This window comes from Oncorhynchus keta, unplaced genomic scaffold (genome assembly GCF_023373465.1).
Source record: "Oncorhynchus keta strain PuntledgeMale-10-30-2019 unplaced genomic scaffold, Oket_V2 Un_contig_2676_pilon_pilon, whole genome shotgun sequence".
In the NCBI taxonomy this organism is placed as follows: Eukaryota; Metazoa; Chordata; class Actinopteri; order Salmoniformes; family Salmonidae; genus Oncorhynchus; species Oncorhynchus keta.
In genome coordinates this window covers 78045-203650 of record NW_026285158.1, presented here as the reverse complement: position 1 = coordinate 203650, position 125606 = coordinate 78045, and the positions used below count along the sequence as shown (strand labels likewise).

General features: G+C 46.9%; 3 protein-coding genes and 6 long non-coding RNA genes across 26 annotated transcripts; 5 read left to right on the top strand and 4 right to left on the bottom strand.

The window, feature by feature from the left end:
* Nucleotides 1–8420: 8420 nt before the first annotated feature.
* Nucleotides 8421–16148, bottom strand: LOC127922697 (2-iminobutanoate/2-iminopropanoate deaminase-like). The gene is made up of 6 exons (XM_052506588.1): nt 15947–16148; nt 14285–14390; nt 10544–10598; nt 10377–10445; nt 8952–9007; nt 8421–8590 (listed from the first exon to the last, which is right to left on the bottom strand). Exons 1-6 carry the CDS (start codon nt 16009–16011, stop codon nt 8531–8533), a joined length of 411 nt encoding a protein of 136 aa, XP_052362548.1. The 5' UTR covers nt 16012–16148; the 3' UTR covers nt 8421–8530.
* Nucleotides 16149–16821: 673 nt separating this feature from the next.
* On the top strand, nt 16822–65467 carry LOC118382670 (ribonucleases P/MRP protein subunit POP1-like). Its single transcript, XM_052506586.1, is given in 19 exon segments — nt 16822–16900; nt 17002–17039; nt 17042–17075; nt 17324–17499; nt 19934–20194; nt 25510–25597; nt 29021–29232; nt 32098–32456; nt 32520–32555; nt 33250–33343; nt 43981–44089; nt 47302–47421; nt 49440–49561; nt 55089–55277; nt 56677–56831; nt 58503–58691; nt 61963–62752; nt 63018–63541; nt 63607–65467. Coding segments are annotated over 18 exon segments (3057 nt in total). The 3' UTR covers nt 63024–63541; nt 63607–65467.
* On the bottom strand, nt 45891–47290 carry LOC127922692 (uncharacterized). 4 transcript variants are annotated; one of them, XR_008111934.1, is made up of 3 exons: nt 47120–47290; nt 46643–46832; nt 45891–46196 (listed from the first exon to the last, which is right to left on the bottom strand). It is a non-coding gene; the product is annotated as an uncharacterized LOC127922692 (long non-coding RNA). The 4 variants fall into 4 exon arrangements; XR_008111931.1 differs by having other exon boundaries at nt 46643–46978; nt 47154–47283; XR_008111932.1 differs by having other exon boundaries at nt 46643–46871; nt 47154–47283.
* LOC127922694 (uncharacterized) lies at nt 50167–52071 on the top strand. 15 transcript variants are annotated; one of them, XR_008111944.1, is made up of 3 exons: nt 50167–50219; nt 51234–51350; nt 52053–52071. It is a non-coding gene; the product is annotated as an uncharacterized LOC127922694 (long non-coding RNA). The 15 variants fall into 15 exon arrangements; XR_008111947.1 differs by lacking the exon at nt 52053–52071 and adding an exon at nt 51936–51954; XR_008111950.1 differs by lacking the exon at nt 52053–52071 and adding an exon at nt 51780–51798.
* On the top strand, nt 52466–54414 carry LOC127922693 (uncharacterized). Its single transcript, XR_008111935.1, has 3 exons — nt 52466–52480; nt 53889–53966; nt 54357–54414. It is a non-coding gene; the product is annotated as an uncharacterized LOC127922693 (long non-coding RNA).
* An 809-nt stretch (nt 65468–66276) lies between the features above and the next one.
* Nucleotides 66277–67800, top strand: LOC127922698 (uncharacterized). Its single transcript, XR_008111953.1, has 3 exons — nt 66277–66654; nt 67176–67455; nt 67536–67800. It is a non-coding gene; the product is annotated as an uncharacterized LOC127922698 (long non-coding RNA).
* A 3279-nt stretch (nt 67801–71079) lies between these two features.
* LOC127922699 (NIPA-like protein 2) lies at nt 71080–123917 on the bottom strand. Its single transcript, XM_052506589.1, has 12 exons — nt 123608–123917; nt 113424–113492; nt 108145–108316; nt 99177–99404; nt 94598–94628; nt 93917–94037; nt 88735–88837; nt 88500–88635; nt 86671–86726; nt 82412–82475; nt 73624–73721; nt 71080–71634 (listed from the first exon to the last, which is right to left on the bottom strand). The coding sequence occupies exons 1-12, from the start codon at nt 123707–123709 to the stop codon at nt 71528–71530; spliced, it is 1287 nt and encodes a 428-aa protein (XP_052362549.1). The 5' UTR covers nt 123710–123917; the 3' UTR covers nt 71080–71527.
* LOC127922695 (uncharacterized) lies at nt 98032–99036 on the top strand. Its single transcript, XR_008111951.1, has 3 exons — nt 98032–98636; nt 98673–98980; nt 99017–99036. It is a non-coding gene; the product is annotated as an uncharacterized LOC127922695 (long non-coding RNA).
* On the bottom strand, nt 107045–108133 carry LOC127922696 (uncharacterized). Its single transcript, XR_008111952.1, has 3 exons — nt 107635–108133; nt 107473–107580; nt 107045–107131 (listed from the first exon to the last, which is right to left on the bottom strand). It is a non-coding gene; the product is annotated as an uncharacterized LOC127922696 (long non-coding RNA).
* Nucleotides 123918–125606: the final 1689 nt, after the last annotated feature.

Below are 125606 nucleotides of genomic sequence, written 5' to 3'. Positions count from 1 at the left end.
GGGAATACCCCCTGTATTGGACAAAAATGAATGGCATGTCATTGGCATCGGACAAACCATATACACATTGGCCAATACCACCCAATTCGGCGTTGATTCATCCAAAGTGTATTGCAAATGCCATATGGCAATTGCCAGTTGTAACACTTTAAAAATTCAACAGGGGGCAAATGCGCTCCACCGGGGTTTTTCATATTGGATATGTAACCCAAATTAATGTCCAAAAGTAAAATTTTGAAAAAATGAAATTTTTTTCAAAAACTTATCACCCCTTAAAAAGTGCTTTCTGGACCGTTTTTCGAAATTCTTTCGATTTTTTGTCAATTACACATGTGTAAGAACTGTATGAATATACTTTTGTCCAATTTTATTATCATAATTTTTTTAAAATTTTTATATGCGCATAAGGAATATGTTTTGTCCAATTCCAATATGATTTCATAGGAAGTCAAAAGTCAAAAGTCAAAAATGTCAAAATTTTGTAAAAACTTCACACACCCATAAAAAAGTGCTTTCTGGACCGTTTTTCGAAATTCTTTCGATTTTTTGTCAATTACACATGTGTAAGAACTGTATGAATATACTTTTGTCCAATTTTATTATCATAATTTTTTTTTTTTTTTACATGCGCATAAGGAATATGTTTGTCCAATTCCAATAGATTTCATAGAAGTCAAAGTCAAAAGTCAAAAATGTCAAAATTTTGTAAAACCACACCCTTAAAAAGTGCTTGACCGCTTTTGAAATTCTTTCAATTTTTTTGTCAATTACACATGTGTAAGAACTGTATGAATATACTTTTGTCCAATTTTATTATCATATTTTTTATATATTTTTTTAATTGTGCATAAGGATTTTTTTGTGGGCCAAATGACGTAAGAAATTTGACATGCTCAAAAATCCTGCAGAAATGCAAAATTGACTGGCCTGATGAACTCGGGATGGCCGGGCAGTGATAGTTGTTCCTTTCCATCACTCGTTGTGTTGACTTCATCATGTCCATTTTGTGATGTTTTTCACTATATAATCATATTGCAAGTGCACGTGCATTTGCAATATGTTTCAATGTGCATTTACCATATGAAATTTGACCTTGCTCAAAATGCAAAATTGACTGGTCTGATGAACACAGGATGGCTGAGCAGTGATAGTTGTACATTTCCATCACTCTGTTGTGTTGATTTCATCATCTCCGTTAGGTGATGTTTTTCACTATAGAATCATATTGCAAAGTGCACTGTGCATTTACACTATGAAATTTGACCTGCTCAAAAATGCAAAATTGACTGGTCTGATGAACACAGGATGGCCGAAAAAAAATTGTACATTTCCATCACTTGTTGTGTTGATTTCATCATGTCCATTTGTTGATGTTTTTCATTTTGCAAAGCACTGTGCATTGCAATATGGTTCAATGTTGTGCATTTACCATATGAAATTTGTCATGCTAAAAATCCTGCAGGTCATGCAAAATAATGCTGGCTGATGGGAACACAGGATGGCCGGGCAGTGATAGTTGTACATTTCCATCACTCGTTGTGTTGATTTCATCATGTCCATTAGGTGATGTTTTTTCACTATAGAATCATATTGCAAATGCACGTGCATTGTTGTGCAACTGGTAACCCAAAAATAAAAAATTTGTAAATGCATTTAATGCTGAAAATTGACTGGTCTGATGGGAACACAGGATGGCCGGGCAGTGATAGTTGTACATTTCCATCACTCGTTGTGTTGATTTCATCATGTCCATTAGGTGATGTTTTTACACTATAGAATCATATTGCAAGTGCACGCGCATTTGCAATATGTTTCAATGTGCATTTACCATATGAAATTTGACATGCTCAAAAATGCAAAATTGACTGGTCTGATGAACACAGGATGGCTGAGCAGTGATAGTTGTACATTTCCATCACTCGTTGTGTTGATTTCATCATGTCCATTAGGTGATGTTTTTTCACTATAGAATCATATTGCAAATGCACGTGCATTTGCAATATGTGCAACTGGTAACCCAAAAATAAAAAATATGGTTGAAATGCTTTAAAATTCTGAAAATTGACTGGTCTGATGGGAACACAGGATGGCCGAGCAGTGATAGTTGTACATTTCCATCACTCGTTGTGTTGATTTCATCATGTCCATTAGGTGATGTTTTTACACTATAGAATCATATTGCAAGTGCGCGCGCATTTGCAATATGTTTCAATGTGCATTTACCATATGAAATTTGACATGCTCAAAAATGCAAAAATTGACTGGTCTGATGGACACAGGATGGCCGAGCAGTGATAGTTGTACATTTCCATCACTCGTTGTGTTGATTTCATCATGTCCATTAGGATGTTTTACACTATAGAATCATATTGCAAGTGCGCGCGCATTGCAATATGTTTCAATGTGCATTTACCATATGAAATTTGACATGCTCAAAAATGCAAAATTGACTGGTCTGATGAACACAGGATGGCTGAGCAGTGATAGTTGTACATTTCCATCACTCGTTGTGTTGATTTCATCATGTCCATTTGTTTATGTTTTCTCACTTTTGCAAAGTCACTGTGCATTTGCAATATGGTTCAATGGGCAGGTACCATCACGAATTTGTCATGCTATAAAAATCCTGCAGGAATGTGAAATTGACTGGCCCGATGAACTCGGGATAGCTGGGCAGTGATTCTGGTTCATCTCCATGGCTCGTTAGGGTTGATTTCAGAATGTCACTTTTGGTGATGGTCCCTCTCCGTTTAAACATATTGCTAATGTACAAAAGTCAACTAGCAAGTCAGTGTCCATCAGTCAATTAGATGTCATTTTGACACCAAACTGATACCAATTGACACCAAACCCACTTTTTCCAACTCATTTAGAAGCCAACTATCATATATGTCAGAGCAGGCCCATAATTCACAGCGCCTTTAGTTTAAAACATAATAAAAACGTAAAACACATAGTTACGTTCTAGCTGCGGTCCAGGTCAGACATTATGTGAAGGCCTATGTGAGGCGACCCCGAATCCCGAGTTTCGGCTCGATAGGTCCTTCGGTGCCCGAGTAAAACCCTAATTGGTGCTGAAAATCCACTTTTTCCATGCCTTGCTATGGGGTCCTTGAATGAGCTATCGGACCGAAACGTTGGGGTCCGTCTCTATGGGCCGAGCCGGTTCCAATGCACCTAGTCTTGTGTCTCTGAGACTTTTCTAAATGTCGCCATTTTCGTAATGGTCAAAATGAATTGAAATCATTGCAAATGTACGAGGCTATTTCTCGGTCCGAGAACCTTCTAGAGCCACCTAACTCACCACGCACTATCGACCCGAGGTCTAGAACAGGTTTCTAAAGTTTCGAACTCTAGGTCTGACGGTTCTTTTAGCTCGAACAAAGCTAACTATTGGAGGCACTGTCTGTCTCTACAACCCCCAATACGTCCCTCCTTCCAAGTTGTGTGTCTGTGTGATTTAGTTTTCCTTTGAAATTTTATGGGAAAAATGACTGATTTACAGTTCATGGGGGTTGCCTAATCACACATATGAAGTTTTGGACAGATCTGACTTTTTTAACCCCTCGAAACAGCCCCTGAGACACCAATTAAGGCACTTCCGGTTGGCACAGGAAGCTATAAGTCAACACATATCCTCACTGGGCTATGCTTTTACAGAATCCTGTGTTTTAAGTCCTTACGTTAAGAATTGACTGATTTACACAGGGTTGAATGCACTATGTCTATCAAACTGCAGGCAGGTAATGGAAAAACACTTTTAGGGTGATTTTAACCACTTCCGGTTGGTCCAGGAAGCCTAGAATCAACACAGGTAGACCTCATACTGGCCTGATGGACTGTTACCAAAGACAGGTTCATACGGCATTCATAACCCATATAGACTTCAGGTTGAATTTAGGGGTGCAGGCAATGTATTCCTATGGGGAGAGAAATCAATGCAAACTATTTGAAGTAAACACCTTCTTTTAACTATTAAGGGTTAATGCCACACGGTCAAGGTTAGGCTTGCACGGATCGGAAGGACCTTAGGAACGTACCTGAGGTCGAATTGTGCTTCTCACCCTAACGGTTCTCTCACTGTCACCCAAAAGCAAATGACGTTGTGGGGCAGGCTTCATTTTGGGCCTACTTTTCTAATGGTCGCTGCGCTCAGACCGAGCGAGCTACGGTCAAGCGGGATATCTCGTTGAACTCGGCACGGCCTAGACATTATGTTTATGCCATTGCCTGCTCTCTGTGTCTTTGAGAACCACACTTTTCACTCCATCCTTGCTGTGTGTGCGTGTGAGAGCTTTTCTTTGACATCTGTTGGGAGAAATGACTGATTTACAGTTCATGAGGGTTACCTAGTCACACATATGAAGTTTTGAAAAGATCTGACTTTTAACCCTTGGAAACAGCCACTGAGACATCATTAAAGGCACTTCCGGTTGTCACAGGAAGCTATAAGTCAACATATATCCTCACTGGGCTATGCTTTTACAGAATCCTGAGTTTTAAGTCCTTACGTTAAGAATTGACTGATTTACACAGGGTTGAATGCACTATGTCTATCAAACTGCAGGCAGGTAATGGAAAAACACTTTTAGGGTGATTTTAACCACTTCCGGTTGGTCCAGGAAGCCTAGAATCAACACAGGTAGACCTCATACTGGCCTGATGGACTGTTACCAAAGACAGGTTCATACGGCATTCATAACCCATATAGACTTCAGGTTGAATTTAGGGGTGCAGGCAATGTATTCCTATGGGGAGAGAAATCAATGCAAACTATTTGAAGTAAACACCTTCTTTTAACTATTAAGGGTTAATGCCACACGGTCAAGGTTAGGCTTGCACGGATCGGAAGGACCTTAGGAACGTACCTGAGGTCGAATTGTGCTTCTCACCCTAACGGTTCTCTCACTGTCACCCAAAAGCAAATGACGTTGTGGGGCAGGCTTCATTTTGGGCCTACTTTTCTAATGGTCGCTGCGCTCAGACCGAGCGAGCTACGGTCAAGCGGGATATCTCGTTGAACTCGGCACGGCCTAGACATTATGTTTATGCCATTGCCTGCTCTCTGTGTCTTTGAGAACCGCACTTTTTCACTCCATCCTTGCTGTGTGTGCGTGTGAGAGCTTTTCTTTGACATCTGTTGGGAGAGATGACTGATTTACAGTTCATGAGGGTTACCTAGTCACACATATGAAGTTTTGAAAAGATCTGACTTTTTTAACCCCTCGAAACAGCCCCTGAGACACCAATTAAGGCACTTCCGGTTGTCACAGGAAGCTATAAGTCAACATATATCCTCACTGGGCTATGCTTTTACAGAATCCTGAGTTTTAAGTCCTTACGTTAAGAATTGACTGATTTACACAGGGTTGAATGCACTATGTCTATCAAACTGCAGGCAGGTAATGGAAAAACACTTTTAGGGTGATTTTAACCACTTCCGGTTGGTCCAGGAAGCTTAGAATCAACACAGGTAGACCTCATACTGGCCTGATGGACTGTTACCAAAGACAGGTTCATACGGCATTCATAACCCATATAGACTTCAGGTTGAATTTAGGGGTAAAGGCAATGTATTCCTATGGGGAGAGAAGTCAATGCAAACTCTTTGAAGTAAACACCTTCTTTTAACTATTAAGGGTTAATGCCACACGGTCAAGGTTAGGCTTGCACGGATCGGAAGGACCTTAGGAACGTACCTGAGGTCGAATTGTGCTTCTCACCCTAACGGTTCTCTCACTGTCACCCAAAAGCAAATGACATTGAGGGCCAGGCTTCCTTTTGCGCCTTCTTTTTTCAAGGTCGCTGCACTCAGAGCGAGCTACGGTCAAGCGGGCGTCTCGTTGAACTCTGCACAGCCTGGAGACTATGGTGATGCCATTTTTTGTGTTGATTTCAGAATGCCATTTTGGTGATGGTCCCTCTCCGTTTAAACATATTGCTAATGTACAAAAGTCAACTAGCAAGTCAGTGTCCACCAGTCAATTAGATGTCATTCTGACACCAAACTGATACCAATTGACACCAAACCCACTTTTTCCAACTCATTTAGAAGCCAACTATCACATATGTCAGAGCAGGCCCATAATTCACAGCGCCATTAGTTTAAAACATAATAAAAACGTAAACACATAGTTACGTTCTAGCTGCGGGTCCAGGTCAGACATTATGTGAAGGCCTATGTGAGGCGACCCCGAATCCCGAGTTTCGGCTCGATAGGTCCTTCGGTGCCCGAGTAAAACCCTAATTGGTGCTGAAAATCCACTTTTTTCCATGCCTTGCTATGGGGTCCTTGAATGAGCTATCGGACCGAAACGTTGGGGTCCGTCTCTATGGGCCGAGCCGGTTCCAATGCACCTAGTCTTGTGTCTCTGAGACTTTTCTAAATGTCGCCATTTTCGTAATGGTCAAAATGAATTGAAATCATTGCAAATGTACGAGGCTATTTCTCGGTCCGAGAACCTTCTAGAGCCACCTAACTCACCACGCACTATCGACCCGAGGTCTAGAACAGGTTTCTAAAGTTTCGAACTCTAGGTCTGACGGTTCTTTTTTAGCTCGAACAAAGCTAACTATTGGAGGCACTGTCTGTCTCTACAACCCCAATACGTCCCTCCTTCCAAGTTGTGTGTCTGTGTGATTTAGTTTTCCTTTGAAATTTTATGGGAAAAATGACTGATTTACAGTTCATGGGGGTTGCCTAATCACACATATGAAGTTTTGGACAGATCTGACTTTTTTAACCCCTCGAAACAGCCCCTGAGACACCAATTAAGGCACTTCCGGTTGTCACAGGAAGCTATAAGTCAACACATATCCTCACTGGGCTATGCTTTTACAGAATCCTGAGTTTTAAGTCCTTACGTTAAGAATTGACTGATTTACACAGGGTTGAATGCACTATGTCTATCAAACTGCAGGCAGGTAATGGAAAAACACTTTTAGGGTGATTTTAACCACTTCCGGTTGGTCCAGGAAGCTTAGAATCAACACAGGTAGACCTCATACTGGCCTGATGGACTGTTACCAAAGACAGGTTCATACGGCATTCATAACCCATATAGACTTCAGGTTGAATTTAGGGGTAAAGGCAATGTATTCCTATGGGGAGAGAAATCAATGCAAACTTTTGAAGTAAACACCATCTTTTAACTATTAAGGGTTAATGCCACACTGTCAACGTTAGGCTTGCACGGATCGGAAGGACCTTAGGAACATACCTGAGGTCGAATTGTGCTTCTCACCCTAACGGTTCTCTCACTGTCACCCAAAAGCAAATGACGTTGTGGGGCAGGCTTCATTTTGGGCCTACTTTTCTAATGGTCGCTGCGCTCAGACCGAGCGAGCTACGGTCAAGCGGGATATCTCGTTGAACTCGGCACGGCCTAGACATTATGTTTATGCCATTGCCTGCTCTCTGTGTCTTTAAGAACCACACTTTTTCACTCCATCCTTGCTGTGTGTGCGTGTGAGAGCTTTTCTTTGACATCTGCTGGGAGAAATGACTGATTTACAGTTCACGAGGGTTACCTAGTCACACATATGAAGTTTTGAAAAGATCTGACCTTTTTTAACCCATGGAAACTGCCACTGTGACACCATTAAAGGCACTTCCGGTTGGCACAGGAAGCTATAAATAAACTCATATCATGATTGGGGTATGCCTTTACAGAATCCTGAGTTTTAAGTCTTTACGTTAAGAACTGAGTTATTTACGGAGGGTTTAGTGAGTGTGTGTTATTTCAGAAAATCATAGAAAATCACAGAAATCTCGCAGAGCTCCGCAGCACACTTTAAAAAGATTCGTAAGAACAACCTGCAACTGGATCTGTAACCGTTGAAAAAAAAACACCTATCCGTGAACATCACCAAGGTGTCGTTGTACGATTTCTCTTAAATGACGATAGATAAATGGCTGGTTCTTTTTTATTGACACCGGAGGCTCCTTGACTTTGACGTGAAGTGGAAAAATAATTTCTCTATTTTCATTTTGGACCTTTAATCCCAGATAAATGGCCATAACTCAAAACCGTTGAGGCCTAGACGCCATCTTGTTCGGGGCCAACTGCCCATTATGCCGCCCCTACGCTCACCGAAGTTTCGGCTTCTAAATATTTTCAGTTTTCGAGATAAGGCCCCGTCGTGAATCGTGATGTTTTGTAGCAATAGCCATATGATTGCTTATGCCCTCTTGTGGGAATTTCCGGGACATGGGAAAAATGACATAAATCTTATTATTTTTGTAAACGGAAACCGAATGTCCGACAACGTTCATTTGATGACTTCCTGGTAGGTCCGGCCCTGCCGCTCGCCCGACGCCGTCCGCGAATTTTACAAACGATTTCGGACGTCTAGTAAGGGACCGTACATTTGCAATATGGACTTTCTCACTAACCATACAGGTACTGCCGAATTCTTCCCTTAAGGTATGGAAATGATTCACTAGACGCTGGTATTGTGATGACACGTCATCTTATGGGACATGGGAGTTGTTGATTTTTCCTGTTCTGTCGCTGACGTTTAGGCTACATCAAGAAACCTCAGTCAGTGGGCCCAGAACAGCAACAGCTTCAATCTCTACAAGCCCACCCTGAGAGACAGAGACACACAGAGACACACAGAGAGACAGAGAGAGACAGAGAGAGACACACAGAGAGACAGAGAGAGACAGAGAGAGACACACAGAGAGACACAGAGAGACACAGAGAGACACACACACACACAGAGAGACAGAGACACACACAGAGAGACAGACACACACAGAGAGACACACAGAGAGACAGAGACACACAGAGAGGACAGAGACACACAGAGAGACAGAGACACACACAGAGAGACAGAGACAAAAATATCATTCAAGTACTTCTCATGTTTGTTGTCAGTCACATCACATGGTTAGGTTCTGTATTGCCATGGAAACAGTGTAATGAGATGAAGCGCCAGATCCTCACCCTGGGCAGAGCAGCGACCTGGTAGGCAGCCCGAGCTGGGAAGCTACTGCTGAAAACTAAAAGAGGAGAGGAACACAAAACATGGTTACATACTGTAGATCTCATACAAGACATAAGTAACGTCTTTTTTAATATATTTAAAAACGTTTTTTTACCCCGTTTTCTCCCCAATTTCGTGGTATCCAATTGTTTTGTCTCATCGCTACATCTCCCGTACGGGCTCGGGAGAGACGAAGGTTGAAGGTCACGCGTCCTCCGATACACAACCCAACCTGCTTCTTAACACAGCGCGCATCCAACCCGGAAGCCAGCCGCACCAATGTGTCAGAGGAAACACCGTGCACCTGGCAACCTTGGTTAGCGTGTGCCTTGCCCCGGCCCGCCACAGGAGTCGCTGGTGCGCAATGAGACAAGGATATGCCTACCGACCAACCCCTCCCTAACCCGGACGACGCTAGGCCAATTGTGCGTCGCCCCACGGAGCTCCCGGTCGGTTACGACAGAGCCTGGGCGCGAACCCAGAGTCTCTGGTGGCACAGCTGGCGTTGCAGTACAGCGCCCTTGACCAACATGCAGTCCAAGCTGTTAGGGAATCATCTTACGTAGACAGACACGGCTTGTCAATCAGGTCAGCGAGGTTTAGATGCTGACTGAATCTGTATGAAGGTAGGTACCTCTACCTTTAACTCCAGTCACTGTCATGGCAGTGCTCAAACCTACTCAAGGGAAGTGCCACAAACATGATCATCCCCACCTCCCTTACATACCATACTCAGTCTCTTGGGAAACAGTGACACCTTGTGGACACTATGTGAAGTGCGCCTCCCTCCCTTACATACCATACTCAGTTTCTTGGGAAACCGTGACACCTTGTGGACACTATGTGAAGTGCGCCTCCCTTACATACCATACTAAGTCTCTTGGGAAACAGTGACACCCTGTGGACACTATGTGAAGTGCGCCTCCCTTACATATCATACTAAGTCTCTTGGGAAACAGTGACACCCTGTGGACACTATGTGAAGTGCCAGAACCTTCAGAATACTTCTAATACATATCAGCATAACAAAACAAGGAGGATCCCAACAATATCAATATTTAGAGGATTCAACAACATGAATATTCAACAGGAAGAGTCCCAACAACATGAGGATTCAACAAGAACGATCCCAACAACATGAATATTCAACAGGAAGAGTCCCAACAACATGAATATTCAGAGGATTCAACAAGAAGGATCCCAACAACATGAATTTCGATGATTCAACAACATGAATATTCAACAGGAAGGATCCCATCAACATGAATATTCAACAGGAAGGATCCCAACAATATGAATATTTAGAGGATTCAACAGGAAGGATCCCAACAATATGAATATTTAGAGGATTCAACAGGAAGGATCCCAACAACAGAGAAACTTACATGTTTTATAGACATCATTCACACTGACGAAGTCATTCATGTCAGCCAAAAGAACCGTGGTTTTCACGACTGTGGGAAAAGAAAAACAAATCAGGAAATTAATGGTTTTTGCTTGATACAGTTTCTAAACATCTAATACAAGTGTTTATAAAAACATCATAACTTACCACTGTCATATCCACACCCTGCTTCCTTCAGGATCTCCCCCATGTTTACCAGAGCCTGTATGGGATAGGGAATGCATTCAACTGAAATGTGTCTTCCGCATTTAACTGACATAGTCGACATCCACGGAGCCCGGGGAACAGTGGGTTAACTGCCTTGTTCAGGGGAACAGTGGGTTAACTGCCTTGTTCAGGGGAACAGTGGGTTAACTGCCTTGTTCAGGGGAACAATGGGTTAACTGCCTTGTTCAGGGGAACAGTGGGTTAACTGCCTTGTTCAGGGGAACAATGGGTTAACTGCCTTGTTCAGGGGAACAGTGGGTTAACTGCCTTGTTCAGGGGAACAGTGGGTTAACTGCCTTGTTCAGGGGAACAGTGGGTTAACTGCCTTGTTCAGGGGAACAATGGGTTAACTGCCTTGTTCAGGGGAACAGTGGGTTAACTGCCTTGTTCAGGGGAACAGTGGGTTAACTGCCTTGTTCAGGGGAACAGTGGGTTAACTGCCTTGTTCAGGGGAACAGTGGGTTAACTGCCTTGTTCAGGGGAACAGTGGGTTAACTGCCTTGTTCAGGGGAACAGTGGGTTAACTGCCTTGTTCAGGGGAACAGTGGGTTAACTGTCTTGTTCAGGGGAAGAGTGGGTTAACTGCCTTGCTCAGGGGAACAGTGGGTTAACTTCCTTGTTCAGGGCAGAACAGTGGGTTAACTGCCTTGTTCGGGGGAACAGTGGGTTAACTGCCTTGTTCGGGGGAACAGTGGGTTAACTGCCTTGTTCGGGGGAACAGTGGGTTAACTGCCTTGTTCGGGGGAACAGTGGGTTAACTGCCTTGTTCGGGGAACAGTGGGTTAACTGCCTTGTTCGGGGGAACAGTGGGTTAACTGCCTTGTTCGGGGGAACAGTGGGTTAACTGCCTTGTTCGGGGGAACAGTGGGTTAACTGCCTTGTTCGGGGGAACAGTGGGTTAACTGCCTTGTTCGGGGGAACAGTGGGTTAACTGACTTGTTCAGGGGAACAGTGGGTTAACTGCCTTGTTCAGGGGAACAGTGGGTTAACTGCCTTGTTCGGGGGAACAGTGGGTTAACTTCCTTGTTGTTAACCGCTAGGCTACCTGCCGCCCCCACACTCTAACCGCTAGGCTACCTGCCGCCCCTACACTCTAACCGCTAGGCTACCTGCCGCCCCTACACTCTAACCGCTAGGCTACCTGCCGCCTCCACACTCTAACCGCTAGGCTACCTGCCGCCCCCACACTCTAACCGCTAGGCTACCTGCCGCCCCCACACTCTAACCGCTAGGCTACCTGCCGCCCACACTCTAACCGCTAGGCTACCTGCCGCCCCCACACTCTAACCGCTAGGCTACCTGCCGCCCACACTCTAACCGCTGGGCTACCTGCCGCCCCCACACTCTAACCGCTAGGCTACCTGCCGCCCTACACTCTAACCGCTAGGCTACCTGCCGCCCCCACACTCTAACCGCTAGGCTACCTGCCGCCCCCACACTCTAACCGCTAGGCTACCTGCCGCCCCCACACTCTAACCGCTAGGCTACCTGCCGCCCCCACACTCTAACCGCTAGGCTACCTGCCGCCCCACACTCTAACCGCTAGGCTACCTGCCGCCCCCACACTCTAACCGCTAGGCTACCTGCCGCCCCCACACTCTAACCGCTAGGCTACCTGCCGCCCCTACACTCTAACCGCTAGGCTACCTGCCGCCCCTACACTCTAACCGCTAGGCTACCTGCCGCCCCTACACTCTAACCGCTAGGCTACCTGCCGCCCCTACACTCTAACCGCTAGGCTACCTGCCGCCCCTACACTCTAACCGCTAGGCTACCTGCCGCCCCTACACTCTAACCGCTAGGCTACCTGCCGCCCCCACACTCTAACCGCTAGGCTACCTGCCGCCCCTACACTCTAACCGCTAGGCTACCTGCCGCCCCCACACTCTAACCGCTAGGCTACCTGCCGCCCCTACACTCTAACCGCTAGGCTACCTGCCGCCCCTACACTCTAACCGCTAGGCTACCTGCCGCCCCTACACTCTAACCGCTAGGCTACCTGCCGCCCCTACACTCTAACCGCTAGGCTACCTGCCGCCCCCACACTCTAACCGCTAGGCTACCTGCCGCCCCCACACTCTAACCGCTAGGCTACCTGCCGCCCCCACACTCTAACCGCTAGGCTACCTGCCGCCCCCACACTCTAACCGCTAGGCTACCTGCCGCCCCCACACTCTAACCGCTAGGCTACCTGCCGCCCCCACACTCTAACCGCTAGGCTACCTGCCGCCCTACACTCTAACCGCTAGGCTACCTGCCGCCCTACACTCTAACCGCTAGGCTACCTGCCGCCCTACACTCTAACCGCTAGGCTACCTGCCGCCCTACACTCTAACCGCTAGGCTACCTGCCGCCCCTACACTCTAACCGCTGGGCTACCTGCCGCCCTACACTCTAACCGCTAGGCTACCTGCCGCCCCTACACTCTAACCGCTAGGCTACCTGCCGCCCCTACACTCTAACCGCTAGGCTACCTGCCGCCCTACACTCTAACCGCTAGGCTACCTGCCGCCCTACACTCTAACCGCTAGGCTACCTGCCCCCCTACACTCTAACCGCTAGGCTACCTGCCGCCCTACACTCTAACCGCAGGCTACCTGCCGCCCCCTACACTCTAACCGCTAGGCTACCTGCCGCCCCCACACTCTAACCGCTAGGCTACCTGCCGCCCCCACACTCTAACCGCTAGGCTACCTGCCGCCCACACTCTAACCGCTAGGCTACCTGCCGCCCCACACTCTAACCGCTAGGCTGCCTGCCGCCCCCACACTCTAACCGCTAGGCTACCTGCCGCCCCCACACTCTAACCGCTAGGCTACCTGCCGCCCCCACACTCTAACCGCTAGGCTACCTGCCGCCCCTACACTCTAACCGCTAGGCTACCTGCCGCCCCTACACTCTAACCGCTAGGCTACCTGCCGCCCCCACACTCTAACCGCTAGGCTACCTGCCGCCCCCACACTCTAACCGCTAGGCTACCTGCCGCCCCCACACTCTAACCGCTAGGCTACCTGCCGCCCCCACACTCTAACCGCTAGGCTACCTGCCGCCCTACACTCTAACCGCTAGGCTACCTGCCGCCCCTACACTCTAACCGCTAGGCTACCTGCCGCCCCTACACTCTAACCGCTAGGCTACCTGCCGCCCCTACACTCTAACCGCTAGGCTACCTGCCGCCCCTACACTCTAACCGCTAGGCTACCTGCCGCCCCTACACTCTAACCGCTAGGCTACCTGCCGCCCCTACACTCTAACCGCTAGGCTACCTGCCGCCCCTACACTCTAACCGCTAGGCTACCTGCCGCCCCTACACTCTAACCGCTAGGCTACCTGCCGCCCACACTCTAACCGCTAGGCTACCTGCCGCCCCCACACTCTAACCGCTAGGCTACCTGCCGCCCCCACTCTAACCGCTAGGCTACCTGCCGCCCCACACTCTAACCGCTAGGCTACCTGCCGCCCCTACACTCTAACCGCTGGCTACCTGCCGCCCCCACACTCTAACCGCTAGGCTACCTGCCGCCCACACTCTAACCGCTAGGCTACCTGCCGCCCCCACACTCTAACCGCTAGGCTACCTGCCGCCCCCACACTCTAACCGCTAGGCTACCTGCCGCCCCTACACTCTAACCGCTAGGCTACCTGCCGCCCCCACACTCTAACCGCTAAGCTTCACCTCACCTGTTTGGTCTGAGCCTGGACCCCTCCCTCCACCAGCTGACCAGAGGCAGGGTCCATCCCCAGCTGGCCTGACACGTACATGGTCCTGTCCACCACCACCGCCTGGCTGGGAGACAAAACAACGAATATGAACACAGGACTGGACAGCTGATAAGATATTTACCAACATGGGGCAGGTGAAATGTTCTCTCTGTCACATTCAAGATATCATAGACACTACTACTACTACTACTGCTGCTACTACTACTGCCACTACTACTGCCACTACTACTGCCACTACTACTGCCACTACTACTACTACTGCCACTACTACTACCACTGCTGCTACTACACTACTACTGCTACTGCCACTACTACTACCACTACTACTACCACTGCTGCTACTACTGCTGCCACTGCTGCTGCTGCTACTGCTACTACTGCTACTACTGCTGCTGCTGCCACTGCTGCTACTACTACTGCTGCTGCTGCTGCTGCTGCTGCTACTACTGCTACTACTGCTGCCACTACCACCACTGCCACTGCTGCTGCTGCTACTGCTGCCACCACCACTGCTGCTGCCACTGCCACCGCTGGCACCACTGCTGCTGCTACCACTGCTGCTACTACTGCTGCTGCTACTACCGCTGCTACTGCTGCTGCTGCTACTGCTACCACTACTGCCACTGCTGCTGCTGCTACTGCTACCACTGCCACTGCTACTGCTGCTACTGCTGCTGCTGCTGCACACTGCTGCTGCTACTGCTACTACTGCTACTACTGCTACTACTACTGCTACTGCTACTGCTACTACTACTACCACTACTACTGCTACTGCTACTACTACTACCACTACTACTACTACTGCTACTGCTGCTACTACCACTACCTCTACTACTTAAATGAAGCAAATAAATAAAATGTCCTCAGTCTTTTCCATCCAGAACACAATTAACATTGTTGTTTGACTTTCCTGAAATCTAAATTGATACTTTACTACCACCTACTGGTTAAACTGAGCAACCATACTGGGGACTATTTATTTCTGAATGTCATCTAAATACAATATAGTGTGTACAATATACAGTAGGCTTAGAGTGCGCAACGACAGTGCCAGTCCACAGAATGCTCCATTCCAACACATAACCTCTGTGCCAACTCTGCCAGTCACAGTCCTTCAGTCAAAAAGCACTTTAACCTGAAATAAAACTCAAAGCCTCTCTCTCCAGTTTACAGCGGCGCCACAGCTCCACCTCCCACGATTATTGGGTAAAAAGGGTGACACCCCCTACCGTAACAGACCGCGAATGTCCCTTCACAGACAGAACAGAAATGCCAATACCGCATGTGTGATTCATTGTACCCTGCGTAGACACACGAACAATGTTTTAAAATAGTTGCTTACTGAATGAATGCAAACAAGAATATACTATTCTTATATATACACATAAATACTCCGGACTCCGACATTGCTCGTCCTAATATTTCTATATTCCATTATTTCACATCGTGCTTCTGCACTGTTAGATACTACAGCGCCGTTGAAGACAGGAACACAAGCATTTACAACCACAATAACATCCTGCTAAATATGTGTATGCGATCAATTTGATTAGATATTTTTTTTTAATAGTTCAACGCCTTCAGATCAACAGTGTGATAAAGGCTGCACAGACCACTTACCTGTACGGCCCGATAGCTGCTGGCGCTTTAGTGGTGTTGATTATCTTCCTGATGATCGAAGACATGATTAGAATTTGACACAACAAAAAAAACTCTTCACTTTAAAACAAAGAAGTTCCTGGTCTGAAGCCGGTGGACCTCTGAAATGACAGATCAGCCGGTAGAGCGCGTCTACTACCGTAAAGTCTCAACTAAACGGGCCTACAAGTTTCATTAGACCCACAACTTATATTATTGTAATCGTTGTAGGTATTGGCCGGGTACTAATATTTTTCCAAAAACCGAAATGACGCTAAATTCAAAAAGTGTAATTTATTTTCCGACAATTTTGCCATATTTTATTGACGTGACTAAATATATCTACTACATAAATAAAGTTTAAATCAAATTTAAAAAATATCTACTATATACTACCTTTCCCATGAACACAATTGAACCGGAACAAGATATACGTCATATTTATGCGGAAGAGCTGGAGACAGAAATGTGAGCGTAACGGCGTGGTTTTGAAACATAACTGTTCCTCCATTCAGGATTTGAAAGTCAATATATGGTCAGTTACTTTTACAAATACATTGTGGTGTGATGGAAGTGGATAACTTCATAACTCATTAGCGTAGCCTGTTTGTGATGATGTCCCAATGTGTATCAAGCTTGCTAAGTAGCTAATTTAGCTAGCTAGTCTGCCGAGGTGGAGATTGACTGGCATGTCTTTCAAAGGTTTGCTGACAATAACATCCGATCAGTGACTGTGCAATTCACTCTTAAATAGTAGCTAGTAGCCTGCTCGTGTCCCACGATAGGATCATTTTTTTGACAGCACCATTAGCCTTATTATCAATGAGTCATGTTTATTTTCTGCAGAGCTATCAAACATGTCTACAGCCAAGCACAGGATGCGCGATAAGAAGATGAGGAACCAGCCGATCAACGTCACCTATTCCTCCCAGGGCAGCTCACACTGGAGGAACGGAGGGGACACCCTTACAGGTCGAGGCCATGATCTGTCTCCACATCCATGGGGCCAGGGGTCCGCCCACTCAGGCCATGCCCAGAGAGGGGCTGGGTCCGGGGCCACCAGAGAGAAGGACACGGGGATACCCGCAGGCTCTGCCCACACACATCACTGGTAAGAACACCTTCCCTCTGCATACAGTTGTCAAATGTATTTTAAATGGATGCTCATGTCTTGATGGGTTTTAAACTGATACAGGTTCTGACTGAGCACTTCTGCATGTCGAAGTTGAACCAGCTGTAAATCAACAGCTTTTATTACATTCAATTCAAATGGCATTTAGAATGAGTACATAATGTCTGATGCTCCAGCCCATTGACTCCCAGCCAGCCTTTTTGTGATGTGGTGCTGTGCCTCCACAGCCTCAGCGTTTGCCAAGGCCCGGGCTGCAGAGGTGAACGCCATGTTGATGGCCGTCACCAAGACAACGGGCAGCTCCCATGTGTTTGGAGCTCTTCCTAAACACATGAGGAGGAGGGCCATGAGTCATAACACCAAGAGACTGCCCTGCAGGCTGAGAGACATGGCCAACAACATGGTGGGTTTGTCTAAGTAACACACACACAACACACAGTCACACTTAGTCACACACACACACAGTCACGCTTAGTCTCACACACACTTAGTCTCTCACACTTAGTCTCACACACACAGTCACACACACACACACAGTCACACACACACACAGTCACACACACACACAGTCACACACACACACAGTCACACACACACAGTCACACACACACACAGTCACACACACACACAGTCACACACACAGTCACACACACACACAGTCACACACACACACTCGGTCACACACACACACACTCGGTCACACACAAACACACTCGGTCACACACACACGGTCACACACACTCAGTCACACACACTCAGTCACACACACTCAGTCACACACACTCAGTCACACACTCAGTCACACGCTCTCGGTCACACACGCTCTCGGTCACACACGCCCGGTCACACACGCTCTCGGTCACACACGCTCTCGGTCACACACGCTCTCGGTCACACACGCTCTCGGTCACACACGCCGGGTCACACACGCTCTCGGGTCACACACGCTCTCGGTCACACACGCTCTCGGTCACACACGCTCTCGGTCACACACGCTCTCGGTCACACACACACTCTCGGTCACACACACACTCTCAGTCACACACACACTCTCAGTCACACACACACTCTCAGTCACACACACACTCTCAGTCACACACACACTCAGTCACACACACTCTCAGTCACACACACTCGGTCACAGTGAAACGTGGCCTTTCTCTCTTGACTTTAAAGCATGGTCCCAGATCTGTCTCTGCTATTGTCATGTCCATACATGGAGGAAGGACTGGCCACACCTGGAACCTTCTGGTCACACCTAGAGCCTTCTGGTCACACCTGGAGCCTTCTGGTCACACCTGGAGCCTTCTGGTCACACCTAGAGCCTTCACCAGTCTGGTCACACCTAGAGCCGGACTGGTCACACCTAGAGCCGGACTGGTCACACTGAGAGCCTTCTGGTCACACTGAGAGCCTTCTGGTCACACTGAGAGCCTTCTGGTCACACCTGGAGCCTTCTGGTCACACCTGGAGCCTTCTGGTCACACCTGGAGCCTTCTGGTCACACCTGGAGCCTTCTGGTCACACCTGGAGCCTTCTGGTCACACCTAGAGCCTTCTGGGTCACACCTAGAGCCGGAATAGTCACACCTAGAGCCTTCTGGTCACACCTAGAGCCGGACTGGTTACACCTAGAGCCGGAATAGTCACACCTAGAGCCGGACTGGCCACACCTAGAGCCGGACTGGTCACACCTAGAGCCGGAATAGTCACACCTAGAGCTGGACTGGTCACACCTAGAGCCTTCTGGTCACACCTAGAGCCGGACTAGCCACACCTCGGACTAGCCACACCTAGAGCCGGACTGGCGGGAATAGTCACACCTAGAGCCTTCTGGTCACACCTAGAGCCGGACTAGCCACACCTCGGACTAGCCACACCTAGAGCCGGACTGGCCACACCTAGAGCCGGACTGGCCACACCTAGAGCCGGACTGGCCACACCTAGAGCCGGACTGGCCACACCTAGAGCCGGACTGGCCACACCTAGAGCCGGGACTGGCCACACCTAGAGCCGGGAGTGGCCACACCTAGAGCCGGACTGGCCACACCTAGAGCCGGAGTGGCCACACCTAGAGCCGGGAGTGGCCACACCTAGAGCCGGAGTGGCCACACCTAGAGCCGGAGTGGCCACACCTAGAGCCGGAGTGGCCACACTAGAGCCGGACTGGCCACACCTAGAGCCGGCCGGGACTGGCCACACCTAGAGCCGGACTGGCCACACCTAGAGCCGGACTGGTCACACCTAGAGCCGGACTGGCCACACCTAGAGCCGGACTGGCCACACCTAGAGCCGGACTGGCCACACCTAGAGCCGGACTGGCCACACCTAGAGCCGGACTGGCCACACCTAGAGCCGGACTGGCCACACCTAGAGCCGGACTGGTCACACCTAGAGCCGGACTGGCCACACCTAGAGCCGGACTAGCCACACCTAGAGCCGACTGGTCACACCTAGAGCCGGACTAGCCACACCTAGAGCCGGACTAGTCACACCTAGAGCCGGACTAGCCACACCTAGAGCCGGACTAGCCACACTCTAGAGCCGGACTAGCCACACCTAGAGCCGGACTGGCCACACCTAGAGCCGGACTGGCCACACCTAGAGCCGGACTGGCCACACCTAGAGCCGGACTGGCCACACCTAGAGCCGGACTGGCCACACCTAGAGCCGGACTGGCCACACCTAGAGCCGGACTAGTCACACCTAGAGCCGACTAGTCACACCTAGAGCCGGACTAGTCACACCTAGAGCCCGACTGGTCACACCTAGAGCCGGACTAGCCACACCTAGAGCCGGACTAATATAAACATCCTGTATGTTTCTTCTCTGGTCCAGTTGGAGAAGAGTCAGAAGGCTGGTCAGAAGGTGAAGAAGGAACAGTCCAAGAGCAAGAGCCGTAAAGCCCGGCGTCGCCATGGCAACATGCTCCTGGAGTTCAACCGCCGCCAGCGGAAGAACCTGTGGCTGGAGACGCACATCTGGCACGCCAAGCGCTTCCACGTGGTCAAGAGATGGGGCTACTGTCTGGGAGACAGGCCAACCTACAAGTGTTACAGAGCCTGCTACAGAGCCATGAGCTCCCACTGTCTCCTACAGGTTAGTGTCTTTACCCACGGAGGCTTTTGGAGGCTGGATATCTGGGAAGCACTTTGGGACAACTGATAGGAAATACATTTTGATTTGATTGACTGATTTTATAAGGTCCTGTTCAAATTACTGCTCAATAAGGTTAGGAGTTCTCTAGACCTGGGAAAACTCTAGTTTTAAATTACGTCTCAATAAGGTAGGAGTTCACCAGAACTGGGAAAACACTAGTTTTAAATTACTGCTCAGTAAGGTTAGGAGTTCTCCAGACCTGGGAAAACTCTAGTTTTAAATTACTGCTCAATAAGGTTAGGAGTTCTCCAGACCTGGGAAAACTCTAGTTTTAAATTACGGCTCAATAAGGTTAGGAGTTCTCCAGACCTGGGAAAACTCTAGTTTTAAATTACTGCTCAGTAAGGTAGGGAGTTCACCAGACCTGGGAAAACACTAGTTTTAAATTACTGCTCAGTAAGGTTAGGAGTTCACCAGACCTGGGATAACTCAGTTTTAAATTACTGCTCAATATGGTAGGGAGTTCACCAGACCTGGGAAAACTCTAGTTTTAAATTACTGCTCAGTAAGGTTAGGAGTTCTCCAGACCTGGGATAACTCTAGTTTTAAATTACTGCTCAATATGGTAGGAGTTCTCCAGACCTGGGAAAACTCTAGTTTTAAATTACTGCTCAATAATGTTAGGAGTTCTCAGACCTGGGAAACACTAGTTTTAAATTACTGCTCAGTAAGGTAGGAGTTCACCAGACCTGGGAAAACACTAGTTTTAAATTACTGCTCAGTAAGGTTAGGAGTTCACCAGACCTGGGGATAACTCAGTTTTAAATTACTGCTCAATATGGTAGGAGTTCACAGACCTGGGAAAACTCTAGTTTTAAATTACTGCTCAATAAGGTTAGGAGTTCTCCAGACCTGGGATAACTCTAGTTTTAAATTACTGCTCAATAAGGTAGGGAGTTCTCCAGACCTGGGAAAACTCTAGTTTTAAATTACTGCTCAGTAAGGTTAGGAGTTCACCACACCTGGGAAAACACTAGTTTTAAATTACTGCTCAATAAGGTAGGGAGTTCTCCAGACCTGGGAAAACACTAGTTTTAAATTACTGCTCAATAATGTTAGGAGTTCTCCAGACCTGGGAAAACACTAGTTTTAAATTACTGCTCAATAAGGTTAGGAGTTCACCAGACCTGGGGAAAACACTAGTTTTAAATTACTGCTCAATAAGGTTAGGGAGTTCTCCAGACCTGGGAAAACACTAGTTTTAAATTACTGCTCAATAAGGTTAGGAGTTCACCAAACCTGGGAAAACACTAGTTTTAAATTACTGCTCAATAAGGTTAGGAGTTCACCAAACCTGGGAAAACACTAGTTTTAAATTACTGCTCAATAAGGTTAGGAGTTCACCAAACCTGGGAAAACACTAGTTTTAAATTACGGCTCAATAAGGTTAGGAGTTCTCCAGACCTGGGAAAACACTAGTTTTAAATTACTGCTCAGTAAGGTAGGGAGTTCTCCAGACCTGGGAAAACACTAGTTGTAAATTACTGCTCAATAAGGTTAGGAGTTCTCCAGACCTGGGAAAACTCTAGTTTTAAATTACTGCTCAATAAGGTTAGGAGTTCTCCAGACCTGGGAAAACTCTAGTTTTAAATTACTGCTCAATAAGGTAGGGAGTTCTCCAGACCTGGGAAAACTCTAGTTTTAAATTACTGCTCAGTAAGGTAGGGAGTTCTCCAGACCTGGGAAAACACTAGTTTTAAATTACTGCTCAATAAGGTAGGGAGTTCACCAGACCTGGGAAAACTCTAGTTTTAAATTACTGCTCAGTAAGGTTAGGAGTTCACCAGACCTGGGAAAACACTAGTTTTAAATTACTGCTCAATAAGGTTAGGAGTTCTCCAGACCTGGGAAAACTCTAGTTTTAAATATTCTTTGTGGAAAGTTTAAAACATTTCTGGGGGACTATTTTCAATACAGATCCCCAACAGTGAGGGACATGGACTCATCTTAACATTGAGCTAGATCTAGGCAACAGTGAGGGACATTGATCTAGACAACAGTGAGGGACATTGATCTAGACAACAGTGAGGGACATTGATCTAGACAACAGTGAGGGACATGAATCACCTTAACATTGAGCTAGATCTAGACAACAGTGAGGGACATGAATCACCTTAACATTGAGCTAGATCTAGACAACAGTGAGGGACATGAATCACCTTAACATTGAGCTAGATCTAGACAACAGTGAGGGACATGAATCACCTTAACATTGAGCTAGATCTAGGCAACAGTGAGGACATTGATCTAGACAACTGTGAGGGACATGAATCACCTTAACATTGAGATAGATCTAGACAACAGTGAGAGACATGAATCACCTTAACATTGAGCTAGATCTAGACAACAGTGAGGGACATGAATCACCTTAACATTTAGCTAGATCTAGACAACAGTGAGGGACATGAATCACCTTAACATTTAGCTAGATCTAGACAACAGTGAGGGACATGAATCACCTTAACATTGAGCTAGATCTAGGCAACAGTGAGGGACATGAATCACCTTAACATTGAGCTAGATCTAGACAACAGTGAGGGACATGAATCACCTTAACATTGAGCTAGATCTAGGCAACAGTGAGGGACATTGATCTAGACAACTGTGAGGGACATGAATCACCTTAACATTGAGATAGATCTAGACAACAGTGAGAGACATGAATCACCTTAACATTGAGCTAGATCTAGACAACAGTGAGGGACATGAATCACCTTAACATTGAGCTAGATCTAGGCAACAGTGAGGGACATTGATCTAGACAACTGTGAGGGACATGAATCACCTTAACATTGAGATAGATCTAGACAACAGTGAGAGACATGAATCACCTTAACATTGAGCTAGATCTAGACAACAGTGAGGGACATGAATCACCTTAACATTTAGCTAGATCTAGACAACAGTGAGGGACATGAATCACCTTAACATTTAGCTAGATCTAGACAACAGTGAGGGACATGAATCACCTTAACATTGAGCTAGATCTAGGCAACAGTGAGGGACATGAATCACCTTAACATTGAGCTAGATCTAGACAACAGTGAGGGACATGAATCACCTTAACATTGAGCTAGATCTAGGCAACAGTGAGGGACATTGATCTAGACAACTGTGAGGGACATGAATCACCTTAACATTGAGCTAGATCTAGACAACAGTGAGGGACATGAATCACCTTAACATTGAGCTAGATCTAGACAACAGTGAGGGACATGAATCACCTTAACATTTAGCTAGATCTAGACAACAGTGAGGGACATGAATCACCTTAACATTTAGCTAGATCTAGACAACAGTGAGGGACATGAATCACCTTAACATTGAGCTATATCTAGGCAACAGTGAGGGACATGAATCACCTTAACATTGAGCTAGATCTAGACAACAGTGAGGGACATGAATCACCTTAACATTGAGCTAGATCTAGGCAACAGTGAGGGACATTGATCTAGACAACTGTGAGGGACATGAATCACCTTAACATTGAGATAGATCTAGACAACAGTGAGAGACATGAATCACCTTAACATTGAGCTAGATCTAGACAACAGTGAGGGACATGAATCACCTTAACATTGAGCTAGATCTAGACAACAGTGAGGGACATGAATCACCTTAACATTAAGCTAGATCTAGACAACAGTGAGGGACATGAATCACCTTAACATTGAGCTAGATCTAGGCAACAGTGAGGGACATTGATCTAGACAACTGTGAGGGACATGAATCACCTTAACATTGAGATAGATCTAGACAACAGTGAGAGACATGAATCACCTTAACATTGAGCTAGATCTAGACAACAGTGAGGGACATGAATCACCTTAACATTGAGCTAGATCTAGACAACAGTGAGGGACATGAATCACCTTAACATTGAGCTAGATCTAGGCAACAGTGAGGGACATTGATCTAGACAACAGTGAGAGACATGAATCACCTTAACATTGAGCTAGATCTAGACAACAGTGAGGGACATGAATCACCTTAACATTGAGCTAGATCTAGACAACAGTGAGGGACATGAATCACCTTAACATTGAGCTAGATCTAGACAACAGTGAGGACATGAATCACCTTAACATTGAGCTAGATCTAGACAACAGTGAGGGACATGAATCATCTTAACATTGAGCTAGATCTATACAACTGTGAGGGACATGGACTCATCTTAACATTCAAAGTACAACAGTTTCAGAATGACTAAAATACAGGCATAATATAATACAGTAACACTTGACGTTCTTCTAATAGGTTTACTGTGGGATCTCTACAATAATAGTCTCTGTTACAGCTCTAATAGGTTTACTGTGGGATCTCTACAATAGTAGTCTCTGTAACAGTTCTAATAGGTTTACTGTGGGATCTCTACAGTAGTAGTCTCTGTAATAGGTTTACTGTGGGATCTCTACAATAGTAGTCTCTGTAACAGTTCTAATAGGTTTACTGTGGGATCTCTACAATAGTAGTCTCTGTAACAGTTCTAATAGGTTTACTGTGGGATCTCTACAATAGTAGTCTCTGTAATAGGTTTACTGTGGGATCTCTACAGTAGTAGTCTCTGTAACAGTTCTAATAGGTTTACTGTGGGATCTCTACAATAGTAGTCTCTGTTACAGTTCTAATGGGTTTACTGTGGGATCTCTACAATAGTAGTCTCTGTAACAGTTCTAATAGGTTTACTGTGGGATCTCTACAATAGTAGTCTCTGTAACAGCTCTAATAGGTTTACTGTGGGATCTCTACAATAGTAGTCTCTGTTACAGCTCTAATAGGTTTACTGTGGGATCTCTACAATAGTAGTCTCTGTTACAGCTCTAATAGGTTTACTGTGGGATCTCTACAATAGTAGTCTCTGTAACAGCTCTAACAGGTTTACTGTGGGATCTCTACAATAGTAGTCTCTGTTACAGTTCTAATAGGTTTACTGTGGGATCTCTACAGTAGTAGTCTCTGTAATAGGTTTACTGTGGGATCTCTACAATTGTAGTCTCTGTAACAGTTCTAATAGGTTTACTGTGGGATCTCTACAATAGTAGTCTCTATAAAGTATATAATCAATTTAAACTGTTTTCTACTCAGGTCTGGTGTTCACACGGTACATGAGCGACAACCACTTTAAATGTTTGCTTTGTGATCAGTTATGAATACAGCATTTTGGTAAATTTGTCTTTTGCGGTTTCCAAACTGTAAAATGATATTTTGAAGTGTTAGAGGATTCACTTAGGGTTACATACTGTCCCCCTACCCAGGACATGTCGTACTACTGCTGTGTGGAGTTACAGGGGCCAGGGGAACAGCTGTTAGCTGCTCTGTCTAAGCTGACCAGCAAGGAAACTGGTAAGTACTTGTTTCGTGTTTTCCCTCCTCAACAAACAAACAACCACAATTGTCAAACATGCTGCGTTTTAGATGGTACGAGGTAGATGGTACGAGGTAGCCTGCATGCTGCGTTTTAGATGGTACGAGGTAGATGGTACGAGGTAGATGGTACGAGGTAGACTGCATGCTGCGTTTTAGATGGTACGAGGTAGATGGTACGAGGTAGACGGCATGCTGCGTTTTAGATGGTACGAGGTAGATGGTACGAGGTAGACGGCATGCTGCGTTTTAGATGGTACGAGGTAGATGGTACGAGGTAGATGGTACGAGGTAGACGGCATGCTGCGTTGTAGATGGTACGAGGTAGACTGCATGCTGCGTTTTAGATGGTACGAGGTAGACGGTACGAGGTAGACGGTACGAGGTAGACGGTACGAGGTAGACGGTACGAGGTAGATGGTACGAGGTAGACGGCCTGCTGCGTTTTAGATGGTACGAGGTAGATGGCACGAGGTAGATGGTACGAGGTAGATGGTACGAGGTAGACGGCATGCTGCGTTTTAGATGGTACGAGGTACATGGCACGAGGTAGATGGTACGAGGTAGACGGCATGCTGCGTTTTAGATGGTACGAGGTAGATGGTACGAGGTAGACGGCATGCTGCGTTTTAGATGGTACGAGGTAGATGGTACGAGGTAGATGGTACGAGGTAGACGGCATGCTGCGTTTTAGATGGTACGAGGTAGATGGTACGAGGTAGACTGCATGCTGCGTTTTAGATGGTACGAGGTAGACGGTACGAGGTAGAGGGCATGCTGCGTTTTAGATGGTACGAGGTAGATGGTACGAGGTAGACGGCATGCTGCGTTTTAGATGGTACGAGGTAGATGGTACGAGGTAGATGGTACGAGGTAGACGGCATGCTGCGTTTTAGATGGTACGAGGTAGATGGTACGAGGTAGCCTGTATGCTGCGTTTTAGATGGTACGAGGTAGATGGTACGAGGTAGATGGCATGCTGCGTTTTAGATGGTACGAGGTAGACTGGCATGCTGCGTTTTAGATGGTACGAGGTAGATGGTACGAGGTAGACGGCATGCTGCGTTTTAGATGGTACGAGGTAGATGGTACGAGGTAGACGGCATGCTGCGCTTTAGATGGTACGAGGTAGACGGCATGCTGCGTTTTAGATGGTATGAGGTAGATGGCATGCTGCGTTTTAGATGGTAAGAGGTAGACAGCATGCTGCGCTTTAGATGGTACGAGGTAGATGGTACGAGGTAGACGGCATGCTGCGTTTTAGATGGTATGAGGTAGATGGCATGCTGCGTTTTAGATGGTAAGAGGTAGACAGCATGCTGCGCTTTAGATGGTACGAGGTAGATGGTACGAGGTAGACGGCAAACTAAGATGTCCGTTGTTTTCAACGAGCGCAACGGTAAACGCCGTTGAGGCACGGCGGTGAATGCCTTCAGCTGCCACGGTAGACGGGACTTGGCCACCAGAGTTTAAAAAAATATTTCACCTTTTACCATCTGTGTTGTTTTCTACTGGATGTTGATATGCACCGTTTAGTGAAATCACCATAGCAACGCGTACCGTCGTGCCGCAGCATCGCTCTGCCGACTGGTCTTCATGTCCCTCGTCTAAACGCAGCATCGCTCTGCTGACTGATCTTCATGTCCCTCGTCTAAACGCAGCATCGCTCTGCCGACTGGTAACACAGCATCGCTCTGCCGACTGGTAACACAGCATCGCTCTGCCGACTGGTCTTCATGTCCCTCGTCTAAACGCAGCATCGCTCTGCCGACTGGTCTTCATGTCCCTCGTCTAAACGCAGCATCGCTCTGCCGACTGGTCTTCATGTCCCTCGTCTAAACGCAGCATCGCTCTGCCGACTGGTCTTCATGTCCCTCGTCTAAACGCAGCATCGCTCTGCCGACTGGTCTTCATGTCCCTCGTCTAAACGCAGCATCGCTCTGCCGACTGGTCTTCATGTCCCTCGTCTAAACTCAGCATCGCTCTGCCGACTGGTCTTCATGTCCCTCGTCTAAACACAGCATCGCTCTGCCGACTGGTAACACAGCATCGCTCTGCCGACTGGTCTTCATGTCCCTCGTCTAAACGCAGCATCGCTCTGCCGACTGATCTTCATGTCCCTCGTCTAAACGCAGCATCGCTCTGCCGACTGGTGTGACTGATCTTCATGTCCCTCGTCTAAACGCAGCATCGCTCTGCCGACTGATCTTCATGTCCCTCGTCTAAACACAGCATCGCTCTGCCGACTGGTCTTCATGTCCCTCGTCTAAACGCAGCATCGCTCTGCCGACTGGTCTTCATGTCCCTCGTCTAAACGCAGCATCGCTCTGCCGACTGGTCTTCATGTCCCTCGTCTAAACGCAGCATCGCTCTGCCGACTGGTCTTCATGTCCCTCGTCTAAACGCAGCATCGCTCTGCCGACTGATCTTCATGTCCCTCGTCTAAACGCAGCATCGCTCTGCCGACTGGTCTTCATGTCCCTCGTCTAAACGCAGCATCGCTCTGCCGACTGGTCTTCATGTCCCTCGTCTAAACGCAGCATCGCTCTGCCGACTGGTCTTCATGTCCCTCGTCTAAACGCAGCATCGCTCTGCCGACTGGTCTTCATGTCCCTCGTCTAAACGCAGCATCGCTCTGCCGACTGATCTTCATGTCCCTCGTCTAAACACAGCATCGCTCTGCCGACTGGTCTTCATGTCCCTTGTCTAAACGCAGCATCGCTCTGCCGACTGGTCTTCATGTCCCTCGTCTAAACGCAGCATCGCTCTGCCGACTGGTAACACAGCATCGCTCTGCCGACTGGTCTTCATGTCCCTCGTCTAAACGCAGCATCGCTCTGCCGACTGGTCTTCATGTCCCTCGTCTAAACGCAGCATCGCTCTGCCGACTGGTCTTCATGTCCCTCGTCTAAACTCAGCATCGCTCTGCCGACTGGTCTTCATGTCCCTCGTCTAAACGCTGCATCGCTCTGCCGACTGGTAACACAGCATCGCTCTGCCGACTGGTAACACAGCATCGCTCTGCCGACTGGTAACACAGCATCGCTCTGCCGACTGGTGTGACTGGTCTTCATGTCCCTCGTCTAAACGCAGCATCAGTCTCGATTTTATATACAAGTATTTCAGTATAACGTTTAGATGTGTTGGATTCTAGTTTGAAAGACACTTATTCGTGTTGCCATATTAGATCGTATTGATGACTTAGCATGTATAATGGATGACTGTATAATGGATGACTGTATAATGGATGACTGTGTTGGGGTCAGTGGAGGATGGATGAGAACCAAGTGTACGGAAAGTTACTGAGTGTGGGATTGTTTTTTTTTGGAGTCGGGTGGTCTAACAAGTATGTGACTCGCTGCGTTGTGGTATTATTGACGATGACGCGTGTTGTACCTGCAGGGCCTACGTTTGCAGCAGCCATGTGTGTGTCAGGCAGGAGACAGGGCAGTGTGGTGGTGTACCGAGCAGGACAGTACCCTCTCCAGCCCCTGGGGCCTGTCACGTTCCTCTGGAGGCCCACAACGCAGGGCCGGGGGGGCCAGGAGGACCAGGGCTCCCAGGGATCAACACACAGACAGCTGTGGATCTGGGCTCACCCCGCCATGAAAACGGTCAGAGCGACTAATACGCCGAATCAATCGGTAGTAGAAGTATCGAACAACCATTTAACTATTGATTGATGGTGTCTTTATTGTTGTCTATAATCTGGTGAACTCAGATGTCCCCTTTGGGATCGGTCATGTACTATCCAATCAGATGTCCCCTTTGGGATCGGTCATGTACTATCCAATCAGATGTCCCCTTTGGGATCGGTCATGTATTATCCAATCAGATGTCCCCTTTGGGATCGGTCATGTACTATCCAATCAGATGTCCCCTTTGGGATCGGTCATGTACTATCCAATCAATGTCCCCTTTGGGATCGGTCATGTACTATCCAATCAGATGTCCCCTTTGGGATCGGTCATGTACTATCCAATCAGATGTCCCCTTTGGGATCGGTCATGTACTATCAATCAGATGTCCCCTTTGGGATCGGTCATGTACTATCCAATCAGATGTCCCCTTTGGGATCGGTCATGTACTATCCAATCAGATGTCCCCTTTGGGTTCGGTCAAGTACTATCCAATCAGATGTCCCCTTTGGGATCGGTCATGTACTATCCAATCAGATGTCCCCTTTGGGATCGGTCATGTACTATCCAATCAGATGTCCCCTTTGGGATCGGTCATGTACTATCCAATCAATGTCCCCTTTGGGATCGGTCATGTACTATCCAATCAGATGTCCCCTTTGGGATCGGTCATGTACTATCCAATCAGATGTCCCCTTTGGGATCGGTCAAGTACTATCCAATCAGATGTCCCCTTTGGGATCGGTCAAGTACTATCCAATCAGATGTCCCCTTTGGGATCGGTCATGTACTATCCAATCAGATGTCCCCTTTGGGATCGGTCATGTACTATCCAATCAGATGTCCCCTTTGGGATCGGGAAAGTACTATCCAATCAGATGTCCCCTTTGGGATCGGTAAAGTACTATCCAATCAGATGTCCCCTTTGGGACCGGGAAAGTACTATCCAATCAGATGTCCCCTTTGGGATCGGTCAAGTACTATCCAATCAGATGTCCCCTTTGGGATCGGTCAAGTACTATTCATTCTGACTGTGCTCTGTGTCGTGACTGTGCTCTGTGTCGTGACTGTGCTCTGTGTCGTGACTGTGCTCTGTGTCGTGACTGTGCTCTGTGTCGTGACTGTGCTCTGTGTCGTGACTGTGCTCTGTGTCGTGACTGTGCTCTGTGTCGTGACTGTGCTCTGTGTCGTGACTGTGCTCTGTGTCGTGACTGTGCTCTGTGTCGTGACTGTGCCCTGTGTCGTGACTGTGCCCTGTGTCGTGACTGTGCCCTGTGTCGTGACTGTGCCCTGTGTCGTGACTGTGCCCTGTGTCGTGACTGTGCCCTGTGTGACTGACTGTGTCGTGACTGTGCCCTGTGTCGTGACTGTGCCCTGTGTCGTGACTGTGCCCTGTGTCGTGACTGTGCCCTGTGTCGTGACTGTGCCCTGTGTCAGACTGTGCCCTGTGTCGTGACTGTGCCCTGTGTCGTGACTGTGCCCTGTGTCGTGACTGTGCCCTGTGTCGTGACTGTGCCCGTGACTGTCCCTGTGCCCTGTGCGGTCAAGTGCCCTGTGCCGTGACTGTGCCCTGTGTCGTGACTGTGCCGTGACTGTGCCCTGTGTCGTGACTGTGCCCTGTGTCGTGACTGTGCCCTGTGTCGTGACTGTGCCCTGTGTCGTGACTGTGCCCTGTGTCGTGACTGTGCCCTGTGCCGTGACTGTGCCCTGTGTCGTGACTGTGCCCTGTGTCGTGACTGTGCCCTGTGTCGTGACTGTGCCCTGTGTCGTGACTGTGCCCTGTGTCGTGACTGTGCCCTGTGTCGTGACTGTGCCCTGTGTCGTGACTGTGCCCTGTGTCGTGACTGTGCCCTGTGTCGTGACTGTGCCCTGTGTCGTGACTGTGCCCTGTGTCGTGACTGTGCTCTGTGTCGTGACTGTGCCCTGTGTCGTGACTGTGCCCTGTGTCGTGACTGTGCCCTGTGCCCTGTGTCGTGACTGTGCCCTGTGCCCTGTGTCGTGACTGTGCCCTGTGTCGTGACTGTGTCGTGACTGTGCCCTGTGTCGTGACTGTGCCCTGTGTCGTGACTGTGCCCTGTGCCCTGTGTCGTGACTGTGCCCTGTGTCGTGACTGTGCCCTGTGTCGTGACTGTGTCGTGACTGTGTCGTGACTGTGCCCTGTGTCGTGACTGTGCCCTGTGTCGTGACTGTGTCGTGTCTCTTCCCTGTGTCGTGACTGTGCCCTGTGTCGTGACTGTGCCCTGTGTCGTGACTGTGCCCTGTGTCGTGACTGTGCCCTGTGTCGTGACTGTGTCGTGACTGTGCCCTGTGTCGTGACTGTGCCCTGTGTCGTGACTGTGCCCTGTGTCGTGACTGTGCCCTGTGTCGTGACTGTGCCCTGTGCCCTGTGTCGTGACTGTGCCCTGTGCCCTGTGTCGTGACTGTGCCCTGTGTCGTGACTGTGCCCTGTGTCGTGACTGTGTCGTGACTGTGTCGTGACTGTGTCGTGACTGTGTCGTGACTGTGTCGTGACTGTGTCGTGACTGTGCCCTGTGTCGTGACTGTGTCGTGACTGTGCCCTGTGTCGTGACTGTGCCCTGTGTCGTGACTGTGCCCTGTGTCGTGACTGTGTCGTGTGTCGTGACTGTGTCGTGACTGTGCCCTGTGTCGTGACTGTGCTCTGTGTCGTGCCCTGTGTCGTGACTGTGCCCTGTGTCGTGACTGTGTCGTGACTGTGCCCTGTGTCGTGACTGTGTCGTGACTGTGCTCTGTGTCGTGCCCTGTGTCGTGACTGTGCCCTGTGTCGTGACTGTGCTCTGTGTCGTGCCCTGTGTCGTGACTGTGCCCTGTGCTCTGTGTCAGGACCTCCTCCCGGAGCTGCAGGCTGTCTGTCAGTGTTCTGAGGCTGTCCTTCCACCTGCTCCAGTGGACCTCCCTGTCCCACAGCCAGCCCCTACCCCCACCTTGGCCCCCGGTCCTGGGGCTGGTCCTGAGGCGGTGCAGGCCTCTGGTTCTGGTTCTAAGAGGAAGTGGGCCTCCAGGGAGCCTGAGGCTGCTGGGCCACCAGCCAAGAAGCTCCTGGGATACAGTACCATTTCTGCTACCAGACCCGTAACCTGGAGGTCCAGTACCACTGGTATAGTCATCAGGTGGGTTCTGACTGGTACCACTGGTATAGTCATCAGGTGGGTTCTGACTGGTACCACTGGTATAGTCATCAGGTGGGTTCTGACTGGTATAGTCATCAGGTGGGTTCTGACTGGTACCACTGGTATAGTCATCAGGTGGGTTCTGACTGGTACCACTGGTATAGTCATCAGGTGGGTTCTGACTGGTACCACTGGTATAGTCATCAGGTGGGTTCTGACTGGTACCACTGGTATAGTCATCAGGTGGGTTCTGACTGGTACCACTGGTATAGTCATCAGGTGGGTTCTGACTGCTTTGATTTAGTCATATTTAGAGTTTTCTGTCAATTTTATAAACCCCTCCTTTTATAAAACCCCTCCTTTTATAAAACCCGTCCCTTTATAAAACCCCTCCCTTTATAAAACCCCTCCCTTTATAAAACCCCTCCCTTTATAAAACCCCTCCCTTTATAAAACCCCTCCCTTTATAAAACCCCTCCCTTTATAAACCCCTCCCTTTATAAACCCCTCCCTTTATAAACCCCTCCCTTTATAAACCCCTCCCTTTATAAACCCCTCCCTTTATTAAACCCCTCCCTTTATTAAACCCCTCCTTTTATTAAACCCCTCCTTTTATTAAACCCCTCCTTTTATTAAACCCCTCCCTTTTATTAAACCCCTCCCTTTAATTAAACCCCTCCCTTTAATAAACCCCCTCCTTTATAAACCCCTCCCTTTATAAACCCCTCCCTTTATAAACCCCTCCCTTTAATAAACCCCTCCCTTTATAAACCCCTCCCTTTATTAAACCCCTCCCTTTATTAAACCCCTCCCTTTATTCTCAACCATGTGGACTTCCTGAATGTTGTTGTTTACTGTTTTGCAGTGACCTCACCATGGAGATGGTGCGGTATCGTCTGATTGGACCTCTATCACATTCCGTTCTGACTGAAACCCTGGCCCCTGCCACACACTGTGATGTAAGAACCTGGGATGATTTATCTGGAGGCCAGCTAATCACCTGGGATGATTTATCTGGAGACCAGCTAATCACCTGGGATGATTTATCTGAGACTACAGCTAATTGTTCCTGGGATGATTTATCTGGATACTACATCCTAATTGTTCCAGTGATGATTTATCTAGAGACTACATCCTAATTGTTCCAGTGATGTTTTATCTGGAGACCAGCTAATTGTTCCTGGAAGGTGATTTTTTATCTAGAGACTACATCCTGTTTGTTCCAGTGTCCTGTTTGTTCCAGGTGTTTTATCTAGAGACTACATCCTGTTTGTTCCAGTGGAAAGGTGTTTTATCTAGAGACTACATCCTGTTTGTTCCAGTGTAAGGTGTTTTATCTAGAGACTACATCCTGTTTGTTCCAGTGGAAGGTGTTAGTCAGGTGTTTTATCTAGAGACTACATCCTGTTTGTTCCAGTGTAAGGTGTTTTATCTAGAGACTCAGGTTTTTATCTAGAGACTACATCCTGTTTGTTCCAGTGTAAGGTGTTTTATCTGTTTTAGAGACTACATCCTGTTTGTTCCAGTGGGATGTTTTATCTGGAGACCACTACATCCTGTTTGTTCCAGTGGAAGGTGTTTTTATCTAGAGACTACATCCTGTTTGTTCCAGTGGAAGGTGTTAGTCAGGTGTTTTATCTAGAGACTACATCCTGTTTGTTCCAGTGTAAGGTGTTTTATCTAGATACTACATCCTGTTTGTTCCAGTGTAAGGTGTTTTATCTAGAGACTACATCCTGTTTGTTCCAGTGGAAGGTGTTAGTCAGGTGTTTTATCTAGAGACTACATCCTGTTTGTTCCAGTGTGTTAAGGTGTTTTATCTAGATACTACATCCTGTTTGTTCCAGTGTAGGTGTTAGTGTGTTTATCTAGAGACTACATCCTGTTTGTTCCAGTGTAAGGTGTTTAGTCAGGTGTTTTTCTAGAGACTACATCCTGTTTGTTCCAGTGTAAGGTGTTTTATCTAGATACTACATCCTGTTTGTTCCAGTGTAAGGTGTTAGTCAGGTGTTTTATCTAGAGACTACATCCTGTTTGTTCCAGTGTAAGAAGGTGTTTTATCTAGAGACTACATCCTGTTTGTTCCAGTGTAAGGTGTTAGTTGTTTTATCTAGATACTACATCCTGTTTGTTCCAGTGTAAGGTGTTAGTCAGGTGTTTTATCTAGAGACTACATCCTGTTTGTTCCAGTGTAAGGTGTTTTATCTAGAGACTACATCCTGTTTGTTCCAGTGTAAGGTGTTTTATCTAGAGACTACATCCTGTTTGTTCCAGTGTAAGGTATTAGTCAGGTGTTTTATCTAGAGACTACATCCTGTTTGTTCCAGTGTAAGGTGTTTTATCTAGAGACTACATCCTGTTTGTTCCAGTGTAAGGTGTTAGTCAGGTGTTTTATCTAGAGACTACATCCTGTTTGTTCCAGTGTAAGGTGTTATCTAGAGACTACATCCTGTTTGTTCCAGTGGAAGGTGTTTTATCTAGACTACATCCTGTTTGTTCCAGTGTAAGGTGTTAGTCAGGTGTTTTATCTAGAGACTACATCCTGTTTGTTCCAGTGTAAGGTGTTAGTCAGGTGTTTTATCTAGAGACTACATCCTGTTTGTTCCAGTGTAAGGTGTTTTATCTAGAGACTACATCCTGTTTGTTCCAGTGTAAGGTGTTAGTCAGGTGTTTTATCTAGAGACTACATCCTGTTTGTTCCAGTGTAAGGTGTTTTATCTAGACTACATCCTGTTTGTTCCAGTGTAAGGTGTTAGTCAGGTGTTTTATCTAGAGACTACATCCTGTTTGTTCCAGTGTAAGGTGTTTTATCTAGAGACTACATCCTGTTTGTTCCAGTGTAAGGTGTTTTGTTTTATCTAGAGACTACATCCTGTTTGTTCCAGTGGAAGGTGTTAGTCAGGTGTTTTATCTAGAGACTACATCCTGTTTGTTCCAGTGTAAGGTGTTTTATCTAGATACTACATCCTGTTTGTTCCAGTGTAAGGTGTTAGTCAGGAGTTTTATCTAGAGACTACATCCTGTTTGTTCCAGTGTAAGGTGTTTTATCTAGAGACTACATCCTGTTTGTTCCAGTGTAGTCAGGTGTTTTATCTAGAGACTACATCCTGTTTGTTCCAGTGTAAGGTGTTTTATCTAGAGACTACATCCTGTTTGTTCCAGTGTAAGGTGTTAGTCAGTTTGTTCCAGTTTGTTAGTCTAGAGACTACATCCTGTTTGTTCCAGTGTAAGGTGTTAGATACAGGTGTTTTATCTAGAGACTACATCCTGTAAGGTGTTTTATCTAGAGACTACATGTTTGTTCCAGTGGAAGGTGTTAGGTGTTTTATCTAGAGACTACATCCTGTTTGTTCCAGTGTAAGGTGTTTTGTTTTATCTAGAGACTACATCCTGTTTGTTCCAGTGGAAGTAAGTTTTAGTCAGGTGTTTTATCTAGATACTACATCCTGTTTGTTCCAGGTGTTTTATCTAGGTTTGTTAGTGTAAGGTGTTAGTCAGGTGTTTTATCTAGAGACTACATCCTGTTTGTTCCAGTGTAAGGTGTTTTATCTAGACTACATCCTGTTTGTTCCAGTGTAAGGTGTTAGTCAGGTGTTTTATCTAGAGACTACATCCTGTTTGTTCCAGTGTAAGGTGTTTTATCTAGAGCTACATCCTGTTTGTTCCAGTGTAAGGTGTTAGTCAGGTGTTTTATCTAGAGACTACATCCTGTTTGTTCCAGTGTAAGGTATTAGTCAGGTGTTTTATCTAGAGACTACATCCTGTTTGTTCCAGTGTAAGGTGTTTTATCTAGAGACTACATCCTGTTTGTTCCAGTGGAAGGTGTTAGTCAGGTGTTTTATCTAGAGACTACATCCTGTTTGTTCCAGTGTAAGGTGTTTTATCTAGATACTACATCCTGTTTGTTCCAGTGTAAGGTGTTAGTCAGGAGTTTTATCTAGAGACTACATCCTGTTTGTTCCAGTGTAAGGTGTTTTATCTAGAGACTACATCCTGTTTGTTCCAGTGTAAGGTGTTAGTCAGGTGTTTTATCTAGAGACTACATCCTGTTTGTTCCAGTGTAAGGTGTTTTATCTAGAGACTACATCCTGTTTGTTCCAGTGTAAGGTGTTTTATCTAGATACTACATCCTGTTTGTTCCAGTGTAAGGTGTTAGTCAGGAGTTTTATCTAGAGACTACATCCTGTTTGTTCCAGTGTGGTGTTTTATCTAGATACTACATCCTGTTTGTTCCAGTGTAAGGTGTTTTATCTAGAGACTACATCCTGTTTGTTCCAGTGTAAGGTGTTTTATCTAGAGACTACATCCTGTTTGTTCCAGTGGAAGGTGTTAGTCAGGTGTTTTATCTAGAGACTACATCCTGTTTGTTCCAGTGTAAGGTGTTAGTCAGGTGTTTTATCTAGAGACTACATCCTGTTTGTTCCAGTGTAAGGTGTTTTATCTAGATACTACATCCTGTTTGTTCCAGTGTAAGGTGTTAGTCAGGTGTTTTATCTAGAGACTACATCCTGTTTGTTCCAGTGTAAGGTGTTTTATCTAGAGACTACATCCTGTTTGTTCCAGTGGAAGGTGTTAGTCAGGTGTTTTATCTAGAGACTACATCCTGTTTGTTCCAGTGTAAGGTGTTTTATCTAGAGACTACATCCTGTTTGTTCCAGTGGAAGGTGTTAGTCAGGTGTTTTATCTAGAGACTACATCCTGTTTGTTCCAGTGGAAGGTGTTAGTCAGGTGTTTTATCTAGAGACTACATCCTGTTTGTTCCAGTGTAAGGTATTAGTCAGGTGTTTTATCTAGAGACTACATCCTGTTTGTTCCAGTGTAAGGTGTTTTATCTAGAGACTACATCCTGTTTGTTCCAGTGGAAGGTGTTAGTCAGGTGTTTTATCTAGAGACTACATCCTGTTTGTTCCAGTGGAAGGTGTTAGTCAGGTGTTTTATCTAGAGACTACATCCTGTTTGTTCCAGTGTAAGGTATTAGTCAGGTGTTTTATCTAGAGACTACATCCTGTTTGTTCCAGTGTAAGGTGTTTTATCTAGAGACTACATCCTGTTTGTTCCAGTGGAAGGTGTTAGTCAGGTGTTTTATCTAGAGACTACATCCTGTTTGTTCCAGTGTAAGGTGTTTTATCTAGACTACATCCTGTTTGTTCCAGTGTAAGGTGTTAGTCAGGTGTTTTATCTAGAGACTACATCCTGTTTGTTCCAGTGTAAGGTATTAGTCAGGTGTTTTATCTAGAGACTACATCCTGTTTGTTCCAGTGTAAGGTGTTTTATCTAGAGACTACATCCTGTTTGTTCCAGTGTAAGGTGTTTTATCTAGATACTACATCCTGTTTGTTCCAGTGTAAGGTATTAGTCAGGTGTTTTATCTAGAGACTACATCCTGTTTGTTCCAGTGTAAGGTGTTTTATCTAGAGACTACATCCTGTTTGTTCCAGTGGAAGGTGTTAGTCAGGTGTTTTATCTAGAGACTACATCCTGTTTGTTCCAGTGGAAGGTGTTTTATCTAGACTACATCCTGTTTGTTCCAGTGGAAGGTGTTTTATCTAGATACTACATCCTGTTTGTTCCAGTGTAAGGTATTAGTCAGGTGTTTTATCTAGACTACATCCTGTTTGTTCCAGTGTAAGGTGTTAGTCAGGTGTTTTATCTAGAGACTACATCCTGTTTGTTCCAGTGTAAGGTGTTTTATCTAGACTACATCCTGTTTGTTCCAGTGTAAGGTGTTAGTCAGGTGTTTTATCTAGAGACTACATCCTGTTTGTTCCAGTGTAAGGTGTTTTATCTAGACTACATCCTGTTTGTTCCAGTGTAAGGTGTTAGTCAGGTGTTTTATCTAGAGACTACATCCTGTTTGTTCCAGTGTAAGGTATTAGTCAGGTGTTTTATCTAGAGACTACATCCTGTTTGTTCCAGTGTAAGGTGTTTTATCTAGAGACTACATCCTGTTTGTTCCAGTGGAAGGTGTTAGTCAGGTGTTTTATCTAGAGACTACATCCTGTTTGTTCCAGTGTAAGGTGTTTTATCTAGATACTACATCCTGTTTGTTCCAGTGTAAGGTGTTAGTCAGGAGTTTTATCTAGAGACTACATCCTGTTTGTTCCAGTGTAAGGTGTTTTATCTAGAGACTACATCCTGTTTGTTCCAGTGTAAGGTGTTAGTCAGGTGTTTTATCTAGAGACTACATCCTGTTTGTTCCAGTGTAAGGTGTTTTATCTAGAGACTACATCCTGTTTGTTCCAGTGTAAGGTGTTTTATCTAGAGACTACATCCTGTTTGTTCCAGTGTAAGGTGTTTTATCTAGATACTACATCCTGTTTGTTCCAGTGTAAGGTGTTAGTCAGGAGTTTTATCTAGAGACTACATCCTGTTTGTTCCAGTGTAAGGTGTTTTATCTAGATACTACATCCTGTTTGTTCCAGTGTAAGGTGTTTTATCTAGAGACTACATCCTGTTTGTTCCAGTGTAAGGTGTTTTATCTAGAGACTACATCCTGTTTGTTCCAGTGGAAGGTGTTAGTCAGGTGTTTTATCTAGAGACTACATCCTGTTTGTTCCAGTGTAAGGTGTTTTATCTAGAGACTACATCCTGTTTGTTCCAGTGTAAGTGTTTTATCTAGATACTACATCCTGTTTGTTCCAGTGTAAGGTATTAGTCAGGTGTTTTATCTAGAGACTACATCCTGTTTTCCAGTGTAAGGTGTTTTATCTAGAGACTACATCCTGTTTGTTCCAGTGGAAGGTGTTAGTCAGGTGTTTTATCTAGAGACTACATCCTGTTTGTTCCAGTGGAAGGTGTTTTATCTAGACTACATCCTGTTTGTTCCAGTGGAAGGTGTTTTATCTAGATACTACATCCTGTTTGTTCCAGTGTAAGGTATTAGTCAGGTGTTTTATCTAGACTACATCCTGTTTGTTCCAGTGTAAGGTGTTAGTCAGGTGTTTTATCTAGAGACTACATCCTGTTTGTTCCAGTGTAAGGTGTTTTATCTAGACTACATCCTGTTTGTTCCAGTGTAAGGTGTTAGTCAGGTGTTTTATCTAGAGACTACATCCTGTTTGTTCCAGTGTAAGGTGTTTTATCTAGACTACATCCTGTTTGTTCCAGTGTAAGGTGTTAGTCAGGTGTTTTATCTAGAGACTACATCCTGTTTGTTCCAGTGTAAGGTATTAGTCAGGTGTTTTATCTAGAGACTACATCCTGTTTGTTCCAGTGTAAGGTGTTTTATCTAGAGACTACATCCTGTTTGTTCCAGTGGAAGGTGTTAGTCAGGTGTTTTATCTAGAGACTACATCCTGTTTGTTCCAGTGTAAGGTGTTTTATCTAGATACTACATCCTGTTTGTTCCAGTGTAAGGTGTTAGTCAGGAGTTTTATCTAGAGACTACATCCTGTTTGTTCCAGTGTAAGGTGTTTTATCTAGAGACTACATCCTGTTTGTTCCAGTGTAAGGTGTTAGTCAGGTGTTTTATCTAGAGACTACATCCTGTTTGTTCCAGTGTAAGGTGTTTTATCTAGAGACTACATCCTGTTTGTTCCAGTGTAAGGTGTTTTATCTAGAGACTACATCCTGTTTGTTCCAGTGTAAGGTGTTTTATCTAGATACTACATCCTGTTTGTTCCAGTGTAAGGTGTTAGTCAGGAGTTTTATCTAGAGACTACATCCTGTTTGTTCCAGTGTAAGGTGTTTTATCTAGATACTACATCCTGTTTGTTCCAGTGTAAGGTGTTTTATCTAGAGACTACATCCTGTTTGTTCCAGTGTAAGGTGTTTTATCTAGAGACTACATCCTGTTTGTTCCAGTGGAAGGTGTTAGTCAGGTGTTTTATCTAGAGACTACATCCTGTTTGTTCCAGTGTAAGGTGTTAGTCAGGTGTTTTATCTAGAGACTACATCCTGTTTGTTCCAGTGTAAGGTGTTTTATCTAGATACTACATCCTGTTTGTTCCAGTGTAAGGTGTTAGTCAGGTGTTTTATCTAGAGACTACATCCTGTTTGTTCCAGTGTAAGGTGTTTTATCTAGAGACTACATCCTGTTTGTTCCAGTGGAAGGTGTTAGTCAGGTGTTTTATCTAGAGACTACATCCTGTTTGTTCCAGTGTAAGGTGTTTTATCTAGAGACTACATCCTGTTTGTTCCAGTGGAAGGTGTTAGTCAGGTGTTTTATCTAGAGACTACATCCTGTTTGTTCCAGTGGAAGGTGTTTTATCTAGACTACATCCTGTTTGTTCCAGTGGAAGGTGTTTTATCTAGATACTACATCCTGTTTGTTCCAGTGTAAGGTATTAGTCAGGTGTTTTATCTAGACTACATCCTGTTTGTTCCAGTGTAAGGTGTTAGTCAGGTGTTTTATCTAGAGACTACATCCTGTTTGTTCCAGTGTAAGGTGTTTTATCTAGACTACATCCTGTTTGTTCCAGTGTAAGGTGTTAGTCAGGTGTTTTATCTAGAGACTACATCCTGTTTGTTCCAGTGTAAGGTGTTTTATCTAGACTACATCCTGTTTGTTCCAGTGTAAGGTGTTAGTCAGGTGTTTTATCTAGAGACTACATCCTGTTTGTTCCAGTGTAAGGTATTAGTCAGGTGTTTTATCTAGAGACTACATCCTGTTTGTTCCAGTGTAAGGTGTTTTATCTAGAGACTACATCCTGTTTGTTCCAGTGGAAGGTGTTAGTCAGGTGTTTTATCTAGAGACTACATCCTGTTTGTTCCAGTGTAAGGTGTTTTATCTAGATACTACATCCTGTTTGTTCCAGTGTAAGGTGTTAGTCAGGAGTTTTATCTAGAGACTACATCCTGTTTGTTCCAGTGTAAGGTGTTTTATCTAGAGACTACATCCTGTTTGTTCCAGTGTAAGGTGTTAGTCAGGTGTTTTATCTAGAGACTACATCCTGTTTGTTCCAGTGTAAGGTGTTTTATCTAGAGACTACATCCTGTTTGTTCCAGTGTAAGGTGTTTTATCTAGAGACTACATCCTGTTTGTTCCAGTGTAAGGTGTTTTATCTAGATACTACATCCTGTTTGTTCCAGTGTAAGGTGTTAGTCAGGAGTTTTATCTAGAGACTACATCCTGTTTGTTCCAGTGTAAGGTGTTTTATCTAGATACTACATCCTGTTTGTTCCAGTGTAAGGTGTTTTATCTAGAGACTACATCCTGTTTGTTCCAGTGTAAGGTGTTTTATCTAGAGACTACATCCTGTTTGTTCCAGTGGAAGGTGTTAGTCAGGTGTTTTATCTAGAGACTACATCCTGTTTGTTCCAGTGTAAGGTGTTAGTCAGGTGTTTTATCTAGAGACTACATCCTGTTTGTTCCAGTGTAAGGTGTTTTATCTAGATACTACATCCTGTTTGTTCCAGTGTAAGGTGTTAGTCAGGTGTTTTATCTAGAGACTACATCCTGTTTGTTCCAGTGTAAGGTGTTTTATCTAGAGACTACATCCTGTTTGTTCCAGTGGAAGGTGTTAGTCAGGTGTTTTATCTAGAGACTACATCCTGTTTGTTCCAGTGTAAGGTGTTTTATCTAGAGACTACATCCTGTTTGTTCCAGTGGAAGGTGTTAGTCAGGTGTTTTATCTAGAGACTACATCCTGTTTGTTCCAGTGGAAGGTGTTAGTCAGGTGTTTTATCTAGAGACTACATCCTGTTTGTTCCAGTGTAAGGTATTAGTCAGGTGTTTTATCTAGAGACTACATCATCCTGTTTGTTCCAGTGTAAGGTGTTTTATCTAGAGACTACATCCTGTTTGTTCCAGTGGAAGGTGTTAGTCAGGTGTTTTATCTAGAGACTACATCCTGTTTGTTCCAGTGGAAGGTGTTAGTCAGGTGTTTTATCTAGAGACTACATCCTGTTTGTTCCAGTGTAAGGTATTAGTCAGGTGTTTTATCTAGAGACTACATCCTGTTTGTTCCAGTGTAAGGTGTTTTATCTAGAGACTACATCCTGTTTGTTCCAGTGGAAGGTGTTAGTCAGGTGTTTTATCTAGAGACTACATCCTGTTTGTTCCAGTGTAAGGTGTTTTATCTAGACTACATCCTGTTTGTTCCAGTGTAAGGTGTTAGTCAGGTGTTTTATCTAGAGACTACATCCTGTTTGTTCCAGTGTAAGGTATTAGTCAGGTGTTTTATCTAGAGACTACATCCTGTTTGTTCCAGTGTAAGGTGTTTTATCTAGAGACTACATCCTGTTTGTTCCAGTGGAAGGTGTTAGTCAGGTGTTTTATCTAGAGACTACATCCTGTTTGTTCCAGTGTAAGGTGTTTTATCTAGACTACATCCTGTTTGTTCCAGTGTAAGGTGTTAGTCAGGTGTTTTATCTAGAGACTACATCCTGTTTGTTCCAGTGTAAGGTGTTTTATCTAGATACTACATCCTGTTTGTTCCAGTGTAAGGTGTTAGTCAGGTGTTTTATCTAGAGACTACATCCTGTTTGTTCCAGTGTAAGGTGTTTTATCTAGAGACTACATCCTGTTTGTTCCAGTGGAAGGTGTTAGTCAGGTGTTTTATCTAGAGACTACATCCTGTTTGTTCCAGTGTAAGGTGTTTTATCTAGAGACTACATCCTGTTTGTTCCAGTGGAAGGTGTTAGTCAGGTGTTTTATCTAGAGACTACATCCTGTTTGTTCCAGTGGAAGGTGTTAGTCAGGTGTTTTATCTAGAGACTACATCCTGTTTGTTCCAGTGGAAGGTGTTAGTCAGGTGTTTTATCTAGACTACATCCTGTTTGTTCCAGTGGAAGGTGTTAGTCAGGTGTTTTATCTAGAGACTACATCCTGTTTGTTCCAGTGTAAGGTGTTAGTCAGGTGTTTTATCTAGAGACTACATCCTGTTTGTTCCAGTGGAAGGTGTTTTATCTAGACTACATCCTGTTTGTTCCAGTGTAAGGTGTTAGTCAGGTGTTTTATCTAGAGACTACATCCTGTTTGTTCCAGTGTAAGGTGTTTTATCTAGATACTACATCCTGTTTGTTCCAGTGGAAGGTGTTAGTCAGGTGTTTTATCTAGAGACTACATCCTGTTTGTTCCAGTGGAAGGTGTTAGTCAGGTGTTTTATCTAGAGACTACATCCTGTTTGTTCCAGTGGAAGGTGTTTTATCTAGACTACATCCTGTTTGTTCCAGTGTAAGGTGTTAGTCAGGTGTTTTATCTAGAGACTACATCCTGTTTGTTCCAGTGTCAGGTGTTAGTCAGGTGTTTTATCTAGAGACTACATCCTGTTTGTTCCAGTGTCAGGTGTTGGTCAGGTGTTTTATCTAGAGACTACATCCTGTTTGTTCCAGTGTCAGGTGTTAGTCAGGTGTTTTATCTAGAGACTACATCCTGTTTGTTCCAGTGTAAGGTGTTTTATCTAGAGACTACATCCTGTTTGTTCCAGTGGAAGGTGTTAGTCAGGTGTTTTATCTAGAGACTACATCCTGTTTGTTCCAGTGTAAGGTGTTTTATCTAGAGACTACATCCTGTTTGTTCCAGTGTAAGGTATTAGTCAGGTGTTTTATCTAGAGACTACATCCTGTTTGTTCCAGTGGAAGGTGTTTTATCTAGATACTACATCCTGTTTGTTCCAGTGTAAGGTGTTAGTCAGGTGTTTTATCTGTATTCCAGGCTCCAGGTAAATCCAGACCATCTCCCTTCTGGTGGCCAGATCACTGCAGAGACGACTGTAACATGTCTCTTCATCAACAACAAGCTGGTGTCTTCAACATGCTCAAAGGTGAGTTCCTCACAACTACATTCCTCATTCATTACCTACATTCATTAGATGAGATCAGGGCTCTCCGACCCTGTTCCTGGAGAGAGACCCTCCTGTAGGTTTTAACTCCGACCCTGTTCCTGGAGAGATACCCTCCTGTAGGTTTTAACTCCAACCCTGTTCCTGGAGAGAGACCCTCCTGTAGGTTTTAACTCCGACCCTGTTCCTGGAGAGAGACCCTCCTGGAGGTTTTAACTCCAACCCTGTTCCTGGAGAGAGACCCTCCTGGAGGTTTTAACTCCAACCCTGTTCCTGGAGAGAGACCCTCCTGGAGGTTTTAACTCCGACCCTGTTCCTGGAGAGAAACCCTCCTGGAGGTTTTAACTCGAACCCTGTTCCTGGAGAGAGACCCTCCTGTAGGTTTTAACTCCAACCCTGTTCCTGGAGAGAGACCTACCTGTAGGTTTTAACTCCCACCCTGTTCCTGGAGAGAGACCCTCCTGGAGGTTTTAACTCCAACCCTGTTCCTGGAGAGAGACCCTCCTGTAGGTTAACTCCAACCCTGTTCCTGGAGAGAGACCCTCCTGGAGGTTTTAACTCCAACCCTGTTCCTGGAGAGACACCCTCCTGTAGGTTTTAACTCCAACCCTGTTCCTGGAGAGAGACCCTCCTGTAGGTTTTAACTCCAACCCTGATTCAGCTTATCAACCAGCTAATCATTAGAATCAGGTGCACTAGATTGGGGTTGGAGTTAAAACCTACTCCGAGGGTTTCTCTCCAGGAACAGGGCTGGAGTTAAAACCTACAGGTCTCTCTCCAGGAACAGGGTTGGAGTTAAAACAGACCAAAGCGTACCTCATGTCTGTCCTGTCTCTCCTCCAAAGCGAACCTCATGTCTCCTGTCTCTCCTCCCCTCCAAAGCGTACCTCATGTCTGTCCTGTCTCTCCTCCCCTCCAAAGCGTACCTCATGTCTGTCCTGTCTCTCCTCCTCTCCAAAGCGTACCTCATGTCTGTCCTGTCTCTCCTCCCCTCCAAAGCGTACCTCATGTCTGTCCTGTCTCTCCTCCCCTCCAAAGCGTACCTCATGTCTGTCCTGTCTCTCCTCCCCTCCAAAGCGTACCTCATGTCTCTCCTCCCCTCCAAAGCGTACCTCATGTCTGTCCTGTCTCTCCTCCCTCTACCTCATGTCTGTCCTGTCTCTCCTCCCCTCCAAAGCGTACCTCATGTCTGTCCTGTCTCTCCTCTCCTCCAAAGCGTAACTCATGTCTGTCCTGTCTCTCCTCCTCTCCAAAGCGTACCTCATGTCTGTCCTGTCTCCCCTCCAAAGCGTACCTCATGTCTGTCCTGTCTCTCCTCAAAAGCGTACCTCATGTCTGTCCTGTCTCTCTCCTCCAAAGCGTACCTCATGTCTCTCTCCCCTCCAAAGCGTACCTCATGTCTGTCCTGTCTCTCCTCCAAAGCGTATCTCATGTCTGTCCTGTCTCTCCTCCCTCTACCTCATGTCTGTCCTGTCTCTCCTCCCTCTACCTCATGTCTATCCTGTCTCTCCTCCCCTCCAAAGCGTACCTCATGTATGTCCTGTCTCTCCTCCAAAGCGTACCTCATGTCTGTCCTGTCTCTCCTCCAAAGCGTACCTCATGTCTGTCCTGTCTCCCCTCCAAAGCGTACCTCATGTCTGTCCTGTCTCTCCTCCCCTCCAAAGCGTTACCTCATGTCTGCCCTGTCTCTCCTCTCCTCCAAAGCGTACCTCATGTCTGTCTTGTCTCTCCTCCAAAGCGTACCTCATTTCTTTCCTGTCTCTCCTCCAAAGCGTACCTCATGTCTGTCCTGTCTCTCCTCCCCTCCAAAGCGTACCTCATGTCTGTCCTGTCTCTCCTCCCCTCCAAAGCGTACCTCATGTCTGTCCTGTCTCTCCTCCCCTCCAAAGCGTACCTCATGTCTGTCCTGTCTCTCCTCCCCTCCAAAGCGTACCTCATGTCTGTCCTGTCTCTCCTCCCCTCCAAAGCGTACCTCATGTCTGTCCTGTCTCTCCTCCCCTCCAAAGCGTACCTCATGTCTGTCCTGTCTCTCCTCCCCTCCAAAGCGTACCTCATGTCTGTCCTGTCTCTCCTCCCCTCCAAAGCGTACCTCATGTCTGTCCTGTCTCTCCTCCCTCTACCTCATGTCTGTCCTGTCTCTCCTCCCCTCCAAAGCGTACCTCATGTCTGTCCTGTCTCCTCCCCTCCAAAGCGTACCTCATGTCTGTCCTGTCTCTCCTCCCCTCCAAAGCGTACCTCATGTCTGTCCTGTCTCTCCTTCCCTCCAAAGCGTACCTCATGTCTCTCCTCCCCCCTCCAAAGCGTACCTCATGTCTGTCCTGTCTCTCCTCCCTCTACCTCATGTCTGTCCTGTCTCTCCTCCCTCTACCTCATGTCTGTCCTGTCTCTCCTCTCCTCCAAAGCGTACCTCATGTCTCTCCTCCCCTCCAAAGCGTACCTCATGTCTGTCCTCTCCTCCAAAGCGTACCTCATGTCTGTCCTGTCTCCCCTCCAAAGCGTACCTCATGTCTGTCCTGTCTCCCCTCCAAAGCGTACCTCATGTCTGTCCTGTCTCTCCTCCCCTCCAAAGCGTACCTCATGTCTGCCATGTCTCTCCTCCCCTCCAAAGCGTACCTCATGTCTGTCCTGTCTCTCCTCCAAAGCGTACCTCATGTCTGTCCTGTCTCTCCTCCCCTCCAAAGCGTACCTCATGTCTGTCCTGTCTCTCCTCCCCTCCAAAGCGTACCTCATGTCTGTCCTGTCTCTCCTCCCCTCCAAAGCGTACCTCATGTCTGTCCTGTCTCCCCTCCAAAGCGTACCTCATGTCTGTCCTGTCTCCCCTCCAAAGCGTACCTCATGTCTGTCCTGTCTCTCCTCCCCTCCAAAGCGTACCTCATGCCTGTCCTGTCTCCCCTCCAAAGCGTACCTCATGTCTGTCCTGTCTCCCCTCCAAAGCGTACCTCATGTCTGTCCTGTCTCTCTTCCAAAGCGTACCTCATGTCTGTCCTGTCTCTCCTCCCCTCCAAAGCGTACCTCATGTCTGTCCTGTCTCCCCTCCAAAGCGTACCTCATGTCTGTCCTGTCTCTCCTCCTCTCCAAAGCGTACCTCATGTCTGTCCTGTCTCTCCTCCCCTCCAAAGCGTACCTCATGTCTGTCCTGTCTCTCCTCCCCTCCAAAGCGTACCTCATGTCTGTCCTGTCTCTCCTCCCCTCAGGTGTGTACTCCACAGCGGAGGTCCCAGCCGGCTCAGTTCTGGGTCTGACGGTGGATGACCCCAGATTGACCTTACCAAACAAGAGAAGCAAGGCCGTGTCTGACATCAGGAAGGCACAAGGTAACCTCTGAGCCAGTAGCCATGGTAACCCCTGAGCCAGTAGCCATGGTAACCCCTGAGCCAGTAGCCATGGTAACCCCTGAGCCAGTAGCCATGGTAACCCCTGAGCCAGTAGCCCATGGTAACCCCTGAGCCAGTAGCCATGGTAACCCCTGAGCCAGTAGCCATGGTAACCCCTGAGCCAGTAGCCCATGGTAACCCCTGAGCCAGTAGCCCATGGTAACCTCTGAGCCAGTAGCCATGGTAACCCCTGAGCCAGTAGCCATGGTAACCCCTGAGCCAGTAGCCCATGGTAACCTCTGAGCCAGTAGCCATGGTAACCCTGAGCCAGTAGCCCATGGTAACCCCTGAGCCAGTAGCCATGGTAACCTCTGAGCCAGTAGCCAAGGTAACCTCTGAGCCAGTAGCCATGGTAACCCCTGAGCCAGTAGCCATGGTAACCCCTGAGCCAGTAGCCCATGGTAACCCCTGAGCCAGTAGCCATGGTAACCCCTGAGCCAGTAGCCTTGGTAACCTCTGAGCCAGTAGCCATGGTAACCTCTGAGACAGGGAGGGGGTGGTTCAGACATGTCCGATATAGTTTACATTACATCATTAGTTCTCCTTTAGGGTGATTCTATGGTAACCTCTGAGCCAGTAGCCATGGTAACCTCTGAGCCAGTAGCCATGGTAACCCCTGAGCCAGTAGCCTTGGTAACCTCTGAGACAGGGTGGGGGTGGTTCAGACAGGTCCGATATAGTTTACATTACATCATTAGTTCTCCTTTAGGGTGATTCTATGGTAACCTCTGAGCCAGTAGCCATGGTAACCCCTGAGCCAGTAGCCATGGTAACCTCTGAGCCAGGAGACAGGGTGGGGGTGGTTCAGACATGTCCGATATAGTTTACATTACATCATTAGTTCTCCTTTAGGGTGATTCTATGGTAACCTCTGAGCCAGTAGCCATGGTAACCCCTGAGCCAGTAGCCATGGTAACCTCTGAGACAGGGTGGGGGTGGTTCAGACATGTCCGATATAGTTTACATTACATCATTACTTCTCCTTTAGGGTGAAACTGTGAAACTGACGTAGCCGACTACCTAATATTCAAATGAGAACGCATACAAGAAAATGTCATAGATTTGTTCCCTGCTGAACGGGACCCTGTGTTTGTGATGGTGATGGGTCCTGAGGCTTTGTGGGTAGGGAGGTTCTGTGGGTCATTCTCTGGTCCTGTGCTCCTGGGGAGCCTCTGCTCATCCATGCAGATGTCCCAGGTTCGAATCCTGGCAGGACCCTGTGCTCAGACCACGCCCTCAGAGGTTCACACCCACTTCCTTATTTACCTTTTTAGTACCTGGCTGGGGGTTGCATCACCCACTTCCTTATTGACCTTTTTAGTACCTGGCTGGGGGTTGCATCACCCACTTCCTTATTGACCTTTTAGTACCTGGCTGGTGGTTGCATCACCCACTTCCTTATTGACCTTTTTAGTACCTGGCTGGGGGTTGCATCACCCACTTCCTTATTGACCTTTTAGTACCTGGCTGGGGGTTGCATCACCCACTTCCTTATTGACCTTTTAGTACCTGGCTGGTGGGTTGCATCACCCACTTCCTTATTGACCTTTTTAGTACCTGGCTGGGGGTTGCATCACCCACTTCCTTATTGACCTTTTTAGTACCTGGCTGGGGGTTGCATCACCCACTTCCTTATTGACCTTTTAGTACCTGGCTGGGGGTTGCATCACCCACTTCCTTATTGACCTTTTAGTACCTGGCTGGGGGTTGCATCACCCACTTCCTTATTGACCTTTTAGTACCTGGCTGGGGGTTGCATCACCCACTTCCTTATTGACCTTTTAGTACCTGGCTGGTACCCACTTCCTTATTTAGTGGACGTAGGCCCTATAGAGCTACTCGGTGAAGCTGTAGATGTTTGCCAACTCGTTTGTGTGCTTCCTCTGGCCTACTCAACACAGTTTGGCGACTCTCCTGAGTACCTGGTCATACGGCACTATGCCCTCTGTTGTTTTCAGGAGTGAACGAGGAGAGGAGGAGGGAACTGATGTTGAAGGGGATCCCTGAACCGCTCAGCCAGAGTTCCCTGTGGGACCGGTCGGTCCGCGACAACGTCACACACAACAAGATGACAGACCAGGTACTGAACCATAGCGCCATGTCTGTTAATATATCATATATCATTACTAAATGTATGAAGACTCTACTCGGGGTAGAAGGAAGAAGAGTCACTAAATGTATGTCCCCCTGGAGACTCAACCCAGGAAGATGAGTCAACAGTTCACTGACAGGTTCTGGAACATTCTCTCTAGACAACAGTTCACTGACAGGTTCTGGAGCATTCTCTCTAGACAACAGTTCACTGACAGGTTCTGGAGCATTCTCTATAGACAACAGTTCACTGTCAGGTTCTGGAGCATTCTCTCTAGACAACAGTCCACTGTCAGGTTCTGGAACATTCTCTCTAGACAACAGTTCACTGACAGGTTCTGGAGCATTCTCTCTAGACAACAGTTCACTGTCAGGTTCTGGAGCATTCTCTCTAGACAACAGTTCACTGTCAGGTTCTGGAGCATTCTCTCTAGACAACAGTTCACTGTCAGGTTCTGGAGCATTCTCTCTAGACAACAGTTCACTGACAGGTTCTGGAACATTCTCTCTAGACAACAGTCCACTGACAGGTTCTGGAGCATTCTCTATAGTCAACAGTCCACTGTCAGGTTCTGGAACATTCTCTCTAGACAACAGTTCACTGTCAGGTTCTGGAACATTCTCTCTAGACAACAGTTCACTGTCAGGTTCTGGAGCATTCTCTCTAGACAACAGTTCACTAACAGGTTCTGGAGCATTCTCTCTAGACAACAGTTCACTGTCAGGTTCTGGAACATTCTCTCTAGACAACAGTTCACTGTCAGGTTCTGGAGCATTCTCTCTAGACAACAGTTCACTAACAGGTTCTGGAGCATTCTCTTTAGACAACAGTTCACTGTCAGGTTCTGGAGCATTCTCTATAGTCAACAGTTCACTGTCAGGTTCTGGAACATTCTCTCTAGACAACAGTTCACTGTCAGGTTCTGGAGCATTCTCTCTAGACAACAGTTCACTAACAGGTTCTGGAGCATTCTCTCTAGACAACAGTTCACTGTCAGGTTCTGGAGCATTCTCTCTAGACAACAGTTCACTGACAGGTTCTGGAACATTCTCTCTAGACAACAGTTCACTAACAGGTTCTGGAGCATTCTCTCTAGACAACAGTTCACTGTCAGGTTCTGGAGCATTCTCTCTAGACAACAGTTCACTGACAGGTTCTGGAACATTCTCTCTAGACAACAGTTCACTGTCAGGTTCTGGAGCATTCTCTCTAGACAACAGTTCACTGACAGGTTCTGGAGCATTCTCTCTAGACAACAGTTCACTGTCAGGTTCTGGAGCATTCTCTCTAGACAACAGTTCACTGTCAGGTTCTGGAGCATTCTCTATAGACAACAGTTCACTGTCAGGTTCTGGAGCATTCTCTCTAGACAACAGTCCACTGTCAGGTTCTGGAGCATTCTCTCTAGACAACAGTTCACTGTCAGGTTCTGGAGCATTCTCTCTAGACAACAGTTCACTGACAGGTTCTGGAGCATTCTCTCTAGACAACAGTTCACTGTCAGGTTCTGGAGCATTCTCTATAGACAACAGTTCACTGTCAGGTTCTGGAGCATTCTCTCTAGACAACAGTTCACTGACAGGTTCTGGAGCATTCTCTCTAGACAACAGTTCACTGTCAGGTTCTGGAGCATTCTCTCTAGACAACAGTTCACTGTCAGGTTCTGGAACATTCTCTCTAGACAACAGTTCACTGTCAGGTTCTGGAGCATTCTCTCTAGACAACAGTTCACTGTCAGGTTCTGGAGCATTCTCTATAAACAACAGTTCACTGTCAGGTTCTGGAACATTCTCTCTAGACAACAGTTCACTGTCAGGTTCTGGAACATTCTCTCTAGACAACAGTTCACTGTCAGGTTCTGGAGCATTCTCTCTAGACAACAGTTCACTGTCAGGTTCTGGAGCATTCTCTATAAACAACAGTTCACTGTCAGGTTCTGGAGCATTCTCTCTAGACAACAGTTCACTGACAGGTTCTGGAGCATTCTCTCTAGACAACAGTTCACTGACAGGTTCTGGAGCATTCTCTCTAGACAACAGTTCACTGTCAGGTTCTGGAGCATTCTCTCTAGACAACAGTTCACTGTCAGGTTCTGGAGCATTCTCTCTAGACAACAGTTCACTGTCAGGTTCTGGAGCATTCTCTATAAACAACAGTTCACTGTCAGGTTCTGGAGCATTCTCTATAAACAACAGTTCACTGTCAGGTTCTGGAGCATTCTCTCTAGACAACAGTTCACTGTCAGGTTCTGGAGCATTCTCTATAAACAACAGTTCACTGTCAGGTTCTGGAGCATTCTCTATAAACAACAGTTCACTGTCAGGTTCTGGAGCATTCTCTATAAACAACAGTTCACTGTCAGGTTCTGGAGCATTCTCTCTAGACAACAGTTCACTGTCAGGTTCTGGAGCATTCTCTATAAACAACAGTTCACTGTCAGGTTCTGGAGCATTCTCTATAAACAACAGTTCACTGTCAGGTTCTGGAGCATTCTCTCTAGACAACAGTTCACTGACAGGTTCTGGAGCATTCTCTCTAGACAACAGTTCACTAACAGGTTCTGGAGCATTCTCTCTAGACAACAGTCCACTGTCAGGTTCTGGAGCATTCTCTCTAGACAACAGTTCACTGACAGGTTCTGGAACATTCTCTCTAGACAACAGTTCACTGACAGGTTCTGGAACATTCTCTCTAGACAACAGTTCACTGTCAGGTTCTGGAGCATTCTCTCTAGACAACAGTTCACTGTCAGGTTCTGGAGCATTCTCTATAACAACAGTTCACTGTCAGGTTCTGGAGCATTCTCTCTAGACAACAGTCCACTGACAGGTTCTGGAGCATTCTCTCTAGACAACAGTTCACTGACAGGTTCTGGAGCATTCTCTATAGACAACAGTTCACTGTCAGGTTCTGGAGCATTCTCTCTAGACAACAGTTCACTGTCAGGTTCTGGAGCATTCTCTATAAACAACAGTTCACTGTCAGGTTCTGGAGCATTCTCTCTAGACAACAGTTCACTGACAGGTTCTGGAGCATTCTCTCTAGACAACAGTTCACTGACAGGTTCTGGAGCATTCTCTCTAGACAACAGTTCACTGTCAGGTTCTGGAGCATTCTCTCTAGACAACAGTTCACTGTCAGGTTCTGGAGCATTCTCTCTAGACAACAGTCCACTGTCAGGTTCTGGAGCATTCTCTCTAGACAACAGTTCACTGACAGGTTCTGGAACATTCTCTCTAGACAACAGTTCACTGTCAGGTTCTGGAGCATTCTCTCTAGACAACAGTTCACTGACAGGTTCTGGAGCATTCTCTCTAGACAACAGTTCACTGTCAGGTTCTGGAGCATTCTCTCTAGACAACAGTTCACTGTCAGGTTCTGGAGCATTCTCTCTAGACAACAGTCCACTGTCAGGTTCTGGAGCATTCTCTCTAGACAACAGTTCACTGACAGGTTCTGGAACATTCTCTCTAGACAACAGTCCACTGTCAGGTTCTGGAGCATTCTCTCTAGACAACAGTTCACTGTCAGGTTCTGGAGCATTCTCTCTAGACAACAGTTCACTGACAGGTTCTGGAGCATTCTCTCTAGACAACAGTTCACTGTCAGGTTCTGGAGCATTCTCTATAGACAACAGTTCACTGACAGGTTCTGGAGCATTCTCTCTAGACAACAGTTCACTGACAGGTTCTGGAGCATTCTCTCTAGACAACAGTTCACTGACAGGTTCTGGAACATTCTCTCTAGACAACAGTTCACTGACAGGTTCTGGAACATTCTCTCTAGACAACAGTTCACTGTCAGGTTCTGGAGCATTCTCTCTAGACAACAGTTCACTGTCAGGTTCTGGAGCATTCTCTCTAGACAACAGTTCACTGACAGGTTCTGGAGCATTCTCTCTAGACAACAGTTCACTGTCAGGTTCTGGAGCATTCTCTCTAGACAACAGTTCACTGACAGGTTCTGGAGCATTCTCTCTAGACAACAGTTCACTAACAAACAGGTTCTGGAACATTCTCTCTAGACAACAGTTCACTGACAGGTTCTGGAGCATTCTCTCTAGACAACAGTCCACTGACAGGTTCTGGAGCATTCTCTCTAGACAACAGTCCACTGACAGGTTCTGGAGCATTCTCTCTAGACAACAGTCCACTGACAGGTTCTGGAGCATTCTCTATAGACAACAGTCCACTGACAGGTTCTGGAGCATTCTCTCTAGACAACAGTCCACTGTCAGGTTCTGGAGCATTCTCTCTAGACAACAGTCCACTGTCAGGTTCTGGAACATTCTCTCTAGACAACAGTTCACTGTCAGGTTCTGGAACATTCTCTCTAGACAACAGTTCACTGTCAGGTTCTGGAGCATTCTCTCTAGACAACAGTTCACTGTCAGGTTCTGGAGCATTCTCTCTAGACAACAGTTCACTGTCAGGTTCTGGAGCATTCTCTCTAGACAACAGTTCACTGACAGGTTCTGGAGCATTCTCTCTAGACAACAGTTCACTGTCAGGTTCTGGAGCATTCTCTCTAGACAACAGTTCACTGTCAGGTTCTGGAGCATTCTCTCTAGACAACAGTTCACTGTCAGGTTCTGGAGCATTCTCTCTAGACAACAGTTCACTGACAGGTTCTGGAGCATTCTCTCTAGACAACAGTTCACTGACAGGTTCTGGAGCATTCTCTCTAGACAACAGTTCACTGTCAGGTTCTGGAGCATTCTCTCTAGACAACAGTTCACTGTCAGGTTCTGGAACATTCTCTCTAGACAACAGTTCACTGTCAGGTTCTGGAGCATTCTCTATAAACAACAGTTCACTGTCAGGTTCTGGAGCATTCTCTCTAGACAACAGTTCACTGACAGGTTCTGGAGCATTCTCTCTAGACAACAGTTCACTGTCAGGTTCTGGAGCATTCTCTCTAGACAACAGTCCACTGTCAGGTTCTGGAGCATTCTCTCTAGACAACAGTCACTGTCAGGTTCTGGAACATTCTCTCTAGACAACAGTTCACTGTCAGGTTCTGGAACATTCTCTCTAGTCAACAGTTCACTGTCAGGTTCTGGAACATTCTCTCTAGACAACAGTTCACTGTCAGGTTCTGGAACATTCTCTCTAGACAACAGTTCACTGTCAGGTTCTGGAGCATTCTCTCTAGACAACAGTCCACTGTCAGGTTCTGGAGCATTCTCTCTAGACAACAGTTCACTGACAGGTTCTGGAGCATTCTCTCTAGACAACAGTTCACTGTCAGGTTCTGGAGCATTCTCTCTAGACAACAGTCCACTGTCAGGTTCTGGAGCATTCTCCCGGTTTACCACGTGGTAGTACAACGTAGCATATCATGGCCTTACATAATACATTTTTACCAACAAAATAAATATCATACCATGTCTTAGGAACATTTTGTGAAATTGTATCACACCCGTGGTGATTTATTTCCATATATAACTAAAGAATAAAAACTTTGTATGGAAACGTGATTTGTCTCCCATATCCAGTCTTCTCTCTGTCTACAGGAAGTAAACAGACTGCGTAATGATGTTCTGGTCCCAGGCTCCAGACTCCCCACCCCCCTGCAGGGTAGAGTACCCGTCCTACTGGTGCAGCAGTCTGGGAAGAGCCAGGGCACAGAGATGGGGTCCTGGGGGGCGGGATGGGACCTGCTGCTACCCAAGGCCTGGGGCATGGCCTTCTGGGTCCCTCTGGTATGGACCACACTATTCCCTATATAGGTCACTACTCTAGACCAGGACCCACACTATTCCCTATATAGTGCACTACTATAGACCAGGACCCACCCTATTCCCTATATAGGTCACTACTATAGACCAGGACCCACCCTATTCCCTATATAGTACACTACTCTAGACCAGGACCCAATGGCACCCTATTCCCTATATAGTGCACTACTCTAGACCAGGACCCACCCTATTCCCTATATAGTGCACTACTCTAGACCAGGACCCACCCTATTCCCTATATAGTGCACTACTCTAGACCAGGACCCAATGGCTCCCTGTTCTCTATATAGTGCACTACTATAGACCAGGACCCAATGGCACCCTGTTCTCTATATAGTGCACTACTATAGACCAGGACCCAATGGCAACCTGTTCTCTATATAGTGCACTACTCTAGACGAGGACCCAATGGCTCAATGGCCATAGAATATTTTGAGAAGCCCCTTTAAGTAGACAAATGACTAATAACTACAAATATGTCTGATCAACCTCTTCTCCCCGACAGGTAGATAGAGGAGAGGTAAATAAAGTAGTAACCCTCTCCTCTCCAGGTAGATAGAGGAGAGGTAACTAAAGTAGTAACCCTCTCCAGGTAGGTAGAGGAGAGGTAACTAAAGTAGTAACCCTCTCCAGGTAGATAGAGGAGAGGTAACTAAAGTAGTAACCCTCTCCAGGTAGATAGAGGAGAGGTAACTAAAGTAGTAACCCTCTCCAGGTAGATAGAGGAGAGGTAACTAAAGTAGTAACCCTCTCCAGGTAGATAGAGGAGAGGTAACTAAAGTAGTAACCCTCTCCTCTCCAGGTAGATAGAGGAGAGGTAACTAAAGTAGTAATCCTCTCCAGGTAGATAGAGGAGAGGTAACTAAAGTAGTAATCCTCTCCAGGTAGATAGAGGAGAGGTAACTAAAGTAGTAACCCTCTCCAGGTAGATAGAGGAGAGGTAACTAAAGTAGTAACCCTCTCCTCTCCAGGTAGATAGAGGAGAGGTAACTAAAGTAGTAACCCTCTCCTCTCCAGGTAGATAGAGGAGAGGTAACTAAAGTAGTAACCCTCTCCAGGTAGATAGAGGAGAGGTAACTAAAGTAGTAACCCTCTCCAGGTAGATAGAGGAGAGGTAACTAAAGTAGTAACCCTCTCCAGGTAGATAGAGGAGAGGTAACTAAAGTAGTAACCCTCTCCAGGTAGATAGAGGAGAGGTAACTAAAGTAGTAACCCTCTCCTCTCCAGGTAGATAGAGGAGAGGTAACTAAAGTAGTAACCCTCTCCAGGTAGATAGAGGAGAGGTAACTAAAGTAGTAACCCTCTCCAGGTAGATAGAGGAGAGGTAACTAAAGTAGTAACCCTCTCCTCTCCTCTCCTTCAGGTTTATAGAGGAGTACGTATCGGAGGGCTGAGGATGAGTCTGAAACACGCCCAGAATAAAGGAGAGCCTCACTTTCCCCACGACTACCCAGACTGCCCTGCAGGAGCACGCTTCCAGGAAGAGCAGGAGGCTGAGCTGCTGGCCAAGTTCAGGAGGTGAGGAGAGGGTCGGCTTCACGTGATGGAGCTCCAGGTGTGTTGGTATCACCTGATGTAACTCCAGGTGTGTTGGTATCACCTGATGTAACTCCAGGTGTGTTGGTATCACCTGATGTAACTCCAGGTGTGTTGGTATCACCTGATGTAACTCCAGGTGTGTTGGTATCACCTGATGTAACTCCAGGTGTGTTGGTATCACCTGATGTAACTCCAGGTGTGTTGGTATCACCTGATGTAACTCCAGGTGTGTTGGTATCACCTGATGTAACTCCAGGTGTGTTGGTATCACCTGATGTAACTCCAGGTGTGTTGGTATCACCTGATGTAACTCCAGGTGTGTTGAGGAGAGGGTTGGTATCACCTGATGTAACTCCAGGTGTGTTGGTATCACCTGATGTAACTCCAGGTGTGTTGAGGAGAGGGTCAGTATCACCTGATGTAACTCCAGGTGTGTTGGTATCACCTGATGTAACTCCAGGTGTGTTGGTATCACCTGATGTAACTCCAGGTGTGTTGGTATCACCTGATGTAACTCCAGGTGTGTTGAGGAGAGGGTCAGTATCACCTGATGTAACTCCAGGTGTGTTGGTATCACCTGATGTAACTCCAGGTGTGTTGAGGAGAGGGTCAGTATCACCTGATGTAACTCCAGGTGTGTTGGTATCACCTGATGTAACTCCAGGTGTGTTGAGGAGAGGGTTGGTATCACCTGATGTAACTCCAGGTGTGTTGAGGAGAGGGTTGGTATCACCTGATGTAACTCCAGGTGTGTTGGTATCACCTGATGTAACTCCAGGTGTGTTGAGGAGAGGGTTGGTATCACCTGATGTAACTCCAGGTGTGTTGAGGAGAGGGTCAGTATCACCTGATGTAACTCCAGGTGTGTTGAGGAGAGGGTCAGTATCACCTGATGTAACTCCAGGTGTGTTGAGGAGAGGGTCAGTATCACCTGATGTAACTCCAGGTGTGTTGAGGAGAGGGTCAGTATCACCTGATGTAACTCCAGGTGTGTTGAGGAGAGGGTTGGTAGCACCTGATGTAACTCCAGGTGTGTTGGTATCACCTGATGTAACTCCAGGTGTGTTGAGGAGAGGGTTGGTAGCACCTGATGTAACTCCAGGTGTGTTGGTATCACCTGATGTAACTCCAGGTGTGTTGGTATCACCTGATGTAACTCCAGGTGTGTTGGTATCACCTGATGTAACTCCAGGTGTGTTGGTATCACCTGATGTAACTCCAGGTGTGTTGAGGAGAGGGTCAGTATCACCTGATGTAACTCCAGGTGTGTTGGTATCACCTGATGTAACTCCAGGTGTGTTGGTATCACCTGATGTAACTCCAGGTGTGTTGACGAGATGGTCGTTGGCACCTGTAACTCCAGGTAAAAGGGGGTGTCTGGTAGTGTTTGATGAAGTCTAACTCACTGGTATTCTGGATGTTTCATACTGTATATAATGGCTCAACATATTGCTACAGGATCTGTGTTAACACTGTTAAGATTCAAGTCAGATTACCGGTGATCCTTTTGAGTTTGATATTTCAACTGAGCTCATTTCATCAAGTGGAGGCTAATGACTGGGTTATATATCATTGTTACATAAAAGGCTGGGCTGCCCCTCGTGCCCTGAAACAGTTTGACTAGAGCATGACCCCTTGACCTCTGTATAGGCGCCCGCCAGCCAAACGGACCAATTACATCAAACATGGCTGCCTGGCTCCGTTCCGTTGTCCCTGGCAACAGCTGGTCGAGGAGTGGGAGCTGATCGTGAAGGAGGAAGCAGGAGGAGGAGGAGAGGAGGCGGTCGCATCAATGGAACAGGAAGTGACACCACCACAGAGTAACTTCACAGTCTTGAGGTAGATGCCTCTTCTGGATGATACTGTATATATGTAAGGGATAAACACTGAGCTGTGTACATTATCTGGATATAATGGACCCCGGGGTAGGAAGAAGGATCCGCTCGGTGATTTAGAACGGTTATGAGGCAGGGGAGCCTAGTGGTTAGAGTGTAGAGGCGGCAGGGTGGCCTAGTGGTTAGAGTGTAGAGGCGGCAGGGTAGCCTAGTGGTTAGAGTGTAGAGGCGGCAGGGTAGCCTAGTGGTTAGAGTGTAGAGGCGGCAGGGTAGCCTAGTGGTTAGAGTGTAGAGGCGGCAGGGTAGCCTAGTGGTTAGAGTGTAGAGGCGGCAGGGTAGCCTAGTGGTTAGAGTGTAGAGGCGGCAGGGTAGCCTAGTGGTTAGAGTGTAGAGGCGGCAGGGTAGCCTAGTGGTTAGAGTGTAGAGGCGGCAGGGTAGCCTAGTGGTTAGAGCGTTGGACTAGTAACCGGAAGGTTGCAAGTTCAAACCCCCCGAGCTGACAAGGTACAAATCTGTCGTTCTGCCCCTGAACAGGCAGTTAACCCACTGTTCCCAGGCCGTCATTGTAAATAAGAATTTGTTCTTAACTGACTTGCCTAGTTAAATAAAGGGTTAAATAAATAAATGTATTGTTGGAACTATTTCAGAGGTGTCCAATATCTCTTCCAAATGTCTGAAGTTTATTCACACTGAATCTGTAGCTCTTCAGCCTTAGACTGAATAGAGTCCTGAATCTGTAGCTCTTCAGCCTTAGACCGAATAGAGTCCTGAATCTGTAGCTCTTCAGCCTTAGACTGAATAGAGTCCTGAATCTGTAGCTCTTCAGCCTTAGACTGAATAGTCCTGAATCTGTAGCTCTTCAGCCTTAGACTGAATAGAGTCCTGAATCTGTAGCTCTTCAGCCTTCGACCGAATAGAGTCCTGAATCTGTAGCGCTTCAGCCTTAGACTGAATAGAGTCCTGAATCTGTAGCTCTTCAGCCTTCGACCGAATAGTCCTGAATCTGTAGCTCTTCAGCCTTAGACTGAATAGAGTCCTGAATCTGTAGCGCTTCAGCCTTAGACTGAATAGAGTCCTGAATCTGTAGCTCTTCAGCCTTAGACTGAATAGAGTCCTGAATCTGTAGCTCTTCAGCCTTCGACCGAATAGAGTCCTGAATCTGTAGCTCTTCAGCCTTAGACCGAATAGAGTCCTGAATCTGTAGCTCTTCAGCCTTAGACCGAATAGAGTCCTGAATCTGTAGCTCTTCAGCCTTAGACTGAATAGAGTCCTGAATCTGTAGCTCTCCAGCCTTAGACTGAATAGTCCTGAATCTGTAGCTCTTCAGCCTTAGACTGAATAGAGTCCTGAATCTGTAGCTCTTCAGCCTTCGACCGAATAGAGTCCTGAATCTGTAGCTCTTCAGCCTTCGACCGAATAGAGTCCTGAATCTGTAGCTCTTCAGCCTTAGACTGAATAGTCCTGAATCTGTAGCTCTTCAGCCTTAGACTGAATAGAGTCCTGAATCTGTAGCGCTTCAGCCTTAGACTGAATAGAGTCCTGAATCTCAATAGAAAGTGTTTTTCACAACCTCTAATATTAGTTTCATCCTCTCCTAACTTATAGTATTCATTCATAATGTTTCACCTTTTATGAAACCCCTATTGTTGTTTTAATAATGACTTGTCCTTTTCCGCCCCACAGTGTAGCGTAGTGTCTGACAGATCTGATGCATACCCCTCCCAGCATACCTTTCATGATGAGAACATAACCCCTCCCAGCCTACCTTACATGATGAGAACCCCTCCCAGCATACCTTTCATGATGAGAACATAACCCCTCCCAGCCTACCTTACATGATAAGAACATAACCCCTCCCAGCATACCTTTCATGATGAGAACATAACCCCTCCCAGCATACCTTTCATGATGAGAACATAACCCCTCCCAGCATACCTTTCATGATGAGAACATAACCCCTCCCAGCATACCTTTCATGATGAGAACATAACCCCTCCCAGCATACCTTTCATGATGAGAACATAACCCCTCCCCAGCATACCTTTCATGATGAGAACATAACCCCTCCCAGCATACCTTTCATGATGAGAACATAACCCCTCCCAGCATACCTTTCATGATGAGAACATAACCCCTCCCAGCATACCTTTCATGATGAGAACATAACCCCTCCCAGCATACCTTTCATGATGAGAACATAACCCCTCCCAGCATACCTTACATGATGAGAACATAACCCCTCCCAGCATACCTTTCATGATGAGAACATAACCCCTCCCCAGCATACCTTTCATGATGAGAACATAACCCCTCCCAGCATACCTTTCATGATGAGAACATAACCCCTCCCCAGCATACCTTTCATGATGAGAACATAACCCCTCCCAGCATACCTTTCATGATGAGAACATAACCCCTCCCCAGCATACCTTTCATGATGAGAACATAACCCCTCCCAGCATACCTTTCATGATGAGAACATAACCCCTCCCAGCATACCTTTCATGATGAGAACATAACCCCTCCCAGCATACCTTTCATGATGAGAACATAACCCCTCCCAGCATACCTTTCATGATGAGAACATAACCCCTCCCAGCATACCTTACATGATGAGAACATAACCCCTCCCAGCATACCTTTCATGATGAGAACATAACCCCTCCCCAGCATACCTTTCATGATGAGAACATAACCCCTCCCAGCATACCTTTCATGATGAGAACATAACCCCTCCCAGCATACCTTTCATGATGAGAACATAACCCCTCCCAGCATACCTTTCATGATGAGAACATAACCCCTCCCCAGCATACCTTTCATGATGAGAACATAACCCCTCCCAGCATACCTTTCATGATGAGAACATAACCCCTCCCAGCATACCTTTCATGATGAGAACATAACCCCTCCCAGCATACCTTTCATGATGAGAACATAACCCCTCCCAGCATACCTTTCATGATGAGAACCCCTTTCCAGCATACCTTTCATGATAACCCCTCCCAGCATACCTTTCATGAGGAGAACATCCAGACCCAAATGACTGCCCTACATCAGAGAGATTATCCTCCTAAAATCAGCAGTTTATAGAGTAATGGCTGACTTCATGAGCTCATATTGTGTTTTTACTGCGTTTTGGCTGAATCACTGGGCGGTTTTTATAAAAACACAACATTCCTAGAAGTAGTGGCCGTATTTTATAAACCCTGAGCCACGATTGGGTTCCGCAGCTTAAACACTGAACCCTGATTGGTCGTCTCTGTGTTCAACAGGAACAGGAAGTCTCTAAGGCAGCTGTCCGCTTGGTGTCGCCCCACATCCTCTAAATGTCAGAGGTCACGTAACCCGGGATCAACACCACAACTCAACCGTAACGTTGCAGCGTCTCTCCTCTCGGCACACGGTGGCAGCAGCCTGGTGTGGATCCGTCTCTCCCTCGTCGCCAAGGGCCAACCGGAGCAGCACGCCCTGGTGTGTGTCCCCACCACAGAGGACCTCCAGCTGGTACGTGAGGAGCCGGGCTGCACAGGGCCCCAGGAGCCTCTACACACTGACCACTTCAAGAGCCGCGTCAAACGGCCACGCAAGAAGGACCACAACAAACCTGGAACCTCCTCCTCTTCCTCCGCCAAGCAGTCTGACCCTGCCTCAGTCCCTGGTGTCAACCCTGGTCCTGATCCTAGCTCCTCCTCCAGCCTCACCAACCCCTCTTCCTCCGCCAAGCAGTCTGACCCTGCCTCTACCTCAGCCCCTAGTGTCAATCCTGATCCTAGCTCCTCCTCCAGCCTCACCAACCCCTCTTCCTCCTGTACCTCAGCCCTGACTCTTGGTCTCTGGCCGGAGCCCCTTCCCAGCGTCACCTCCCACTGCTCCAGGGTGACTCTGGGCTGGGTGACCCAGGGGGACTTCTCCCTGTCGGCTGGCTGTGGAGAGGCTCTGGGGCTCCTCAGCCTTACTGGTCTCCTACACACCCTGCTCAGACAGCCTGACGGCCAGAGAGGACTGGTGCTGCTACGGAACCCCGGGTCACTGCAATACCGTTTCGCTAAGATCAACATAGAGGTCTGAGGAGTACTGCAGGTTCAATCCCACATCACAACAGTACCGTTTCGCTAAGATCAACAGAGGTCTGAGGAGTACTGCAGGTTCAATCCCACATCACAACAGTACCGCTTCCCTAAGATCAACATAGAGGTCTGAGGAGTACTGCAGGTTCAATCCCACATCACAACAGTACCGCTTCCCTAAGATCAACATAGAGGTCTGAGGAGTACTGCAGGTTCAATCCACATCGCAACAGTACCGCTTCCCTAAGATCAACATAGAGATCTGAGGAGTACTGCAGGTTCAATCCCACATCGCAACAGTACCGCTTCCCTAAGATCAACATAGAGGTCTGAGGAGTACTGCAGGTTCAATCCCACATCGCAACAGTACCGCTTCCCTAAGATCAACAGAGGTCTGAGGAGTACTGCAGGTTCAATCCCACATCGCAACAGTACCGCTTCCCTAAGATCAACATAGAGGTCTGAGGAGTACTGCAGGTTCAATCCCACATCGCAACAGTACCGCTTCCCTAAGATCAACAGAGGTCTGAGGAGTACTGCAGGTTCAATCCCACATCACAACAGTACCGCTTCCCTAAGATCAACAGAGGTCTGAGGAGTACTGCAGGTTCAATCCCACATCACAACAGTACCGCTTCCCTAAGATCAACAGAGGTCTGAGGAGTACTGCAGGTTCAATCCCACATCACAACAGTACCGCTTCCCTAAGATCAACAGAGGTCTGAGGAGTACTGCAGGTTCAATCCCACATCACAACAGTACCGCTTCCCTAAGATCAACAGAGGTCTGAGGAGTACTGCCGGTTCAATCCCACATCACAACAGTACCGCTTCCCTAAGATCAACAGAGGTCTGAGGAGTACTGCAGGTTCAATCCCACATCACAACAGTACCGCTTCCCTAAGATCAACAGAGATCTGAGGAGTACTGCAGGTTCAATCCCACATCGCAACAGTACCGCTTCCCTAAGATCAACATAGAGGTCTGAGGAGTACTGCAGGTTCAATCCCACATCGCAACAGTACTGCTTCTCTACGTAAAGCCACAGACTGTGTTCTGAGTAAAACACTGTGCCAAGTGTGAGTCCCTTCACCCCAACCCCTGTTAGGGGTACTAGATATGAAATAAAACACTGTGCCTAGTGTGAGTCCCTTCACCCCAACCCCTGTTAGGGGTACTAGATATGAAATAAAACACTGTGCCTAGTGTGAGTCCCTTCACCCCAACCCCTGTTAGGGGTACTAGATATGAAATAAAACACTGTGCCTAGTGTGAGTCCCTTCACCCCAACCCCTGTTAGGGGTACTAGATATGAAATAAAACACTGTGCCTAGTGTGAGTCCCTTCACCCCAACCCCTGTTAGGGGTACTAGATATGAAATAAAACACTGTGCCTAGTGTAAGTCCCTTCACCCCAACCCCTGTTAGGGGTACTAGATATGAAATAAAACACTGTGCCTAGTGTGAGTCCCTTCACCCCAACCCCTGTTAGGGGTACTAGATATGAAATGCCTGGCATGCACACACAACATTATAGATATGAAATGCCTGGCATGCACACACAACATTATAGATATGAAATGCCTGGCATGCACACACAACATTACCCATACTGAATGACACATTGTTTGAGTGGATGAACTTTAAATTGATAATAATTCCCTGTAAGGTTTTCTGGGAGTTTTTCATTTGAGTTGAAATGAGTTTAAAAAAAAAATGTTTGTTCAATATTGTTTTCACCGAAGCGACTGCCTTCAGATTGTCACTGTGTGTGTACTGGTTCTGTAGAGAAGACAGTCATTATGTACTGGTTCTGTAGAGAAGACAGTCATTCTGTACTGGTTCTGTAGAGAAGACAGTCATTATGTACTGGCTCTGTAGAGAAGACACCAGTCATTATGTACTGGCTCTGTAGAGAAGACACCAGTCATTATGTACTGTCTCTGTAGAAAGACACCAGTCATTATGTACTGGTTCTGTAGAGAAGACACCAGTCATTATGTACTGGTTCTGTAGAGAAGACACCAGTCATTATGTACCGGTTCTGTAGAGAAGACACCAGTCATTATGTACTGGTTCTGTAGAGAAGACACCAGTCATTATGTACTGGTTCTGTAGAGAAGACACCAGTCATTATGTACTGGTTCTGTAGAGAAGACACCAGTCATTATGTACTGGTTCTGTAGAGAAGACACCAGTCATTATGTACTGGTTCTGTAGAGAAGACAGTCGTTCTGTACTGGTTCTGTAGAGAAGACAGTCGTTCTGTACTGGTTCTGTAGAAGACAGTCATTATGTACTGGTTCTGTAGAGAAGACACCAGTCATTATGTACTGGTTCTTTAGAGAAGACAGTCGTTCTGTAGAGAAGACAGTCATTATGTACTGGTTCTGTAGAGAAGACACCAGTCATTATGTACTGGCTCTGTAGAGAAGACACCAGTCATTATGTACCGGTTCTGTAGAGAAGACACCAGTCATTATGTACTGGTTCTGTAGAGGAGACACCAGTCATTATGTACTGGTTCTGTAGAGAAGACAGTCATTATGTACTGGTTCTGTAGAGAAGACACCAGTCATTATGTACCGGTTCTGTAGAGAAGACACCAGTCATTCTTTGGTTTGCCTGATTACCATTTTTGTGAAAACATCTTTGTTTGGATTTGAGAGCTGTAGTTGAAACGGTTGACAATAAAAATCCCTCTACTCCAATCTGAGTTATTCCCTGTCAAACACTGTGTTAGTTACTGTATAGTGTAGCCTGGCCTGCACAGCGTAGTTGTCTAGTTAGACCTAGCTAGCTAGCTAACCGGTGTGTAGCCTAGCCTGCACAGCGATAGCTCCTGTTTACTGCACATGGTAGCAGTAAGTGACATGTGCCAGAACACACCCCTTATTTTGAAATTGATGAGCTGGATTTGCTATAATTTTATACATTTTTAAATATTTTTCCCCAGTTTTAAATATTCAAGCATAATTTAAAATTCATTACATAGGCCTAAATGAAATATACTTTAGGTACGATGTCCTGAAAGGCATCTACCAAATAAAATGTATTATTATTATTGACAATAGTTTTAGGTTCACCACCCCGTTCCCAAAAATGGTTTGCTCCTACAGACAGTGAGTCACGTGGCCTGATATAAAAAGCAAGCAGACCGGCCATTCAGTTACTGTTCCATTGTGCAAAACGAGTGACCAAAGCGATTTTGAGCGCGCTGTGATCGTCGGCCAGCCGGCCTCCTGGGCTATTCACGCATGACAGTGTCTGGGGTTTACCGAGAACAGTATGACAAACAAAAACAACGTCCTGTGGGTGAAAACAGCTCATTGATGAGAGGTCGGCAGTCCTGTGGGTGACAACAGCTCATTGATGAGAGGTCGGCAGTCCTGTGGGTGACAACAGCTCATTGATGAGAGGTCGGCAGTCCTGTGGGTGACAACAGCTCATTGATGAGAGGTCGGCAGTCCTGTGGGTGAAAACAGCTCATTGATGAGAGGTTGACAGTCCTGTGGGTGACAACAGCTCATTGATGAGAGGTCGGCAGTCCTGTGGGTGAGAACAGCTCATTGATGAGAGGTTGACAGTCCTGTGGGTGACAACAGCTCATTATGAGAGGTTGACAGTCCTGTGGGTGACAACAGCTCGGTGATGAGAGGTTGACAGTCCTGTGGGTGACAACAGCTCGGTGATGAGAGGTCGGCAGTCCTGTGGGTGAGAACAGCTCGTTGATGAGAGGTCGGCAGTCCTGTGGGTGACAACAGCTCATTGATGAGAGGTCGGCAGTCCTGTGGGTGAGAACAGCTCGTTGATGAGAGGTCGGCAGTCCTGTGGGTGACAACAGCTCATTGATGAGAGGTCGGCAGTCCTGTGGGTGACAACAGCTCATTGATGAGAGGTTGACAGTCCTGTGGGTGACAACAGCTCGGTGATGAGAGGTCGGCAGTCCTGTGGGTGACAACAGCTCATTGATGAGAGGTCGGCAGTCCTGTGGGTGACAACAGCTCATTGATGAGAGGTCGGCAGTCCTGTGGGTGAGAACAGCTCATTGATGAGAGGTCGGCAGTCCTGTGGGTGACAACAGCTCATTGATGAGAGGTCGGCAGTCCTGTGGGTGACAACAGCTCGGTGATGAGAGGTCGGCAGTCCTGTGGGTGACAACAGCTCATTGATGAGAGGTCGGCAGTCCTGTGGGTGACAACAGCTCGGTGATGAGAGGTCGGCAGTCCTGTGGGTGACAACAGCTCATTAATGAGAGGTCGGCAGTCCTGTGGGTGACAACAGCTCGGTGATGAGAGGTCGGCAGTCCTGTGGGTGAGAATAGCTCATTGATGAGAGGTCGGCAGTCCTGTGGGTGACAACAGCTCATTGATGAGAGGGTCGGCAGTCCTGTGGGTGACAACAGCTCATTGATGAGAGGTCGGCAGTCCTGTGGGTGACAACAGCTCATTGATGAGAGGTCGGCAGTCCTGTGGGTGACAACAGCTCATTGATGAGAGGTCGGCAGTCCTGTGGGTGACAACAGCTCATTGATGAGAGGTCGGCAGTCCTGTGGGTGACAACAGCTCGGTGATGAGAGGTCGGCAGTCCTGTGGGTGAGAACAGCTCGTTGATGAGAGGTCGGCAGTCCTGTGGGTGACAACAGCTCATTGATGAGAGGTCGGCAGTCCTGTGGGTGAGAACAGCTCGTTGATGAGAGGTCGGCAGTCCTGTGGGTGACAACAGCTCATTGATGAGAGGTCGGCAGTCCTGTGGGTGACAACAGCTCGGTGATGAGAGGTCGGCAGTCCTGTGGGTGACAACAGCTCATTAATGAGAGGTCGGCAGTCCTGTGGGTGACAACAGCTCGGTGATGAGAGGTCGGCAGTCCTGTGGGTGACAACAGCTCATTAATGAGAGGTCGGCAGTCCTGTGGGTGACAACAGCTCGGTGATGAGAGGTCGGCAGTCCTGTGGGTGAGAACAGCTCATTGATGAGAGGTCGGCAGTCCTGTGGGTGAAACAGCTCATTGATGAGAGGTCGGCAGTCCTGTGGGTGACAACAGCTCATTGATGAGAGGTCGGCAGTCCTGTGGGTGACAACAGTCATTGATGAGGTCTGTGGGTGACAACAGCTCATTGATGAGAGGTGAAAGGTCGGCAGTCCTGTGGGTGACAACTCAGCTCATTGTGGGTGATGAGAGGTCGGCAGTCCTGTGGGTGACAACAGCTCATTGATGAGGTGAGGATCTGCAGTCCTGTGGGTGAAAACAGCTCATTGATGAGAGGTCGACAGTCCTGTGGGTGAAAACAGCTCATTGATGAGAGGTCGGCAGTCCTGTGGGTGAAAACAGCTCATTGTGAGAGGTCGGCAGTCCTGTGGGTGAAAACAGCTCATTGATGAGAGGTCGGCAGTCCTGTGGGTGAAAACAGCTCATTGATGAGAGGTCCTGTGGGTGAGAGGTCAGCTCATTGATGAGCAGTCCTGTGGGTGACAACAGCTCATTGATGAGAGGTCGGCAGTCCTGTGGGTGAAAACAGCTCATTGATGAGAGGTCGGGGTGACAGTCCTGTGGGTGAAAACAGCTCATTGATGAGAGGTCGGCAGTCCTGTGGGTGAAAACAGCTCATTGATGAGAGGTCGGCAGTCCTGTGGGTGACAACAGCTCATTGATGAGAGGTCGGCATGAGCTCATTGATGAGAGGTCGGCAGTCCTGTGGGTGAAAACAGCTCATTGATGAAGGTCGGAGTCCTGTGGGTGACAACAGCTCATTGATGAGAGGTCGGCAGTCCTGTGGGTGAAAACAGCTCATTAATGAGAGGTGATGAGATTAATGGTCGGCAGTCCTGTGGGTGACAACAGCTCATTAATGAGGTCGGCATCCTGAAAACAGCTCATTGATGAGAGGTCGGCAGTCCTGTGGGTGAAAACAGCTCATTGATGAGAGGTCGGCAGTCCTGTGGGTGAAAACAGCTCATTGATGAGAGGTCGGCAGTCCTGTGGGTGACAACAGCTCATTGATGAGAGGTCGGCAGTCCTGTGGGTGACAACAGCTCGGTGATCAGAGGTCCAAGGAGAATGGCAAGAATCGTGCTAACAGCGCTCTACTCTGGGCTAACAGGCAAATAACGGCGCAGCACAACAGTGGTGTGCAGATCTGCATCTTGGGAACGCACAACACGTAGGTCCTTGTCACGGATTGGCTGTTGCAGCAGACGACCACACCGGGTTCCTATCAGATAAAAAACAACAAGAAGAGGCTCCCAGTGGGCACGTGATCATCAACACTGGACAACTGAGGAGTGGAAAAGCAGTGCCTGGTCCGACCAATCCTGGTTCCTGTTGCGTCATGCTGATGTCAGGGTTTGGCGTAAGCAGCATGAGTCCATGGTCACATCCTGTCTGATGTCAAAGGTACAGGCTGGTGGTGTAATGGTGTGGGGAATGTTTTCCTGGCACACGTTAGGGCCCTTGATACCAATTGAGCAACGTGTCCATGCCCCGAAGAATCCAGGCTGTTCTGGAGGCAGAGGTACTCACTTTGGGTGCTGTTTATATTTAAGTGCAGGAACTCTGTAATACTGTTACGATACTATTCTAGAAGAGGAGCAGGAATTCCAATACTGTTGAGATAATATTTTAGAAGAGGAACAGGAAGTCTGTAATACTGTTGAGATAATATTCTAGAAGAGGAGCAGGAACTCCAATACTGTTGAGATAATATTCTAGAAGAGGAGCAGGAACTCCAATACTGTAGAGATAATATTCTAGAAGAGGAACAGGAACTCCAATACTGTTGAGATAATATTCTAGAAGAGGGAACAGGAACTCTGTAATACTGTTGAGATAATATTCTAGAAGAGGAACAGGAACTCCAATACTGTTGAGATAATATTCTATAAGAGGGAACAGGAACTCTAATACTGTTGAGATAATATTCTAGAAGAGGAGCAGGAATTGGACTTCCTGACGGGCCGACCGCAGGCTGTGAGGATTAGCATCAGAGGCCCCAGGGGTGTGTCTTCAGTCATCTGCTGTACTCTCTGTTCACCAACGACTGCATGGCTTTGCACCAACACCAACTCCCATCATCAAGTTTGCAGGACTGATAACCAACCTGTCTTACTGATTGATGTCATGTTAAATCCACTTCAATCAGTGTAGATGAAGGGGAGGAGACAGACGGGTTAAAGGGGAGGAGACAGACTGGTTAAAGGGGAGGAGACAGATGGGTTAAAGGGGAGGAGACAGACAGGTTAAAGGGGAGGAGACAGATGGGTTAAAGGGGACAGGCAGGTTAAAGAGGAGGACAGGTTAAAGGAAGGCCAAGACTAGTGCCTTTTGAACAGTTGGTCCATTTACTATAGGGTCCATTACTGTTGAGTGGGGAAAACCCAGCACCGTTGCACTTCTTGACACATTCAAACAGGCGCTCCTACCCCGTTCAAAGGCCATTTACCCATACACAATCCATGGCTAACTTGACAACTGTGGGAAGTCATTGGAGTCAACATGGGCCAGCATCCTCGTGGGAACGCTGTCGACACAGAGAGTCCATGCCCCGACGTCAAGAGGGTGCAACTCAATATTAGGAATTGACATTTAGCATTCAGTGTCGTTGGGAATCGAACCCACAACCACGGCAAGGAAAGTGCCCTGCTCTACCAACTGAGCCACACATCACACCTGCTGTTAGACTTTATTATATTGTGCCTTCCTGTATTCTACTGATTCTAGAATGTTTCCTATTCTACCGAGACATTTACGTTATGCTCCTATTTGTATCTATTATTGTTGTTGTGAAGTAGGAGCCTGCAGTAAGCATTGTGGACAATATATCCCGTACATACGACTAATAAAACTGAGCTGGCTTTCTACTCTCATGAGTTTAAAATGTTTTCATTTTTTTATTACCAAGATAAATTGTCTAACATTGATAGATCATTTGTACTTTTAAGTCGTCAAAATAAAATTAGTGTTTTTCTTACCGATATACTTTTGCTTAAGTCCATTGTCACTAAATATATGATTCAAAATGGAGGTGAGGGTTACCTGAGGTGAGTTGAAGACGTTGGCTCAGCCATACCTGTCAGTTAAACTGCATTACACCACTGCTCTTTGAAATGCAATTCAGAAAATGACGTTTTGATTTGAGAAAGGGTGAAGCTGTAGTTGTCTGTAGTCCTGAGGCCATCCTTCCCGAAGCCTGGTCCGTATTTATTAGCTTAAACAAAGAACGTCTGCCGTTTAAAAAAAACCCCACACATTTAAATAGTAATTCTTGTTACGACCAGTAGAGGGCGCTGGTGAACCTCTTTTGCCAGCCAGGAGCTCGAGAAACACTTTAAATATCACATTCCAGTTTATTAACAAATCAATGATTGAAACCATCTCATCAGAAACTCGATCCAACAGTTGCTTTCGTATTAACAGAGAATATCAGGTGGTTCCTTGAGAATTAAATAAAGTTTTATTTGTGTCTGTAGTGCATTTGGGTTCGATCCTGAGACGTCTCCTCAGTATCTGTAGCAACAGAGTTCAATTCCCTGACAATTGTAACCTTCCCAAAGATATCCAGGTTTTTCCCAGAAATCCTGCTTCAGCAAAGTCTCCTGGAATCAGGATCGAGTTAGAAGATACACGGATTTCTGGAAAATCTGGGGAATTTTTTGCTAATGGAGACAGTGCTCTCACTTTGTCCCTGTAGTCAGTCAGTCTGGCAACCCAGGAGAGAGATGTGTAGTGTTGACACAGGTAGTCTCTGTACACAGACAGACAGGTGTGGCTGATATTAGGAGTCGTCCTGTGGGCCAGGTTTGTTACACATGAGTTTAGCTGCCAGAGATCCGTACGTGTTGCTTTTAGCCTCCGGCTGGACCTTGTCCTTACATTTTCTCCCTGTAGCAGAGACGAGACATATAGATCATTAGAGAGGTGGTCTACAGTCACCATGTTGTTCTGTTGCTGGGGATAATGCACATTCACCATGTTATTCTGCTGTTGGGGATAATGCACATTCACCATGTTATTCTGCTGTTGGGGATAATGTACATTCACCATGTTATTCTGCTGCTGGGGATAATGCACATTCACCATGTTATTCTGCTGCTGGGGATAATGCACATTCACCATGTTATTCTGTTGCTGGGGATAATGTACATTCACCATGTTATTCTGTTGATGGGGATAATGTACATTCACCATGTTATTCTGCTGTTGGGGATAATGCACATTCACCATGTTATTCTGCTGTTGGGGATAATGCACATTCACCATGTTATTCTGTTGCTGGGGATAATGTACATTCACCATGTTATTCTGTTGCTGGGGATAATGTACATTCACCATGTTATTCTGCTGTTGGGGATAATGTACATTCACCATGTTATTCTGTTGCTGGGGATAATGTACATTCACCATGTTATTCTGTTGCTGGGGATAATGTACATTCACCATGTTATTCTGTTGCTGGGGATAATGTACATTCACCATGTTATTCTGTTGCTGGGGATAATGTACATTCACCATGTTATTCTGTTGCTGGGGATAATGCACATTCACCATGTTATTCTGCTGCTGGGGATAATGCACATTCACCATGTTATTCTGTTGCTGGGGATAATGCACATTCACCATGTTATTCTGTTGCTGGGGATAATGCACAGTCACCATGTTATTCTGTTGCTGGGGATAATGTACATTCACCATGTTATTCTGTTGCTGGGATAATGCACATTCACCATGTTATTCTGTTGCTGGGATAATGCACATTCACCATGTTATTCTGTTGATGGGGATAATGTACATTCACCATGTTATTCTGCTGCTGGGGATAATGCACATTCACCATGTTATTCTGTTGCTGGGATAATGCACATTCACCATGTTATTCTGTTGCTGGGATAATGCACATTCACCATGTTATTCTGTTGATGGGGATAATGTACATTCACCATGTTATTCTGCTGCTGGGGATAATGCACATTCACCATGTTATTCTGTTGCTGGGGATAATGCACATTCACCATGTTATTCTGTTGTTGGGGATAATGCACATTCACCATGTTATTCTGTTGCTGGGGATAATGCACATTCACCATGTTATTCTGTTGATGGGGATAATGCACATTCACCATGTTATTCTGTTGCTGGGGTTAATGCACGTTAACCTCACCTCCTGGCTATTGAGAGATGTCTGAACAGGTTTACTGTAGGGTAAGACACTAAGCCCCCCCGGTCCAACCCGGGTCCTCCAGTACCTCCCAACAGCCCAATTCCGGTCCTCCAGTAACCCCAACCCCAGTCCTCCAGTACCCCCAACAGCCCAACCCTAGTCCTCCAGTACCCCCAACAGCCCAACCCTAGTCCTCCAGTACCTCCCAACAGCCCAACCCCGGTCCTCCAGTAACCCCAACAGCCCAACCCCGGTCCTCCAGTAACCCCAACAGCCCAACCCCGGTCCTCCAGTAACCCCAACAGCCCAACCCCGGTCCTCCAGTAACCCCAACAGCCCAACCCCGGTCCTCCAGTAACCCCAACAGCCCAACCCCAGTCCTCCAGTAACCCCCAACCCCAGTCCTCCAGTACCCCCAACAGCCCAACCCCAGTCCTCCAGTACCCCCAACAGCCCAACCCCAGTCCTCCAGTACCCCCAACAGCCCAACTCCAGTCCTCCAGTAACCAACAGCCCAACCCCAGTCCTCCAGTACCCCCAACAGCCCAACCCCGGTCCTCCAGTACCCCAACAGCCCAACTCCGGTCCTCCAGTAAATCTCGTCTTGGATATTAAATCAAGATGTTACTAATGCTCTCATCCATTTCTATTTGTTGTAGGAGAAGTATATAGTTAAATGGAACTCGTTTATTAGTATATTAGTATATAGTTACCTGGTATTTTCCCCATGGCTATAAAGGTAATGTTTTCAGTCTTGATCTTGGGTCTGTCTCTGGCTATCAGGAAGACTCCAATGAATGAGAGCAGGCAGCTGGAGGAGGAGTTCAGAGAGAAGGTTATGTTGGGATATCATTCTAAAATCAAGGAGTTGGAATCACAGTGTTTACAATTTTGGAGTCATCTGAACCCTTTTTTTTGGGATTTTACCTTTATTTAACTTGGCAAGTCAGTTAAGAACAAATTCTTATTTTCAATGACGGCCTAGGAACAGTGGGTTAACTGCCTGTTCAGGGATTCAGCTCGGGGATTCGAACTTGCAACCTTTTACGATTACTGCTCCAACCACTAACCTACCCTGCCGCCCCAACCCTCAGGAGTGATACGGTCTCTGGAGTTCATTGGGACGGTGTACTAAACTCCACTAAGAGTTCATTGGGACGGTGAACTAAACTCCACTAAGAGTTCACTGGGACGGTGTACTAAACTCCACTAAGAGTTCACTGGGACGGTGTACTAAACTCCACTAAGAGTTCACTGGGACGGTGTACTAAACTCCACTAAGAGTTCACTGGGACGGTGTACTAAACTGGGACCACTACTAAGAGTTCACTGGGACGGTGTACTAAACTCCACTAAGAGTTCACTGGGACGGAGTTCACTGGGACGGTGTACTAAACTCCACTAAGAGTTCACTGGGACGGTGTACTAAACTCCACTAAGAGTTCACTGGGACGGTGTACTAAACTCCACTAAGAGTTCACTGGGACGGTGTACTAAACTCCACTAAGAGTTCACTGGGACGGTGTACTAAACTCCACTAAGAGTTCACTGGGACGGTGTACTAAACTCCACTAAGAGTTCACTGGGACGGTGTACTAAACTCCACTAAGAGTTCACTGGGACGGTGTACTAAACTCCACTAAGAGTTAATTGGGACCACTGGGACGGTGAGTTCACTGGGACTAAACTCCACTAAGAGTTCACTGGGACGGTGTACTAAACTCCACTTCAGGGAGTTCACTGGGACGGTGTACTAAACTCCACTAAGAGTTCACTGGGACGGTGTACTAAGACTCCACTAAGAGAGTTCACTGGGACGGTGAACTAAACTCCACTAAGAGTTTACTGGGACGGTGTACTAAACTCCACTGGGACGGTGAGTTCACTGGGAAACTCCACTAAGAGTTCACTGGGGACGGTGTACTAAACTCCACTAAGAGTTCACTGGGACGGTGTACTAAACTCCACTAAGAGTTCACTGGGGACGGTGTACTAAACTCCACTAAGAGTTCACTGGGACGGTGTACTAAACTCCACTAAGAGTTCACTGGGACGGTGTACTAAACTCCACTAAGAGTTCACTGGGACGGTGTACTAAACTCCACTAAGAGTTCACTGGGACGGTGTACTAAACTCCACTAAGAGTTCACTGGGACGGTGTAAACTAAACTCCACTAAGAGTTCACTGGGACGGTGTACTAAACTCCACTAAGAGTTCACTGGGACGGTGTACTAAACTCCACTGGGACGGTGGACTAAACTCCACTAAGAGTTCATTGGGACGGTGTACTAAACTCCACTAAGAGTTCACTGGGACGGTGTACTAAACTCCACTGGGACGGTGTACTAAACTCCACTAAGAGTTCACTGGGACGGTGGACTAAACTCCACCAAGAGTTAATTGGGACAGTGTACTAAACTCCACTAAGAGTTCACTGGGACAGTGTACTAAACTCCACTAAGAGTTCATTGGGACGGTGTACTAAACTCCACTAAGAGTTCACTGGGACAGTGTACTAAACTCCACTAAGAGTTCACTGGGACAGGGACGGTGTACTAAACTCCTGGGACGGTGGACTAAACTCCACTAAGAGTTAATTGAGTTAAACTCACTGGGACGTGTACTAAACTCCTGTTTACTGGGACTAAGAGTTCACTGGGACGGTGAACTAAACTTCTGGGACTGGGGGACGGTGTACTAAACTCCACTAAGAGTTCACTGGGACGGTGTACTAAACTCTAAGAGTTCACTGGGACGGTGTACTAAACTCCACTGGGACGGTGTACTAAACTCCACTAAGAGTTCACTGGGACGGTGTAGTTCACTAAACTCCACTAAGAGTTCACTGGGACGGTGTACTAAACTCCACTGGGACGGTGGACTAAACTCCACTAAGAGTTCACTGGGACGGTGTACTAAACTCCACTAAGAGTTCACTGGGACTGGGGGACGGTGTACTAAACTCCACTAAGAGTTCACTGGACGGTGTACTAAACTCCACTAAGAGTTCACTGGGACACTAAGGGACGTTCACTGGGACGGTGTACTAAACTCCACTAAGAGTTCACTGGGACGGTGTACTAAACTCCACTGGGACGGTGGACTAAACTCCACCAAGAGTGGGACAGTGTACTAAACTCCACTAAGAGTTTACTGGGACGGTACTGGGGGACGGTGTACTAAACTCCACTGGGGGACGGTGTACTAAACTCCACTAAGAGTTCACTGGGGACGACTAAACCCCACTGGGACGGTGTACTAAACTCCACTAAGAGTTCAAACTGGGGGACGGTGAGTTCACTAAACTCCCACTAAGAGTTCACTGGGACGGTGTACTAAACTCCACTAAGGGAGTTCACTGGGACGGTGAGTTCACTGGGAAACTCCACTGGGACGGTGAGTTCACTAAACTCCACTAAGAGGACGGTGTACTAAACTCCACTAAGAGTTCACTGGGACGGTGTACTAAACTCCACACTAAGAGTCCACTGGGACGGTGTACTAAACTCCACTAAGAGTTCACTGGGACGGTGTACTAAACTCCACTGGGACGGTAGTTCTAAACTCCACTTCACTGGGACGGTGTACTAAACTCCACTAAGAGTTCATTGGGACGGTGTACTAAACTCCACTGGGACGGTGGACTAAACTCCACCAAGAGTTCACTGGGACGGTGTACTAAACTCCACTGGGAAGAGTTCACTGGGACAGTGTAAACTAAACTCCACTGGGACGGTGTACTAAACTCCACTAAGAGTTCACTGGGACGGTGAACTAAACTCCACTGGGACGGTGTAAAACTCCACTAAGAGTTCACTGGGACGGTGTACTAAACTCCACTGGGACGGTGTACTAAACTCCACTAAGAGTTCACTGGGACGGTGTACTAAACTCCACTAAGAGTTCACTAAACTCCACTGGGACGGTGTACTAAACTCCACTAAGTGGGACGGTGTACTAAACTCCACTGGGACGGTGGACTAAACTCCACCAAGAGTTAATTGGGACAGTGTACTAAACTCACTGGACGGTGTACTAAGAGTTCATTGGGACGAGTGTGGACTAAACTCCACTAAGAGTTCAAACTGGTTCACTGACGGTGTACTAAACTCCACTAAGAGTTCATTGGGACGGTGTACAGTAAACTCCACTAAGAGTTCACTGGGACGGTGTACTAAACTCCACTGGGACGGTGGACTAAACTCCACTAAGAGTTCACTGGGACGGTGTACTAAACTCCAAAAGAGTTCTCCACTAAAGAGTTCACTGGGACTGTACTAACTAAACTCACTGGGACGGTGTACTAAACTCCACTAAGAGTTCACTGGGACGGTGTACTAAACTCCACTAAGAGTTCACTGGGACGGTGTACTAAACTCCACTAAGAGTTCACTGGGACGGTACTCCACTAAGAGTTCAAAAACTCCACTAAGAGTTCACTGGGACGGTGTACTAAACTCCACTGAGTTCACTGGGACGGTGTACTAAACTCCACTAAGAGTTACAAACTCCACTAAGAGTTCACTGACGGTGTACTAAACTCCACTAAGAGTTCACTGGGACGGTGTATTAAACTCCACTGGGACGGTGTTTAAACTCCACTGGGACGGTGTTACTAAACTCCACTGGGACGGTGTACTAAACTCCACTAAGAGTTCACTGGGACGGTGAACTAAACTAAGTTCACTGGGACGGTGAACCACTAAGAGTTCACTGGGACGGTGAACTAAACTCCACTTAAGAGTTCACTGGGACGGTGACTAAACTCCACTAAGAGTTTACTGGGACGGTGTACTAAACTCCACTGGGACGGTGGACTAAACTCCACTAAGAGTTCACTGGGACGGTGTACTAAACTCCACTAAGAGTTCACTGAGTTAATTGGGACAGGAAACTCCACTAAGAGTTCACTGGAACGGTGTACTAAACTCCACTAAGAGTTCACTGGGACGGTGACTAAACTCCACTAAGAGTTTACTGGGACGGTGTACTAAACTCCACTGGGACGGTGTAAACTCCACTGGGAACTCCACTAAGAGTTCACTGGGACGGTGTACTAAACTCCACTAAGAGTTCACTGGGACGGTGTACTAAACTCCACTTAATTGGGACGGTGAGACTAAACTCCACTGGGACGGTGTAAGAGTTCACTGGGACGGTGAACTAAACTGAGTTCATTGGGACGGTGTACTAAACTCCACTAAGGTGGACTAAACTCCACTAAGAGTTCACTGGGACAGTGAACTAAACCCCCACTAAGAGTTTACTGGGATGGTGTACTAAACTCCACTAAGGGAGTTGTACTGGGACGGTGTACTAAACTCCACTAAGAGTTCACTGGGACGGTGAACTAAACTCCACCAAGAGTTAATTGGGAGTGTACTAAACTCCACTAAGAGGACGGTGTACTAAACTCCACTAAGAGTTCACTGGGACGGTGTACTAAACTCCACTAAGAGTTCACTGGGACGGGACGTACTAAACTCCACTGGGACGGTGTACTAAACTCCACTGGGACGGTGTACTAAACTCCACTGGGAACTAAACTCCACTAAGAGTTCACTGGGACGGTGTACTAAACTCCACTGGGACGGTGGACTAAACTCCACCAAGAGTTAACTGGGACAGTGTACTAAACTCCAGAGTTCACTACTGGGACGGTGTACTAAACTCCACTAAGACGGTGTACTACTGGGACGGTGTATTAAACTCCACTAAGAGTTCACTGGGACGGTGTACTAAACTCCACTAAGAGTTCACTGGGACGGTGTACTAAACTCCACTGGGACGGTGTACTAAACTCCACTAAGAGTTCACTGGGACGGTGGGACGGGACGGTGTACTAAACTCCACTGGGACGGTGTACTAAACTCCACTAAGAGTTCACTGGGACGGTGTACTAAACTCCACTGGGACGGTGGGACTAAACTCCACCAAGAGTTCACTGGGACGGTGTACTAAACTCCACTAAGAGTTCACTGGGACGGTGTACTAAACTCCACTAAGAGTTCACTGGGACGGTGTACTAAACTCCACTGGGACGGTGTACTAAACTCCACTGGGACGGTGTACTAAACTCCACTAAGAGTTCACTGAGTTCACTGGGACGGTGAGTTCACTGGGACTACTAAACTCCACTGGTTCACTGGGACGGTGTAAACTCCACTAACTCCAAACTCCACTAAGAGTTCACTGGGACAGGTGTACGAGTGGGACGGTGTACTAAACTCCACTAAGAGTTCACTGGGACGGTGTACTAAACTCCACTGGGTTCACGGGGACAGTACTAAACTCCACTGGTTCACTGGGACGGTGTACTAAACTCCACTAAGAGTTCACTGGGACGGTGTACTAAACTCCACTGGGGACGGTGTACTAAACTCCACCAAGAGTTCACTGGGACGGTGTACTAAACTCCACTAAGAGTTCAAAAACTCCACTGAGTTCACTGGGACGGTGTACTAAACTCCACTAAGAGTTCACGGGACGAGTGTACTAAACTCCACTAAGAGTCCACTGGGGGACGGTGTACTAAACTCCACTGGGACGGTGTTCTCCACTGGGACTAAACTGTACTAAACTCCACTGGGACGGTGGGACGGTGTACTAAACTCCACTAAGAGTTCACTGGGACGGTGAACTAAACTCCACTAAGAGTTCACTGGGACGGGGACGGTGTACTAAACTCCACTAAGAGTTCTGGGACTGGGACGGTGTACTAAACTCCACTGGGACGGTGTACTAAACTCCACTAAGAGTTCACTGGGACGGTGAACTAAACTCCACTAAGAGTTCACTGGGATAAACTCCACTAAGAGTTTACTGGGACGGTGTACTAAACTCCACTGGGACGGTGGACTAAACTCCACTAAGAGTTCACTGGGACGGTGTACTAAACTCCACTAAGAGTTCTGGGACTGGGGTGTACTAAACTCCACTGGGTGTACTAAACTCCACTGGGAGTTAACTGGGACTAAACTCCACCGGTGTAAAACTCCACTGAGTTACTAAACTCCACTGGGACAGTGTACTAAACTCCACTAAGAGTTCACTGGGACGGTGTACTAAACTCCACTAAGAGTTCACTGGGACGGTGTACTAAGAGTTCACTCCACTAAGAGTTTACTGGACCACTGGGACGGTGGACTAAACTCCACTAAGAGTTCACTGGGACAGTGTACTAAACTCCACTAAGAGTTCACTGGGACGGTGTACTAAACTCCACTAAGAGTTCACTGGGACGGTGTACTAAACTCCACTAAGAGTTCATTGGGACGGTGTACTAAACTCCACTAAGAGTTCACTGGGACGGTGTACTAAACTCCACTGGGACGGTGTACTAAACTCCACTAAGAGTTCACTGGGACGGTGTACTAAACTCCACTAAGAGTTCACTGGGACGGTGTACTAAACTCCACTCCACTAAGAGTTCACTGGGACGGTGTACTAAACTCCACTCCACTACTAAACTCCACTGGGACGGTGGACTAGAGTTCACTGGGACGGTGAGTTCACTAAAACTCCACTAAGAGTTCACTGGGACGGTGTACTAAACTCCACTAAGAGTTCACTGGGACGGTGTACTAAACTCCACTAAGAGTTCACTGGGACGGTGTACTAAACTCCACTGGGACGGTTCAAACTGGGGGGACGGTGTACTAAACTCCACTGGGAACTAAACTCCACCAAGAGTTCACTGGGACAGTGTACTAAACTCCACTAAGAGTTCACTGGGACGGTGTACTAAACTCCACGGTGGACTAAGAGTTCAACTCCACCAAGAGTGGGACGGTGTACTAAACTCCACTAAGAGTTCACTGGGACGGTGTACTAAACTCCACTAAGAGTTCACTGGGACGGTGTATAAACTCCACTGGGACGGTGTAAAACTCCACTGGGACAGTGTATAAACTCCACTAAGAGTTCACTGGGACGGTGTACTAAACTCCACTGGGACGGTGGACTCTCCACTAAGAGTTCACTGGGACGGTGTACTAAACTCCACACTATTCACTGGGAATGTACTAAACTCCACTAAGAGTTCACTGGGACGGTGGAAAACTCCACTAAGGAGTTCACTGGGAAGTAGTTCACTGGGGTGTACTAAACTCCACTAAGGTGGAACTACTAACTCCACTAAGAGTTGGGACGGTGTACTTCCACCAAGAGTTCATTGACAGGTGGACGTGTACTAAACTCCACTGGGACGGTGGACTAAACTCCACCAAGAGTTCACTGGGACAGTGTACTAAACTCCACTAAGAGTTCACTGGGACAGTGTACTAAACTCCACTAAGAGTTCACTGGAACGGTGTACTAAACTCCACTAAGGTGTTCACTGGGACGGTGTACTAAACTCCACTGGGACGGTGGAGTTCACTGGGAAACTCCACTAAGAGTTCACTGGGACGGTGTACTAAACTCCACTAAGAGTTCACTGGGACCTAAACTCCACTAAGAGTTCACTGGGACGGTGTACTAAACTCCACTAAGAGTTCACTGGACAAGCCCTCCACTCTGGACGTCACGGTATTCAGGTGGAATGTCAAGGCCTGTATTCAGGTAGAATGTCAAGGCCTGTATTCAGGTGGAATGTCAAGGCCTGTATTCAGGTGGCATGTCAAGGCCCGTATTCAGGTGGCATGTCAAGGCCCGTATTCAGGTGGAATGTCAAGGCCCGTATTCAGGTGGAATGTCAAGGCCCGTATTCAGGTGGAATGTCAAGGCCCGTATTCAGGGGGAATGTCAAGGCCCGTATTCAGGGGGAATGTCAAGGCCCGTATTCAGGTGGAATGTCAAGGCCCGTATTCAGGTGGAATGTCAAGGCCTGTATTCAGGTGGAATGTCAAGGCCCGTATTCAGGTGGAATGTCAAGGCCCGTATTCAGGTGGAATGTCAAGGCCTGTATTCAGGTGGAATGTCAAGGCCCGTATTCAGGTGGAATGTCAAGGCCCGTATTCAGGTGGAATGTCAAGGCCCGTATTCAGGTAGAATGTCAAGGCCCGTATTCAGGTGGAATGTCAAGGCCCGTATTCAGGTGGAATGTCAAGGCCCGTATTCAGGTGGAATGTCAAGGCCCGTATTCAGGTGGAATGTCAAGGCCCGTATTCAGGTGGAATGTCAAGGCCCGTATTCAGGTGGAATGTCAAGGCCCGTATTCAGGTGGAATGTCAAGGCCCGTATTCAGGTGGAATGTCAAGGCCCGTATTCAGGTGGAATGTCAAGGCCCGTATTCAGGTGGAATGTCAAGGCCCGTATTCAGGTGGAATGTCAAGGCCCGTATTCAGGTGGAATGTCAAGGCCCGTATTCAGGTGGAATGTCAAGGCCCGTATTCAGGTGGAATGTCAAGGCCCGTATTCAGGTGGAATGTCAAGGCCCGTATTCAGGTGGAATGTCAAGGCCCGTATTCAGGTGGAATGTCAAGGCCCGTATTCAGGTGGAATGTCAAGGCCCGTATTCTTAAAAAGACAGTACTAATGGGGTTTTGCATACTACTTACCCAAAGAGAAACATTAAAATATTGAGCAAAGCCAAGCCCTGGAATTCCTGGTAAAATACTATTCCTGCAAAAGAAAAGTAGGTTAACACCAAGCCAAAACAACATGAGACAGAGACACAGAGAGGGAGAGAGAGACACAGAGAGGGAGAGAGAGACACAGAGAGGGAGAGAGAGACACAGAGAGGGAGAGAGAGACACAGAGAGGGAGAGAGAGCGATGGAGAGAGACACAGAGAGGGAGAGAGACACAGAGAGGGAGAGAGACACAGAGAGAGAGAGAGAGACACAGAGAGAGAGAGAGACACAGAGAGAGAGAGAGACACAGAGAGAGAGAGAGACACAGAGAGAGAGAGGAGAGAGAGACACAGAGAGGGAGAGAGAGAGAGACAGAGAGAGAGAGGGAGAGAGACACAGAGACAGAGAGGGAGAGAGAGCGAGGAGAGAGACACAGAGAGGAAGAGAGACACAGAGAGGGAGAGAGACAGAGAGAGAGAGAGACACAGAGAGAGAGAGGGAGAGAGACACAGAGAGAGAGAGGGAGAGAGACACAGAGAGAGAGAGGGAGAGAGACACAGAGAGAGAGAGGGAGAGAGACACAGAGAGAGAGAGGGAGAGAGACACAGAGAGAGAGACAGAGAGAGGGGCAGCTGTCCATATCTGGAGGATAAACTCTAATTAGTATGGAGCACCAGACCATGAAACATTTTTGGATGCGTCCCCAAATGCCATCCGTGTCTTTATTTAGTGCCCTACTTTTGACCAGGGCCCATAGGAAGTAGTGTACTATCTAGGGAATAGGGTGCCATTTGGGATGCAATCTTTGGCTCTTTTAGGTTTTCAGTGGAGTTGCACGGAGTTAGCCTGGCAGAGTCACAGAACAACAAATATGAGTCCTCCGGAGATGGGAAAACAGAGCGAGCCAGGCAGAGTGATTATTTTACCTCCAACTTATTGTCTCATCGCTGCAACTCCCCAACGGGCTCGTGAGGCGAAGGTCGAGTCACGTGTCCTCTGAAACATGACCCGCCAAACCACACTTCACAACACCTGCCCGCTTAACCCAGAAGCCAGCTGCACCAATGTGTTGGAGGAAACGCCGTTCGACTGAAGTTCGACCTGCAGGCACCCGGCCCGCCACAAGGAGTCGCTAGAGCGCCATGAGCCAAGTAAAGCCCCTCCCGGCCAAACCCTACCCTAACCCCGGACGACGCTGGGCCAAACCCTAACCCCGGACGACGCTGGGCCAAACCCTAACCCCGGACGACGCTGGGCCAAACCCTAACCCCGGACGACGCTGGGCCAAACCCCTAACCCCGGACGACGCTGGGCCAAACCCTAACCCCGGACGACGCTGGGCCAAACCCTAACCCCGGACGACGCTGGGCCAAACCCTAACCCCGGACGACGCTGGGCCAAACCCTAACCCCGGACGACGCTGGGCCAAACCCTAACCCCGGACGACGCTGGGCCAAACCCTAACCCCGGACGACGCTGGGCCAAACCCTCCCCTAACCCCGGACGACGCTGGGCCAAACCCTCCCCTAACCCGGACGACGCTGGGCCAAACCCTAACCCGGACGACGCTGGGCCAAACCCTCCCTAACCCGGACGACGCTGGGCCAAACCCTCCCCGGACGACGCTGGGCCAAACCCTCCCCGGACGACACTGGGCCAAACCCTCCCCGGACGACACTGGGCCAAACCCTCCCCGGACGACACTGGGCCAAACCCTCCCCGGACGACACTGGGCCAAACCCTCCCCGGACGACACTGGGCCAAACCCTCCCCGGACGACGCTGGGCCAAACCCTCCCCTAACGACGCTGGGCCAAACCCTCCCCTAACCCCGGACGACGCTGGGCCAAACCCTCCCCTAACCCCGGACGACGCTGGGCCAAACCCTCCCCTAACCCCGGACGACGCTGGGCCAAACCCTCCCCTAACCCCGGACGAGTTCTGGTTAAACAACGTACCTGCGGTAATGGCACTGGCCAATTAGCTGAGTTCTGGTTAAACAACGTACCTGCTGTAATGGAACTGGCCAATTAGCTGAGTTCTGGTTAAACAACGTACCTGCTGTAATGGAACTAGCCAATTAGCTGAGTTCTGGTTAAACAACGTACCTGCTGTAATGGAACTGGCCAATTAGCTGAGTTCTGGTTAAACAACGTACCTGCGGTAATGGCACTGGCCAATTAGCTGAGTTCTGGTTAAACAACGTACCTGCTGTAATGGAACTGGCCAATTAGCTGAGTTCTGGTTAAACAACGTACCTGCTGTAATGGAACTGGCCAATTAGCTGAGTTCTGGTTAAACAACGTACCTGCTGTAATGGAACTGGCCAATTAGCTGAGTTCTGGTTAAACAACGTACCTGCTGTAATGGAACTGGCCAATTAGCTGAGTTCTGGTTAAACCTGCGGTAATGGAACTGGCCAATTAGCTGAGTTCTGGTTAAACAACGTACCTGCTGTAATGGAACTGGCCAATTAGCTGAGTTCTGGTTAAACAACGTACCTGCTGTAATGGAACTGGCCAATTAGCTGAGTTCTGGTTAAACCTGCTGTAATGGAACTGGCCAATTAGCTGAGTTCTGGTTAAACCTGCTGTAATGGAACTGGCCAATTAGCTGAGTTCTGGTTAAACAACGTACCTGCTGTAATGGAACTGGCCAATTAGCTGAGTTCTGGTTAAACAACGTACCTGCTGTAATGGAACTGGCCAATTAGCTGAGTTCTGGTTAAACAACGTACCTGCTGTAATGGAACTGGCCAATTAGCTGAGTTCTGGTTAAACAACGTACCTGCTGTAATGGCACTGGCCAATTAGCTGAGTTCTGGTTAAACAACGTACCTGCTGTAATGGAACTGGCCAATTAGCTGAGTTCTGGTTAAACAACGTACCTGCTGTAATGGAACTGGCCAATTAGCTGAGTTCTGGTTAAACAACGTACCTGCTGTAATGGCACTGGCCAATTAGCTGAGTTCTGGTTAAACAACGTACCTGCTGTAATGGAACTGGCCAATTAGCTGAGTTCTGGTTAAACAACGTACCTGCTGTAATGGAACTGGCCAATTAGCTGAGTTCTGGTTAAACAACGTACCTGCTGTAATGGAACTGGCCAATTAGCTGAGTTCTGGTTAAACAACGTACCTGCTGTAATGGAACTGGCCAATTAGCTGAGTTCTGGTTAAACAACGTACCTGCTGTAATGGCACTGGCCAATTAGCTGAGTTCTGGTTAAACAACGTACTGAGTTCTGCTGTAATGGAACTGGCCAATTAGCTGAGTTCTGGTTAAACAACGTACCTGCTGTAATGGAACTGGCCAATTAGCTGAGTTCTGGTTAAACAACGTACCTGCTGTAATGGAACTGGCCAATTAGCTGAGTTCTGGTTAAACAACGTACCTGTGTAATGGAACTGGCCAATTAGCTGAGTTCTGGTTAAACAACGTACCTGCTGTAATGGAACTGGCCAATTAGCTGAGTTCTGGTTAAACAACGTACCTGCTGTAATGGAACTGGCCAATTAGCTGAGTTCTGGTTAAACAACGTACCTGCTGTAATGGAACTGGCCAATTAGCTGAGTTCTGGTTAAACAACGTACCTGCTGTAATGGAACTGGCCAATTAGCTGAGTTCTGGTTAAACAACTGCCTGCTGTAATGGAACTGGCCAATTAGCTGAGTTCTGGTTAAACAACGTACCTGCTGTAATGGAACTGGCCAATTAGCTGAGTTCTGGTTAAACAACGTACCTGCTGTAATGGAACTGGCCAATTAGCTGAGTTCTGGTTAAACAACGTACCTGCTGTAATGGAACTGGCCAATTAGCTGAGTTCTGGTTAAACAACGTACCTGCTGTAATGGAACTGGCCAATTAGCTGAGTTCTGGTTAAACAACGTACCTGCTGTAATGGAACTGGCCAATTAGCTGAGTTCTGGTTAAACAACGTACCTGCTGTAATGGCACTGGCCAATTAGCTGAGTTCTGGTTAAACAACGTACCTGCTGTAATGGAACTGGCCAATTAGCTGAGTTCTGGTTAAACAACGTACCTGCTGTAATGGAACTGGCCAATTAGCTGAGTTCTGGTTAAACAACGTACCTGCTGTAATGGAACTGACCAATTAGCTGAGTTCTGGTTAAACAACGTACCTGCTGTAATGGAACTGGCCAATTAGCTGAGTTCTGGTTAAACAACGTGGACCTGCATCATAATGGAACTGGCCAATTAGCACGAGTTCTGGTTAAACAACGTACCTGCTGTAATGGCACTGGCAGTGAAGAACACAAAGTTGATGGGGACGACATCCCATCAAACATCTTCATGGCTTGATACTAAGGAACCTCATTCCCATCAGCGAAGGACAGATTAAACCGAGAGGCCTCTGAGGGCCATGTGAATGATATGACCATCATACTACCGGAGCATCATCCCTTCACACGGTGGACTCATCCATCATACTACCGGAGCATCATCCCATCACACGGTGGACTCATCCATCATACTACCGGAGCATCATCCCTTCACACGGTGGACTCATCCATCATACTACCGGAGCATCATCCCTTCACACGGTGGACTCATCCATCATACTACCGGAGCATCATCCCATCACACGGTGGACTCATCCATCATACTACCGGAGCATCATCCCATCACACAGTGGATTCATCCATCATAAAACCAGAGCTTCATCCCATCACGCGGTGGATTCATCCATCATAATACCGGAGCTTCATCCCATCACACAGTGGGTTCATCCATCATACTACCGGAACTTCATCCCATCACACAGTGGATTCATCCCATCACGCAGTGGATTCATCCATCATACAGTGGAACTTCATCCCATCAAACAGTGGATTCATCCCATCACACAGTGGATTCATCCATCATAATACCGAACTTCATCCCATCACACAGTGGATTCATCCCATCACACAGTGGATTCATCCATCATAAAACCGGAGCTTCATCCCATCACGCGGTGGATTCATCCATCATAATACCGGAGCTTCATCCCATCACACAGTGGATTCATCCATCATTCTACCAGAACTTCATCCCATCACACAGTGGATTCATCCATCATAAAACCAGAGCTTCATCCCATCACACAGTGGATTCATCCATCATAAAACCAGAGCTTCATCCCATCACGCGGTGGATTCATCCATCATAATACCGGCGCTTCATCCCATCACACAGTGGATTCATCCATCATTCTACCGGAACTTCATCCATCACACAGTGGATTCATCCCATCACACAGTGGATTCATCCATCATAAAACCAGAGCTTCATCCCATCACGCGGTGGATTCATCCATCATAATACCGGAGCTTCATCCCATCACACAGTGGATTCATCCATCATACTACCAGAACTTCATCCCATCACACAGTGGATTCATCCATCATTCTACCGGAACTTCATCCCATCACACAGTGGATTCATCCATCATAAAACCAGAGCTTCATCCCATCACGCGGTGGATTCATCCATCATAATACCGGAGCTTCATCCCATCACACAGTGGATTCAATCCATCATACTACCGGAACATCATCCCATCACACAGTGGATTCATCCATCATACTATCGGAGCTTCATCCCATCACACAGTGGATTCATCCATCACACTACCGGAGCATCATCCCATCACACAGTGGATTCATCCATCACACTATCGGAGCTTCATCCCATCACACAGTGGATTCATCCATCATAATATCGGAGCATCATCCCATCACACAGTGGATTCATCCATCATACTACTGGAGCTTCATCCCATCACACAGTGGATTCATCCATCACACTACCGGAGCATCATCCCATCACACAGTGGATTCATCCATCATACTACTGGAGCATCATCCCATCACACAGTGGATTCATCCATCACACAGTGGATTCATCCATCACACAGTGGATTCATCCATCATACTACTACGGAGCTTCATCCCATCACAGTTCTGCTCTGACAAGGTCACAATGTCCAATACGTTTTTACACTTCACATTTACGTCAATACTCTGTAGAAATGAATCTGCTGTCAGGGGAAGTGGAGAAACATTGGACTTACTTTATCTGGAAGGCACAGGAGGCCACCATGACCACCACCATGACGTAGAAGATGGGGTAGGTGAGCTGGAGATCTCCCTTTAGGGACTCCGTGATCATCCCAGACACAGCTTTGACCGAGATCACCGTCAGGGAGGCTAAAACAACAGGGACAACGTCACTATTTCCTGGAGTAATGCATCCCATTCTGAAACGTGATAACCATGATCCCCCATAGAGTCTGTCAGAGTTCTTACCCAGCAGAGCCACCAGCAGCATCACTATGGTTACATGCTTGATATTCCTCCTCTTGTACAAATAGAGCAGGATCCCATTCTGAAAACACTGATCCCCCATAGACTGTCAGAGTCTAGAAACTGGAGAGGGAGAGAGAGTTCTTACCCAGAGAGCCAGGGGTTAGATATTCCTCCTCTTGTACAAATAGAGGGAGAGAGAGGAGAGGGAGAGAGAGGAGAGAGAGGAGAAAGAGGAAGGAGGAAGGAGAAAGAGGGGAGGAAAAAAAAAAAAACATCAACATTAATAATACTGAACTGGTTTCTATAAAGTCCATCTCAAAGCTTCACAGTGATTGACACAGCCTGGATATCTGATCGCAGTAACAGAGTCCTCAGCCAGCAGCACGGACATCTGATCGCAGTAACAGAGTCCTCAGCCAGCAGCACGGGTATCTGATCGCAGTAACAGAGTCCTCAGCCAGCAGCAGCACGGATATCTGATCACAGTAACAGATTCCTCAGCCAGCAGCACGGATATCTGATCGCAGTAACAGAGTCCTCAGCCAGCAGCACGGACATCTGATCGCAGTAACAGAGTCCTCAGCCAGCAGCACGGACATCTGATCGCAGTAACAGAGTCCTCAGCCAGCAGCACGGATATCTGATCGCAGTAACAGAGTCCTCAGCCAGCAGCACGGGTATCTGATCACAGTAACAGAGTCCTCAGCCAGCAGCACGGATATCTGATCACAGTAACAGAGTCCTCAGCCAGCAGCACGGATATCTGATCGCAGTAACAGAGTCCTCAGCCAGCAGCACGGATATCTGATCACAGTAACAGAGTCCTCAGCCAGCAGCACGGACATCTGATCACAGTAACAGAGTCCTCAGCCAGCAGCACGGATATCTGATCGCAGTAACAGAGTCCTCAGCCAGCAGCACGGATATCTGATCACAGTAACAGAGTCCTCAGCCAGCAGCAGCATGGATATCTGATCACAGTAACAGAGTCCTCAGCCAGCAGCACCATGGATATCTGATCACAGTAACAGAGTCCTCAGCCAGCAGCACGGACATCTGATCGCAGTAACAGAGTCCTCAGCCAGCAGCACGGACATCTGATCGCAGTAACAGAGTCCTCAGCCAGCAGCACGGGTATCTGATCGCAGTAACAGAGTCCTCAGCCAGCAGAGTCCTCAGCCACGGATATCTGATCACAGTAACAGAGTCCTCAGCCAGCAGCACGGATATCTGATCGCAGTAACAGAGTCCTCAGCCAGCAGCACGGGTATCTGATCGCAGTAACAGAGTCCTCAGCCAGCAGCACGGATATCTGATCACAGTAACAGACTCCTCAGCCAGCAGCACGGATATCTGATCACAGTAACAGCAGCGAGCACATGGTACTCTATATCTGGGAATAGTTTAGTCAGGGTATCTATCACAGTAACAGAGTCCTCAGCATAGTATCTGATATAGGGAATAGTTTAGTAGTAGCTCTATATCTGGAATAGTTTAATAGTACTCTATATAGGGAATAGTTTAATAGTACTCTATATAGGGAATAGTTTAATAGTACTCTATATAGGGAATAGTTTAGTAGTACTCTATATAGTTTAATAGTAATACTCTATAGGGAATAGTTTAATAGTACTCTATATAGGGAATAGTTTAGTAGTACTCTATATAGGGAATAGTTTAATAGTACTCTATATAGGGAATAGTTTAATAGTACTATATATATAGGAATAGTTTAGTAGTACTCTATATAGGGAATAGTTTACTCTATATAGGGAATAGTTTAATAGTACTCTATATAGGGAATAGTTTAGTAGTACTCTATATAGGGAATAGTACTCTATATAGGGAATAGTACTCTATATAGGGAATAGTTTAGTAGTACTCTATATAGGGAATAGTACTCTATATAGGGAATAGTTTACTCTATATAGGGAATAGTTTAGTAGTACTCTATATAGGGAATAGTACTCTATAGGGAATAGTTTAATAGTACTCTATTTAGGGAATAGTTTAATAGTACTCTATATAGGAATAGTACTCTATATAGGGAATAGTACTCTATATAGGGAATAGTTTAGTAGTACTCTATATAGGGAATAGTACTAGTAGTTTACTCTATATAGGGAATAGTACTCTATATAGGGAATAGTACTCTATATAGGGAATAGTACTCTATATAGGGAATAGTACTCTATATAGGGAATAGTACTCTCTATAGGGAATAGTAATAGTACTCTATATAGGAGTACTCTATAGTACTCTATATAGGGAATAGTACTCTATATAGGAATAGTACTCTATATAGGGAATAGTACTCTACCCCAGTACTCTATATAGGAATAGTACTCTATATAGGGAATAGTAGTACTCTATATAGGGAATAGTACTCTATATAGGGAATAGTTTAGTAGTACTCTATATAGGAAATAGTACTCTATATAGGGAATAGTTTAGTAGTACTCTATATAGGGAATAGTTTAGTAGTACTCTATATAGGGAATAGTACTCTATATAGGGAATAGTTTAGTAGTACTCTATATAGGGAATAGGGTGCCATTTGGGACTCAGTTATAAACATAAGGAGGGAGGTCTCTCTCCCTCCCTCTCCCCGCCCTCCCTCCCGTTCCAGTCTAAGGACGTCAGGACTGTCAGCGACTAACATGTTAAAAGGTCTCTCTCTCTCTCCTGTTCCAGTCTAAGTACATTGAGGTCTCGCTCAGTAAATAAGACTGGAGCAGGATGTGATGAATATGGGTGTGACCTGATATACAAGACAGACAGGCAGCATTAACTCCACTGGGCGCTGTCTGGATGGGCTAGTAGGTCCTCTAAAACCATGTTAGGGTACATACCAGGTGTACATACCAGGTGTGGGTAAAGGTACATACCAGGTGTGGGTTAGGGTACACACCAGGAGTACATACCAGGTGTGGGTCAGGGTACATACCAGGTGTGGGTCAGGGTACATACCAGGTGTGGGTTAGGGTACATACCAGGGGTACATACCAGGTGTGGGTCAGGGTGCATACCAGGTGTGGGTCAGGGTACATACCAGGTGTGGGTCAGGGTACATACCAGGTGTGGGTCAGGGTGCATACCAGGTGTGGGTCAGGGTACATACCAGGTGTGGGTCAGGGTACATACCAGGTGTGGGTCAGGGTACATACCAGGTGTGGGTCAGGGTACATACCAGGGTACATACCAGGTGTGGGTCAGGGTACATACCAGGTGTGGGTCAGGGTACATACCAGTTGTGGGTCAGGGTACATACCAGGTGTGGGTCAGGGTGCATACCAGGTGTGGGTCAGGGTGCATACCAGGTGTGGGTCAGGGTACATACCGGGTGTGGGTCAGGGTACATACCGGGTGTGGGTTAGGGTACATACCGGGTGTACATACCAGGTGTGGGTAAAGGTACATACCAGGTGTGGGTTAGGGTACACACCAGGAGTACATACCAGGTGTGGGTCAGGGTACATACCAGGTGTGGGTCAGGGTACATACCAGGTGTGGGTCAGGGTACATACCAGGTGTGGGTCAGGGTACATACCAGGGTGGGTCAGGGTACATACCAGGTGTGGGTCAGGGTGCATACCAGGTGTGGGTCAGGGTACATACCAGGTGTGGGTCAGGGTGCATACCAGGTGTGGGTCAGGGTGCATACCAGGTGTGGGTCAGGGTGCATACCAGGTGTGGGTCAGGGTACATACCAGGTGTGGGTCAGGGTACATACCAGGTGTGGGTCAGGGTACATACCGGGTGTGGGTCAGGGTACATACCGGGTGTGGGTCAGGGTACATACCGGGTGTGGGTCAGGGTGCATACCGGGTGTGGGTCAGGGTGCATACCGGGTGTGGGTCAGGGTACATACCGGGTGTGGGTCAGGTACATAATGGGTGTGGGTACAGGGTCAAACAGACATACGTAACATGGGTGTGGGTCAGGACATAATGTTACGTAACGTGGGAACTACCGGGTGTGGGTCAGGGGCGCATACCGGGTGTGGGTTAGGTACATCCGGGTGTGGGTTAGGTGCATACCAGGTGGTACATACCTGGGTGTGGGTCAGGGCGCAACAATACCAGGGTGTGGGTCAGGGCGCGAGATGACCGGGTGTGGGTCAGGGTGCATACCGGGTGTGCATACCGGGTGTGGGTCAGGGCGCATACCGGGTGTGGGTCAGGGACGCATACCGGGTGTGGGTCAGGAACACCACAGAGATGACGCATACACGGGTGTGGGTCAGGGCGCATACCAGGTGTGGGTCAGGGCGCATACCAGGTGTGGGTCAGGCGCATACCAGGTGTGGGTCAGGGAGGTGATGGGACGCATACCAGGTGTGGGTCAGGCGCATACCAGGTGTGGGTCAGGGCGCATACCAGGTGTGGGTCAGGCGCATACCAGGTGTGGGTCAGGGCGCATACCAGGTGTGGGTCAGGGACGCATACCAGGTGTGGGTCAGGGCGCATACCAGGTGTGGGTCAGGGCGCATACAGGTGTGGGTCAGGGCGCATACCAGGTGTGGGTCAGGGCGAACACCCAGGTGTGGGTCAGGGCGCATACCAGGTGTGGGTCAGGCGCATACCAGGTGTGGGTCAGGATGCGCATACCAGGTGTGGGTCAGGGACGCATACCAGGTGTGGGTCAGGGCGCATACCAGGTGTGGGTCAGGCGCATACCAGGTGTGGGTCAGGATGACGCATAACCAGGTGTGGGTCAGGGCGCATACCAGGTGTGGGTCAGGCGCATACCAGGTGTGGGTCAGGGCGCATACCAGGTGTGGGTCAGGGCGCATGACCAGGTGTGGGTCAGGGCGCATACCAGGAGATGTGGGTCAGGATGACTGACATACCAGGTGTGGGTCAGGACGCATACCAGGTGTGGGTCAGGGCGCATACCAGGTGTGGGTCAGGGCGCATACCAGGTGACAGACATCAGGGAACACCAGAGATGACCAGGTGTGGAACACAGGATGACTGCATACCAGGTGTGGGTCAGGGCGCATGACCAGGTGTGGGTCCCACAGCATGACAGGTGTGGGTCAGGGAGATGACTGATACCAGGTGTGGGTTAGGGATACAACACCAGGAGATGACTGATAGGGTAAGGAACACCACAGAGGATATTAGTACATACCAGGTGTGGGTCAGGGTACATACCAGGTGTGGGTCAGGGTACATACCAGGTAAATCAGGAACTGCCAGCTGACAGCGTATCTCTGGACCAGGTGGGCGGTGATGTGGGTAGAGGTGTGGGGGCAAAGGTGACCAGGAGATAGGTTCCCACCACTGCTAGTGCGCCACCTGTAGGTCAGGAAGAGAATCACACCACAGAGTATTGAACCATCCTGATACTGAGATCTGTTGAATCAGTACTATGACACGGAGTAACTGATCAGTTTAATCAGTACTATGACACGGAGTAACTGATCAGTTTAATCAGTACTATGACACAGAGTAACTGATCAGTTTAATCAGTACTATGACACAGAGTAACTGATCAGTTTAATCAGTACTATGATACAGAGTAACTGATCAGTTTAGTCACCACAGAGATGACTGAGCCAGCTCCTCTCTCCTCAGACATTAGAACGTCAACCAGACATAAGAGATGACTTTAAGGAACACCACAGAGATGAACGTGGGAACTTATACCATTAGCCAGCTGACTGACTCCTCCTCAACGTCAACCAGACATAATGTTTTGTAACACCACAGAGATGGGAACTCATGACCTAGCCAGAGATGACCTTAAGGAACTCCACAGAGATCACTCCTCGATGACTCAAAGGAACAGACAGATGACTTTTGGAACACCACAGAGATGACTGAAAGAACTCATACCTAGCCAGCTCCTCTCTCACCCAGAGATGACGTCATCCACCACAGAGATGACTTTAAGGAACAACGAGATGACAGACATTAAGAACACCACAGAGATACCTTAGCCAGAGATGACTCTCTTAAGGAACACCCAGAGATGACGACGTCAACACCAGACATAATGACATTAAGTAACACCACAGAGATGACTGGAACACTCATGACCTAGAACCAGCTGACCTTCTCCACCTCGGAACACCAAACAGACAATGTTGACGACATAAACACCACAGTGGACAGAATTCATAACACCAAATCTGAACATTCTTGAGATGACTGTTAGAACGTTGACTGACTTAGTAACCCAACGGTTTCACCACAGATGACTGAAACACCACAGAGATGACAAGGCACCACAGAGATGACTGACATTAAGGAACACCACAGAGATGAAAACAAGATGACAGTTTTAGGGAGATGACTGATATTCACCACAGAGATGACTCCCCTGATCCTAGGCTGTCATTGAAAATAAGGAGATGTTCTTAACACCACAGAGATGCCTAGTTAAGTAAAAAACTGATAAAATGACAACATCACAATGACAGACATTATGTCACCACAGAGATGAGGGAGATTGATTAGCGCTGAGATGACTGTGTACAAACTTACCAACAATGACAGATATTAAGGAACAGTGGCTTAGCGAGATCTCTTTAAGGAACACCACAGAGATGACTGACATTAAGGAACACCACAGAGATGACTGATGACAGACATTAAGGAACACCACAGAGATGACTGAAAAGAACAACAGAGATGACAGAGATGACAGACATTAAGGAACACCACAGAGATGACTGAAAGAGATGACAGACATTAAGGAACACCACAGAGATGACTGATATTAAGGAACACCACAGAGATGACAGACATTAAGGAACACCACAGAGATGACTGATATTAAGGAACACCACAGAGATGACTGACATTAAGGAACACCACAGAGATGACAGACATTAAGGAACACCACAGAGATGACAGACATTAAGGAACACCACAGAGATGACAGACATTAAGGAACACCACAGAGATGACAGACATTAAGGAACACCACAGAGATGACTGAAAGAGATGAGGCAGACATTAAGGAACACCACAGAGATGACTGATATTAAGGAACACCACAGAGATGACAGACATTAAGGAACACCACAGAGATGACAGACATTAAGGAACACCACAGAGATGACAGACATTAAGGAACACCACAGAGATGACTGACATTAAGGAACACCACAGAGATGACTGACATTAAGGAACACCACAGAGATGACTGATATTAAGGAACACCACAGAGATGACTGACATTAAGGAACACCACAGAGATGACTGATATTAAGGAACACCACAGAGATGACAGACATTAAGGAACACCACAGAGATGACAGACATTAAGGAACACCACAGAGATGACTGATATTAAGGAACACCACAGAGATGACAGACATTAAGGAACACCACAGAGATGACAGACATTAAGGAACACCACAGAGATGACTGACATTAAGGAACACCACAGAGATGACTGATATTAAGGAACACCACAGAGATGACTGATATTAAGGAACACCACAGAGATGACTGACATTAAGGAACACCACAGAGATGACTGACATTAAGGAACACCACAGAGATGACAGACATTAAGGAACACCACAGAGATGACTGACATTAAGGAACACCACAGAGATGACTGACTGATTTAAGGAACACCACAGAGATGACAGACATTAAGGAACACCACAGAGATGACAGACATTAAGGAACACCACAGAGATGACTGAAAGAGATGATTAAGATGACAGACATTAAGGAACACCACAGAGATGACAGACATTAAGGAACACCACAGAGATGACTGATATTAAGGAACACCACAGAGATGACTGATATTAAGGAACACCACAGAGATGACTGATATTAAGGAACACCACAGAGATGACTGATATTAAGGAACATCACAGAGATGACTGATATTAAGGAACTTCACAGAGATGACTGACATTAAGGAACACCACAGAGATGACAGACATTAAGGAACACCACAGAGATGACTGACATTAAGGAACACCACAGAGATGACTGATATTAAGGAACACCACAGAGATGACTGACATTAAGGAACACCACAGAGATGACTGACATTAAGGAACACCACAGAGATGACAGACATTAAGGAACACCACAGAGATGACTGCGCTGGCTGAAAGACGATTAAGGATGCCATTTTACATCTCCCATTTTCTTTACATAACAATGCCATGTATGGTGTCTACCTTCATAGATTCAGTCACCTGGACACTATGTGACCTGCAGTATAGGAATATCCATCTATCATACCTGGTACACACACCTACAGTCTCACATGTATATGAGTCTTGTCGCTAATAATCAGAGAGGCTGAGAGAATCTCTGGTGTCGCAGATTCCTACAGAGTCTCTTCCTCTGTCTGTCCTTGGTTAGATGTAATAATAATAATCACAGTAATACTGTCACTCTGTCATTCTAACTCCCAGGAACTCAGAGGAAGGTGAAAGAAGGTGAACCCACTGGGTCGCAAAGCAAGGTGAAAGAAGGTGAACCCAATGGGTCTCAAAGCAAGGTGAAAGAAGGTGAACCCAATGGGTCTCAAAGCAAGGTGAAAGAAGGTGAACCCAATGGTCTCAAAGCAAGGTGAACCCAATGGTCTCAAAGCAAGGTGAACCCAATGGGTCTCAAGCAAGGAGAAAGAAGGCGAACCCACTGGGTCTCAAAGCAAGGTAAAAGAAGGTGAACCCAATGGGTCTCAAAGCAAGGTGAAAGAAGGTGAACCCAATGGTCTCAAAGCAAGGTGAAAGAAGGTGAACCCAATGGTCTCAAAGCAAGGTGAAAGAAGGTGAACCCAATGGGTCTCAAAGCAAGGTGAAAGAAGGTGAACCCAATGGTCTCAAAGCAAGGTGAACCCAATGGGTCTCAAGCAAGGAGAAAGAAGGCGAACCCACTGGGTCTCAAAGCAAGGTGAAAGAAGGTGAACCCAATGGGTCTCAAAGCAAGGTGAAAGAAGGTGAACCCAATGGTCTCAAAGCAAGGTGAAAGAAGGTGAACCCAATGGTCTCAAAGCAAGGTGAAAGAAGGTGAACCCAATGGTCTCAAAGCAAGGTGAAAGAAGGTGAACCCAATGGTCTCAAAGCAAGGTGAAAGAAGGTGAACCCAATGGTCTCAAAGCAAGGTGAAAGAAGGTGAACCCAATGGTCTCAAAGCAAGGTGAAAGAATAGAACCCAATGCAAGGTGAAAGAAGGTGAACCCAATGGGTCTCAAAGCAAGGTGAACCCAATGGGTCTCAAAGCAAGGTGAAAGAAGGTGAACCCAATGGTCTCAAAGCAAGGTGAAAGAAGGTGAACCCAATGGTCTCAAAGCAAGGTCTCAAAGCAAGATGAAAGAAGGTGAACCCAATGGTCGCAAAGCAAGGTGAAAGAAGGTGAACCCAATGCAAGGTGAAAGAAGGTGAACCCAATGGTCTCAAAGCAAGGTGAAAGAAGGTAAACCCACTGGGTCTCAAAGCAAGGTGAAAGAAGGTGAACCCAATGCAAGGAGAAAGAAGGTGAACCCAATGGTCTCAAAGCAAGGTGAAAGAAGGTAAACCCACTGGGTCTCAAAGCAAGGTGAAAGAAGGTGAACCCAATGCAAGGTGAAAGAAGGTGAACCCAATGGGTCTCAAAGCAAGGTGAAAGAAGGTAAACCCACTGGGTCTCAAAGCAAGGTGAAAGAAGGTGAACCCAAAGCAAGGTGAAAGAAGGTGAACCCAAAACAAGGTGAAAGAAGGTGAACCCAATGGTCTCAAAGCAAGGTGAAAGAAGGTGAACCCAATGGGTCTCAAAGCAAGGTGAAAGAAGGTGAACCCAATGGGTCTCAAAGCAAGGTGAAAGAAGGTGAACCCAATGGGTCTCAAAGCAAGGTGAAAGAAGGTGAACCCACTGGGTCTCAAAGCAAGGTGAAAGAAGGTGAACCCAATGGGTCTCAAAGCAAGGTGAAAGAAGGTGAACCCACTGGGTCTCAAAGCAAGGTGAAAGAAGGTGAACCCAATGGGTCTCAAAGCAAGGTGAATGAAGGTGAACCCAATGGGTCTCAAAGCAAGGTGAATGAAGGTGAACCCAATGGGTCTCAAAGCAAGGTGAAAGAAGGTGAACCCAATGGGTCTCAAAGCAAGGTGAAAGAAGGTGAACCCAATGCAAGGTGAAAGAAGGTGAACCCAAAACAAGGTGAAAGAAGGTGAACCCAATGCAAGGTGAAAGAAGGTGAACCCAAAACAAGGTGAAAGAAGGTGAACCCAATGGTCTCAAAGCAAGGTGAAAGAAGGTGAACCCAATGGTCTCAAAGCAAGGTGAAAGAAGGTGAACCCAATGGGTCTCAAAGCAAGGTGAAAGACGGTGAACCCAATGGGTCTCAAAGCCACCATTACAATCTGATCTATAGACTGACATTGTTGTTATGTGTGCCAGAGCTCATATCAACACATTAAAATGTGAAGTATGTCACACAATGAAACCATAACTATTGACACGTTGATTTACTGATCTAATAGGAGATGTTGACTGGTTTGGTTGATCCTGCCCACCAGGTGGCTGATAACATCCCACACAGAGAGCTCATCTCACGGTTCAGGGTTTCCCCTCTACCTTTGGGACAGACGAGATCCATCTCCTGTAACCATAGCAACTCCTCATGAAGCCAGGAGTCTCGTCGCCGAGAGAAGCTCTCGTGCCGCAGATTCCTACAGTCTCTTCCTCTGTCCTTGGTTAGATATACTAATAATAATATTAATATTTAGTAAATCATATATAGCAGCAGTAGTAGTGTAGTAGTAGTAGTAGTAGCAGTAGTAGTGTAGTAGCAGTAGTAGTAGTAGTAGCAGTAGCGGTAGTAACGGTAGTAGTGATAGTAGTAGTAGTAGTAGTAGTAATAGTAGTGGTAGTAACGGTAGTAGTAGTAGTAGCAATAGTAGTAGTGTAGTAGTAGTAACAGTAGTAGTGATACCACAGCCTCCATTCTAATACCACAGCCTCCATTCTAATACCACAGCCTCCATTCTAATACCACAGCCTCCATTCTACCACAGCCTCCATTCCAATACCACAGCCTCCATTCTAATACCACAGCCTCCATTCCAATACCACAGCCTCCATTCCAATACCACAGCCTCCATTCTAATACCACAGCCTCCATTCCCACAGCCTCCATTCCAATACACAGCCTCCATTCAATACCACAGCCTCCATTCCAATACCACAGCCTCCATTCTAATATTCTAATACCACAGCCTCCATTCTAATACCACAGCCTCCATTCTAATACTCCATTCCAATACTAGAGCATCCATTCTAATACTCCAGCAGCATCCATTCTAATACTCCAGCATCCATTCTAATACTCCAGCATCCATTCTAATACTCCAGCCTCCATTCTAATACTCCAGCATCCATTCTAATACTCCAGCATCCATTCTAATACTCCAGCATCCATTCTAATACTCCAGCATCCATTCTAATACTCCAGCATCCATTCTAATACTCCAGCATCCATTCTAATACTCCAGCATCCATTCTAATACTCCAGCATCCATTGCCGTAGCAGCAGCCTGATGAGAAGTGGGGAATAGGTCTATAAAGTACCTGTAGTCGTTACTGGTGTTGAGCATGTGGAAACACCTGATGCAGTTTTCCATGTGTTTTCTCCAAGTCCTTCCACGTTAAACTGTCAGTAAGGCCGGTCTATGACAACACTCTGTGCAGCTTACAGATCCATCAGAGAAATGGAGACCTATCAGATCTAATAGAACCCAGTGGGCCTGGAACCCGACGGACCTATCAGATCTAATAGAACCCAGTGGGCCTGGAACCCGACGGACCTATCAGATCTAATAGAACCCAGTGGGCCTGGAACCAGACGGACCTATCAGATCTAATAGAACCCAGTGGGCCTGGAACCCGGGACCTATCAGATCTAATAGAACCCAGTGGGCCTGGAACCCGACGGACCTATCAGATCTAATAGAACCCAGTGGGCCTGGAACCCGACGGACCTATCAGATCTAATAGAACCCAGTGGGCCTGGAACCCGACGGACCTATCAGATCTAATAGAACCCAGTGGGCCTGGAACCAGACGGACCTATCAGATCTAATAGAACCCAGTGGGCCTGGAACCCGACGGACCTATCAGATCTAATAGAACCCAGTGGGCCTGGAACCCGACGGACCTATCAGATCTAATAGAACCCAGTGGGCCTGGAACCCGAGACGGAACCCAGTGGGCCTGGAACCCGACGGACCTATCAGATCTAATAGAACCCAGTGGGCCTGGAACCAGACGGACCTATCAGATCTAATAGAACCCAGTGGGCCTGGAACCAGACGGACCTATCAGATCTAATAGAACCCAGTGGGCCTGGAACCTATCAGATCTAATAGAACCCAGTGGGCCTGGAACCAGACGGACCTATCAGATCTAATAGAACCCAGTGGGCCTGGAACCAGACGGACCTATCAGATCTAATAGAACCCAGTGGGCCTGGAACCAGACGGACCTATCAGATCTAATAGAACCCAGTCTAATAGAACCCAGTGGGCCTGGAACCAGACGGACCTATCAGATCTAATAGAACCCAGTGGGCCTGGAACCAGACGGACCTATCAGATCTAATAGAACCCAGTGGGCCTGGAACCAGACGGACCTATCAGATCTAATAGAACCCAGTGGGCCTGGAACCAGACGGACCTATCAGATCTAATAGAACCCAGTGGGCCTGGAACCAGACGGACCTATCAGATCTAATAGAACCCAGTGGGCCTGGAACCAGACGGACCTATCAGATCTAATAGAACCCAGTGGGCCTGGAACCAGACGGACCTATCAGATCTAATAGAACCCAGTGGGCCTGGAACCAGACGGACCTATCAGATCTAATAGAACCCAGTGGACCTGGAACCAGACGGACCTATCAGATCTAATAGAACCCAGTGGGCCTGGAACCAGACGGACCTATCAGATCTAATAGAACCCAGTGGGCCTGGAACCTGGAAATAGAACCCAGTGGGCCTGGAACCAGACGGACCTATCAGATCTAATAGAACCCAGTGGGCCTGGAACCAGACGGACCTATCAGATCTAATAGAACCCAGTGGGCCTGGAACCCGACGGACCTATCAGATCTAATAGAACCCAGTGGGCCTGGAACCAGACGGACCTATCAGGAACCCTGGAACCAGACGGACCTATCAGATCTAATAGAACCCAGTGGGCCTGGAACCAGACGGACCTATCAGATCTAATAGAACCCAGTGGGCCTGGAACCAGACGGACCTATCAGATCTAATAGAACCCAGTGGGCCTGGAACCAGACGGACCTATCAGATCTAATAGAACCCAGTGGGCCTGGAACCAGACGGACCTATCAGATCTAATAGAACCCAGTGGGCCTGGAACCCGACGGACCTATCAGATCTAATAGAACCCAGTGGGCCTGGAACCAGACGGACCTATCAGATCTAATAGAACCCAGTGGGCCTGGAACCCGACGGACCTATCAGATCTAATAGAACCCAGTGGGCCTGGAACCCGACGGACCTATCAGATCTAATAGAACCCAGTGGGCCTGGAACCAGACGGACCTATCAGATCTAATAGAACCCAGTGGGCCTGGAACCAGACGGACCTATCAGATCTAATAGAACCCAGTGGGCCTGGAACCCGACGGACCTATCAGATCTAATAGAACCCAGTGGGCCTGGAACCATATCAGATCTAATAGAACCCAGTGGGCCTGGAACCAGACGGACCTATCAGATCTAATAGAACCCAGTGGGCCTGGAACCCCCTGGAACCCGACGGACCTATCAGATCTAATAGAACCCAGTGGGCCTGGAACCAGACGGACCTATCAGATCTAATAGAACCCAGTGGGCCTGGAACCAGACGGACCTATCAGATCTAATAGAACCCAGTGGGCCTGGAACACGGACCTATCAGATCTAATAGAACCCAGTGGGCCTGGAACCCGACGGACCTATCAGATCTAATAGAACCCAGTGGGCCTGGAACCAGACGGACCTATCAGATCTAATAGAACCCAGTGGGCCTGGAACCAGACGGACCTATCAGATCTAATAGAACCCAGTGGGCCTGGAACCAGACGGACCTATCAGATCTAATAGAACCCAGTGGGCCTGGAACCAGACGGACCTATCAGATCTAATAGAACCCAGTGGGCCTGGAACCAGACGGACCTATCAGATCTAATAGAACCCAGTGGGCCTGGAACCAGACGGACCTATCAGATCTAATAGAACCCAGTGGGCCTGGAACCCGACGGACCTATCAGATCTAATAGAACCCAGTGGGCCTGGAACCAGACGGACCTATCAGATCTAATAGAACCCAGTGGGCCTGGAACCAGACGGACCTTCAGATCTAATAGAACCCAGTGGGCCTGGAACCATCGGACCTATCAGATCTAATAGAACCCAGTGGGCCTGGAACCAGACGGACCTATCAGATCTAGAACCCAGTGGGCCTGGAACCAGACGGACCTCCCAGTGGGCCTGGAACCAGACGGACCTATCAGATCTAATAGAACCCAGTGGGCCTGGAACCAGACGGACCTATCAGATCTAATAGAACCCAGTGGGCCTGGAACCCGACCCTATCAGATCTAATAGAACCCAGAACCAGACGGACCTATCAGATCTAATAGAACCCAGTGGGCCTGGAACCAGACCCTCAGATCTAATAGAACCCAGTGGGCCTGGAACCAGACGGACCTATCAGATCTAATAGAACCCAGTGGGCCTGGAACCAGACGGACCTATCAGATCTAATAGAACCCAGTGGGCCTGGAACCAGACGGACCTATCAGATCTAATAGAACCCAGTGGGCCTGGAACCAGACGGACCTATCAGATCTAATAGAACCCAGTGGGCCTGGAACCAGACGGACCTATCAGATCTAATAGAACCCAGTGGGCCTGGAACCCGACGGACCTCAGATCTAATAGAACCCAGTGGGCCTGGAACCATATCAGATCTAATAGAACCCAGTGGGCCTGGAACCAGACGGACCTATCAGATCTAATAGAACCCAGTGGGCCTGGAACCCGACGGACCTATCAGATCTAATAGAACCCAGTGGGCCTGGAACCAGACCACAGATCTAATAGAACCCAGTGGGCCTGGAACCACGGACCTATCAGATCTAATAGAACCCAGTGGGCCTGGAACCCGACGGACCTATCAGATCTAATAGAACCCAGTGGGCCTGGAACCCGACGGACCTCTAATAGATCCATTTCTCTCCTTCACACCCCTCTCCATCTCTCTCCTTCACACCCCCTCCATCTCTCTCCTTCACACCCCCTCCATCTCTCTCCTTCACACCCCCTCCATCTCTCTCCTTCACACACCCCCTCCATCTCTCTCCTTCACACCTCCCCTCCATCTCTCTCCTTCACACCCCCTCCATCTCTCTCCTTCACACCCCCTCCATCTCTCTCCTTCACACCTCCCCTCCATCTCTCTCCTTCACACCCCTCCATCTCTCTCCTTCACACCCCCTCCATCTCTCTCCTTCACACCCCCCTCTCATCTCTCTCCATCTCTCTCCTTCACACCCCTCCATCTCTCTCCTTCACACCCCCTCCATCTCTCTCCTTCACACCCCTCTCTTCACACCCCTCCTTCAGCTCTCTCCTTCACACCCCCTCCATCTCTCTCCTTCACACCCCCTCCATCTCTCTCCTTCACACCCCCTCCATCTCTCTCCTTCACACCCCCTCCATCTCTCTCCTTCACACCCCTCTCCATCACACCCTCTCCATCTCTCTCTCCTTCACACCCCCTCCATCTCTCTCCTTCACACCCCTCTCCATCTCTCTCCATTCTCTCCTTCACACCCCTCCATCTCTCTCCTTCACACCCCCTCCATCTCTCTCCTTCACACCCCCTCCATCTCTCTCCTTCACACCCCTCCTTCACACCCCCTCCATCTCTCTCCTTCACACCCCTCCATCATCTCTCTCCTTCACACCCCTCCATCTCTCTCCTTCACACCCCTCTCTTCAGCTCTCTCCTTCACCCCTCTCTTCAGATCAGCTCTCTCCTTCACACCCCTCTCTTCAGCTCTCTCCTTCACACCCCTCTCTTCAGCTCTCTCCTTCACACCCCTCTCTTCAGCTCTCTCCCTTCACACCCCTCTCTTCAGCTCTCTCCTTCACACCCCTCTCTTCAGCTCTCTCCTTCACCCCCTCTTCATCTCTCCTTCACACCCCTCTCCATCTCTCTCCTTCACACCCCCTCCACTCTCTCCTTCACACACCCCCCCATCACACCCCTCACTCACTCCTAATGCACCCTGGGATCAGTCACTCTCCCAATGCACCCTGGGATCTCCCTACTCCTAATGCACCCTGGGATCACTCCTACTACTCCTAATGCACCCTGGGATCACTCCCTACTCCACCCTAATCCACCCTAATGGGATCACCCCTACTCCTAATGCACCCTATCCATTTCTCTCTAATGCACCCTGGGATCACCCCTACTCCTAATGCACCCTGGGATCACTCCTACTCCTAATGCACCCTGGGATCACTCCCTACTCCTAATGCACCCTGGGATCACTCCCTACTCCTAATGCACCCTGGGATCACTCCCTACTCCTAATGCACCCTGGGATCACTCCCTACTCCTAATGCACCCTGGGATCACTCCCTACTCCTAATGCACCCTGGGATCACTCCCTACTCCTAATGCACCCTGGGATCACTCCCTACTCCTAATGCACCCTGGGATCACTCCCTACTCCTAATGCACCCTGGGATCACTCCCTACTCCTAATGCACCCTGGGATCACTCCCTACCCTAATGCACCCTGGGATCCTAAATGCACCCTGGGATCACTCCCTACTCCTAATGCACCCTGGGATCACTCCCTACTCCTAATGCACCCTGGGATCACTCCCTACTAATGCACCCTGGGATCACTCCCTACTCCTAATGCACCCTGGGATCACTCCCTACTCCTAAAGCACCCTGGGATCACTCCCTACTCCTAATGCACCCTGGGATCACTCCCTACTCCTAAAGCACCCTGGGATCACTCACTACTCCTAAAGCACCCTGGGATCACTCCCTACTCCTAAAGCACCCTGGGATCACTCACTACTCCTAAAGCACCCTGGGATCACTCACTACTCCTAAAGCACCCTGGGATCACTCACTACTCCTAAAGCACCCTGGGATCACTCACTACTCCTAAAGCACCCTGGGATCACTCACTACTCCTAAAGCACCCTGGGATCACTCACTACTCCTAAAGCACCCTGGGATCACTCACTACAAAGCTACTCATAAAGCACCCTGGGATCACTCACTACTCATAAAGCACCCTGGGATCACTCACTACTCCTAAAGCACCCTGGGATCACTCACTACTCCTAAAGCACCCTGGGATCACTCACTACTCCTAAAGCACCCTGGGATCACTCACTACTCCTAAAGCACCCTGGGATCACTCACTACTCCTAAAGCACCCTGGGATCACTCACTACTCCTAAAGCACCCTGGGATCACTCACTACTCCTAAAGCACCCTGGGATCACTCACTACTCCTAAAGCACCCTGGGATCACTCACTACTCCTAAAGCACCCTGGGATCACTCACTACTCCTAAAGCACCCTGGGATCACTCACTACTCCTAAAGCACCCTGGGATCACTCACTACTCCTAAAGCACCCTGGGATCACTCACTACTCCTAAAGCACCCTGGGATCACTCACTACTCCTAAAGCACCCTGGGATCACTCACTACTCATAAAGCACCCTGGGATCACTCACTACTCCTAAAGCACCCTGGGATCACTCACTACTCCTAAAGCACCCTGGGATCACTCACTACTCCTAAAGCACCCTGGGATCACTCACTACTCCTAAAGCACCCTGGGATCACTCACTACTCATAAACCACATGTAGAACTTTCATAGTCCAAAATACTCTCAAAAAAGTAGAGAAATACTGTGATATCATATCTTGCACCATATTGCCCTAGCCTGGTCCCAGGTCTGTTTATGCTGTGATGCCAACTTAAGAGTTGGCCAGACAGATCCGAGACCAGGCTAGGATAAAGGAGAGGACTGCACCTGAAGGTCAATATTTAACCTGCCATTAGAGTGTTTACACTGAACAGGTGACAGCTGCACCTGCCGGGGTAGAGAACGGCTTCACAGGGATTGGTGGATTACTGAAACCAGCAAGCCATCCGATTGGCTGAAATGGAATGTGTCACCGGGAGGTATATTAGGGCGGCTCTCTAGACGCTGCATCATGATCTGAGGTCAGTTTTATGTTTTTCCCCTTCTGAGGGTGAAGGTCACCCTGTCCTTATACAGGTCTAGGGTCAGGATTGGGGAGGATAAGCTGATCCTAGACCTGTCCTTATACAGGTCTAGGGTCAGGATTGGGGAGGATAAGCTGATCCTAGACCTGTCCTTATACTGGTCTAGGGTCAGGATTGGGGAGGATAAACTGATCCTAGACCTGTCCTTATACAGGTCTAGGGTCAGGATTGGGGAGGATAAACTGATCCTAGACCTGTCCTTATACAGGTCTAGGGTCAGGATTGGGGAGGATAAGCACCCTGGGGTCATCACTGATCCTAGACCTGTCCTTATACAGGTCTAGGGTCAGGATTGGGAGGGATAAGCTGATCCTAGACCTGTCCTTATACAGGTCTAGGGACAGGATTGAGGAGGATCAGCTGATCCTAGACCTGTCCTTATGGCAGGTCTAGGGTCAGGATTGGGGAGGATAAGCTGATCCTAGACCTGTCCTTATACAGGTCTAGGGTCAGGATTGGGGAGGATAAGCTGATCCTAGACCTGTCCTTATACAGGTCTAGGGTCAGGATTGGGGAGGATAAGCTGATCCTAGACCTGTCCTTATACTGGTCTAGGGTCAGGATTGGGGAGGATAAACTGATCCTAGACCTGTCCTTATACAGGTCTAGGGTCAGGATTGGGGAGGATAAGCTGATCCTAGACCTGTCCTTATACAGGTCTAGGGTCAGGATTGGGGAGGATAAGCTGATCCTAGACCTGTCCTTATACAGGTCTAGGGACAGGATTGGGGAGGATAAGCTGATCCTAGACCTGTCCTTATACAGGTCTAGGGTCAGGATTGGGGAGGATAAGCTGATCCTAGACCTGTCCTTATACAGGTCTAGGGTCAGGATTGGGGAGGATAAGCTGATCCTAGACCTGTCCTTATACAGGTCTAGGGTCAGGATTGGGGAGGATAAGCTGATCCTAGACCTGTCCTTATACAGGTCTAGGGTCAGGATTGGGGAGGATAAGCTGATCCTAGACCTGTCCTTATACAGGTAAATTCTGCCAGGAAAGTGGCAATTATAAGAGGGTTTTCATGTTGATGCTTAATGCAAGAAATGATATAAAATTGTCCATAAAATCTAGATAAATAAACAATAATCCTGAAGTTACCTATGACTGAAACACAGCCCAGTGGTGCGATGAGGGAGGCCGGGGCGAAGCCGTAGGCTGCGAAGTTCCCCAGCTCCCCGAGTCCCATCAGACCCACGCCACTCCACCACAGCACCGAGGTGTAGTAGGGCCTGGAGTCGCCGAGCTGGGACTGGCGCATGTGGGCGTATTTCTGACAGCGAGAGGACAGGGCACAGAGTCAAAAGAACAGCACTTCATTCACATGTTAAAGAGGAGCATTGGGGAAATACACAAATAATACAGTAGCTAACATAACATCAGTAAACACTAGTGTTGTATCTCATAGTACTGTACAATAAAACAGGGCCTCATAGTAAAAAAACACTAGTGTTGTATCTCATAGTACTGTACAGGGCCTCATTAAAACACTAGTGTTGTATCTCATAGTACTGTACAGGGCCTCATTAAAACACTAGTGTTGTATCTCATAGTACTGTACAGCCTCATTAAAACACTAGTGTTGTATCTCATAGTACTGTACAGGGCCTCATTAAAACACTAGTGTTGTATCTCATAGTACTGTACAGGGCCTCATTAAAACACTAGTGTTGTATCTCATAGTACTGTACAGGGCCTCATTAAAACACTAGTGTTGTTTCTCATAGTACTGTACAGGGCCTCAATAAAACACTAGTGTTGTATCTCATAGTACTGTACACAGCCTCATTAAAACACTAGTGTTGTATCTCATAGTACTGTACAGGGCCTCATTAAAACACTAGTGTTGTATCTCATAGTACTGTACAGGGCCTCAATAAAACACTAGTGTTGTATCTCATAGTACTGTACAGGGCCTCATTAAAACACTAGTGTTGTATCTCATAGTACTGTACAGGGCCTCATTAAAACACTAGTGTTGTATCTCATAGTACTGTACAGGGCCTCAATAAAACACTAGTGTTGTTTCTGTACACAGCCTCATTAAAACACTAGTGTTGTATCTCATAGTACTGTACAGGGCCTCATTAAAACACTAGTGTTGTATCTCATAGTACTGTACACAGCCTCATTAAAACACTAGTGTTGTATCTCATAGTACTGTACATCCTAAAACACTAGTGTTGTATCTCATAGTACTGTACAGGGCCTCATTAAAACACTAGTGTTGTATCTCATAGTACTGTACACAGCCTCATTAAAACACTAGTGTTGTTTCTGTACACAGCCACATTAAAACACTAGTGTTGTACACAGCCTCATTAAAACACTAGTGTTGTATCTGTACACAGCCTCATTAAAACACTAGTGTTGTATCTCATAGTACTGTACACAGCCTCATTAAAACACTAGTGTTGTATCTCATAGTACTGTACAGCCTCATTAAAACACTAGTGTTGTATCTCATAGTACTGTACAGGGCCTCATTAAAACACTAGTGTTGTATCTCATAGTACTGTACAGGGCCTCATTAAAACACTAGTGTTGTATCTCATAGTACTGGGCCTCATTAAAACACTAGTGTTGTATCTCATAGTACTGTACACGGCCTCATTAAAACACTAGTGTTGTATCTCATAGTACTGTACAGGGCCTCATTAAAACACTAGTGTTGTATCTCATAGTACTGTACACAGCCTCATTAAAACACTAGTGTTGTATCTCATAGTACTGTACAGGGCCTCATTAAAACACTAGTGTTGTATCTCATAGTACTGTACACAGCCTCATTAAAACACTAGTGTTGTTTCTGTAGTACACAGCCTCATTAAAACACTAGTGTTGTATCTCATAGTACTGTACAGGGCCTCATTAAAACACTAGTGTTGTATCTCATAGTACTGTACATTAAAACACTAGTGTTGTTTCTCATAGTACTGTACAGGGCCTCAATAAAACACTAGTGTTGTATCTCATAGTACTGTACAGGGCCTCATTAAAACACTAGTGTTGTATCTCATAGTACTGTACAGGGCCTCATTAAAACACTAGTGTTGTATCTCATAGTACTGTACAGGGCCTCATTAAAACACTAGTGTTGTATCTCATAGTACTGTACAGGGCCTCATTAAAACACTAGTGTTGTATCTCATAGTACTGTACACAGCCTCATTAAAACACTAGTGTTGTATCTCATAGTACTGTACAGGGCCTCATTAAAACACTAGTGTTGTATCTCATAGTACTGTACAGGGCCTCATTAAAACACTAGTGTTGTATCTCATAGTACTGTACACAGCCTCATTAAAACACTAGTGTTGTATCTCATAGTACTGTACAGGGCCTCAATAAAACACTAGTGTTGTATCTCATAGTACTGTACAGGGCCTCATTAAAACACTAGTGTTGTATCTCATAGTACTGTACAGGGCCTCATTAAAACACTAGTGTTGTATCTCATAGTACTGTACATTAAAACACTAGTGTTGTATCTCATAGTACTGTACACAGCCTCATTAAAACACTAGTGTTGTATCTCATAGTACTGTACAGGGCCTCATTAAAACACTAGTGTTGTATCTCATAGTACTGTACAGGGCCTCAATAAAACACTAGTGTTCTATCTCATAGTACTGTACACAGCCTCATTAAAACACTAGTGTTGTTTCTGTACACAGCCTCATTAAAACACTAGTGTTGTATCTCATAGTACTGTACAGGGCCTCATTAAAACACTAGTGTTGTATCTCATAGTACTGTACACAGCCTCATTAAAACACTAGTGTTGTATCTCATAGTACTGTACAGGGCCTCATTAAAACACTAGTGTTGTATCTCATAGTACTGTACAGGGCCTCATTAAAACACTAGTGTTGTATCTCATAGTACTGTACACAGCCTCATTAAAACACTAGTGTTGTTTCTGTACACAGCCTCATTAAAACACTAGTGTTGTTTCTGTACACAGCCTCATTAAAACACTAGTGTTGTTTCTGTACACAGCCTCATTAAAACACTAGTGTTGTTTCTCATAGTACTGTACACAGCCTCATTAAAACACTAGTGTTGTACACAGCCTCATCACTAGTGTTGTATCTCTGTACAGGGCCTCATTAAAACACTAGTGTTGTATCTGTACAGGGCCTCATTAAAACACTAGTGTTGTATCTCATAGTACTGTACACGGCCTCATTAAAACACTAGTGTTGTATCTCATAGTACTGTACAGGGCCTCAATAAAACACTAGTGTTGTATCTCATAGTACTGTACAGGGCCTCATTAAAACACTAGTGTTGTATCTCATAGTACTGTACATTAAAACACTAGTGTTGTATCTCATAGTACTGTACACGGCCTCATTAAAACACTAGTGTTGTTTCTGTACACAGCCTCATTAAAACACTAGTGTTGTATCTCATAGTACTGTACATTAAAACACTAGTGTTGTATCTCATAGTACTGTACATTAAAACACTAGTGTTGTTTCTCATAGTACTGTACACTAAAACACTAGTGTTGTTTCTCATAGTACTGTACAGGGCCTCATTAAAACACTAGTGTTGTATCTCATAGTACTGTACACAGCCTCATTAAAACACTAGTGTTGTATCTCATAGTACTGTACAGGGCCTCATTAAAACACTAGTGTTGTATCTCATAGTACTGTACAGGGCCTCATTAAAACACTAGTGTTGTATCTCATAGTACTGTACACAGCCTCATTAAAACACTAGTGTTGTATCTCATAGTACTGTACAGGGCCTCATTAAAACACTAGTGTTGTATCTCATAGTACTGTACAGGGCCTCATTAAAACACTAGTGTTGTATCTCATAGTACTGTACAGGGCCTCATTAAAACACTAGTGTTGTATCTCATAGTACTGTACAGGGCCTCATTAAAACACTAGTGTTGTATCTCATAGTACTGTACAGGGCCTCATTAAAACACTAGTGTTGTATCTCATAGTACTGTACACGGCCTCATTAAAACACTAGTGTTGTATCTCATAGTACTGTACACGGCCTCATTAAAACACTAGTGTTGTATCTGTACACAGCCTCATTAAAACACTAGTGTTGTTTCTGTACACAGCCTCATTAAAACACTAGTGTTGTATCTCATAGTACTGTACACAGCCTCATTAAAACACTAGTGTTGTATCTCATAGTACTGTACAGGGCCTCAATAAAACACTAGTGTTGTATCTCATAGTACTGTACAGGGCCTCATTAAAACACTAGTGTTGTATCTCATAGTACTGTACACAGCCTCATTAAAACACTAGTGTTGTATTCTAGTACTGTCATTAAAACACTAGTGTTGTATCTCATAGTACTGTACACAGCCTCATTAAAACACTAGTGTTGTATCTCATAGTACTGTCATTAAAACACTAGTGTTGTATCTCATAGTACTGTACACAGCCTCATTAAAACACTAGTGTTGTATCTCATAGTACTGTACAGGCCTCATTAAAACACTAGTGTTGTATCTCATAGTACTGTACACGGCCTCATTAAAACACTAGTGTTGTATCTCATAGTACTGTACAGGGCCTCAATAAAACACTAGTGTTGTATCTCATAGTACTGTACAGGGCCTCATTAAAACACTAGTGTTGTATCTCATAGTACTGTACACAGCCTCATTAAAACACTAGTGTTGTATCTCATAGTACTGTACACAGCCTCATTAAAACACTAGTGTTGTTTCTCATAGTACTGTACACGGCCTCATTAAAACACTAGTGTTGTATCTCATAGTACTGTACAGGGCCTCATTAAAACACTAGTGTTGTATCTCATAGTACTGTACACAGCCTCATTAAAACACTAGTGTTGTATCTCATAGTACTGTACATTAAAACACTAGTGTTGTATCTCATAGTACTGTACACGGCCTCATTAAAACACTAGTGTTGTATCTCATAGTACTGTACACAGCCTCAATAAAACACTAGTGTTGTATCTCATAGTACTGTACAGGGCCTCAATAAAACACTAGTGTTGTTTCTCATAGTACTGTACACTAAAACACTAGTGTTGTATCTCATAGTACTGTACACAGCCTCATTAAAACACTAGTGTTGTATCTCATAGTACTGTACACGGCCTCATTAAAACACTAGTGTTGTATCTGTACAGGGCCTCATTAAAACACTAGTGTTGTTTCTCATAGTACTGTACAGGGCCTCATTAAAACACTAGTGTTGTTTCTCATAGTACTGTACAGGGCCTCATTAAAACACTAGTGTTGTATCTGTACACGGCCTCATTAAAACACTAGTGTTGTATCTCATAGTACTGTACACAGCCTCATTAAAACACTAGTGTTGTATCTGTACACAGCCTCCCGGCCTCCTAAAACAAACCCTTACCTGTATATTCAGAGAAATGCTGATGAGGAAGTTCCCACATATCGAAATGATGATTCCCAGGAGATAAGTCTGAAAAACAACAGCAAAACAGATCAGAAGGAAACCTCTGAGTATCATCCCGACCTCATCCCATAGAGTGACCTCATCCCGTAGAGGAGAACGCCACTGGACGAGTGACCTCATCCCATAGAGTGACCTCATCCCATAGAGAAGGACACTGGACGAGTGACCTCATCCCATAGAGGAGAACGCCACTGGACGAGTGACCTCATCCCATAGAGAACGCCAGTGGACGAGTGACCTCATCCCATAGAGAAGGACACATCATCCCATAGAGAACGCCACTGGACGAGTGACCTCATCCTGTAGAGAATGCCACTGGACGAGTGACCTCATCCCGTAGAGAACGCCACTGGACGAGTGACCTCATCCCATAGAGAACGCCAGTGGACGAGTGACCTCATCCCATAGAGAACGCCACTGGACGAGTGACCTCATCCCATAGAGAACGCCACTGGACGAGTGACCTCATCCCATAGAGAAGGACACATCATCCCATAGAGAACGCCACTGGACGAGTGACCTCATCCCATAGAGAAGGACACATCATCCCATAGAGAACGCCACTGGACGAGTGACCTCATCCCATAGAGAACGCCACTGGACGAGTGACCTCATCCCATAGAGGAGAACGCCACTGGACGAGTGACCTCATCCCATAGAGGAGAACGCCACTGGACGAGTGACCTCATCCCATAGAGGAGAACGCCACTGGACGAGTGACCTCATCCCATAGAGAACGCCAGTGGACGAGTGACCTCATCCCATAGAGAAGGACACATCATCCCATAGAGAACGCCACTGGACGAGTGACCTCATCCTGTAGAGAATGCCACTGGACGGGTGACCTCATCCCGTAGAGAACGCCACTGGACGAGTGACCTCATCCCGTAGAGGAGAACGCCACTGGACGAGTGACCTCATCCCGTAGAGGAGAACGCCACTGGACGAGTGACCTCATCCCGTAGAGGAGAACGCCACTGGACGAGTGACCTCATCCCGTAGAGGAGAACGCCACTGGACGAGTGACCTCATCCCGTAGAGGAGAACGCCACTGGACGAGTGACCTCATCCCGTAGAGGAGAACGCCACTGGACGAGTGACCTCATCCCGTAGAGGAGAACGCCACTGGACGAGTGACCTCATCCCGTAGAGGAGAACGCCACTGGACGAGTGACCTCATCCCATAGAGGAGAACGCCACTGGACGAGTGACCTCATCCCATAGAGTGACCTCATCCCGTAGAGGAGAACGCCACTGGACGAGTGACCTCATCCCGTAGAGAACGCCACTGGACGAGTGACCTCATCCCGTAGAGAAGGACACATCATCCCATAGAGAACGCCACTGGACGAGTGACCTCATCCCGTAGAGAACGCCACTGGACGAGTGACCTCATCCCGTAGAGAACGCCACTGGACGAGTGACCTCATCCCGTAGAGAACGCCACTGGACGAGTGACCTCATCCCGTAGAGAACGCCACTGGACGAGTGACCTCATCCCGTAGAGAACGCCACTGGACGAGTGACCTCATCCCGTAGAGAACGCCACTGGACGAGTGACCTCATCCCGTAGAGAACGCCACTGGACGAGTGACCTCATCCCATAGAGAACGCCACTGGACGAGTGACCTCATCCCGTAGAGAACGCCACTGGACGAGTGACCTCATCCCGTAGAGAACGCCACTGGACGAGTGACCTCATCCCGTAGAGAACGCCACTGGACGAGTGACCTCATCCCGTAGTGAACGCCACTGGACGAGTGACCTCATCCCATAGAACAGTCACTGGAGGTGACCTCATCCAGTCAGAGGACGGGGTGGGGGTGACCTCATCCCGTCATTGGAGGGGTGGGGTGACCTCATCCCGTAGTCACTGGAGGGTGACCTCATCCCATAGTGAGTCACTAGATGAGTGACCTCATCCCAGTCAGTGAACGGGGTGGGGGTCTGCTATAGCCAGTCATTGGAGGGGGGGGGGGTCTGCTATAGCCAGTCATTGGAGGTGAGGGGGTCTGCTATAGCCAGTCATTGGAGGTGAGGGGGTCTGCTATAGCCAGTCATTGGAGGGGTGGGGGTCTGCTATAGCCAGTCATTGGAGGGGGTGGGGGTCTGCTATAGCCAGTCATTGGAGGGGGGGGGTCCTATAGCCAGTCATTGGAGGGGGTGGGGGTCTGCTATAGCCAGTCATTGGAGGGGGGTCTGCTATAGCCAGTCATTGGAGGGGGGGGGTCTGCTATCGCCAGTCATTGGAGGGGGAGGGGGGTCTGCTATAGCCAGTCATTGGAGGGGGCCAATGAGCCTGGGGGGGTCTGCTATAGCCAGTCATTGGAGGGGGGGGGTCTGCTATAGCCAGTCATTGGAGGGGGGGGGGCCTGCTAGGGTGGCCAGTCATTGGAGGGGGGGGTGGCTGCTATAGCCAGTCATTGGAGGGGGGGGGGGGGGTCTGCTATAGCCAGTCATTGGAGGGGGAGGGGGGTCTGCTATAGCCAGTCATTGGAGGGGAGGGGGGCCTGCTATAGCCAGTCATTGGAGGGGGTGGGGGTCTGCTATCGCCAGTCATTGGAGGGGGGGGGTCTGCTATAGCCAGTCATTGGAGGGGGAGGGGGGGGTCTGCTATAGCCAGTCATTGGAGGGGGGGGTCTGCTATAGCCAGTCATTGGAGGGGGGGGGGCCTGCTATAGCCAGTCATTGGAGGGGGGGTCTGCTATAGCCAGTCATCGGAGGGGGTCGGGGGGAGGGTGCTATAGCCAGTCATTGGAGGGGGAGGGGGGCCTGCTATAGCCAGTCATTGGAGGGGGGTCTGCTATAGCCAGTCATTGGAGGGGGGCCTGCTATAGCCAGTCATCGGAGGGGGTCGGGGGTCTGCTATAGCCAGTCAGTGGAGGAGGGGGGGGGTCTGCTATAGCCAGTCAGTGGAGCCAGTCAGGGGGGTCTGCTACAGCCAGTCAGTGGAAGATGGGGGGGGCAATGAGCCTGTCAGTGGAGGAGGGGGCCAATGAGCCTGTCATAGGGAGCCAATGAGCCTGGAAGATGAGGGTGGCCAATGAGCCTGTCGTAGGGAGGGTGGCCAATGAGCCTGTCATAGGGAGGGTGGCCAATGAGCCTGTCATAGGGAGGGTGGCCAATGAGCCTGTCATAGGGAGGGTGGCCAATGAGCCTGTCATAGGGAGGGTGGCCAATGAGCCTGTCATAGGGAGGGTGGCCAATGAGCCTGTCATAGGGAGGGTGGCCAATGAGCCTGTCATAGGGAGGGTGGCCAATGAGCCTGTCATAGGGAGGGTGGCCAATGAGCCTGTCATAGGGAGGGTGGCCAATGAGCCTGTCGTAGGGAGGGTGGCCAATGAGCCTGTCATAGGGAGGGTGGCCAATGAGCCTGTCGTAGGGAGGGTGGCCAATGAGCCTGTCGTAGGGAGGGTGGCCAATGAGCCTGTCGTAGGGAGGGTGGCCAATGAGCCTGTCGTAGGGAGGGTGGCCAATGAGCCTGTCGTAGGGAGGGTGGCCAATGAGCCTGTCGTAGGGAGGGTGGCCAATGAGCCTGTCGTAGGGAGGGTGGCCAATGAGCCTGTCGTAGGGAGGGTGGCCAATGAGCCTGTCGTAGGGAGGGTGGCCAATGAGCCTGTCATAGGGAGGGTGGCCAATGAGCCTGTCATAGGGAGGGTGGCCAATGAGCCTGTCATAGGGAGGGTGGCCAATGAGCCTGTCATCCCTGTTAATCCCATAAACCATCTCCAATGTCACCCGGCCTCACAACCGCAAACCGGGTGTATGGCGTGGTGTGGTCGAGCGGTTTACTGATGTCAACATTGTGAACAGAGTGCCCCATTGTGGAGTTATGGTATGGCCAGGAATAAACTACAGACAACTAACAACTGTATATTATCTATGGTCATTTGAAAGCACAGATATACCGTGACGAGATCCCGAGGCCCCATTGTGGTGCCATTCATCCGCCGCCATCACCTCATGTTTCAGCGTGATAATGCACGGCCCCATGTCGCAAGGATCTGTACACTTCCTGGAAGCTGACATTTTTTTCCCAGTTCTTCCATGGTCTGCATTCTCACTAGACATGTCACCCCATTGAAGAGGAGTATATATACACATACTCACTAAACATGTCACCCCATTGAAGAGGAGTATATATACATACTCACTAGACATGTCACCCCATTGAAGAGGAGTATATATACATACTCACTAGACATGTCACCCCATTGAAGAGGAGTATATATACACATACTCACTAAACATGTCACCCCATTGAGGAGTATATATACATACTCACTAAACATGTCACCCCATTGAAGAGGAGTATATATACATACTCACTAGACATGTCACCCCATTGAAGAGGAGTATATATATACACATACTCACTAGACATGTCACCCCATTGAAGAGGAGTATATATACACACTCACTAGACATGTCACCCCATTGAAGAGGAGTATATATACATACTCACTAGACATGTCACCCCATTGAAGAGGAGTATATATACACACTCACTAGACATGTCACCCCATTGAAGAGGACATGTATATATATACATACTCACTAGACATGTCACCCCATTGAAGAGGAGTATATATACATACTCACTAGACATGTCACCCCATTGAAGAGGAGTATATATACACATACTCACTAGACATGTCACCCCATTGAAGAGGAGTATATATACATACTCACTAGACATGTCACCCCATTGAAGAGGAGTATATATACACATACTCACTAGACATGTCACCCCATTGAAGAGGAGTATATATACATACTCACTAGACATGTCACCCCATTGAAGAGGAGTATATATACATACTCACTAGACATGTCACCCCATTGAAGAGGAGTATATATACACATACTCACTAGACATGTCACCCCATTGAAGAGGAGTATATATACATACTCACTAGACATGTCACCCCATTGAAGAGGAGTATATATACATACTCACTAGACATGTCACCCCATTGAAGAGGAGTATATATACATACTCACTAGACATGTCACCCCATTGAAGAGGAGTATATATACACATACTCACTAGACATGTCACCCCATTGAAGAGGAGTATATATACACATACTCACTAGACATGTCACCCCATTGAAGAGGAGTATATATACATACTCACTAGACATGTCACCCCATTGAAGAGGAGTATATATATACATACTCACTAGACATGTCACCCCATTGAAGAGGAGTATATATACATACTCACTAGACATGTCACCCCATTGAAGAGGAGTATATATACATACTCACTAGACATGTCACCCCATTGAAGAGGAGTATATATACATACTCACTAGACATGTCACCCCATTGAAGAGGAGTATATATACATACTCACTAGACATGTCACCCCATTGAAGAGGAGTATATATACATACTCACTAGACATGTCACCCCATTGAAGAGGAGTGGGGACAACATTCCACAGGCCACAATCAACAGCCTGATCAACTCTATGTGAAGGACATGTGTCTCGCTGCATGAGGTAAATAGTGGTGACACCAGATACTGACTGGTTTTCTGATCCACACCAGATACTGACTGGGTCTCTGATCCACGCCCCCTACCTTTATTTAAGGGATCTGTGACCAGCAGATGCATATCTGTAATGTGAAACCAATGGATTAGAGCCTCATGAATTTATTTAAATGATTTTTTTATTTGAACGGTAAAATCAGTCACATCTTTTGAAATTGTTTTTTGTTTATATTTTTTGTTCAGTTTAAAAATATGTAGATTTTTGTTGGCAGTTACTTCAATATTATTTTGTTTTAATGGATTTCTAAAAATATTTTAGAAGACTTTTATGTTGACCCCTTTCCCATCTTTTAGAATGGTTGAATATATATATATATATATGCCTTAATTCGTTAAAAAATATCTATAGAAAATATAAACAATATAGACTCCTAGCTTTCATTTGACACCCAATTTAACACGTTTCTATGAACTTGTCATGTTGGTTCTCATGGGTCCTTTTTACATGGAATTGCACAGTAGTATTGATCAGCCCATTCACTCAGAGGGAACAGAGGTCTGGCTTCCTTGTAGCAGGAAGGGCAAACATAACAAAGGCCACAAGCAGGCTGGCACACGAGGGAGTGTCCTACTTGGCAAACATGACCGAATTGGCCTGGCAGGTCCGTTTTGGCCGGGGTGCTTCTTACAGTAGACTGCCCAGTTGGAAGACGTTCCACTACTAAGACAAAGATTTGTATCCAACAACACACAGAGATCTACTATAATCTGCTAATCCATGGACTGATGACCTCCTCCTGTACAGGACATACAGTACATCTGATACTTGTACCCTGCATAATGAGGTCAATATTTTAGCAACAGATTACATGTAACAGCACATAATCATGTATTCGTTTTCCATTCAGACAGACTCTGCAGTTGTTTCAAAGACTCCCAAGAAATTCCACCTTCATTCCTGACTATTCTGTCCCTAACATTCTACCCCAGAGTGTTCTAACTCTGTCCCTAACATTATACCCCAGAGTGTTCTAACTCTGTCCCTAACATTCTACCCCAGAGTGTTCTAACTATGTCCCTAACATTCTACCCCAGAGCGTTCTAACTCTGTCCCTAACATTCTACCCCAGAGCGTTCTAACTCTGTCCCTAACATTCTACCCCAGAGCGTTCTAACTCTGTCCCTAACATTCTACCCCAGAGCGTTCTAACTCTGTCCCTAACATTCTACCCCAGAGCGTTCTAACTCTGTCCCTAACATTCTACCCCAGAGCGCTCTAACTCTGTCCCTAACATTCTACCCCAGAGCGTTCTAACTCTGTCCCTAACATTCTACCCCAGAGCGTTCTAACTCTGTCCCTAACATTCTACCCCAGAGCGTTCTAACTGTCCCTAATATTCTACCCCAGAGCGCTCTAACTCTGTCCCTAACATTCTACCCCAGAGCGCTCTAACTCTGTCCCTAACATTCTACCCCAGAGCGCTCTAACTCTGTCCCTAACATTCTACCCCAGAGCGCTCTAACTCTGTCCCTAACATTCTACCCCAGAGTGCATTAACTCTGTCCCTAACATTCTACCCCAGAGTGCTCTAACTCTGTCCCTAACATTCTACCCCAGAGTGCTCTCTATAGGGCCTAACATCCTACCCCAGAGTGTTCTCTATAGGGCCTAACATTCTACCCCAGAGTGTTCTCTATAGGGCCTAACATTCTACCCCAGAGTGTTCTCTATAGGGCCTAACATTCTACCCCAGAGTGTTCTCTATAGGGCCTAACATTCTACCCCAGAGTGCTCTAACTCTGTCCTAACATTCTACCCCAGAGTGCTCTCTATAGGGCCTAACATCCTACCCCAGAGTGTTCTCTATAGGGCCTAACATTCTACCCCAGAGTGTTCTCTATAGGGCCTAACATTCTACCCCAGAGTGTTCTCTATAGGGCCTAACATTCTACCCCAGAGTGTTCTCTATAGGGCCTAACATTCTACCCCAGAGTGTTCTCTATAGGGCCTAACATTCTACCCCAGAGTGTTCTCTATAGGGCCTAACATTCTACCCCAGAGTGTTCTCCATAGGGCCTAACATTCTACCCCAGAGTGTTCTCTATAGGGCCTAACATTCTACCCCAGAGTGTTCTCTATAGGGCCTAACATTCTACCCCAGAGTGTTCTCTATAGGGCCTTACATTCTACCCCAGAGTGTTCTCTATAGGGCCTAACATTCCACCCCAGAGTGTTCTCTATAGGGCCTAACATTCTACCCCAGAGTGTTCTCTATAGGGCCTTGCATTCTACCCCAGAGTGTTCTCTATAGGGCCTAACATTCTACCCCAGATTGTTCTCTATAGGGCCTAACATAATCTAATTTGAGTGCTGCTTCCTGCATCTCCTCTCTCTGGGTCTGACCAGGTCTGAAGAGGTGACAGAACAGAACTCTCTCTGGGTCTGAAGAGGTGACAGAACAGAACTCTCTCTCTGGGTCTGAAGAGGTGACAGAACAGAACTCTATCTCTGGGTCTGAAGAGGTGACAGAACAGAACTCTATCTCTGGGTCTGAAGAGGTGACAGAACAGAACTCTATCTCTGGGTCTGAAGAGGTGACAGAACAGAACTCTATCTCTGGGTCTGAAGAGGTGACAGAACAGAACTCTCTCTCTGGGTCTGAAGACGTGACAGAACAGAACTCTCTCTGGGTCTGAAGACGTGACAGAACAGAACTCTCTCTGGGTCTGAAGACGTGACAGAACAGAACGCTCTCTGGGTCTGAAGACGTGACAGAACAGAACTCTCTCTGGGTCTGAAGACGTGACAGAACAGAACTCTCTCTGGGTCTTAAGAGGTGACAGAACAGAATGAGACTGATGTTCTCCTCCCCACTGTCTCCCTCGGTGTCCAGGGGGTGGACAGCGTGTTTCTTTGTGCTACGTGACAATGAAGAACTGTGACGGGCTGGGGATGGAGGAAGGGGATAAAGAGATGGGCTGATCCGTGGCCTCTGACCTGGGAGGGGAGGAGGGAAGGGAGAGAGCAGGCTGGGGTATTGAGTTATCTCAGAGCTGCCAGCTGTTCAACCCTTATAGTACAGTAAACCCATTCTCCTGCAGAACAGTCTTTTCTCCTATTTCTACGGTATATGCCTCACACCTCATCTCTGCCCAGGCCCCCCTGACAACGTGGCTGACAGAATTCACCTCGGTCCTCATCTCTGCCCAGGCCCCCCTGACAACGTGGCTGACAGAATTCACCTCGGTCCTCATCTCTGCCCAGGCCCCCCTGACAACGTGGCTGACAGAATTCACCTCGGTCCTCATCTCTGCGATGATGTACCCTGTATAGTAGATGTTTCCTAAGACCCCTTTCCATCAGTTGGTCTAGAAAATCAAAGCCTTTTCTTTATTTCAGAATTTTTAGGATAGAAAATGGTTGAAATATTTATTTATGCCTTAATTTCTCTAAAATATTAGACTGCTAGCTTTCATTTGACCCCCAATGTAAACATGCTTCTATCAACGTCACGTTGGTGCTCATGGGTAATTTGAAATGAAAATGAACTAATACAAAACTCTTTTTGTTTTGTTTTATTGCACTATATAAATGCTCCAGGGATTATTTCAGTTAGCATTTGTCACGTTTTTCTAGATTTACAACATAAAACCACATTTATAAAGCAAACAGTATCCCTTAGGTTTAGTACAGACAACACTAAGAGAGTTTAATAAGCACGTTGCAGAACAGTGATTCAGATATTTTTCCAGAATATAAAAGACAGAAAAATAACGCATCTTTAAGAGGGTTTAGCCATCAGCGACGGAGTTGACAAGCCACTGGAGTTAACAGATAGTCTGACATGGGTTTTTTTCCCCCACTAGAAATTAAAAGTTAAAATGCAAACATTTGTAAAATATGGAAAATTATGAATAAGAAAATCCTCAATAAAAACAAAGTTTTCTTTCCCCCCATTCAAGTGGTATACAAAGTTGCATTTTAGTTTTTTCCTCAGTTGATTTATGACTAAAAACCTAATGAAAATAAACATATTTGAACCAAAAATCATATCTTAATCTATCAGGTAGATGGAGTTAACAGTTTATGGTTGTGATCATGGTGATTTGAATATTGGTTGTTTAAATTGAAGTAGAGAATATGAAGGTCTTTATAGTGTCGCTCACCTGATTCATTTAGGACTCCGACATTAATGTCCAAATCTCTAAACACATGTTTTGTAGGAAATCACAGTTCTGAGAGAAATATTCTTCAATGTCACAGAGAGGGATTTGCAAGAAACTTCACAAGATCATTTCCCAGTTAATATTAATTATTGACCGTTTTTAGAATTGGTCAACTTTTTTTTGAGAGTTCGGAATTGGGATCGTTTGTCCCAGACAAGGGCATATCCGGTCCCAGAGCGGACATGGAAATAATAATTATAATATTTAAAATATTAGGACAATTCCTAAAAAATAAAAATAAATCTTTCCCCTTAAAAAAAAAATCGATAAATGTATTTAATCTCGAATAATAATACAAAATAATATTTGTTTCAACTAATAAGAAATAAAGTTTCCCTGCCGTGCAAGGATAGTGCGGACGTTTAAGAGTCAGTGAGTTACTAGTTGCCTACCTTCAGCGGATTCTCCCGGATTTCGGTGAACGGAGACGGTTGAGATGAATTCTGTCCTGTTCTGTTAGAAAACACGCTGTCTAAAGTTGAGTTGTTCGCCATCTTTTCCTCTATCGTAGCCTTTCCTTCCAACTAGGCTACTTCATCGCAACTCCCCTTTTCACATGTTTGCCCGGTTCCAGCCTTGACATCCCGTGAGTTTGAGTCTTTCCTGCCCGGTCAACCGGCAGAAAGTGTCAGTCTGCTCGTCAGTTAACGAGGCGGGGATGCAGCTGGAGAGCACAGAGTTCCCCGGATGTGACCAGTGGCAGACAGTTGTCACTTGTACACAGAATACATGTCATCTAATCTTTTAGAATATAATAATAATAATATAATATTGTGGCGAACGGAAGCAAACACTGGATTTTGGCGTGAAAGGCAGACACCCCACGCATCACGCCGATAGGTGTTTCCCACTTGATGGGAATTGTAACGTGGCTCATATAGCGAGGATCGTTACAATATAATACAATGGACATCCAAAGAATGTTTCAGCGAGTTATCCTTCAAGTTGATTTAATTAATAAATAAACCAAATCAACACAATCTACCATTATGCCACTGATTGCTATTGAACATCATAGCAGTCGCCACCTGGTGGACAATTAGAGAAACGTGAACAGAATCTATAGCGGTATAGACCCAAATAATATCTGTCGAGAATGAATGACACAATCTATAGCGGTATAGACCCAAATAATATCTGTCGAGAATGAAAGACACAATCTATAGCGGTATAGACCCAAATAATATCTGTCAAGAATGAATGACACAATCTATAGCGGTATAGACCCAAATAATATTTTGTCGAGAATGAATGACACAATCTATAGCGGTATAGACCCAAATAATATTTTGTCGAGAATGAATGACACAATCTATAGCGGTATAGACCCAAATAATATTTTGTCGAGAATGAATGACACAATCTATAGCGGTATAGACCCAAATAATATTTTGTCGAGAATGAATGACACAATCTATAGCGGTATAGACCCAAATAATATCTGTCAAGAATGAATGACACAATCTATAGCGGTATAGACCCAAATAATATTTGTCATGAATGAATGACACAATCTATAGCGGTATAGACCCAAATAATATCTGTCAAGAATGAATGACACAATCTATAGCGGTATAGACCCAAATAATATTTGTCATGAATGAATGACACAATCTATAGCGGTATAGACCCAAATAATATCTGTCGAGAATGAATGACACAATCTATAGCGGTATAGACCCAAATAATATTTTGTCGAGAATGAATGACACAATCTATAGCGGTATAGACCCAAATAATATCTGTCAAGAATGAATGACACAATCTATAGCGGTATAGACCCAAATAATATTTGTCATGAATGAATGACACAATCTATAGCGGTATAGACCCAAATAATATCTGTCGAGAATGAATGACACAATCTATAGCGGTATGTATAGACCCAAATAATATCTGTCGAGAATGAATGACACAATCTATAGCGGTATAGACCCAAATAATATCTGTCGAGAATGAAAGACACAATCTATAGCGGTATAGACCCAAATAATATCTGTCAAGAATGAATGACACAATCTATAGCGGTATAGACCCAAATAATATTTTGTCGAGAATGAATGACACAATCTATAGCGGTATAGACCCAAATAATATTTGTCGAGAATGAATGACACAATCTATAGCGGTATAGACCCAAATAATATTTGTCGAGAATGAATGACACAATCTATAGCGGTATAGACCCAAATAATATCTGTCGAGAATGAATGACACAATCTATAGCAGTATAGACCCAAATAATAAGATCTGTCTGTAGCCTTGAAAAAATGACAATATTAAAACCATGTAGTTGTTTCAAGTGTCACTTGTACCCATCCTGTCTGTTGATCTGACAATACTGTCTGTTGTCCTGTCTGTTGATCTGACAATACTGTCTGTTGTCCTGTC

What these genes read in the sequence shown, in the direction of transcription:
- LOC127922699 (XM_052506589.1), bottom strand. Translation starts at nt 123,709, where the DNA reads ATGGCGAACAACTCAACTTTAGACAGCGTGTTTTCTAACAGAACAGGA. An exon ending in GCTGCTGGTGGCTCTGCTGG is followed by an intron (nt 88,636 to 88,734) that starts GTAAGAACTCTG and finishes CTGTTGTTTTAG; the next exon opens with CCTCCCTGACGGTGATCTCG. An exon ending in ATTTTAATGTTTCTCTTTGG is followed by an intron (nt 73,722 to 82,411) that starts GTAAGTAGTATG and finishes CTCCTCCTCCAG; the next exon opens with CTGCCTGCTCTCATTCATTG.
- LOC127922697 (XM_052506588.1), bottom strand. Translation starts at nt 16,011, where the DNA reads ATGTCTTCGATCATCAGGAAGATAATCAACACCACTAAAGCGCCAGCA. An exon ending in AGGGTGTGGATATGACAGTG is followed by an intron (nt 10,446 to 10,543) that starts GTAAGTTATGAT and finishes CTTTTCCCACAG; the next exon opens with TCGTGAAAACCACGGTTCTT. An exon ending in GAATGATGTCTATAAAACAT is followed by an intron (nt 9,008 to 10,376) that starts GTAAGTTTCTCT and finishes CTCCTCTTTTAG; the next exon opens with TTTTCAGCAGTAGCTTCCCA.